The following is a 144,179-nucleotide window of genomic DNA, read 5'->3' on the forward strand; positions in this document are numbered from 1 at the left end:
AAGATATTAACTGTTCATAATCTTTCAGCAGTATCTCACTTCAGAAATCTTGAACCATCGCTTTAATGTGGTGCAATGCGGGTGCAGGCCGTTCAGCGTCGTGTGCGCTGACTTTTCTGTTTCTGTAATGTTTCATTGAACAAAACAAACAGCCGGCCCCTCCATCCAGCTTTATCCATAACCTCTGAAATAGGACTTTATGTTTCATACAAACGGCATCTTGGTTACATCAATAATCCTGCAAATGAAATCGATTTCCCCTCCCGCTCGTCCAATTCTGATCACAGCTGGGTTCCCCATATGGAGCATTAATGGGGTGGAGCACCCGAGCCTGATCTAAAGCTGGAGAATTCTGGGCACACCACAACATCAAATCCCACTGTAATTACCTTCATGCAAACACAAGGGCCCTCTCCAAGCACAATATGTGTCGAATAAATGGGATTTGTGTGCATTGTTTTTGGACGCTGAAATCTATCTTGAAAATTGTTTGGTGCAATTTAACAAGAAGCTTAAGAAAACTGAAGAGAGCTGATGCAGCTCCATACAAACGTCTTCAAGTGACAAGCTCAGTGTGACAGCTCTACATTTTTGACAGCAATGACTCTAAATCAGCCAACCATTGTGCTTTCTATAGATTCAAATGACATAGATTGTGGATCTTGACGAATGTCACTCATCGTTTTCTTTAAGAAGAAATTTTCCAAATTGAAGATGAAACCATTTTTGGGGCCAAGCAGATTGCAAAGCAGCCGGTTCTCCTCAATTAGCTTACATATGTATTTCAGCTCAGTTTTGGCACAGCAAATAAAATGCCATTTTGTCACTAGATTAAAGCATTTGCATTAAGGCCATTGTCTTAATTCCCCGAGGCAGCAGTGTTGGGAAATCACTAAGCATACACAGGACCAGGCTGTATCCAGCCTCGCAGACGCTCCTATCCCATCATGCACACCCAAGCTTTCTCTCTCCAGCAGGTGGGGGTGGTCATGCACCACGCAACACGGTTATGGGTTTAAGTCTGAAATCTACATACTGAAATGACTTCACCTCTCCTGCACAATGCCAAACTTGCTGGAAGTCTGATGAGTTTATTTCATCAATTTCAGATGGAGGGCGGGAAGCGGACAGACGGAAAACCAGAGACGGACAGAAGGAAGGATGGGAGTCTATTTCTACATACAATAGCCTATGTCCATCATCCACACAGCATGTGAGTGTGTGTATAGCTGTCCCCTACACTACATACATACAAAGATGATGTGTGAGTGAGTTTGATGTGGCTCCTCTCTGCCCTCTGAGTAGCTCTATGACTGCTGTCCGTCTGCTCCGGGGTCTCAGGTGCGTCTTATCTCTTCCCCTGCCTCTATAAACTTTCAGCAGATATGCCAGTCAGACTCGCTTGAACTGCTCTTGTAAATTACTCTCTAAACAGCCCTGCCCTGGATTCTGCATTTGAGGGAAAAATCAATTATTTGACCCCCCCCTTACATTTCACAGTCCATTTTCAGCATGCTGGGGCCAATTACACTCAGCAGAAAGACTACTCTTTATGTCATTCCAACGATGACCTCCATCTCACAGCTCCACACGGAGCACCGTTAATGCACCAACTACAAGCACTTGTGCCACGAAGGAGCGTGCTAATGCACTGGTTACCCACACTTTAGCCACACCGAGAGCACCGACACAGGAGCAGAGAGGCTGCACACAGTCAGCTGCAGCGCCTCTCAACTGGGAGGTGATCATCCCGTGTCCAGCGCGCTGAGCGAACGCCACTGACGGTTTGACAGCACTAATGAAAGCTGATTACCAGGAGGCATCTATTAATTTGTCCTTAATCATGACAAAGAGAGTCTGTGGCTAACAGCTGTGAAATGGCAGCCGCCGTGCGGAAATGAGGCTCAGGGAAAGGCTGGGGACAAGGGGTTAGGCCCTGCACTGTCATTAACTGCCTGCCATTGTGTGCGCCCACTCAGAGCTTAGCTACAGGTAACTCAATAAGATAACACTGAGCGCGCTCGGCCCTGCTCTTTGTAAAGAGCCACCGCTGTGAATCCTTGGCGGCTGTGCGGAGAATAGGAGGATATTGGTTTGCATGCTCGGAGCAGGAGTTCTTATGATCCAGGTGAGAGGCTGACAGTAACAGGTTTAAGCTCTGTTCCTTCATCTGCTGCAGGGTGCTGAGGGAAGGAGTCAATCACGGACTGAAGAGGCTGCTGAATAAGGAACTGAGCCGGCTTTTCAAACACACAGTGAGGCAAATGTGTGCTCAGTGGAGCCCTGATTTTAGATTCTTTAAATGTAAAAGACATAAACGGCGAGTCTGGCTTTTCCATTTCAAAATTAAACAACCAGGGCTGACATTTTCTACACCCTGGTGGCAAATCATAATGAAATGAGCATATTGGAATATGTAAATAGATGGTTGTTGCTGCTTTGGGAGGTGATGAGAGGAGTAAGACTGCGCAGGAGTCTGAATGATCTGTGCAGACTGAGTACTAATGTGGTTTATGGGACCCTTGGGAAGCGTTGGGAGGAGGGATAATTGCAGGGGTTGTCACAAGGTCTGAAACATAACAGCACTACTAGACCTTTACAATGATCCATGAGGCTAATGATCTTTGACTTTGCATTTAGTTTGTATTTCAACTCATGATGAATAATTTTCGGAGAATATGTTAGAGGCTGATGACTCATGTTGAAGAATCCATCTCAGTTAGATTTTTTCAGCTCACTATCTTAGCAATGAACCGCTTTCTTTTTTGTGTTTTTTTAAATATTATTAATAAAACTTTCTTCCTTTGGTTCATATCCAAGTAAAATTATTTCTGTCAAAAAGTCTCTTAATCCACAAAGACGGTGTCCTGAATGGTGTTTTGCCCCTGAAATGTTTCAGGTCAAACAAAGTGTTTTCTGTAATTCTTGTGTTTTAAAATAATCCATAATTATTTAAGTTTAAAGAGCAATAAATGTGTTAAACTATTTTTTTTTCATCAATACAATGATTATATGTCCAGAACATTGTTTTTGACCAGATTCCGGGGGGATGTTGGTGTGGACTATGTTCTCCATCTTTATTGTTGATGGTGCCGCCCATAGCTGTTGCTGTAAGGTCTGCAGTGCCTGTCACTGTGGCAATCCCCGAACCCGGTGGTAGACACTGACAGTAAGGGATGCTGTCAAGCTGAAGAAGGAGTCCTATCAGCTGTGATTGCTTTGTGGGACTCTTGAGGTGGCTGACGGGTACCATGATGCCAAGCGTGCCGCAGCCTGGGCTGTGGCAGAGGCAAAATCTTGGGCCTGGGTGGAGTTTGGTGAGGCCATGGAGAAGGACTACCCTTCGGCCTCGAAGCAATTCTGGCAAACCATCCGGCACCTCAGGAGAGGGAAGCAGTGCTTCACCAAAAGTGTTTACAGTGAGGGTGGAGTGGGGATATTATCAGATGATGGAAGGAGTACTTCGAGGATCTCCTTAATCCTGCCTTCCTTGTTGGAAGCAGAGACTGGGCACTCGGAGTTGGAGTCTTTCATCATCCAGGCTGAAGTCACCGAGGTGGTTAAAAAGCTCCATGGTGGCAAGGCTTCGGGGGTGGATGAGATCCGCCCTGAGTACCTCAAGTCTCTCGATGTTGTGGGGCTGTCGTGGCTGACACGCCTCTTCAACATTGCATGGCGGTCAGGGACAGTGCCTCTGGACTGGCAGACCGGGGTGGTGGTCCCCCTTTACAAGAAGAATGACCAAAGGGTGTGTTACAACTACAGAGGGATCACACTCCTCAGCCTCCCTGGTAAGGCCTATGCCAGGGTATTGGAGAGTAGAGTCCGGCCGATAGTCGAACCTTGGCTTTAGGTCCGGCCATGGAACACTGGACCACTTCTACACCTTCTACAGGGTGCTCGAGGGTTCATGGGAGTTTGCCCAACCGGTCCACATGTGTTTTGTGGACCTGGAGAAGGCATTCGACCGTGTCCCTTGTGGTACCCTGTGGGGGGCGCTCCAGGAGTACCGAGTTGGGGCCCTTTACTAGGTACAAGCGGAGCAAGAGTTTGGTCCGCATTGCCGGCACTAAGTCAGACCTGTTTCCTGTGCATGTTGGCCCCGTCTAGCCAAGACCTACAGCATGCACTGCGGCGGTACGCAGCCGATTATTAAGTGTCAAGGCTGAGGATCAGCTCCTCCAAGTCCAAGGCCATGGTTCTCGATCGGAAAATGGTGGAATGTCCTTTTCAGGTTGGAGAGGAGTTCCTGCATCAAGTGGAGGAGTTCAAGTATCTGCCGCTATAATAAGGACGCTGTGCCGGTCCGTTGTGGTGTGGAGAGAACTGAGCCGAAAAGTGAAGCTCTCGATTTACCGGTAGGTTTGCGTTAATGAACTTTGGGTCATGACCAAAAGAACGAGGTCCTGGATACAACTAGATGAAATGAGCTTCCTTTGCAGGGTGGGCTGGCATTCCCTTAGAGATAGGGTAAGGAGCTCGGTCATCCGGGAGAAGCTTGGAGTAGAGCTGCTGCTCCTTCACATCGAGAGGAGTCAGTTGAGGTGGCTCGAGCATCTTTATCGGAAAGGGAAGTCTTGGCGTCTTTACTGAGTCTGCTGCCCCCTTGACCCAATCCCGGGAGGAAGCGGAAGACCAGGAGTACAAGTAGGAGTAAGAATACCTTTTTTGTGGCAATAGTGGCCTTTATTTTTTTTCAAAGTAGACAGACAGGAAGTTGGGTGGAGTGAGGGGGACGACATGATGCAGAGGTCTCCAGGTTGGGACTCTCCCCCAGGATAGCTGCGTCGAGGACTGAGGCCTTGGTATGTGGGTTGCATGCTTTAATGCTGTGCCAGGCAATGAAGCTCGACTCATACCTTATGTCACCATGTACAAAAATGCTGTTATTGATCTTCTTGACTGACTCAAATGGAACATAAATTTATACAAATAGTTCATCAGTAAGGCATAAAGAGCTTCAACATTACCATTAAGTTGAGAAATACATTTGACTTGCAGATGTCCATCTTGGAAGCCTGAGGAAGCTTCTAAATGCATCCAGAAAATATCATCTGCAGATATTGGCTTTATTGTAATTACATCAAAAGTGAAACACATGAAAAAGGCCTAAAGACATAATAGATTCCATTTTTAATTGGGTGTGTAATACAATGTGACTACACGTTTCCCAAAGTCCGCATATGATTGACTATTTAAGCTGTGATGTCTTCCCACCTGCTCATGCATTCTAATATTCTGTCTGGTATGTTTTTCACTGTTTTTAAAAATGCGATACCAAAACAGACTAAGTTTTTCACTTCCAGATATGTTGCTATTTTTTAAATACATTTTAGCAGAGAGCTAGAATGAAAATAATATACTCACAAATATACATAAAAAGTGTATTTTTCTATACTGTATGTGTAGCTATTAAATACACCAGCTTTGTTGAACATCTCATTTTGTGAGGATTAAACAGCTTAAATTACACCTGCTGCTCAGGAAATATTACTTCATTTGTTAGTTACAGTGATTACACTAAACAAAGCAAATGAAAACCACATTTTCTCAAAGGAAACATTTAACTTTTTAAAATAAAAATAAAGTAGATAACAAATGTTCAGAAAACACAACAGAATTTCTTTCTTTAAACAAAACCAAAAAAAATGGTTGAAAATAGAGCTAAATGAGCAAAATTTTAATTAATTTCTAACAGTTTGGAAGCTTTCTTGTATTTTACACCTTAATGTGTAATAAAATAAAGTAAATGATTGAAAAATCTTTATCCAATCAGAATTCAGAGTTCAAATCATTACCTAAATATTAGCTTTTCCCTTTAAAACAGTTTATCTGAAATCTGCAGACAACTAATTGTGACCACATGACTGCAGGGTCTGGATGTGACATAGTAAACAAGGCAGAACATTTGGTTTGGCTTCATTTGAATTAATCAGTGGAAATGGGCAGACTTGTTGAGCAAACAGGAATGTGAAGATGCTGCTGAGAGGCTGATGGGAGCTGAGATTCAATTAGATGCCAAGGTTTTTCAGGAGTAAAAATGTGTTTATATGAAATTATCTGTTTGCATCTTTACAACTCAGGAGAATAGGAGATCATGATTTAGCTGTATAAAACACAGCTACTGGCTATGTCAACACCCGTTGTGTTTCTAAGTAAAGAGAACCTCCTTGTACGAACAACGTTGGTCCCAATTCATGGTACTGTCCATTAGTGGTTCATAAGTTATTTATCTGGCAGATGCTGCTATGTTAAACTTTAAATGTATCTTCCTCTACAGTTGCTTTAACTTAGGGTTTCCCTCAAGGATCCATATTGGGGACAATTTTATTTTTACTATATAAGATTGCTTTGGGTCCAGTCCCTATATTTCATGTCATTGTTATGCAGATGACATGATGACTTATATATATCACTAAAAAGGTGAAATGCTGGGTGGCTAATAAGTTTTAACCTTAGGGTAGTAGTTCAGGGATGGTAATTTTTGGATCCTTCAAACACTTCTTCAAACATTGCATCACACTTGGCACCTTTGTTCGTTAATCTTCAAGTGTAAAGCCAGAAATCTAGGTGTTAATTTCAACTGCCATTAAAGTTTTATCAACAGATCAACTCAGAGGTAAAGTGTTGTTTCTTATTACTCTAAAACACAAAACCAATAAACTAAAATCCACACTTACAAATAAATACATTAAACAGTTATCATTGCTTTGTTTACCTCAAGATCAGACGAATGCATTTCTCTTTATCTGGGCAACAGCCAGTCTCTGTTGCCTTATCAGCAGCTGGTTCAGATTTCTGACTGGACGCAGCACTAGAGACACAGTCGCTTCTTTGGTAGTATCACTCCCCTGGCTTTCCCCTGGTAGTATCAGCCCCCTGGCTTCCTGTTGTTGTGACTATGAATCTGAATATATTATTTAATATTAATATTAATATTAAATAATATATTAAATAATATTAAATATATTATTTAATATTAATATTTCCCTCCTTGAACCACCACCTTAACGTGGTGGAGGGGTTTGAGTGCTCAAATGATCCTAGAGGCTATGTTGTCTGGGGCCTAAATGCCCCTGGTAGGGTCTCCCATGGCAAACAGGCTCTAGGTGATGGGTCAGACAAAGAGTGGTTCAAGAATCCCTCATGAAGAACAAAATATCGAGGCCTGTGACGTCGCCCGGTACGGCGGAGCCGGGGTCCACACCCTGGAGCCAGGCCTGGGGTCGGGACTCGTCGGAGAGCACCTGGTGGCCGGGTTGCTCCTCGCGGGACCCGGCCGGGCCAAGCCCGAACGAGAGACACAAGGCAATCCCCCAGTGGGCCCACCACCTGCAGGGGGAACCGTGAGGGACCGGTGCAAAGAGGATTGGGTGGCGGACGAAGGTGGAGACCTCAGCGGCCCGATCCCCGGATGCTTAGGCTGGCTCTAGGGACGTGGAATGTCACCTCGCTGGGGGGGAAGGAGCCTGAGCTTGTGCGGGAGGTCGAGAGATATCGACTAGAAATAGTCGGGCTCACCTCCACGCACAGCGTGGGCTCTGGAACCCATCTCCTTGAGAGGGGTTGGACTCTGTTCTACTCTGGAGTGGCCCATGGGGAGAGGTGGCGGGCTGGTGTGGGTTTGCTTGTTGCCCCCCAGCTCAGCGGTCTCGTGTTGGGGTTTACCCCAGTGGATGAGAGGGTCGTATCCCTGCGCCTCCGGGTTGGCGAGAGGTCTCTGACTATTATTTCAGCCTACGGGCCGAGTGGCAGTGCAGAGTACCCGGCCTTCTTGGCGTCCCTGTCGGGGGTGCTGGATAGTGCCCCTCCCGGGGACTCCATTATTCTGCTGGGGGACTTCAACGCCCACGTGGGGAACAACAGTGACACCTGGAGAGGGGTGATCGGGAGGAATGGCCTCCCCGATCTGAATCCGAGTGGTGTTTTGTTATTGGACTTCTGTGCTAGTCACGGATTGTCCATAACGAACACCATGTTCAAACATAAGGGTGTCCATCAGTGGACTTGGCACCAGGACACCCTAGGCAGGAGGTCGATGATCGACTTTGTTGTCGTATCATCAGACCTTCGGCCGCATGTTTTGGACACTCGGGTGAAGAGAGGGGCTGAGCTGTCCACTGATCATCACCTGGTGGTGAGTTGGATCCGCTGGAGGAGGAGAAAGCCGGAAAGACTTGGCAGGCCCAAGCGCATAGTGAGGGTCTGCTGGGAACGCCTGGCAGAGCCCTCGGCCAGGGATGTATTCAACTCCCACCTCCGGGAGAGCTTCGACCAGATCCCGGGGGATGTTGGAGACATAGAGTCCGAGTGGACCATGTTCTCCGCATCTATTGTCGATGCTGCTGTCACTTGCTGCGGCCGTAAGGTCTGCGGTGCCTGTCGCGGCGGCAATCCCAGAACTCGGTGGTGGACACCGGCAGTAAGGGATGCTGTTAAGCTGAAGAAGGAGTCCTATCGGCTGTGGTTGGCTTGTGGGACTCCTGAGGCGGCTGACGGGTACCGTGAGGCCAAGCGTGCTGCGGCCCGGGCTGTGGCAGAGGCAAAAACACGGGCCTGGGAGGAGTTCGGTGAGGCCATGGAGAAGGACTACCGGTTGGCCTCGAAGCAATTCTGGCAAACCGTCCGTCGCCTCAGGAGGGGGAAGCAGTGCTTCGCCAACACTGTTTATAGTGGGGGCGGGAGGCTGCTGACCTCGACTGAGGACATTATCGGGCGGTGGAAGGAGTACTTCGAGGATCTCCTCAATCCTGCCATCACGCATTCCGTGGTGGAAACAGAGACTGGGGACTCGGGGTTGGACTCTTTCATCACCCAGGCTGAAGTCACCGAGGTGGTTAAAAAGCTCCGCGGTGGCAAGGCTTCGGGGGTGGATGAGATCCGCCCTGAGTACCTCAAGTCTCTGGATGTTGTAGGGCTGTCATGGTTGACACGTCTCTTCAACATTGCGTGGTGGTCGGGGACAGTGCCTCTGGACTGGCAGACTGGGGTGGTGGTCCCCCTTCATAAGAAGGGGGACCGGAGGGTGTGTTCCAACTACAGGAGGATCACACTCCTCAGCCTCCCTGGTGAGGCCTACGCCAGGGTATTGGAGAGGAGAGTCCGACCGATAGTCGTACCTCGGCTTCAGGAGGAGCAGTGTGGTTTTTGTCCCGGCCGTGGAACACTGGACCAGCTCTATACCCTCTACAGGGTGCTCGAGGGTTCATGGGAGTTTGCCCAACCGGTTCACATGTGTTTTGTGGACCTGGAGAAGGCATTCGACTGTGTCCCTCGTGATGCCCTGTGGGGGGATGGAATCGGGGGACCTTTACTAGGGGCCATCCGGTCCCTGCACGAGCGGAGCAGGAGTTAGGTCCGCATTGCCGGCACTAAGTCGGACCTGTTCCCAGTGCATGTTGGACTCCGGCAGGGCTGCCCTTTGTCACCGGTCCTGTTCATAACGTTTATGGACAGGATTTCTAGACGCAGCCAAGGGCCGGAGGGGGTCGGGTTTGGAGACCAGTGGATTTCGTCTCTTCTTTTTGCAGATGACGTGGTCCTGCTGGCACCCTCTAGCCAAGACCTACAGCATGCGCTATGGCGGTTCGCAGCCGAGTGTGAAGCGGCTGGGATGAGGATCAGCTCCTCCAAGTCCGAGGCCATGGTACTCGACCGGAAAAGGGTGGCTTGTCCTCTTCAGGTTGGAGGGGAGTTCCTGCCTCAAGTGGAGGAGTTTAAGTATCTCGGGGTCTTGTTCACGAGTGAGGGAAGAATGGTGCGGGAGATCGACAAACGGATTTGTGCGGCTGCCACAGTAATGGGGGCGCTGTGCCGGTCCATTGTGGTGAAGAGAGAGCTGAGCCGAAAAGCAAAGCTCTCAATTTACTGGTCGGTCTACGTTCCTACCCTCACCTATGGCCATGAACTTTGGGTCATGACCGAAAGAACGAGATCCCGGATACAAGCGGCTGAAATGAGCTTCCTCCGTAGGGTGGCCGGGCACTCCCTTAGAGATAGGGTGAGGAGCTCGGCCATCCGGGAGGGGCTCGGAGTAGAGCCGCTGCTCCTCCACATTGAGAGGAGCCAGTTGAGGTGGCTCGGGCATCTATACCGGATGCCTCCTGGACGCCTTCCTCGGGAGGTGTTCCAGGCACGTCCCACCGGGAGGAGGCCCAGGGGACGGCCCAGGACACGCTGGAGGGACTATGTCTCTCGGCTGGCCTGGGAACGCCTTGGGCTCCCCCTGGAGGAACTGGAGGAGGTGTCTGAAGAAAGGGACATCTGGGCGTCTCTGTTGAGTCTGCTGCCCCCGCGACCCGGAAGACGACGAGTACGAGTATTAATATTTTATCAAATAATATTTCGGTCTGTTAAGGGTTGTTCTGTGAATACCAGCCTAGTAAGGCGGTGGTATTTAGGACAAAATCAAAAGGGTGAGACAAGCTCTGACATTATTGAACAGCAAAACTCTGCACACACATGGAATGAATTCACAGAGTTTCTTAAAATACAAGAATTTAACAAAAATAAGTCAACTCAAAGTCAAACATATTTCAATCAACAGTCTTTACTATGCTAAAACAATCCAACTAAACTACCAAGCAGAATTAAAAAATAGGGAAGACTAATGGGCTATGCACAATATAAACAAGTTGATTAAAGATAACTGAAAATCATGACCAAAAGAGTGATGCAACATTATGCAATGTTTATGTTTGAGAACCAAGGATTATGTTGAAGAATCTGGAAGTGAAGTTAAATTAGTCTTGGAACCAACTTAGGCAATAATCAGCATACCTTTAAACAACCATTCACAAATCTCTTCGCATCTAAATTCCGATTAGTTAGTCTTAGAAGCACACGCTAGTGGCTAGTCAAAGAGGGACCAAGGCGAAATAGGACTTTTACTGTTTTCCATTGAACAGTATTCATGACCTTTTAAAATACTCATTATGTTTGCTTTGTATGGTTGTTTACACAGAAGGTGATTATTATTTGCACTGGAAATGGCTGTAGGAGGAGGAGCACCTCCATTGACCTTCAAACTATCAAAGATAAATCAATTATTATTTATTATGAATACAGAAATATGAGAAAATAAATCTAAAACATGAAAATGAACATATTAGATTTGCATAAATGAATAAATGGAGCTTTATCTGCTACTGATAACAGCAGTCACTACAACTAAATAATAAAAGGAAACAGGCCATACTGAAAACCTAAGCTTTATATTTTCTTACTGTAAATTTCAAGAAACCATTGTCAAAAAATAAAAAATATGTAAATTGTTGTATTTCACTGTATGTCAAACTGATATTAATTGAAGCTGTAATCTGTGAGAATCTTTTGTTATAACCATATAACACTACCTCACTTGTAAAATTTCTGAACAGTCAGTTTAAAAGCATAAATTTGTTGGCATTTTAATTCAATTATAATTGATTGTCTGGGTCTAATTTTTACTATTTCATTTTCTCTTTTTTGTGCTTTATAATACGATTTCGATTGAATTACTGAACATCGTTAACCAGTTAAAATGTCATATAAATTAATTGAGATTACATTAATTTTAGTAGTGTTAAATTGTGCATCAAAGACATGTTACTGTTTGAGCTCTAGAAGCTTCTTCTTCCTCCAGACTGTATTTGTAGCAAATACAAACCCCTAGACAATCAGAGCATCCATGACATAAAATGAGACAATCATGGAGTCAGCTAATGGTTTATTGGCATTTTGTTTCAAGTGACTTTCATTTGGTGACACTGGATAATGAATGCAGCATGGTGCAGCCTTTCTGACTTTGTTGTCAATTTGAGTTTGGGGCAGCAGGGGATTTGAAGGACAGATACCCTATGCTTCATCATGCTGCGCCCCCTGGTTTCCGCAAGAAGAGCCTTCTCTCCTCTCGCTAAGTTCGCCAAAGTCCAATTTTCAGCTAATACGAAGGTCGCAACAGCAGGCGCAGAGGGCGTAGTAGGACATAATGGCTATGAGATTGTAAATATTGGTTTTAGAGAGACACAATTGGAGGGCAAGCGGAGGGACATTTCCATAGAGTATATGTGCAGGCGCCATTGGAGGCCTCGCTGCAGCAGAATAGATTTTCCATTCTGGTGTGTCACATTAGATTTTCGGAGGTGCTCAGTGGCAGGTACATGTCATTAGTAACACTTTAGCACAGTAATGAACCTTTTTATTTATCCGGTGCCTCTCTCATGAATGAATAAGGAGGCGCTCCCCGACTGTGCCCAGCCGTGAGAAACAGACAGAAGAGGCAGAGAGCCTGCAGCACTGTGAAGTCGAAAAGGAGGGACGAGGAGCCCTGGGGAATGCTGAGCAGGGTTAAATGATCATTACGGTGACACTCACGAGCACGAACGCGCTGACACACACATACTTCATGTATGCATTGGTGAACAAATGAGGTGCACAAACACACCAACACACACACATACACACACACATGCAAACTCCCCCACCTCCACTCCCTGGGGTCCTGATCTGACACTCTATTTACACACACATTTACTCCGTCTACTCCCTCCTTTATGAAGCTGACAGGTACTTAAGCGCTACATTACTCCAAGGAGCTCGAGCCTCATGGCGGTGTAACCAAACTGTCCATTCACTGCGGGCCTTGTCTCACTGTTCATTCAATAATGGTCTTTGGGAAATGCACAGCAGCTCGAGCAGCTCGTTCCCGGGAAGGCGGGTAAGGAGGCAGCCGCCAGGGATCAGGGCACCTTTAAAATGGCCCTGGCTCTTTGGTGGAAAGGAGCAGTCTGTCAGTGTTGAGAAACTCACATGGGATTAACATGAAGACCTCAAACCTTCTGGCAGAATTACTGAGCTTGATGTCTATCTGCTTCTGCCTGCTCTTTTTCTCCACTTCCTGCATCAGAACTCAGCAGCGCGTTAAATTTATTCTTTACTTAATGAAGTGATGTAATTTAATGAAATTTAATGAGACGCAAAGGCAGAGAACAAATCTGCCTGTGAACAACATTTAATAGTTAAACCTACTAAGAGTTTTTTTTTATTAGTTTGCATGTTTTTATAATAAACAAATAGCATACAACACATTTTTGCATCTAGATGTTCATTTTACAGCATTCACACATCTTGTTTAAAAGTGCCCTGCCTTGTCTCTGCCAGTCAAACAAAACCCTCCCTTACCCAGAGATATGCCTCTGCTGCAGCCTGCCGTGGGTATAATGTATGGATATACTCTGACTAAGGTGACACATTTCCTGAATAATAACGGTTCTCCTTCCCTTTGGACTGGATGGACATGAAAATAACCTCATGTTCAATTTCAGGTGAAGTCTGGACTGAGTAGTTTAAAGTAACAGGAGTTATAATTTTTTAATTTTGGAGCGAAATGGTAACATAATTTTATATTTATCATGAACCCAACAGACAAAAAGTGTTGCTTATTATCATAGAAATATATAATACTAGCATGCAATCAAATATATAAAACTATAGTGTGTTGCTGTATGAGTTCATTTATTTAACCATACATTTGTAATTTTATTTAGATAGCATATAATGCCTTAAAAAAGTGTTCATACCTTTTTGACATTTGGCCACGGTCTATTTAGGTCCTCCACCTAATTCAACAATGCAGGCAATGATAAAAAGAAACACCCATGAGACCCATGGTAACTCTGCAGGAGCTGCAGAGATCCAAAGCTCAGGTGGGAGAATCTGCTGACAGAAAAACCATAAGTTGTGCCCTCAACCAATCTGGCCTTTGTGGAAGCAAGGCAAGAAAAAACCTACTGATGAAAGAAAGAAAACTAGAATAATAATGCTGTTTAAAGTTTTCCACAAGCTGTGTGGAGAAAATCAGCAAACATGAGCAAGAAGGAGCTCTGGTTGGGTGAGACTAAATGTCCCACATGCAAAACGCTACATATGGAAGTAAACTAACAGTGCACATCACTCTGAGCACACCTTCCCATGGTGAAACATGGAGGTGGCAGCATCATGCTGTGGGAATGTTGTTCTTTACGGGAAATACGGGAAAGCTGGTCAGGGGGAACTGAGTGGAGCTAAATACAGGATGAAAAGAAAGAAGAAAACATGGAGAAACTGCAAATGACTTGAGACGGGGCTTTTCTGATTTGTCTTTAAGATTGAGCATTTAAAGCTATATATCACAAAGTAATGCATACTTGTGACGTGTAATCAACACCATAATTTTTCCTCCACTTCACAGTTATGCACTACTTTGTCTTAATATTTCACGTTTATTACCAATAAAACACTTTATATCAGTTGTGGTTCTACGAGTATACTACTATACTAGTATAACCTCGAAATATGATTAATTCCAACTATTAATAACTGTAATTTATCTTTTAAAATATGTAGGAGCCTCTTGCCTTTGTTTTAGGTTTATAATGAATAAATACTTGGATATTAATAATATTTTGATTATGTTTTTGTTGTTTGAAGAATAAGAAAAATGTCTTACTTTTTGTCATATAAAATATTTTATGACCTTGCATTCCCTGAAAAGGACATGGTTGTGCTTTTACCCCCCTTTGTGTTATACATGAGTGTACCTGACCCTTTGTAAGTCTTCTCACCTTTGAAATGAAAATTTCTGCTCCTCCATCCAACTCTCCACATGGCCATGTCATTGGAGAAGAATGAGAGCCTCTTTCAATGCTGGAACTACTTCTGCTTTAGGAAGTAGTCCCAACTTCATTCTAAAACTGCGTTTTATTTTTTTACCAGCACTAAAAATTACATCACCAAGGGAATACTTCATGGGAAACCTGAAGAAAGAAATATTACAACTTGTAAGGCCACAATGTCTTAATAAAGCAACGTAAAACACTCACTAGATGCTTACCTGTCTAGCTGGGCCTCTGCTTTATCACTAAACTGACTTGGCAGTCAGTATGTATCTGTTGTAGGTCAGTGACTTTATCCAAACCTGAATTTCAGCACCTCCTCCGTGGCTGCACCGCAGATCCCAGCCTGGTGCAGTGAAGCGGCTCGAGTGGCATGGCTGGTGTGGTCAGGGCCCCTTGTCACCCCCCAGCGTCCTCAGTGTTCATTTCCCTTTCATCTTGAGTGTGAAATCGCTGCCGGTGCAGCGCTGACCTCAGCATTAAGAGGTCAACTATTGAAATCTGATGTGCGCCTCTCTGGCTGAGAGACTTCAACAGATGGAAGGGGAAGAAAAAGGAGGTGAACAGGAGGGAGAAAGGAGGTGCTTTAAGATTAACAAGTTGTCCCTGATAGCTGCTTTTTGTGAAATTGAGTTGGTGTATTGTCTGTGAGTTAGGAGGAGTGCTTTCTAATTTTATATGTCTGTTTTTGAAGTAAGACCACAAAAAAGAAGTGAACATGCATTTAAAAACTGATTTAACTTAAACTAATTGTGATCATAATATGTGCTTCTGGTTTTAATTATTATCCTAGATTTTAAGACCAGCAGCCTTGTTCATAACATAAGCAATTTGTACAGGGTTCCCATGCAATCTAGAAAGGTCTGGAAGTGTAAAAATTGCTTTTATAATTTTTCAGATCTGGATAAGAATCGAAAAGGGAAAAAAGGCATGGAAAAATGTTTGCGTTTGTAAAGTTTATTCTTTGTTCTGCAACAAAGAAATGTGTCCAAAAAATTACCTTTTTAAAGTGACTTCTACTTAGAGGAGATTTTATCTTTGATTTAATTGCTTACAACTTGAATTTTTGCAAACAGATGAAAATCATCAAAAATTTTAAATAATTTTCATTTAGTAAAGGATAATCCAAGCCAGATTTTGATTGGAGTTAATTCAGGTGCACCAAAGAAAAATCATTTACCGGTCTGACCACCCCTACTGCGGAAGAATGCAAATGTCAGCAATGTTGTTGCTTTATGATTTGTGAAACATATAAATAATAAAACCATTGAGGGACAGTGAATTGCAAATATATTCAACTTTTTCACATTTTCTCTTGTTACAACCACAAATTAAGTATATTTTATGTGATAGAACGACAAAATAATTCATGTTTGTTATTCAGCCCGCTTTGCTCTGATACCCTTAAATAAAATTGAGTGTTACCAATCGCCTTCATGAGTGACCTAAATAGTAAATAAATGGTGTATATTTTTTTTCTTGCCTTTCTGGAAGACAGTTATTGGTAAAAGAAAGCTAAAGGTTTACCACAAGCCCTGTAGAGGACACAGCTAACAGGAAGGCGATCTGGTCTGGTGAGACTAACATTTAACCTTTTGACCTACTTGTAAAATGCTATGTGTGACGGAAAACTCTACTTCACTCTGAACAAACTATCCACATTTTGAAGCATGGGGATGGCAGCATAGTGATGTGGATTGTTTTTTTTAGCAGAAAAGCTGCTCAGACGTGCATTTGTGTGTCAGAATGGCCTAGTCAAAGTCCAGACTTAAATACTATTGGTGATCTTTGGCAATATTTCAAAACTGCTGTTCATCTGAGTGAGCTTGAGATACTTTTACAGAGGAAATGTCTAAGATTTTAGTCTCTAGAAGTGCAAAATTGGCAGATACATACCCCCAAATAATTGCAGCTGTAACTGCAGGAAAAGCTGGTCTAGCAAAGCACTGTAGATGTTTTCCACTGAAATGTCCAGAATAAAAAGTGATGGTAACACCTAGAAATCTGAGTCGGCAGAACAGGGACATTTTGAGGTGTAAAACGAGTACGAACCAGCTTTACGTTGTACTTTTATAATGCATTTATTTGCCAGAGATTCTTTTTTTTTTTCTCTTGTAAATGTTCCCGCCTTTACTTATCAATAATAAACTTCAAACTTTTGACGCCTCCTTTAAAAAGAACACATGCAGGAACTTCCTGCCTCTGTGTGCCTCAAACACAAAGTTCAGCATTTAAAGTCAATTCGACACCTCGCCTCTGTATGAATCCCCTCTGAAAGCATGTGTGATACAAAGCGTCAGAGAAGTTTTAGGTCTTGTCTCGTATTTCCCATCGGCTACACTTTCATCCTTCTCTCTCTCCCTCTGCTGAAGACCACCTCCCAGCAACCTCGCCCAAATAAGGTGTTCTGCCTTCAGTCCTCCCCTCTCTGAAGAATCGGAGGAGTTCAGAATTCGTCAAAACTTTGGATCTCAAACACAAACATCTTTTATTCAAAGGGTGTCTGTAATCACGAATAAATAGCTTTTCTGGCGATGAGCACAAGGCACAGGAGAGAGAGAGAGGGAGCCTATCTCAGGAGCAGATAACTGGTAGATATGATTCCTTAGATAAGAAGCAGTAATTTGGCTTTTAGAGATAGCTCTGGGGGCCGCTGTGCTGAGCTGCGCCGATTTACTCTGTGTATGGGAGGTTGTTTTTTTTTTCTCTCCCCTACATTTTTATCTCTCCTGTTGAAGAGCTTTTCATCTCTGATGATTTTCTCTCCTTTTTTATGTATTTCCCCCAGAAGGTGAGATCACAAACCCGCAGAAGGCAGAGTGGCATGTTTTAAAGCGATGGACAAAATACAAATATTTGAAAATGTATTTCATGGTAATTATGTCAGGTTTCATGGCCTTGGCATAGTACTGAGGCACAGCCTGGATGCCTTAATTTGTATAGAAATTGTAATCATTTGTTCATTTCAAGGTGAAAATTGCATTTTTTAATTTAAATTGTATCCTGCGTGATAGGCTATTATCTAGAAAAATTGTCTCTGTGTATGGCAGTCTATGCCCTGCCGTCACGCCTGTTTGGAGCCCACTTCTCCTGAGAAAGGGGCTTGTACGTATATGATTCTCCTGACTGAATGCACCCAGCTTGTTCTTTACTTAGGTCTGCCTCTGCACTCATTTCCATTTTTACTATTAATATTAATTAGTTTGAGAATGCAGCTCAGATTTTTAAATTGAGCTCGGCTTCACAGCGATTTTTATCTTAGATTTATAACTTTACTCTGACTTTACCCCTGCTCCTTTTGTTTTAAAAAAACTGCTCTGAGGGAGGTGTTAGCTGCATTAGTTATACAGCGCCTTACAAAAGTACTTATACCCCTTTAATCTTTTCACATTTTGTCATGTTGCAACCAAACGTTTCGATGTATTTAGTGAGATTTTATGTGATAGACCAAAATTAGGTAGCGAATGATTGTGAAAAATGATACATGGTTTTCAAACTATTTTACAAAAAAAAAAAAAAAAGTGTGGCATTGTATTCAGCCTCCTGAGTCAACACTTTGTAGGACTGCCCTTAACTACAATTACAGCTGCAGGCCTGTTGGGGTTTCTCTCTATCAGCTTTGTATATTATGCCATGATTTTGAGTCATACTGGCCACTCAAAAAGTGCCTTAGACTAGAGCTTTACATATCTAAAGACTGAAAGTTTAGGCCCATTCTTTGAAAAAGTGTTCAAATGCAGTAAGACTGGAGAGCACATGTGGACATCCTCCCCAAGTATGCCCACAGTATGATGCTGCCGCAGTTGTCTCAAACTCCAGTGCTGGAGGGCCGGTGTCCTGCAACTTTTAGATGTGTCCTTTGACCTGCACACCTGAATAAAATGGCTCACTGCCTCAATGGCATGCAGTCAAGCTCTACATAGATCTCCTAATAAGCTAATATTAGAGTCAGGTGTGTTGAAGCAGTGACTCATCTAAAAGTTGCTGGACACCTGCCCTCCAGGACTGGAGTTTGAGACCACTGGTGATGATCAGTGGTAGTTTTCCTCCACCCAGAGAGTTTTGTATAAGTACTGAAAAGTTAGATTGTCCTCTATATCTATTCATTTTCCAATCAACTCCAAACAGCTTCTCCTAAATAAAAACATCCCCTTAACTGATGCTGCCATCACCTGTTTCACCAAGCTGATGGTGTGTTCAGGGGAATGTGCAGTGTTAGTTTTCAACCACATATAGTAAACGTGGATGAATTTAGGCAGTGATTTTGAGTCATACTGGCCACTCAAAGTGCTTTAGACTAGAGCAACTTGAAGTGCCTTACCAGGCTACGCGTCGACATGTGGCAGGGTAGGAAACTGGAGTCGAACCCACATCTTTCCTACTGCAACATGACTGCTGCTCTTCCTATGGAGCCACAGTCTGCACTTCTGAATTGTAGTCTCATCTTATTAGAACGCCTATTTCTACTATTTGGATGGTTTCTAAAGGCAAGTTGTTGCATTTGGTACTTTTTAATGGCCTCACAGTAAAGGCAGTTGAAAATGAATGCAGGCCGCACAGATTTGTATCGATATAATTGCCTGCATATCTTCTCCTTCTGTAGCACAGGCAATAGAGGAACTTCAGACTGTATTTCAGCCATTAAAAAATGGTTTTAAGGGTCTAAAAATCAGTTTTAGTTACCAGAACAAAAAAATTGTCTAAAGCTGATTTGCAAACCTTTGACAATCTAGGTTTTTTCAGTCCCCTGGGTCGTAGCCTCTGTACATGGGCAGCGTGCTTTACCCCTGGCCACCACCACACCCCTACAATTCAGTTATTTTAATGCAAATGGTAGAAAGATTGAAAGGGTGCCTTTCCATACTTTGGAATATGGATTAAATGTGCATCTTTCTAATTTAATTAAGAAAGTAAAAAGTAAAAAGTTTTTATTTTAGAAATATAGCATGTTATACATTCTTTACAAAGGAAATTACTGGTTGAAGTCACCTTTCCATGTAAAACTGACATACTGTACGTTCATTCCACTTTAAGGAGCCTGGACTGAGTGTGTCATACATGTTATGTTTCATTTGAAATGCAAAATCTTTCACTCACCTCTACATTCTCAACGGTTTACTTGGTTGGGCTTCATAAACCATTCATAAACTATATTATTTATGCCTCCGTTCCCTAACTTCTATAAGCAAGTTACCGTTTGTGCGCCTTCGAGTAGTTGCTATAGATTGTTCCTCGGGTTTTGATGCAACGTTTTCACACTTCACTAATGTCATGGAAAATTATTGAAAAGTCAGAAACTAAATATCCATACCTCCATTAATTATTTCACAGGTATGATAAAAATACAATGAAGGGAGAATGTTTTTCTTGAGAGGTGCCAATCTGTTTTGTTTGTTGTTGATCATATTGTGTTTTGGATGGTTTGGTTTTGGATAGCTGCGATTTTCCAGGTTTCCCTTATAAAAGACATTTCTGATCTCATTCGGGCTTCCTAGTTACATAAAGGTAAAATATAAAGAAAAAGCATTTTTTCAAATCTTGTGTCGGTCTGTTATATAAAATCCCAATAAAATGCATTGAAGTGTGTGGCTGTGTAAAAGTTCAAGGGGTATGAATACTTTTGCGAGGTGTCTGGACTGCTATTAAAAAGTATTAGCTAACAGATTGGATGTTATAAAGGGAAACAAATCTCATCATCCAATCAGATGACTTCATTCTGGTACAATCTTTGTTTGAGCTCCTTCTTTTTTACTTCTATTCTACAGATTATCTGTCTATAATACCTGAGAGGGGTAACCATGAAATTCAAAATACCTGAAATATTCTGAAAATAAGATTCCCTTCCAGCACAAGCACCATCGTTGGGAAGGAGATGTATGCACGGCAGGCTGCGCGTCTGTGTCTGTGTCAGGGGGATCCTCGAGGTGACGAGCACAAAGCTGAGGCTCAGGTACACAGCGTATGCTGGCATAATTACAGGATTTGGGGGATTATTATACTGTAAGTACTTTCATGGCGACAGCTGGGAGCTTTTTACTCCCTGTGACACATAATCTCAAAGAATAAAACCAAGACCCCCAGAGCATCTCTTAATCATTTCTTAGCATACCTGCACACGGCTCTGAACTCTTTCTGAAGACAAATTTGTAAAATTAGAATATAATTATATCTGCAGGAAATGGTGTAAAAGTTGTGTTTTCAAACACTGCTTTCTCTTTAAAATTAAGATGTTTAGAGCCTTTCTGTCTGGGTTCTACCTTCTTCTGGCTGTCCTGATTCTCCAGGTTCTCGAGCCTGCTCCTAAATCAGATCTGAATCAGAACCTCCACTCCATTTGCGAAAGTGAGTATGACGAAGCTGAAGTTGTGGAGACTCCTCCGCTGGCACCTCCTGAGAGATAGGGCGTCCTGGTCTCTACAGCGAGGCTTGGGAGCCTTATTTCCATCCCTGTGATCTAAACAAACCCATTACCACAGGCCATTTATGCTCAGGGGGCAGGACGCAAGCTCTGGGCCTGAGGACGCAGCCCACAGCTAAGCCACCATGACACGGAGCCACCTTAAATGGCCGTGTGTCCGTATAGAGACCGGAAAAAGGGGGAACGGAGAGCTCGGGCCTTCACCGTTTTATCTAAAGCACTCCAGAGAGGCGAGTGGAATGGGCTCTTGTGGGCTCTGTTTATCCCCTGCTCCTGTAGTCAATCAATTAGGGGATCAAAGGAGGAGATGAGGGAAGTGTCACAAAGCTCTCCCACAAAAAAAAACCATCGCCTGAGCCTCCACCTCGCTCAGTCCGAGTGACAGCACACCGGAGGGAGACAAAATTCCAGAGGAGAGGAGCAGGAGCAAAGGGGACAACCATAGCACATGCCAAGGTCTAATCTGGACAGCCAGAACACAAACTTTTAGAGAAATATGTGAGGGATGACACAGCGGTAGTAAAGAGACTCCTAACAATACACATTTAATGTGCTGAGATCTGTCTTTATCTTCTTTACGGACAGAGAAAACCTGGTTTCAATTCTGATGTTTTTATTTTAATTTATATTTCTTTGCAATTAACACTCAAATCTAAATGAAAGCTCTGCAGTTTGTATCCCAGCCTAAAACAGATGCTTCATATTCTGAATCTCTTTTTAAAGTAAATAAAGTTTACTCAGGTGAGCGACGACTTCTTTTAACACCAGATTTTTTTCTCATAATCGATTATTATATCTATGATTTTATTAATTTCAGTTTGGTTGTATTTGCTTGACCTAAATGTTAATAGTTAGAATCAGTTGTCATTTCTTTTTTTGTGAATTTCATCAGTTAGAATTAATATCCCTTCTGAGCCTTTCCACACTTTGTTACATTTCAACCTCAAACTTCACTGTATTTTACTGAAATATTATGTGACAGGTCAAGAAAAGGTAGTATGTAATCATTAAGGGAGCATAAAAGGTTTTTTTACAATTTTATTGCAAACTAATTTCTGAAGTGTATAACATGCAAAGGTTGAACTTTTTGGCCTAATGTCAAGGGCAATGTGAAGTGGAAAAACATTAATAAGTTAATAAGTAAATCCCCTTGAATTCACCATCCCCATTGTGAACTATAGTGGTGGCAGTATAATGCTGTGGGAATCCTTTTCTTCACTGGGATAGGGAAGCTGGTCATGGATGGACAATCACAAACTTCAATGTGTTTTATGGGAATTTATTTGACAGACCAACATGTGTACTAATAAGGTGAAGGGAACTGATCTGGATTTTATTTAATGGTGTTAGAATTAAAGAGGATGAATCCAAATGTCCACAGATTATTTAAAAATATGTCCATCCCTACTGTTTTACATTATGTAATGTCTGCTGTCACATCCAGCATGATGAAATGTTCTTAAAAGTAAGCCAGGACTAAAAGAACATACCTAAGGCGTGTTTGACATGTCTCCAGCAGCGCTGTTGGTAAAAGACTAAATGTGTTACAGTGTTCCATCATGTAATATAAAACACAACGGATACTGCCATACCGTACCAGTTAGTTCCCCTACATTCACCATACCACAGAGATTTGCAGGCTGCTTTCCCTTGCCGGCAGCGGGCTGAGACGAGCGTTGCTGGTCAGCGGGCAGAATGAATTACTTCCTACAGCTGCAGTGAGACGCACACTCTGTCTGTGTCTCTCTGTCTCAGACGTCGGAGCTCTCATCACTTGCTAATCACATCAACAGCCTCCAAAAAAGTCAATGGTGGCCCAGTGACCCCTCAAACGCAGTGGAATGCACAGGGAAGACATACAGTCACACATGTGTAAGCTTTGGGGATGTATAGATGATTTGTCAATGACTTGTTCCATAATTTACTATAGGGTTGCAATTAATCCATAGGGTAATACTTCTTTCAGATGCTACTTTTCAGTTTGCTGAACTGTAAATACAGTACTTACAACAACTTCCAGGCATTTTTAGGTTTTCTTACAAGATAATAAAGATTTCAATATTTTAAATGAGAAAAAAGCTGCAAAAGAAAACAAAAATCAGCTTAGAATTGCGTGAATTAATTGATACTGAAATACTGAAAAATCTGAGTGAGTTTTCTGTTTATCAAATGCATCAAAAACTTAAAAATCTAAAATAAAAGTGTGTAAATGCATCAAGTAGTGTGTTTTATTTTTTATTTTTATTGTACTTTCTTTTGAAGTTAGTAATAATCAAACCACATTTAGAGACACGTGCTCTGATGCAAAAATGAGAAAACAATTTGTATTACCTTTCGGTTGGATTTAAAGCCTTTCCAACACAGAACATTTTCAAAAACATTTGTTAAATTTAATTGTTGAATTAAAAACAAAAATTAAAAATTTATTTGAAGATGTTTTAAAGAAAGTTAAAAATCTGCATCGGCCATATTGGTGCATCTCAGTTATTTATTTAGAGAAAAAGAAGAAAGTGCACCCTATAAATACAAAAGCGGTGCTTTGCATATGATGTACTCATCTAGGGTTTTGCATGTGTTCTTAGTTTTTCATTTTCAAGTTTTACATTTTGTGATCTTTTTTTTTTTTTTACACTTGAAGTTTGATTTGAACAATTTTCGAACCTTTCAATGACCAGATCATTTATACACTAAGACCCTAGAGCTGACACAGGGTGTACCTTTTTAACCATGAACGTATTAATCAGTTAGGTGAAACATCTATGAAAATACTAACAGAATTTATTCTTTAATCAAACACACAGGAAGTCAGTTTTGGATCTTTAATTGATAACAGTTACGCCAGTGTTACATTAATCACACCAACAGGCTGAAGGTAGTAAATACCAATACAAGTTTCCCACTACTCTAATACTTCATACAGCAGAATAAATTATACCATGATAATATACACACATGCGGAACAAAAAGAGGAGTAAAGCAAAGCACAGATGTCAGAAAGCAACTAAAACAGGTTAGGCTCAAAGAGACAGGAGGAGGAGGAATAAGGAGCTGTATGCCTTAAATATCCAAGTGTTAGAAATGGGTTCGATACACAAAAGACAATTCTAAAATTCTTCAGTTTTAAAATGTACAAGAGTGAGGTGTCTTAGTGGAGCAGCAGCAGCTGCTGCTGTTTAGTGCGGAGTTAGCGTTGCCTTGTTCTCCTGAAGTCTTATTGGTCCACATATCAAAACCTGACTCTTCAGTTTTACCCCTTACCCTTGGGAGGGGGGTTACTGTCACTCGCATCCATCAACAATGCCACAACCAAAAAGGCTCTGGGTATGGGTGGTGATAGGTCCGTGGTCCATTCATAATCAGTCTGTGAAACCAGCTTGTAGAAACTCTGGCAGGTGAAGATGTCTCTTTCTGCCACTTTTCAAATATACAACGTGGTCCAGGGGGAGTTCATCAGACCAACCAAACCAAACCAAACTTTTCTTTTTTTATCTGAGCTCAGTTTGATTCTCCTTAAATTGGTTCAGTTTTAAACTTTACTAATTTATACAAATTTGTTCTCATGTTGGCCAAAAGCAGTAACAAAAACTTTTTGGCTGAAACAACTTAACCAATTAAATACAAAATAAACAACAGAAAAGAGGCCGGTGAAAGAAACTCAAATAAAACATTTACTTTCACAGATTCCTCGTTGACCTCTCACTCATTATTTTAGTATAAAACATACTCTTTATGACCAAGCAATACACAATCTGCTCCTGGCAATGTATAGTTTTTACTGCTTTTAAAGGCAACAAAGGACTGAATCCTCTGTGTACAGTGACGTCAGTAAAAATAATAACACCTACAAGGAACAAGGAGTGCTACACAAATGCCTTGTATCAACTATATATTTTTTTTTCTCCTTTTTGTACATTTTGGTGAGTTCGTCAGAGCTGGAGGATTATAGAGTGAGGCTCTGGTCCAAACCGAAGTGGGGGCCAATCAGCGGCATTACCTGTGCCCTTTCACAGCTGACTGGATTATGTGATTTTCCAGAGTGCAAGTGAATGCACAGCTTGTCTTCTCTTTAATCTCACAACAGAACCAGAAAACGCTGGAATGCTTTTCTATATTTTTTCATAGATGGAGTATGAGGAATGTTTCGAAGGAATACATGTTTTATTCAGGAAGGGGAAACGAACTGAAGGTGCATTTACAAAATGGGTGAAGGAACTGAAATTCTAGGCTATTAATAGAAAGGGGTCACTGTGAATTAGCTTTGACATTATATGTGTGTGATTTAATCAGCTTTACAGTATTTAAGCCAAACACAGGACTTCCTGGAAGATGGGCTTTCTGGGGAATTGGGGAGGGGAGCTGCTGGTTTGAGTGAGTTAGCCCTCCTTGGCAAGGTCCATATTTCAAAACACATTAATTTCCCCAATCCTGTTTTTGCAAACAATGCCCCACTTTCCCCATGGGCTGCGGCTAAGGATGGGATGGAGGTTACGAGGAGTGGTGGTGGGGAAGCTTTTGGCCGCCAATACGCTGCTTAAATTCCCTGCTGAATCCATCCAGCCAGACTTCCCACAGAGTGGCCAAGTTCTTTAGGAATGTCAAGAGGAATATGAAAGTGGGAAGGTCAAATCGCTCATGAGCATTGGAGCTCAGGGAGCAGCAGCCTGGAAAACAATCATCTCCTCTTGTGTGTGAATGTGCCGACAAGCGAACGTACATGCACACGCAACAGACACTCGCTTCCATGTCGTCTCAGTCATCCTCTGTGGTTTTTTTTTTAACGCACCGACATCAAACAGATAAAAGAGATACGGATGGATTCAAACAACAACAAAAATCACATTAACCATAATCATATAACAGCAACAAACGGCTTAACAATATCAAAAAAGGAACAAGGAATAAGAGTTACTCAAATGATGTTGGCTTTGTTAACTACTATGAACAGCAAGGTCAAAGTACATGTTGTTGATGGCTCTAAATGTGTGCTGGACTGCAGCCATGACAAAGAGGGAGTCCTAGTCGATGCGAATCCGCAGTCCTAGGGGTCTTGTTTGGACCCTTGGTGGTAAATAGCTCTTTAAGGATTAGAGATAGCATGAAAAACCGTATGGTTTCCCCAAAAGCGTCACTTTCTCCGATGTCATGGCGGGGCAGCAGAGAGGCGACCTGAGTTCCAGACTTGATGAAGAGCGTCGAGCTAGTTGAGGCAGACGAAGGCGGGCGAAACAGAGAGACAGGAGGTGGAGAATGAGTCGGGGGTGTCTTCAGTAGGCCTGTCCTGTCTCGACTTGCAGAAGCCCGAGCACTGCTGAGTGGTCCCCAAGTTTCATCCTCCTCTGGGTGGACAAGCTCACGTTCTTAGCCAGGTAGTCCACGGCGGCTGCACAGAAAAAACAACGAAACACACACACATGAGACAGGTGGTGGACCTCAGCGACATGTGTCCCACTCACTCTCATTTCATCCCTCTGATTAGGGCTGAAACAAGTTGTGGCAGAGAAGACTGAGTCAAATAAAAAACAATTCAGACAGCTAGAGTGAAAGATAAAAACCCCTCCCCTGTCACTTGTCTGAGGTTGGGACGCTGCTGGCATAGAGCATGTGCATGCTGGTGGAGTCTTCATGCTGTCAGTCACAGGGGTCCCCGTGTGTGTTCTGTGTGCCAGTCTTCATTAGTACTGGCATCTCCGATTTCATGCCCTCAACACTCCACATGGCCGATCATTTTCATCTTCAGACAGCAGCTCTTTCCTCTCCCCTCCATTCATTACCCATCCACTGTGCTCAATCACCGTCTTAATTAACCTCACATCAGATCACATCCGCGTTGCCATCAGTTTCCTTGCTGCTGAGTGCACACACCCAGAAATGTGACAGACTGGCACGGGCTTGCTTGTGCAGATCCTCAATGCACAAAGCACCTCGTCACTAGTAGAACCTCCAAGGTAAATAACAAACAAATGTCAGATAGCTGCTGCTGGCTGCCTTGTTTGGGAAAGAGTGCTTCATTTTAGTTCTCATGAATGGCTGTGACAGCATCAGTCAATTATGGTAATCTAATAAAGCAAACTCTTTCCTGTCCTGAGGGGGGATGCCTATGTGTGTGTGTGATGGAGACGAGAGAAAGAGAGGTGGGCAAGAGGACACTGTGAGTCCCGAGGGCTTGCCGTGCTTTGAAGTGGCCCTCTTCCCTTTACCGTCTGAGTGGAGTGGGGTGTGACTAAGGTAGCTCTGTACCAGGATGGAGCTGGAAGGACGAGAAGAGTAGGGGGGTCTTTATCAAGAGCACGTGTCTGCCTTCACAATCCAGGGTTGGAAAGGTCAGGAGGCTCTCCTGCCTGGAAGTTGGGCATGACCTCTTCACCATGCCTTGCACAAATATTCATATTTCTTGAATTTTACAACAATACAACCAATGGCGTCAATGTATTTTACAGGGACTTTGTGTGATAAACAAACAAATGGTAGTGACACTAAATGAACCTTTCACATAGTTTACAATATTTTGAAAAATACACATCTAATGTGTATGAAAACAGAATAGAATAAATAAAGTAATATTTGCTTACTCTGGCCATACTGGCTGTACTGGTAGCCTGCAGTGACGGGGTCCACGCTGTAGCTGGTGGCGCTGTAGGTCGGAGGGCAGTACGACTGGGAGGAAGCCAGGCTGTCCACGCTCTTGATGGTGTCAGACCGCTGGCTGCAGCTGGCTGAGATGGGGTTGGAGCTCTCAAGACTGCTGTGAAGGGGGGAGATGGAGAAGTCGTGCTGGGGCTGCGAGGGTACACCGCCGGGGTTACTCAGGATGCTCATCACCTGAAGAGAGGGAGGAGAGGACAGAAAGATATTTGAAAGTTGGACAATTTAAGGATCAAAGGAGTGACAGAGTTCAGGAATATTTTTTTCCCTTCAAGTATAGCACCATCCTTGCATTTTATGGCGAAGAAAGTCAGTAGAAATACATCATTTCAAACTTTAAAATGAGGAAAGAAACTTCTCCATCTCTTTTAGGAACAAGTGAAAGAGACCGAAGAGGTTGTTGAGGTTAAAAAAACAGAGAAAGGGAACAAAAGACGCTTTTTTCATTAGCTGGTCCTGACAGTAACTGTTCTACTGTGGGACAGAAGGGTCCCAGTATGATAATAGACCCACCATCCTTGCCAGACAGCTTGTGTCCCAGAGCCTGAGGCCGGAGCCCAAGCCTGTGGCACAACAAGCACCAAGGGAGTCCCTAATCCCTCGCCCCTAGCCTACCCATCTCATGAATAGTAATGGAGTTGGAACTGGTAAATGATCCCCTCAGATCCCCACACAAAGTAGGCTCCACAAACCCAAGTGAAGGGGGCCAATGATCCTGCAAGTTTGAGCTCGCCTTGAACATTACAGCGTGTATATTATTGATAATGCATAAAAGCTTCCATTTCAATATAGTAGATTAGTGTAATAGCTAGTGACATTCGTCAGAAGGTCTCAAATTATGTTGAAATGGAACAGATTACGTCTCCTCTAATATGAAGGGAAAAACGCTGTGAAAAATGTACTTTCCCTCATGCTGCTAGTTTCTCTCTGGGTTTGGTGGGAGAGAAAAGGTTTTGTTAAAAAAACGAAAAAAAAAAACATTAAAAAGATAGGAATTGTCTCACATATGCTTCCCTCTTCTTTTCAACATCAGGTTCATGTTGGGCTTTGCTATGCTGCACTGGCCTTTGGCCCTTTTGCTGCTAAACCAATTAGCCCATCATGGAGGTAGTTAAACAGGGGCTGATTCACTCCCACACATAAGCATGTTTGCAAGCATGCATGCACAAACTGACATATGCACATACACTCCAGCACGAAGCAAAACAAGGGGTAAGAAAAATGGTCTGATGTGCTCAGGCCAGGAGTTATCCCACTGAGAGGGGAAATTAACCACATTCTGCAAATTAATCATTTCCAAAGGCCTCCCTGGAAATATGAAGTACCCCAAAGCACATCAGAAACACAAAGGCTGGTTAGTCACTTCCACATGTTAATTCTATCAGTAAGGAAACCCCCACCGCCCCCCTCCACATCTGCGGACAAAGCATGTGACATTTATCTATAAGACAGAGATTCATGGCCCTCTTCGTGTTGGACACATGTTTTGCTTCCTCACATATGGAGCTGAACATGCTGTGGTGAAAGAGGAGGGTGGTTTGCTTAAAGTGAAATGGGAAGGAGGGTAAGTGTCCTGAGAGAGGCAGCTGGAGGGCATGAGTCCATTTCAGTCACTGGTTAATTAAAGCTTGATTACATCGTTTCCTTATTAAACCGAATAGCCAACAATTGGCCCAGTCATTATTCATGCTCATAAAAGTTCTTCAAGAGAAGATGACTTCTTATCATTCACAGGATGCAGTATTGCTATTTTAGCAAATCGAGCTAGCTGGAGAGTGTGACAAGAGTTGACATGTGTGAGAGTATCCTTCAGACGTCCTCATAAAAAAAAAAGAAGGTCCTTGGTTAATAATTCAAGTTTTCCTTGAGGGGGAAAGGTACATGTCATTGGAAAGGTGGGATTCTCATTTGGTTTGTGTCACACCGCTAAATAAAAATCAATACAGTTTCACCACAAAACTTTAAGCCTGATGAAAGATAGAGGGTGAACTTATCTGTCAGGATTCAGACTGGAGTCACAACTACAACTGTCTTCTTTAAATTTACCTGCAGTCACCTTTGCAATGTGTAAGTTTAATCAGAGAGGGGCTCAGCTCATAAAAAGGTTTGCATCTTAATGCATTTTTATTTTTAGCTGAAACATCAAACTTCACAGATAAATTATGGTGCAACATATTTCCATTAATGCTCAGAGCAATGATTTTAAATTCTTAAACTAAAGCAAAGTTAACAGGGCTCCAGCAAGTTTTCATTTCAACATTTCATTATTTTCTAGACTTAAACTTCAAGATATTCCAACACTTTTTGTAACATTTTGGAAATTAAAAATATTACTATGTCTATCTGTCTCCTGTCTTGTGGTCAGAGTTTGGAGATTGGACTTCACTCCTCAGATGAGTTCCACTTGCAAGTTGAAAAGCCACCAGGATTTATTTGCTCTGGTGCTAACTGCAACACAAGATGACAACAATGTAATGTTCCCCATTTTTTTGTGTTGTAACACTGAAGGAACACGTAAACAAATAATGGTTTTTGGGAAGCATGTTCATCACTGATGCTGATAAGATACAAAGAATGTGAGTAAATAGTTTATACCTGTAAATCTGTAAATATCATTATGTTTTATAAATGTGCAGAAACCATATTTGATGTTGAACTCAGGGATGCTCTGACTTTATTAGTCCAAATTTCAGAACTTCAGAGGACGTTCATGTTCTGTTTCCAAATGGGAATTTCTAACTACTTCTAAATACAAAAAGAGCATCTAAACTTGACCCAGTTTAAGAACCACCAGCTCATGTGGGGTTACAGCCTAAAAAAAGCATTCAGGCTGCTTTTTTGATTTTTAAATGATTATGCGTTTAGCTGCGGGTTCTGTCAATGATTCAAACCCAAAAGGATCAATGAGTTGGACTTAAACATTAAGTAATAATGTGTCAAATCAAAGAAAAATAATCTGCAAATAAACTAGCATAACAAGCAATTTGTTTTTCAAAAAAAATCTAAGTTTTATCTTTTATACTGAAATGAGGAAGAAAGTCTAGATTTCTAACCATTCTTTAATGCACAGTATTGTTTTTTTCCAGACTTATCCAGATGATAAAATCACATTCAGTACTTTTCTAGACTTTTCAATTATTATTATTAAACTACAACACTGATTGATGCACATTTATGAGGTAAAAAGTTTAAAGTTGGGTTCAAATTAATAAGAAACCTTTGAAAAAATCTATCCTTTATAAACCCAACACACTCTCGTAAAGCAGAGTTTTCTTTCTTCATGTCTCCCTCCTTCCTCCTCTTCCCCCCCCGCCCACCGCCTGCATATACAGCGTCCTCAGCAGCCCGCAGTTCGTTTGTTGTGCGACGTTGTGTGAGTGCTGGTTTGGGAGATAATGTGAGCCAGGACCCAGTTTAAAGGACAATGCTCCGGGGCGTTCCCTGTCTCTCTCTCACACACTCACACAGACACACAGCCCCTTCCCTCCTCACCCACCCCGTTTTTCTTTTCCTTTTTTCCGCTCACACTCTCTACAGATAGATTACTTTATAAATAATAATAAAAAAGTAATTAATTCTCTCAACTTCTGAGCCCTGCGGCCTGTGGCAAACTGAGTGGGGAGGTGTAAATTGATACAATGTGCATCCTTTCAGATAAATAAATCGCAGACTTGAGACAAAAAGGGGCCCTTTTCACAGCTAACTAATTTCTTTAACAGTCAAATTACATTTTTTTTGTTGTTTGCATGAATGTTTGATTAGTTGTTCTTTGTTGGTGTTTATGCGAGAATAAAACAATGTGGTACAGACAGAGCAGAGTGGTTATACAAGAAAAAATAAAACTGAGCTGCTAGACAAGATTTCTTTTTTTTAAAATTTACATTAGAATAAATATTGTTATGGATTATTTTTTGGTTTTATTCCACTTTAACTGCTTTTTTTTTTACATGAGTTATGGTAGAGAAATATATTTGATTGAATGCTCCTAAAACTGCTAGGCATTCATATCAGAACTCTCACACATGTCCCAGCCTCCACCTGGCCTTATTAGAAGTGCAGTTTTTAGCTGGATTAAAACAACATGAATTCACCAATGCAATGAAAAATGGAGAGCCGAGGACCTGATAACCAAATATGGAGAGAGGACAGAAGAGAAAGTGAGTGAGAGGAAAGTGGAGGCTTTGGGAAGTACAAAGACTCCTGTAGGACTGAGTTGGCCTGAGGGCCAGCCTGCCTGGAGAGCTGATAGGAACCCCTTCTGTTCCATTCCCAGCGCCAACACACCCCACTTCCACAAATACTCTTAATCTGCGCAATACTGGATTAGTTCCTCTGTCACCGATACCTCCCCGCTCTGCACAACTCATAATGCCCCCGAGATGTACCTTTAAGTTAGGCGCAGGTCACCGGGGCAGACAGGCTGAAAAATAAAGCAGCACTCCAAATGTCTGCAAGTTATCTGAGCGCTACAGAACAGCATTGTGCACCTTAGCAGATCTGCCCGGCTGATACTCGCTCAGCAGCGGGGGAACGATTAAAGATCCACTCGGATGACACTGAATTTGAGATCAATATTTGAAGGCCAGTCCTGAGGGTGTGATTAGAGGAAGAGAAAAGTGTTTAATTTTGTAACCCAGAAGTGATACAGAAACAGTTGTGCTTGAGGAGTGGATGACTTTTTTCACTACTTTTGGATTTGTTAAGTAAGTCATATTTATAATCAGTTTATATCCTTGGTGGGTTGCAGTTTCAAGAATTCCTGATGTCATTGTAAAGTATTATTTCCTGAATATCATTGGTTGTCTACTTTTTTCATTCATTTTAACAGCATAGCCAATGGACATTGTTGAAAATGTAGCCCGCCAAAACCAAGCTTGATTTAACTGAAGAAAAGGATATATTTTTAGATTAATAAAATACTGTGCATGTTTTCAGATACCCATATACCAAACATCAACGGATTTCACACGTGAGCACAGGCTCAGTAAGTCCATGCAGGGTCAATTACGTATTTGAAAATAATCTTCAGAATGTTCTCTGTCGATGTTTTTATTAGTGAAGAAATCCTATCGTACAGTAGCGAACATGACTCTTTGGCTGAATAACAGGACTTTAAAGGACTAGAATAGATGACCTGATACCTGACATCTAATTTAGTCCTAAGTCAAAGAGTATTTATTGAATGTTTCATGGAAATATACAACATTTTTTATGATTTGGGCTAACAGCTCTTGACAGCTTTGCAATGTAAATTCAGGATTTCAGCTTTTAAATGCTGTAACTGTCCTTAAGAAAAAACATTGGCTCATTCCCTACACTGGCCTGCAGTTTTTTCAGTAGAAAATCCACAATTAAAAATGCATAAAGCGTTAAATTCTGCGAGCAAATCCATTTACGCAGCTTTTATTTTGAAGCTGATTGCTGTCCTGTAGCCACATTAGCATCCTGAGTTGCGGAAGTGACGGTTCATACAAAAACAGAGAGACTGATACGGAATGTCGAGTTTTTAAAAATATACGGACCTCCAAAGAAGAGTTGCACAATGTATCATCATCAGAATAACAATGTATGCATTAAAAATATTGCATACACAGGTAAGCGCAATATTTGTGTTTGTTTCTTTCCACATTGTCAACGCAAAGAAGATATTCAGAAAATGAACTGCCTGTCCTTGATGTTTCAAGCAGAATACTAGAACTTTTACTTAACTTTATTATAACTAAAGCAGTTTATATATATATATATGAAGTGATTCCAGTAAAGAGATTTTTATACATCTTTTATACTTCTGACATTGCTTTTGTTTTAAGATTTGTTTTGGGGCACTAGGGGAATTTAATCGCAGTGTCCAGACAGGAAGCTAGAAGAGACATGCAGGAAAAGTGCTGAGGCCAAGATTTGTGCCCCAGATAGCCTGCGTTGGGTGCCAGTACAGTGTATGGTAGAAATCATCTTTGGTGTAGGCCCCTCTTACACCAGTCGTTAGCTTCCAGGACCAGCTAACATGGATTTATATTAAATAATCCAACAGAGTAACAGAGTCTATGTCATCAAAAATCCTGAATTATCCCTTTAATCAAACAAAAATCAAGTACAGTAATGGATGAAAATATCTATCTATATAGACTTTTTCCCTAAAAGTAAGTATGTCTCCCACAGCAACCCGCCGCCCTCCACCTCCTTTATCCCTCACATGTGAGGGCTGGCCCAGCGGGCAGTAAGACCCCTCATCTGAGCAGACAAAATGACTATTTAAAAATAACAGTGATTGCATAAATTGAATTAAAGCGTTTTGGTCATGGTTGGAGGTGGCGTGAGGGGAGGCAAAAGGGGGCCGCAGTAGACAGCCGGGCCGGTGGCAGGCACCAGATGATGGGCCCCGGCCTGCGTGCCACTGCGTTAATTGGCCGCGGCACATTAATAAAAACTGAAAAGTGTCCTGAAACGGCTGCAGCGCAGGACGAAGAAGTAGAAGAGGAGGGTGAGTGGAGGATGCGGTGCTGGAGAGAGAGAAACAGGGCTTTGAAGAATGTAATGCATTTGGGGGGGAGGCTGGGGGGAGGGTGCTAATTGTGTTCAATTAAGTGGCTGATTGGCAGTGACAGAATCTGGGCATTGACAAGTCAGGCACAGATGAGGACGATTAGCGGGCACTAAAACAAGCTGTCACTCCTCACAACATGTTATCCACTCTGTGCCTCTGTCTCCTCTATCTGAGCTGTTTATGCAACACAAAGGAAGCCTAAATGAGTGGAAATGAAATATAATTCATATTTATGTTAAGCCTGTCCACACCTCCTCTCCTCTCTTCTTTGCAAATTAGTATCAAGCTGAATCTGCTCAAGTCCACTTTTGCTCATGTTAGCTTCATTGTTGAAGAAGGCCCAGCTGTTTGTGCTGCAGAAAGGCTCCCTCCCTCCTAAACGTCCCCCAGTCTGAGCTATAAACTCGGCCCCACGCTAACCAGAGGTTAATATGCAGTCTATTGGACTGCAATTGGAGAATGTGTGGGGAGCAATCCTTTATTCTCTGCTAGTGATATGCTTGAATAACTATGGGATGGATTCAGCCATTGGGAACAAGAGACACCCCTCCTCCCTCCTCTCCCATCTCCTCTCTGTGCACACACTGCAGACTCCGACTCTTCAGGACCTCGCACCGACGCCTCTTTCTAAATTAAACGGCAAATTTTCTGATTCCAGGAGACTGGTTTCAGCGAGGCAGGGCCAGTGTGAGCGCAGAGAGAGAGAGAAGAGCTCCTGGAAGGGGGGTGAAGTGGATTGAGGGAGTGAGGGAGGAGGAGGAGCAGGAGCAGAGGAGGTTGTTTGCTGAAAACAGCAGGGGCCAGGTCTAGTGAAAAATGTCAGGTCAAATTGTTCTTGACAGTGTTAATACCTGCACCTCATAGCCATAATTACATGTAAATAAATAGTGAAATAGCTCTCAGCTGGAGACTGAGAGGGGAAAGCTGCTGCATGAGACAACCAGCTGAGGACTCTAGAACCTCCCCGATTCTCATCTTATTGTTAGGAAGTAGAGATGAAAAGAGACAAGTCCAATGAAGCTCACTGGCAATATTCATGTTCCTGGGCGTGTTTCCATTTTTTATTTTGATTTCTATGCTGAATAAAGTTAGAGAAGAACCAGTGAGGGACAGAGACAGAAGAAAAGAAGTGACATAGTGGCTGAGAAAAGAAGTCAGAGACTATTAATCACAGCTATGCACCTGTCAGAGTGGCATCTGGAACTAACAGGAACCACATGCAGCCAGAAAACATCCCAAACGTTAGTTGTGCAGGGCAGGTTCTTCTCCAGCTGCCCCCATAACCCCCAGCACCCTGACCCCAGTCACTCAACAGTTTTCCCTCCATTATTCTCCTTCTTATTATTATTATTATTATTAGAGATCAATCAACCAGAGAGGGGAATCAACTTTCTATTGTTCAGCTCTGATCCAAAGGCCAAATGCTGAAAAATCAGATTTTTGATTAAAACTAAGACCAGTTTCAGTCTATGGTATACATGTATTTTGATGAACATTGAACATCATATAAAGGTTAGAGCACATGTTTTGGTAAATTGATTATTTATGCAGTTCCCTCGTTTTATGTTGGACTCAAATCTACTACCTCTATTAAAGAACCTGTGGTATATATTTTTTTCATCTTTATGTGTTAAGGTCAAAATCAGGATGAAAATTTCTGACCTCAAAAAAACCAGAAATCGGTATCGGGCATGAAAAGCCTAATCAGTGCATCCCTTGTTCCCCTGTTAAATAAATGTAATAAAAACTAAGAACTCGTATCAACCAACACCATATACTATGATGCCTGTTGATGATGACTATTTCAGTTTAACACAAATCCGATAAAGATTAGAGACACATGTGTCGACACCTAAACAGGGATAATCTTACAATACCTTCATTTTCCAATGGATTCATAACCAGTACATTTATCAAAGAACCTTAAGGATATTTTTTTATTATATTAACAAGGGTCATGGTCATTAAAAAGATAACATGGAAACCTACAATTTCAAGGTAGGTCAATTTCAAGGTAGGTCAAGCCTGAAAGAAAACCAAATATTGGTAAATATTGGTATAGACAAGGAAAAGCCTGATAGATGCCTTTCTGATTATTTTATAATTTTTTTCTATTCAGTAAATGTATCACAAATAAGAACGCTAATCATTTAGGGTCTTAAATACATTCACCAACACTGTTTACTTTGGTTTAAATCAGAGGAATGTCAGGGGGAAATGCTTTGATGCATTAATAGGGATGATCCCATAATTCCATCTTTTCTGTTGGACTCAAAACAGAAAATGTAACATTTATTACAGAACATGTAGCATAGTTTTTATGTTTTATATGTTATTATTCTTCGAATTAAAAAATCTGTATCGGTTAAAATTGGAACTGGCTAGCCTCAAAGATAAATGGGAATAGGTATCGGTCAGGGAAAGTCTTATCAGTGCATCTCTGATTATTAATATTATTATGCATAGTGTGTATCTCCACTATGTATCGCTGTGTGTAATAAGTGTTTTCAGATACGATCGGCGTCTGCGTGCGTCTCTACTGTAATAAAAGCTGTGGCGCTCTCAACCTCATAGGCATCTCAGCTGCGTGGGACACACCGCATGTGAATCAGCCTCAGTCATTTTTCTCCTTAAATCCCCATCTTCCAGGATTTACTGAAATTCATATTGGCTGCCTCTGCAAGATAAATGTAAATCACATTCCCTTATATTTACTATTTATCAGGATGCAGCAGCTCACTTTCAGCAGGAAATATCTCTCACCCGCACACAAACACCCTTGCATTTAAATAGCATTTTTATTGTCCGCCGTAGCCTTTCATCTGGGCGCGGGGAGAAGAGCTGCCTCTCCAGGGGAGAGAGCTGGAGAGCAAGGAGAGGAAGGCGGGGAGAAGGGAAGGGAACGCAGAGCACCATTGGCAAGGAAGGCATCGCTGGATGACAGAACGCCAAGTGGAGGGGAAGCAAGGTTGGTAGGTGAGAAAAATAGATTATGAATGCACCAAGCGCCAAGCAGAAATATTTTGGAATGAACATAAAAATGGCAGCGCTCAGGCTGCTCAGGAGGCTCAAAAGATGGAGCAACAAATGGCTCAGGTGCAGCAGCACCACTAAAGGAGAACCACAACAAAGCTTTAACAGTGAGAAGCAAAATTATCAATCAATAATTAGCAACTGGCAAATACGAACCAATCATGGAACACAGCTGCACGTCATGAAAAATGAACATTCATGCTAGAAATCATTCCTGAGTTCGAAAGTGTTGGAAAACAACAGCTAAAAAACACTAATAATCTGTTCAGAAACAGTATAGCCAGTGGATATGATTTGCAGCCCCTGGATTTTCTTGGCAACCGCCGACAGCAGGTCTGTTTTTTCTAAAGCCTCTTACATCTTTTTTTATACTTGCCAAATTGAAACAGTATTTGTTTTAATGGGAGTTCTAATTAACCAGTATGTATTCCCCCACTTGCTCCGCGACTGGCTGAGCTGTGAATGCAGGCTATGTGCTCATCCCCTTTGATTTGTTGTCAGTGGAGGCTGCCAGCTGACACAGTGCCCGGTGAGAGGCTTAATGCCCAAGTTTTAATAATGTGGGGGACTACATGAATCTCCCCCTCTCATTGGTATTCAGGTGCAGGATGTCTTGTTAGAAGTCAGGGAGGGAGGCGGAATGAAGCCAGAGCCCCGGATTGTTCTGTACATTCACCCCCTCCCTCTCCATTTTTTCTTTTTGGCAACAGCAGAGCTAGCTTCTTAAAAATAATTCATCCCATTTTTAAAAGAAGCGTCTGCACTAGCTAATGGAAGAGCAGCAGCACAGTTTGGAGTCTCCCCTGGCTTATCTCGCTCAGACAGTTGTGGGGAGTCGCTGGTGAGCATGGTGTCAGCGTGCGTGGTACGGTGCAGCGCCGCGCGGGCAGGCAGGCCTGGGGACACAGATCAAAGGGAGGCAGGGGTGAGAGCCGCTCTGCCTCTGATCCCGTGTACGTGTGTGTGTGTAGGCCCGGCCCACTCACACAGCCCAAAGGCCCTCCTCACACACATACACATCCTTGTCATTCCAAAACACACAACAATTTCACAAAACTGTGAAACAGGAAAGAAAAGTTTCTTATAAAACTTTATGAACTTCCTTTATCGGAATATCCACCGTACCTATCGAGTTAACAGCTTCACTCTTGCTCCATCATGCCTTTTTACAAGGAGATGATAACTGTGAACACCCTTCTATGGCATTCACTTTTCATTCTGCAACTGATGTCTGGTTTCTGTGCCTCCCGCATGTTGTGAAAACTCTTAGATTGGTGCAGCATGCTCTTCTTGCATTTGTTTTTCTTTAAAGATGGAGAGATCCAAGTCTTTGCCGCCAATTTCCAACTACTGATTTTTCTCTTTTCAAAGCTCTGACCTGCCGATACCGATTTTGGACAACAGTGATTTTTCTTTATGAAAAATAAAAATTTTCCTAGTTTCTGCACTGAATGAAAACCTAACCGTTTTAACAATAAACCGCTCAGTGTAACATTGACAGATTTTCTCAAAAATGTACAGAGCTGTTTTATTTCTGCATCACTGTCATTTACAACTACAATAAAATCCACTAGATTTTGGGAGTGAGGTATCTGTAGAAATAAACCCAACTAAAGAGAATTACAGGTAGCCTACTTGTCATTTTGTACCTTTGTAGCTTGGTATCTGAGTGTTTTGTTTAAAGATGAAATGATGCCATATATTCTATTCTTGGACTGCTTTAAGGAAATAAGGACATTCAACTCCAACAAGTTATATCTATCAACAGGAGGTCAAGGAGAAATATTTTGGTGGCCTAACCATCATATTTTAACTGACCAAATGGAAAAGGAAGTAAAAAGGGATGAAATGGTAATGTGTAGGAACAAAATGAATTGTTGAAAAGCTCACGTTGTTATGGAGCCACAGTAACAGCATATTTAAGTTACTCTTTTCAAGAGAGATTATTGCGCACAATTTCTTTGTTTGCACACCGTAAAAATGTACAACCACCATTGCACAGGAGAATACATTTTTTGTACAAGATCAGTTTAAAATAAAGAACAGCAGTGTCCAATTTAATATTTTAGAAGAAATAGTTGTTTTACTCTTATGTGACTGATTGTTAAATAATTTGTTCATTTATTACATTTGTTATAACTAGACCAAGGCCTTAAGAAGCCATTCTGCAACTGGCCATTCATTACCTACATTAGGATCAGAGGCGAAGTCACACTGTATGTGTTAAGGAGAGCTCTGCCATTATGCAGACTTTTGCTGTTATTTCAAATCAAATTAAAAAGATTGTAGGGTACACATCTTGTCAGATGTCTTTTACATCCTATATCAGCGCTTAGCACAATTAGTATAATTAGCAAGTTAGTATTACTATCAGGAAACGTAAAGCTCTGTTTGTATTCCCCTTAGAGTTGGTCGGCCCTTACCTTGACTGTGAGATTTCCACATGATTGCCAATGTTTCCTGATTCAGCATCTTCAGCTACAGAATTTATCAGACTTTTCAAAAGGATAAAACAGAGTAACTTTGCTGCTTCCTGTTATCTGCTCACATCGAACCCCCTGTTATTGCAGCTTGAGTAGAAAGCCGACCCGTCTCTGGACAAATACAATCCCCATTGTAGAAGGTTTTGAGTCTTCTTCCTGCATTAACTGCATCTGCATTGAAGGTTTTTCTGGTTACCATGACATGGTAAGGTGTAGGTAAGGTGTGTTTGCTGATTGGAAAAAAGACCGGATTTTCAGTTTTCAACAGGTTAACAACGTAAACTGGGCTGATCACCCTCAATTTGTAGGCACAGCTCTATTTTTTTTCCTTTCTTTTCAGATTTAGTTATCATACATTAATGAGTAATCTACCACAAATTGTTTCACATTAATGCAATGACAATTTGACACGTATTATAACATTAATTGGGATTGTTGGAAAAATGCAGTTTCCTTGCAAGATGAGTAAACCCTGTTTGATTTTCAAATTTTTTTTATAAATCAAAATCTCAATTTAGAAGGCACATAGTCTCTGACCTTATGTTCAGCTGAGCATAGCAGGCAAATACAGGGATGCCTGTCCTTCATGCCCCTTCTTTCTCTTTATTCCAACACCTGCTGAGCTACTAAATGAAACATGACCAACAACAAAACACACTTCTGGTTTCATACCTTTTGCCCAGCCAGGCACAGCTTTGCTCTCACGATCCCTTAATATACCACCCACCCCGCCACCACCCACAACCAGCCAAACATGTTGTATATCCCACAAAGACAGCGACAGGAATGGAGTGTGGATGGCTTTTCTCCCACCGCCTTTAATGGGCAAAAATGTGTGCTGTCGGGATGGGTCATGGAATTGGGATGGACGCAGGCTCCTGTCAGGACTGCTGAACGCTGCAGGATTCCATTACAGATTTGGCACCTCGCGACCGCAGCCCATTTACTGCGAATCACAGAATTTTTGTCAATCTTTACAGCAACTGCAAGGCCATCAGCGCCAGACACTTGAAGGAATGGCTTGCACATACCAATGCACAAGCATATCTCCTGTAAACAGACTCCGTCTGCAACTTACAATATCGGTTTCTCATTTCCATCTTGATAGATACTGTCATTTTTCCCCATTACACAAAGGAGAAAAAAAGTTGTGAAAATGAGTTGTAGAATAAAACTGCAACTATTTCTGATTTTTGATTGGGATTTGGTTAAATGTAAGAGAAAATAGGGTATGAAGTGAACCTGAAGGTTTATTGTTTGAGTTTTCAGTGTTTTGCTTTGTGAAGAGAGAAGGTCTGCCCAGCACAGCAGGAAGCTGCACCAGTGAGCGAACTCTGATTTTGCTATCAGCAGGAGCATCCATCTCCATGCTGGGACACTGATAGGAATGCCACATAGCAATCTGGATGCATTCAAATCATTTCACCTCAGTGCAGCACAAACATCATGCAGTAGCATGTGGAAAGAACTCACATTTTAATTTTAAGATATTTAAATAAACTTCAAGAAAAAAAAACCACAAATGAAATGCATGTTAGGTGGGGGCTCTATCAATCACATTTGATTGAGTAATTGAAAACTGGAAATCCGCACTGTACAGCTGCCCAAACGCTCACTTCCTAATCCCCACTGTGACAGGAAATGTTTAATATCCCAACACATACTTCAACCGCTCTGACGGGAGGGAGAGGAAAGCGACAGTGCACCCCATGCCAGTATTAGAGAGACCCATTAATAATAATAATAAAAAAGGCTCCATGTTCCTGGTGTTTTTCTGCAGGTTTGCAGTGAGAGCATTAGTAGTTAAAACCCCTGTGCCACGATTAACAATCAAACACGCTGTGAGCCTCCATGTTATCCTCCGTCGCTCCAGCAGGAGAGAAAATCTCTTTTTTGTCACAAAATCCTTAATTCTTTCTTCTCTGAAGAAAGAGGGTAATACCAAGAATGTTTCCAATCTGCTTTGAGAAATATTTGAAGGATGAAGAAAAAAAAAACTCCCAATAAAACATGTGTGAACGACGGGGTAATTGTGGACAAATGCAGCATTGAAATTCATTTTCAACTCTTTACACACCATTTCAATCTTATTTTCTGCCTGTTAACCACATCTTGTTGGTGAGGGTGGGCAAGACTGGCCAGTATTGATGGGTAATTGTGTTTAATTCACTCCGTACACACGATTTGCATCAATACAAATCATTTTTCATTCTGTGCTACTGAAAGCTCAACCCTTAACAGAAAGAGTCGCTTTTAAATGCTCATTAATGGAGGTGTCCAAAAGATGTTAACAGCTGAAACCAAAGGCTTTTTAGAAAGGAACACAAATAAATCTTTACATGCAAGTCCAAGCATTAAGTAGACAGAGTAGAAATTAAGGGTTACTCTGTACGTAAAGATGCCTAAAATTCCTGCAGCATAAGACACAAGCGGGAAAAAAATTACACAACGCACTGGAGTCTTCGAGCTGCAGACAATTACGTGAAGAAGATTATGGGTCCACATTTATAAGCTTTAGCTAATTATTTCATCTGCATGTGCTCTCTCTGCACGGTGCAGGATTTAGATGTCCCAGGAAAGTAGAAAACCTCTGTTTGGAGCAGCTCTAGCCCTTCTGGTTGCTATCAAGATGAATTTTAATTTGTTGATGTTAATCCAATTGTTTTACAAATGTAGCAATTTGGAGTAGCTAAAATAAATCCAGGGCTTTGGAAAGACGAACATAAAAGCCCACACTGGCAGTTATTTTCGCTGAACATGCTGTTTCTGAATCTTAATTTCTGTGAAAAAAAAATGCAATTACATATCCTTAGCTGAGAGAGGAGGAGGAAAGCGGTGGAATAAAGAATGTTATCAACACCTATGAGAGAACACGGCATCATGGCTGCTGGTCTAACCTGTGGGGAGAGCCCGTTGCCGACGGGGTTCATGTGGTTGCTGGAGGCGGAGGGACTCATGAACGTATCGGAGTAGCTGGAGAAGCTGTGGCGATTGGACGACAGGCCGTAAGCGGAGCTGCTGTCGGCGCTCAGACCTCCCTGGTGCATGGATGACGGTGGCAGAGGCTGGGGTCTATGCAATGTGCTGGTGCCCTCTGACATAAACAAACCAACAAAAAACAACATGCATGACAATAAGGTTCTGCACTGAAACAAACATGAATCTTTAGGGCAAAAGCCTTTAATTAAAGTGTAAAGTAGATTTTTATTGTTCCCCCTTCACTTTTCACAGAGCTCTGTTCAATCCATCATCTGAAACTGGAAAGAGTATGGGACAACAGCAAACCTACCAAAAGATAGCTGTTTACCTAAACTACCATATCTAGTGCTTTGAGTTAGGAGAGATTTGATCAGAGAGACAACCAAGAGGCCCTTGGTAGCTCCGGAGGAGCTGCAGAGATCCACAGCTCTAGTGGGGGAAGCTGTTGACAGGATAACAAATGTTCTTGTACTCCAGAAAACTGGCCTTTGTGGAACAGTGGCAAAAGGAAAGTCATCTTTGAAATAAAGTCCTAAAAAGTGATGTTTAAAGTGGGTCAAAAGCCATACAGAGAGCCCAGTCAGATTTTAGAAAAAGTGTATCAGGTCAGAAGAAACCAAATTGAACTTTCTGGACTGCAAGCAAAATGTTATGTTCGGTAAAAAACTAACACTGAACGTTGCCCTGGGCGCATCATCTCCACCTTAAAACATGGTGGTGGCAGCATTATGGTTTTGGGAGGCTTTTCTTGATAGAAAAATAGTTGATAGAAAAGGTGGTAGAGAGCATCCCCACAAAGAAACCTCACCATACACCACAACAACTGTAAATTACAGCCAGAGCTGCAATGGGTTTAGATGAAACTGTTAGAATTTCCTAGTCAAATTACAGACATAAATTCAATTGAGAATCTCTGTCAAGAATTGCTGTTCACAGATGCTCTCCATCCAGTCTGACATAACTTAAGCTACAGTATTTTGCAGAGAGACATAAGTAACAAGACCTATAAATTTAACTGCAGCAAGAAGGTTCTACTAAGCAGACCCAAAAGCGGCTAAATACAAATGCATGTCACACTTGCATTTGTATTTGTATTTGGAATGGAACATTTAAAAACTAAACATCCTTTCCTTCCACTTCACAAACATGCAGTACTTTATGTTGGCCTATCACGTAAATCCTGATATTAAAGTTTAGGAAAGTTCTAATCTTTAGAAATATGTTTCCTAATGAAAAGTGTAAAGCTTCCACTTGACCCCTGATTGTCATGTAAGACTTGTTTGTGTTTCACTGTAACAATGATGTGATTTGGAAAGATAACTAGCAGCTGCATGCTTCTTATATGCAGCACATGATTCATGCAACTTTATTAGAATGTACATGAAATATGGAAAACATACCAAAATAATCAGGACTAATGCAATCTTTACCACAATTGAGTTAAAACCATTGAACAGAGCATTCTGTATGTTTTGGATGTCGGGCTGCGTCAGTTTTACCCTGTGATAGCGTGGCGCTGGGGTAGCTGGTGTCCGGCAGTTGGTAGGTGGGTAAGGTTGGCATGCCCGTGGGTGGGAATCCTCCAGGAAGCAGGTGGTTGAAGGCTGCTAGCTGATTGGCACCGGCCTGCTTGCGCCACCGAGCCCGTCTGTTGCTAAACCACACCTGCAAGATGGATAAAAACACATCATTTCAAAAAGAAGCTTCTTTATTTTATTTATTTAATCTTTATTTAACCAGGTAAGTTATTAAGAATGGATTCTTATTTACAGTAACAAAGAGAGAAACACAAAAGTAAACCTAGCAGCACATCATTACAACAATATTCAACTTAGAAATATAGCAACAATAAGAATGCTATTAAAATCATACAACTATATGTGACATACACATAGAATAGGGATTCATAGAAGCATATAACAAATTACAAAAATAGGGTTGAGGTAGACCTATTAGACATTTGTATATAAACACGTCCCAATGGATTTTGTTTAGGTTCTGTAGGGATGACCAGTTTACAGTAGAATACAAACAACAGTGATGTGTACGAAATTAAGCATTCATTATAAAACGTAAAGCAGAGTGGTACATAACATCAGGTTTCTGTCATGAGGACTTAGGAGCTAATCTATATATGATGTCACCATGGTCAAACATAGGCACGATTGTCTTTTGGACCAAGGTTTTCCTAGCAGAGTAAAAGATGAACGGATGCAAAAAAGGAAACCAAGTTTGGACTTGATTATGATTGTAGCCTATTTATGTGCTCTGAAAAATAGGCAAAAAATAGGCTTCAGTTAATCTTTAGTTAGTCTTTTTTTTAAGCTGGGTTAGCTTGAAGTCCCAGTGGAGTTCTGGCACCGGTGATTAATATGGTGTGAACAGTAGCGCTGCTGCAGCTAGCTGACAGTCTGCAGCCCTTCTCGGGAGCTCAGTGGCCCTTATCTGTTGTTCTTAAGTGGTTGTGAACTGTGTAAACAGGCAGCCCTAAGCTTCCTTCAGAAGGAAGAAGTCATAAAAAGGTCAGCGACAGGCCACTAGTGCGCACCACACTCCTCAAGTATGCTTGAAAAGCAGGGACCCTTTGGGAAAGGGTGTTGACCTCCAGGATATAACTGTAATTTGTTTATTTTTGCTGTTTTTGAAGTTTTAAAAGTATATTTTGGGAATAAAAAAGCCATTTTATTAGAATGCTAACAAAACGAGGAGCATCACAATGTCACATCTCTGAATGAAAAGGGGGAAAAACGGGGAGTCTTTAGAATGGCAAAGATTTACACATTTTAAAAAGGCTTCTGCTTCAACAAAACATGAATATAATCAGGCGCCTTTTGAAAAGAGCCAGCAACCTGTTCCATTTAGCCGAGACAAGGCCTGGGCTTCACTGTGTGCTTGGGGTTGAAGGACATTGATCTATGCTTCGCACAGGCAATTCATCAGAGTTTAATACACTGTCAGCGCAGTTCATCTACTGTTGTGTTTCAAACGGCCATTGCTATTGTGAGAGCACATGAAAGAGGGGGACAAAAGCCCCTCCGTACGCCAGCGAGAACAGTGGTCACAAAGAGAGGGCGTCCCTTTTAAACAGGTCTTAAAGAGGGACACTTTCAAGGGGACTTACACACAGACGTACTCTCCATTTTGGGGGCCTGCCTCTTTTTTGTGTGCAAAAATATACATATAAACTCGCAAGGGCCTACAAGGGATCTCAGCCTCGCTGAGATCTTAATTCAAATGTGGTTCTTTTTCTACACAGTTGTTGCTTCCACAAAGACTTTTTTGCCTTTAAACCAGTTTACAAGGAAGGAAATAAATGCAACAGGCGGTGACTATGTCAACTTTTGAGAAAAGGCCAAATCTCAGGGTGTACAAGTGGAAAACCAACAGGAAATCTTTATCTCAAGCATGACTGCTTCTAAAGAGCGAGTCTGAATCTCTTCAATCAGCTATTACAAAACAAATGTGAGATGTAGCTCAGTCAAATTTCTGCTATTGGGATGTAGTGGAGCGTGCTCCGAGGTCTGAACTAAGCTCTGACTGGGCCAGACAAACAGCTGCCTGGCTCAAGGGAGGGAGAGGGGAGCACAGTTGGGGGTAGGGGTTGAGGGAGGCGCAGCACCTTCTCTCCACACACTCCCAATCACCCCACCTCACAGTGCCACTTCACCTTCGACCTCATCCTCTCACACCATCCCTTCTTTCATGCTCACTTTAACTTCCTTCCCTCTTTTGTCATCCAAGCTTAGGAAGGCGGTGCCTCATCATGATGGACACAAAGACACCTGAATAGTAAGGTTACTTTTCACTTTCACAGTTTTTCTTAATTCCAGTGTTACATTTTCAGTTTCCGCTTCACCTTAAATGATTTATTCAATCATATGTTTGCTTTGTTTGACAGCCTGCAGTAAGTTGCTGTTAAAATGCATTTTTTTTGCTTTCTTCTTTATGCATAGCATTGGTGTTTGCTCTTTTGCCCCTGTACCATGTCTTGCCTTTGGGGTATTTTATCCTGTGGGACGTTTTGCACCAACCACATGTTAATTTGTAGCCAATGATTCTACGTTTCTTACTATCATCTACTCATAGTTTACTGTAAGAAAATCTGCTCAGGTGACACAAATAAACTCAGTAAGCTTTTGAAAAAAATCCATAACTAATTAATGATAAGATACAACCTTCAGAGTGTTACATTTGAATGCAAACTTGTATTTTCTTCATAGAAGGAAGTTGCACTATTAGACCTTGAATTAGATGGCTACATCCACGCTTAGATATTTGTTCTGAAGTTTTTCTGAAATCATCTCTTCTTTGAAACTTAAACAGATAAAAATAGTGGAGCTTATTTTGCGTTGATAATAATAAGGAATAAGTTAAAAACTATTTCTATCATGGGAGAAGAAGTGGAGGTGGTGGAGGAGTATAAATACCTCGGTGTTCACCTGGACAACAGACTAGAGTGGAGATGCAACTGTGAAGCCATCTACAAGAAGGGACAGAGCAGACTGTACTTCTTGAGGAAGCTTAGGTCCTTCATTGTTTGCAGCAAGATACTGCATATCTTCTATAAGTCTGTTGTGGAAAGTGTGATCTCTTCTGCCATCATCTGCTGGGGAAGCAGCATCAGAACCAGGGACTTAAAAAAGCTCAACAAGCTGATAAAGAAGGCTGGCTCTGTTCTGGGGACTCCTCTGGAACCTCTGGAGGTCATTGTGGAAAGACGGATTCTTCATAAAATGAAGAACATTAAGGAGAACCCTGAGCATCCTCTTCATGAGACTGTCCTACAACAACAGAGTGTCTTCAGTCAGAGGCTTCTTCAGATCTGCTGTAAGACGGAGCGCTACAGGAGATCCTTCCTGCCCACAGCCATCAGCATCTACAACGGCTCTTTGAAGAAACCTTCATAATATGAGCTATAACAACATTTAATTTCCCTTTGGGATTAATATAGTATTTTTGAATTGAATTGAATTGATCAATTTTCCAGACTTCTCTTCTGGTGGGGTGATCACAAGTCACATTGTGATCTAACTTCAACTAATACTGACTCAGAGAAGAGTTTCAAACAAACTTAGAAACATAATGATCAGAATCAAAAGACGGGTCTGATGGCCTTGTGTTTACTTTCGGTTTTGAAATTGTTTTGTTCATTATTTGATCTTTGTAATTAATTTGTTTTTTCTTTTGCATCCACACCTGCGGAAGAGATAAGAGACAGCTTATCTACCAAGATAACATTTTGGACTGGTAACCATTCAGTTCTTAAATCCAGGTGAGCAATCCAGACAAAGGTGACACAACAGTCTAATTTCAGACCAAAGTAAGGAGTCTCCCTTATCAGTTTTTTTGTGTGGGGTTGGTGGTGGCCAAGCTAATGGACAAGGGGTGGCTCGCTTGAAGTTCTATCCTCCCTTTTCTCTCTTTAAAACTTAAGACATAGACTAAAATCAGGTTAAAAAAAATAAACAACTCCCAGTTATGCAGGGAACCATTGTGCTTTAATTTCAAAGAGAGAAAATCATAAGGTTTTGATAAAACAAGACTTCTGATGACGTGCTAATACTCTAAATGCTCATTCTTAGTTTCCTTTAGAAGTTCTCTTTAATAGCCCTTAGATTTTGTGTTTTGTGAGTTTTTATGTTTTTTTGTTTTGTGTTTTGTGTTTTGTGTGCATTTATTTTTTATAAAATATATAAATCAAATTTATTCCTATATGAAAATAGGCAATAAAATGGCTCCCGATGAAAGAAAATATTTTACCCCTCAACATTTATCATGGAGCTCCTAAGAATCTTTTGAACATAAATTCAAATAAACATAAACATAGCCATAATCAATTATTGCTAATGGTTTGTTTCAGGGTACAAAAGTGAAGTAGGAAGAGATGAAATAGCAATGCATGGTTATCAGTGGCAGATGCTGGTCTTTCAAGGAGGGGAAGCTAAATTTCAAGATCGCTGATTCGCTCATTTCACTGTCAATCAAAAAGGGATTCAGCCTCTGACAGATCATCCAATCATCATGCAGAAGCTGAGTGTCCGGGCCAGCCGAGCCCAGCCCACTGCCCCATAGACCCCCAGAGACGCTGAGCATCCGATGGGCGGGACAAAGCCCATCCTTTTTCTTCGCTACTGAACTCACTGTTGTGAAGCTGCGGGAATGAGTGAGAGGAAAGCCGCGTCGTTACCAGTGATAAGAAGCTGATTCTGAACAAAAGTTGAGCGCATTGTAGCGCATATTTAGTCAATGACATGTACACACAACAGTATATATTTGATCACTTATTTTTTGATATTTTAGGGGAAGCTGAGCTTCCCTTGCAGTCTTAGAGCAATCGCCACTGATGGTTATGAAACGTTGAAGACATGAACTAACCCGGAGCCATAGCATCTCATACAAGCTGTCACACAAGTTCAAACATATAGTAAAATAAAGCCTATTGTACCATAAAATCTATTGGAATTTGAAATTGACTTGCATTTGGAAAGTGCAAGTCAATTTCTTAGATAATACTTAGATAATATTACCCAGTCTGCCAGCTCTGTTGAGTAAGAATGCACAGACATAAACACACACATGCAGTGCATCCAGTCTAATATATGGGGGAAAAGAGGGAACCATGTGGCACAGACTGAATGGCTTTCTCTAACAGTCATCAGACTCTCAGCACAGACGGGGATAAACAAGCACTCAAGTGGGGCTGCACATATGCCCATACCCTATCACCAGCATGCATATATTACCAGTCCAGTCTTCATGTTCATGCACACATTGGCTCTCGCATAGACTATGACACACAGCCCAAAGCTGAGGATTTGAGGCTATGTGCTCTGGAACCTGATCACAAAGTCACCTTGGAACAGAAATTCTCCTCTTCTCTCCCCAATCCAGTTTAATTCTTTGCAGCAACATAGACAGCTGCAGAGCTTCCTCATTGTTACCCTCGTTTACCTATGAGTGTGCGGCCCGAATTCACATGGAATTCACTTCTGTCTCATTTTCATGGGCTAAAAGGTTTCCCAGCATCTAGAGTGCTTGGACGTTTCTATATCACTGGATAGTTGTGGACAATGTTTCTTGGAGCCAAAAAGGGGAAAGGCAGACAATCAAAAGTCAAGTTTAACCCTGCTCAAGAAATTAAGGAACAGCAAAGAAGGAAGCAGGAGAGCTGAGCTGCAGCTGTGCATCCCAAAAGTGTTTGCACCCCTTGAATGTTTCTGCATTTGTCACTTTATGATAAAGAAAACTGATAGACTAACACAAAGTAGTGTATTGTTGTGAAGTTGAAGGAAAATCATTCATTTAAAATCATCTAGCATCAAAATATCTGTAAACTGTGTTATGCATTTGTATTGATTCGCATGAGTCAATACTTTGCAGAATCACCTTTTGCCGCAGTTAGTGCTGGAAGCCTTTGGTTGTTTGTTTTACCAGTGTTGCCTTTCTAGAGACTGGAAATCTGTCAATTCTTCTTTACAAAATTGTTAAAGTTTCATTGGCTGGAGCTCAGTCAGATTGGTTGGAGAGCGACATTGTACAGTAACTTACAAGGCTTGTTTCCTGGTCTCTGTTGAAGAAAAGGATGCCCAAAGCATGATGCTGCCACTCTCATGCATTACAGTGGGGACAGGGTATTTATGGAGGTATATATATGCTAAGAAGTTTCATTTTGGTTTCATCTGAGCACCTTTTTCCAGATATTTGGACTATCCTCTATAATGTGTGTACCAAATGTCAAATGGGTCTTTACATGGTTTTCTCCTAGAGCTATCATGAAGCTTGGGTGCTTCCCTGATTAATACTCTTCTCTGGTTTATCAGTTTAGTTCAGTGGTCCTCAACGTTTAAAACCCAGAGAGCCATTTTAACATGGCTCACATGCCACAGGTTGCAGATCTCTGGTTTAGTTGGACTCTTTTAATTTTTGCTGTTTTGTTCCACTTCATAGTTATGTACTTGTTGGTGATGGTCTGTCACATAAAATCCCACTATGGAAGTTTGTGGTTTTGAAGTTCAAGATGTATAAATACTTTTGCAGAGCACTGTGTATACAAATGTTAAACCTACAATCTGATAAAATGTGAAATTTTTATTGCAATGATGAAATTTGAGTCCTTGGTTCATAATACGCTCCATATTGCTTCATCTCATCTAATCTTTTTTTCAATGCTAGTCAAAAGAATTGATTCTGAACGATTAAATATCTTTTTTCCCAGCTGATCAGTGATAGCGTGCACTCACACCAACATTGTAAAGGCGTGACAGTGCACTGCAGAGACCAAATAAAGCACTATGTGTTGTTTCCCTTAAACAGGATCATTCACATGAGAATTGTCCATTTACACGATCCTCCATGAATTCTTTTACCAAAGACAAGTCCTGAATACGTGACGCCTTTCAGGAGCCAATTTGCAACATTTGGTAGATGAATACCAAGAGCCGATAGATAATGACAAAACAAAATGTGCTGCTGACTTCATACCCATAAAAACGCAGATGAGGTGATGCAACTGGCTTCAACAACACACCAAATCCTCTTCTGCCTCATACCACGCAATATGCTCCCCCCTTCCCTTCCCATGCCTCACACATCCTCCTCCTCTTTCCTTTTCCTCTTTCTTCCCCTATAATTCCCTCCCTGCTTGCCTTCCAGACTGGCACTATGCTAATTAAAGTAGCTAGGAGTGTGAATTTGTGAGGAGAGTGGGATTAGCTTGATAAGTATCAGGAGTACAGAAGCACTGTACCAAAGTCATTTAAATTCTAATAATAAGAAAGTGTTAGAACATTCACAGTGATGCATTGCAACAATTTCTTCCCGACAATCTACACAAATCCTATTTATTCCTTTATGCGAAGTAAACCCGCACTGGCGGGAATACAGTTGCCTGTTGGGTTTGGTTGCTACCACTCGGCGCTATTGGGATTTTTCTTTTCCTTTACAGTGCTTAAAATTGACTGACACAATTATGAGGAAATTTCCACATGGAATACCTTCCATTTTCACTAACCTGCTTAAAACCACCTGCATGAGGCTGAACTCGGCTTTAAATGTATTTTAAATGAAGCTAAAGATGCTAGCTCACAGCCACTTATAGGTCTTTCTGTCTGATCTCATTCAGAACAGCGCAAGCCCCAGATAAAGAAAAAAACTTTTTAACAAATTGATTTGCATGCTTCATAAAAAGCACTGCTTATGCCTTATTAGATTCCACTAACTATATTAGCTACATGGGGGATGTTTATTGGTAATGAAAGAGGACCTATGTGACAGATTTGGTAAAGCGAGCCGTCAACTGCATGCTGAGATGATGAGCTCTGGCGAGACTCAGGCGTCTGTCTCTTAAAAACTTCAGCCTAAATAGGAGGCAAATGCAATTTGCTTCATGTAAAAGAGCCGATTTATAGCGACCTGCTGCCCATCGCCTGCACATCCCTTCCCTTCTTGGTGTTTCCACACCCGATCCGCCGCTCAGAGACGCAGAAATGGCTTTGCTGCCTGCTCCTGTTAAAACTGAGGGGTTATCAGATGGAAAGTAGTAGAGAACACTGCATCGGCGGTGGATACAGGGAAGGTAGACTTGGCAGCATCCCCTTCTACAGAGACAGTCTGGAACTAATTGCTGAGAGATATGGATCACATGCCACAATTTGTCAGCTGGGGTGATAAAACCATTGCACGGTTTGTAGTGGTAAAGGAACGCCGGGAACTTCTCTAAAAGGGGGCAGTGGGCCGATCAAGATAGATGCTGAGAGGGTGTTAAAATGGCAGACAAGGGCAGACACTGGGCAGTTAGCTCTGTTTATGAGTTTATGTTGTGAGTCAGCGGTAAGCCAAACACTCATCACTCATACGGGAATCCAGCATTTAATTTACAGCACGGCTTTGACTGCCACGCAGGGCGGCCTTGTTTACAAAGGTTTTAGCCTCACAGTTTACCTCTGTGCCTGATCCAAAAACTGCTTTCTACATTATAGCCATCTTAAAAGAGAAACGGATAACGGAGAACCATGACAGCTCACACAAATCTGAGTTAAAATATGAGTTTGTGGGACCCCTGCATGGACCCTTGCTCATAATTTCTCTCTCAGCCTTAAACTGCGTCTAGTTTCTGGATGACATCTGGAAGATGCGTCATTGCAGCTGTGCTGGAGAAGCTTTGCAGTCTGACCAAAGGGTCACTCTTCTTCTGCCCTATGACGGACCATTTGGGCACCAGTGTGAAGTCCAGCTGGTGGCCATCTTCTCATGTAAACTCACATTTCAGCAACGGTCTTTCACACTATCAGCTGTCCAAGGAGGATAAAGGAGATGAATGTGCATATGCGAACAACAATTCAGAATCTGTTTTTAAAGCTGTGATGGTTCTGCAGCAAAAGCGTAGAAAACTATTAGACTTTTACACTAAGAGATTTAACAGTGTGTTGCTTGAAGCATGCAGACTGTGGCACCACTGTCGGTATTATTTATTTTGGCCACCAGTACCCTTTTCTCCGTAACCTTCTCACAAAATTAAGTTTGAGTTGACCTTTTGAAACTTTCAAAGCCTCAAAGAATTAGATTATGAGGAAAACAGCATTAACAAATTATAGCCCCAGCCCAAATTCCCCAGGTTTTCACATGAGATCATTTAAGTCTATTATCCAACAGTAAAGAGAAAGAAGTGACCCCACTGGCTTTCTTGTTTGGCCACTTTTCTCATGCTTGTCCATGATTATTTGCTCTTCCATAAACACTCAGACGTTAATGCAAGAAAGAAATACTTTCAATCATGTGCCACAGTCCTCATTGATGACAGAAGAACAGAACCAGCCCAATGATGTAAAAGGTTCTAAATTAGATTTGGGGACCTCCCATCTACCATCATGGTACCAGTATGAATAAAAAACACTTTTTGACCGGAATGAGAAACATTATGTGTGGCACAAAGCAAGCACTGCACATCACCAACATTTAATAGAGAGAAATATCAGCCACACAGTAACTAAATGTGCTTTCCTTGACTCATGTTAACTTTACGTGATTTATGTTTTAGAACCATGTTTGAAAATGTAAAAAAAACAAGATTTCTAATAGAAGCTGTATCTTCTTCCCAGAAGTCGAAACATTTTAGGCAGGAGACTGAAATGATCACAATGCATAATTCAGATAATGTTGATCATCAATCATTTTTCCTGATGTTGACAGAGTTTTAAGTATTTTGTTTTTTATCCAGAAAGGTAGTTTTAGTCTGAATACACTGATTTAAATTAATTTTAAATATCAAGCTTCAAGTTTTGTTTTCATGATCGCCGTTGACTTGTCACCTGTAAAAACAATATTTATATCTGTAAACTTGACTTGTGTGTCAGTTGTAATGCTCTTGTGGGACCCTGATGGTTCTGGGGGTCTTAAGCACTTGCTTAGTTTTCTTGTTCCTTGGGCCAGCTCTGCTGAAGAATGATGAATAAATTAATTTCTCAAATATAATTTAACTAGAAATAAAAAGCAACAAAAAATTTTTGGTAATCGCTGTTGCTACTTTTGCAATATTGTTGTTGCTTATGCCCCAGTCAACGAAATGTGGAAATAAAATTACCTTTCTAAATCTATATAGTGTAATATTTAAGGCTCTAGGTTTTCCACCACATGATAAACTGCACTTCGTTGCTCAGAAATACTGGACACCCGTGCGTGTTGGGGGGGTTTTGAAGATGGACAGTGGCATATGTGGAATCAGTTACCAACACTGCGTGTTTGTGGTGTGATGAACAGTTAGCATGCGGTGAGGAGTTTGGGCCATTTTAGAGTGAGTGTGAACCACTGGGGTAAGAGGAGAGGGGTGCCCCAGACATTTTTTTGTTTTTTTACTAGCAGTTGATTGATTAATGTTGTTGTCGGGGCATGGGGTCCCCAGAGAAGATGAAGAACTCTGTGTGATATGTGGAGGGTTTTACAAGCAGCGGCCAGCTTGAAAGTGGTTGGGATGAGATCCTGGCCAAAGGCCGAAATGAGAAATCCATCAGGAATGCATTCCCTTTCGCTCCTCTTCTACTTTTTGCTCCCTTCCCATCTTTGGAAGAACAGCTGCTGCTGTAACTCTAATGTATACATCTTCCTTCAATCTTGCACACAACTGTGGGGAATACAGGCTGTCAGAGTGGGCTCCTTAGTCTAGGGTGTGAAATAAGGAAGCATTTCTGTCAAACCGCTTCAACATTAAGGGTAATAGAGCATGATAAAAAGGAAAACGTGTTCATGATGGATGAATGTATTACAGCCATTGCAGAAATATTCATACCCCTTAAGCTTATTCACATTTTGTCACATTAGTATCACAATTTTGAAGGCATTTTATTGGTATTTTATGGGATAGACCAACACAAAGTAGTGTATGTTCTAAACTGGAAGGAAAATAAGGCAAGTTTTTCACATGTTAACAATCTGAAACGTATGGTTAGCATTTGTATTCAGCTCCTTTACATTAATACCCATAAATAAAATTCAGAGTAGCAAATTACTCAATATAAATAAAGCTGTAGTGAGAAAGTCTCAGAGGTTTGTTCAAGACTATTAGTAGACAAACAGCATCACAGAGATGAAGGAACAACGTGGACAGGTCAGAGTATAGTTGTGGAGAAATTTAAAGCAGGATTAGGTTATCAAACAACATCCCAAGCTTTGGAGCACTGTACAATCTATTATCTGAAAATAAAAAGAGTACTGGACAGCATCAAACCTACCAAGACATGGTCGTCCACCTAAATTGACAGGCTGGGCAAGGATAATACTAACCAGAGAAGCAGCCAAGAGACATGGTAACTCTGGAGAAGTTGCAGAGATCCAACAGCTCAGGTGGGACACTGGGAGGGCAACTATTTGCCTTGCATTTCACAAATCTGACCTTCATAAAAAAGTTGGAAGAATAATGGTGTTGAAGAATGTAAATCGCAAGAAGTACCACATGCGGTTTGCCAAAGCCATACTGAAGACATGATCTACATGCGAAATACTGTGCTGGGTAAAAACCTAGTGCCGCACCTTCATACTGAACAAGCTATTTCAATGGAGAAAAATAGTGGTGGCAGCATCATGCTGAGGGGATGCTTTTCCTCCTCAGCGACAGAGAAGCTGGTCACAACCCACTTTTCAAAATTTTGTTTGTAAAAAAAAAAAGACAATCATGTATTCTTATCCTTCCACTTCACAATGTGCTCCTTGGCTGGTCGATCACATTAAATCCCAATAAAATACATGGAAAGTTGTAGTTGAAATTTGAACCAAATGTGAAAAAGTTCAAGGGGTAAGAATACTTTGATTAGGCACTGTGCTGGCTACATTTTATAGAGTAAAACATTGTTGGGTTTATGGAGAAAGATAATGCTTTTTGCTTCAAGATAGTCAGCGTTTCTGCAGCATATAGCCCCAGAAAAGCATTAAAAGTAAGTGCACCTTATCTACAAAGAGAAAAACCAGTCCCTGTAAAAATAGTGCTTGACAGGTTCAGAACCTTTAGAAAGAATGTAAAATCTCTGCCGAGCTCTAACAACCTTTTTAGCTTAGTAATGTTAGATTAAGTATGGCTCTGTAGGTCTCACCTGTACTCTGGCTTCTGTGAGTTTCGTCCTCTGAGCCAGCTCCTCTCGGGTGTAGATGTCAGGGTAATGCGTTCTTTCAAAAGCCTTCTCCAGCTCCTCCAGCTGCTCTGCTGTGAAGGTGGTGCGGCTGCGTCTCTGCTTCCTCTTCAGTGGCAAATCTGGCTCCGAATCAACATCCGAGCCTTCATCTGTGCGGTTACCTGAGGTGAAGAGAAATGTAATGAGAATCTAGTCAAGAGGCCTTTGGGAGCATTAGCTATTTGTAGAAAATAACAGCGTTATCTCCATTCTAAAAGGGCCTCTTTTGTTGCTCATGAGTGCAGGGCTTGCATCACAGAGGATTCAAATGACAGCTACTTTTCTCTCCATATACAACTGGGAGAATATTATCTTAATCTGTGGATATTTATTTAATATAGAGAAGGCCCTGATATGCAATCCTGCCTGTGAGAGGGGGCCCCAGAGGGTGTGAAGGCAGAGAGCTGAGGGGGAGTGGGCTGCCAGTGGGTAGAAGGGTTAATCTGCAGAGGCCACCTTGCTGCTCCTCACCCTGCTTTTCTCTGTCATTGGCCCAGGGCACACTGCTCATACACAGCTCAGCCAAAGTGCATAAAATAGAGCACAATATCACAGCAAAACCATTCAGTCCCATGTGTTTCCACCTGCTGTCACCGAATGAATTAAAGCATATTTTACATTACTTTTTCGGCATTTAACTAAGCTGAATTTTTTGCTCGAGGAACACAGATACAGCACAATGCTGTACAATCCGGGCCAACAGGGACATTTTTGACAGCAAATACGCATTACCATTGCACATTACCATTATAACTGAATTTAGAAAATTGCATCATTTTCACCTCCTCTGCATGTTTATTCAAACTACATGGCCCTTTTCATTTCATGTCATAAAATTCTTATTTTCATAATTTCCTCATTGAGACATAGACAAGGCAGAGTGATGTGCCAGTGTTGCTCCAGGCCTAGTTGGATTGCATCATGCACAGTCCAGAAAGTGTGGGAGAAGGGAAAATAAAGGGAGATGTTGAAGAAGAGGGCGCTTGAAGAGATTTCGGTTTCTGACACAGGCCCTTTGCCATCCGGCTACAACGCAAATGCACACCTGACTCTGACTCTTTGTTTCAGCTCACTTCAGTCAAATCTTTCAGCGTAAGTGGACAAAAAGAACACTCAGACCTTGCCTCCAAATAACAACTGTGAGAACAAAAGAGCAACAGAGCTGGCAGAGTCTCAAGGCCAGCTTCAGAGTTTAATTAAACAAGGAATTATGGGATTATATGGAGACTATCATTACAGGCCACTCCATGAGTCTTCTGTGAACATTTTTTGTCCCCCTGAGCTTGGGCTCGATGATTCTGCGCGGATTACATGTGACTGCAGGACATGAGGCCGCATTCATTAAATCAATTCTTCAGTTTTATCCTTTTTAATAAAGATTGATTCTTGAAGCACAAGCTCGCTCAGGCTGTTGAACACCCTTGAACATACAAAGTTGAATATGTACATACAGCACATATCCCTTTGTTGGTTTTCATGAGGATGCGAGTATCCATTTGCTCTGTAACTTGCCATGACGACACTTGAGAGCAGCGCAGCAGTCTGCAGATCACTTTGCAAAGTCACCTCCATGTCCCCCCGGGGAGATGTCGGGGTCAGAGTCGACACATGCTCGGTGGGGTTCTGAGCGAGACACCACAGTCTTCTCCTCCTCCTCAAATTATCCCTTTTCTTTGCCTTGTCCTTTGTTGGAGATGCTCTCACAAACTTTAGCTAGCTAGTGAACCTATATTTCAGTTTGTGTCACATTTACAGGTATTTACATGCATTCAATAATAAGACTCAACAGTCTGACATTCAGTCAGTTGGGATATTTTACATTATTTCTATTTGCTAAACACTAAAATGATGAGAGACAGAATTTATTTAGACTGTTCTATTAATTTCTTCACAGTCAGATGTCAACATAAAATAAAAGTATAATGCCTTGAAACAATTTGGGAAAGCCCAAATGATGATGATGTCATGGCTTTGTAAAATTGTGAAACCAGTCCTGTCAATATAGGTTTAAAGGCCACACAAAGAAGAAGCACTACTCCAAAAGACAGATGTACTCAAACACAGCGACCTTAATTTTGGAGACATGTTTGGGAACGCCTGCAAGCCTGACAACACCATCCTGACTGCTAAGTACGGTGGTGGCAGTATTATGCTGTGCTGGGGTTTTGCTGCAGGGAGACTGGTGAACTTCACAGAACAGATCCTGAGGAAGGAACATTATGTGGAAATATTTAGATCACACCTCAAGACATAAGCCAGGAAGTTAAAGCTTGGACACAATTGAGTCCTATAAATGGACAGTGACCCTAAGATTTCAGTCTAATTTAGCCAAAGTGGCTTAAGAAAAAGAAAGTAAATGTCCCTAAGTGGATATCACAAAGCCCTGATCTCAGTAGATTTCTAGTCAGAACTGCAAAGGTGTGTGTGAATGAGGAGGCCTACAAACCTGGCTCAGCTACATCAGTTCTGTCAAGAGGAATGGGCCAAAGCACCAGCAAACTGTTTTAAGAAACTTGTATAATAATACACTACATGTCTGACCCAAGTCATACAGTTTAATAGACAATTTTATTTAATACTATAGCAATTTCTGTAAACATCTAAATATGAAAAGAAAAATCAAAAAAATCTCTCTTATTATTCTGATATTTCTCAAATAGAAATTATCTTCCAAATGGACCTAAAACAGGAAACATTTAATCTGGTTTAATGTTAAACATTAAGAAAAAAAGAGTTACGTTATGTGGCTCTTTATACAGTGTATGTAAATATGTGGTTTCAGCAGTAGACTATGCCTTGTACTGCTGCTTGTTATTAAGTCGACAGAGCCAACACATCTGCTGTTGTACATGAACCAGAAGCACAAGGTCAACAACGGTGCCTGTAATGAGTGAGGGAAAATGGAACCCCGCATATGTTGTCAGGAGCCAAACAGGACTGGGAGTTGATGCAAAGCTCATCTGTATGCCAGCTGAATTTAGTAAGCGGAGGACAGAAATTATCCAAGAACACATGGCTGCCCTGTGCGTTGATCTAAGAAACTACCTGAGACACACGCGCCAGCAAAAATAGAGAGAGGAAATAAATGCCATCGGGCTGCTTTATGCAAAAATAATGACTAAATAAATAGACAAAATAGGACGCTGCAGGACTGTTCAGGTCAATTCTTTAACAGTGCAGAAAGGTAAACTCTGATTAGACCTTTGCATAATACAACTGCTGTAATTTCCATTCAAAGGTTCATGAGATATTGGTAAACCACTCATGCCTTGTCTCATTACTTATTGTCCAATTAGAATCTCATTATGCGGCATCCAGTGGGCACGATTAGTGCCGTGTACCCTGCTCCAGGGGCCCTCCAAGGTTTTACCTCAATATTGATTTAAAATTGTAGCCATCATGAATAGGAATTAATCAGGTTTACACTCTGCTTTGTCGAGGTAAAAGCCTGATTAGGCTACAGAAAGAACTCCGGGGGTAGTGAATGCAAAAGCTCCAAGCCCACATTACAATACATTTCATGGATTTTCCAAATAAGATTATTTTGATACAGGAGAGTTAAAAGTTTCAACTGACCAGTGATAAAAGGTTGGATATGTATATATATATATATATATATATATATATATATATATATATATATAATTTCCTGGTATCTTGGCTAATTTCTTTTGACTGTGATTCTTCAAAATTTAAAGAAAATAATAAAACATTTTTCTTGCAGTGCCTCTGCAAGTGACCCCACTTCACATTAAATATAAATACAAAGAAGCAATAAAAGAGTTGTTTGGATTACAGGTAGCTTTCTGTTTTTGATTGATTGATTATGAAACCCTCCAACAGAAGGCCATCCTGGGCGGGGAGCCACATCGCCCTTAGTAAAAAGTACCACATATCGAAGTAATGGGTTTATGAAAAATGCTTAGCATGTACAAATCCATGCTTAATAAATAGGGAAGTATACAACATGTTTGCTTGTAAATGCAAATGGTCATGAAAAGTGTTTCATCCTGAAGACAACAAAGAAAACAAAGAAGGTCAGAAAGTGCTTTGTTTAGCTTCTGGAGATGTTTCAAAACCTTTTACAGTCAGTTTGAAATATCTTCCAGATGTGATAAGCTTTTCTTTCGTTCCTTCATTTCCTTCTTACATTAAAATTTTGGAAAATAGCGCTCCTGGTCAGAATCTCAACACACCAAACACAGATCAGTCTGCCTCCTCATGTTTATCAAAATTTTACATTTTCTACAGAAATCATAGCCATTCTGAGCCGAGTCAAAATTCATGAAATTTGATGATTATGAACATAGAAAAGACAGCTTTCTATAAAACAGAAATATAAGTTTTAGATCTTGTGGGACACTGGTAATCTGTTTTGATGCTTTGTAAGACTATCACAATATTATCAACAAAAATAAAAAATAATCATTACATAAACTATCCTTGCATACTGGGAAAATAAATCAAAATGTTCACTTTGTACCAGCAAGAACATTTAGTTAACCATGTTTAACTGGTGTCAAAGTACTGGATGCTCCAAATGAACTCTGTAGATGTGAAGAAGCACATTAGATAGCTTCACCCTGCTGTGACTGTGCTTTAATGATGCTTTAATTCTGAACAGACCTTTCAGATAAAACACAGCTCTTCCTCTTGAAAGACCTCAACTGCTAGTTAATAGTTTGAAGGTTGCTGTGAGATTTAAAGGCTTTTCTTCCCCCTTGTGCTCCTCTCCTGACCTCTCAGACAGACCTCAGACAGATGGGATCCTCATCACACGTTTTTCTTCAAAACCAGTCATCGTGTGCATCAGGTGAACTTTCTTACCCTGCCACCACCTCCCTCCAAACCCTTACACTTCTCTACCTCACCTTTATCGCCCAGGTTTGTGGACTAATGCTATTTAAATCGACAGCTGTCCACTTAATGTGGCAATTAACCAAGCGATCTGTTAGGTTACAGGTTTATGATGGGTAACAACACCAATAAACATAAAGTCCCCCAGGCTGGTGGAGAAAAACAGACATAGACACATTTCCTGGTACCCCTGGTTACGATTTTGAAATGTCCTTAAAATATATTAACCTTTTAGAAGAGAAAAAAATCCCATGTTTTTAACAAAATTACAGATAACCCAGTTGTTGATATCCCTAAAAACCATTTTCTTAAATGTATACTTAACTTTCTAAACTCTCTGTTTTCCTGGGGTATAAATGTGAAATGATACAGAAGTTAATTTCTTTTAGCCGCTAGACTGAAGGAGGAACTGAGCTATCTTGCTGTGATCCACAATGAGGAGGAGGCTGTACTGTTAGAGATGTACAGCAAAGAGCGGCAGCCTTTAGTCACCAAGTCTTCATAACAACCATTGGACTGGCCTTAAACACAAGATGAATATGTGGAAAACGCACCTCATGCCCACTGTTAAATATAGTGTAGGATCTGTGATGCTTTGGGCCTGTTTGTATTCCAAGGGCTCTGAGTACCTTGTGAGAGCACATAACTAAAAAACACCAGAAGATTTTAATTAGAGATCTGTTGTCCTCTGCTATAAAACTGAAAATAGCTCACCTTTGGCTCCTTTAACAGTATAATGATCCAAAAGAAATGCCGAATCAACACAGAAATGGTTCACCAGACACAAAATGGAGTATCTAGAGCGACTGCACAAAGATAAATGTAAAAGCAGACAACTAAGCGTTGTCCTATTGGCAAAGGGGTATTATACAAGGTAGGGACAAGAGAGGAATAAATGTGGCATTGGTGATCCTGTTTAAAACAATTATTTATTAGCATATTGTGTTTCCCAACTGAATAAATGTACTCAAATTAAAGGTAAAATTGTTCAATTTTTTAGTGTGAGATTGTGGTAATGCATTTAAATATGCATTTATTTTACGGCTTTTTACACATTTTTGCCAGAGTTGTCTCGGAAGTGACAAAATGTGTTTGTTAGGTGAAATGTTTTTTTTTTTTTTTTTTCAAATAGCAATATTGTAAAGAACCGTGTTTTAAATAGTGTCATTAAGAAATGCGATAATAATAAAACTCTTTAACAGTCTTTGAAAAACACAAAAAATAAAAACTACTTTGAACGTGACAAAGAGTTGAGCTTTTTTTAGCAGTGCAGGTGCCCTAAATCACTCATCTCAGCCTCACCTGTGCAGCCAAAGCCTAAAGTAAAGTGGCATCCCCTTCCATACTCTTTCTCTGATATCACAACGCATGGCCTCAATATCAACCATACCTTTGCAAACTCTCCAAGACAGAGGGACAAAAACAGACAGGGCTTTGGCAGTGCAGCATTAGCTCATAATGGCTCATTTTGAAAAGCATATTAGTTCCAGCATAATTACAATCAGGCCTCACGCTCTGTGTTTTGCAGGCATTCACAGGACCGGCTTCTGAGTACAGAGTCACACCAGTTGACTGTGACTGACAGCAGATTTGGTTAAAAATGCTGTTTTTTCCTCCCTCTTTTTTTCCCACAGGACAAAAATAACACCACGTCTTTTCTCCCTGTTTGTGTTGACTTGTTTATTTTGTGCCCACCTTTTGTCGTACTTGATGCCTGCAATTATACTTTTTGTCAGTCAGAGGGGGTGAATATCAAAAGGCCTAATTATGCAAACAGGCCTGCGATAAGAGGCATCTGCCTCAGATGGGATCTGCTATCTCTGACATGCATCTGTCTCTGCGCTGTCTTCTCTGCTCCAGGCCTGCATATAAACAGCCCTGCCTGTCCCCAGGACTGCATGCGATTCAACCACCAACACTGGAGTTGGAGGCATGTATTGGAGTCGGGAGGGGGGGGAGGTGGAGCAGCAACATCAAATAACTAACAACTTCTCAATTTGCATTTTTCTGAGAATGGCGCAGCATCTCTGTTTAATGCACTTGCCTGTTCATCCTGAAGGGGTTGCCAAGTTAAAGGAGGCATGCGATTCAAGGCATTTACCGAGGGATGTATGAGATAGGACCCTTGTGTGAAAACAAGATAGACGACAGCGATAAGTAGAAGGGTTTAAGGACAGATTGTTTTGGAATAATCTTTTCCTGTGGATATCTCCACACAAGAGAAAAAAATCAGGAAAACTCTAAAAGTGATCATAGTGTCAGCTCAGTTTGATCTTATTTAGAAATATTAGATTAAAATGTTCAGATGGTTATAAATCCAGTTAACTGTTTACTCAGTCCGGTTACAAGCCAGATGTATTTGACCTTCTCCCAGTCATAATTTGACATTTAGCTGAAATTGAATCTGGGTGATATGTGTGTCCATACATTAAAAATCCACAGTCTATCTAAAATAAAATCATTCTCTGCTCACCTTTATGGACAGATGTCAGTGGTTTCAGTTTATCTCATGCTTATCATGGCAATTACTGGTGTATAGCAGGTGGCTGAGGGGCCAAGGGCACTCCTACCGGAATGTATTTCATGAATGCATGAAACTTTTAAATGCAAAATGTGGACACTTTTTATGGGAGCTTCATCTTTTTAAGAAAACTGGAAAACATTGTCCTGTTTTAAAAGTAAACATGTAAAATCTGACAGCCAAAGAGGGAATCTTGGTCTCTCTCACGTCCACATTCCTCAGGAAAATTCCAGCACTTCTCTTCCCTTGTCTCTCTGACAGAATCCCAGAAAAAAAGCAGTAGGCTTGAAAAAGAGGAGCAAAAGGCAAGGGAGAAAGAAAGATGGGAGGCTCTATAATCTTTGGCTCTCACAACAAACAATTAGGCCCCTTCTCTCTGTTTGAGGTGGAGAGAGGGGGGCTCGAAAGAAAGCAGAGGAGACAGAGGAGAGGGAGAGCGATGCTCTTTTATTGCTCTTGTCATATGGATGAGGGCGCAGCGCGTCCATGAGAGCGCACGCTCACCTTCAACAACAGGGCGTCCACTGGGCCTCCCGGCCCCTTTCAGCCCCCGAGAGACGAGCACCTCAGGGGGCCATTAGAGCATGAATGGGGGACTGACAGGCCTGTGCAGCTCTGCAGGGCATCCATAAACGCTGACATATTGACTCCCCATGCCTCTGTGCTGCCTGAGTTTTGAGAGCGTGAAGGGCTTGAAGGGTGGGATTCTTTTTCTTTAATGTACTGCTGGCTAAAAGTGGGATATTAGCGACAACATAAATGTTTGCCTTTGACTCTGAGTCATGCTTTGTTTCTGCATGGACTAAAAAATATGTAAATTCTTGTTTTGGTGGAGTTATTTCTTGCTTCAAATGCTGCACTTGAGTCACTTTTCGTCCTTAACATGATGTAAGATGGGAAGATATTTTGTAAATTATAAGTGTGTTTCTTTTCATTTTGAAGAACAAAGCTAGATCAGGGAGGATCTAAAAGAACATGGTTGATTTCAGACTTCACACGATACAAACCTGTCCTGAACCTTGTTATGAGCTGCTGCTACTTCTTCGCTAAGTCTAAGCTTTCTGTTCTGTTGAGCAGGATGTCACTGCCTGAGCCCAACTCTTTGCTAATTGAGGTCACCGAAAACGAGATGAAATTAAGAGAATACAAGAAAGTAAAGAGGAGCCCACAGGGGTCTCTCCACCAAATGGAAATACAGCCAAAGTCCCGGTTCCCCACACAAAAAAAAGCTTTAAAAAACCTATGAAGGAAATCAAACGGCTACGTCTCAGGGCTGTGAGCTGAGTTCTCCTGGAGGAGCAAATCATTTTTTTCCCAACAAAGCCAAGGAGAGATTACAGGACAGTGCACAGGAATGCACAGCGGACACTTTTTGGTGCCCAAGGGAAGTGTTCTAATTTTATGGACAAGGATGGCCGTCAAATAATGTTGAAAAGTTGGGGATACTGAGGACACTGGAAGGGAAAAATGAGTAAAACTTAAACTAAATGTAAAAATAGCAAGAACAAAAAGCTCAAAGCGCTCAATCAACAAATAAGAAGCTCATATTTTAACTTACAATAAAAGAAAAAGATTCCAGGTGGCTGCATGTTTCTCTTTTCCTTTAAATAAAACTTTACTCCTTTGTTACTTCCATATATCCAACAGTGACGTGCGATGGGGTTCATGACTGGTGAGGCACAGACTCCTCTGGAGTCAGACGTACAAATATATGAACCTAAAATGGAGGCTTATATTTCATTTTTGACCTTGATTGAATTATTTAATTATTTTCAAAGCTTTTAATTATGCTTTAATCAATTCCATACTGTCTAACAATACAATCGCAAAATAAGGTCAAATTTGACGATTTCAGTTATTTTTTTAATTTTAAATTAAAATGTTTAATCTCTCTACTTAATGAAAATTGAAAATTGTGTATGATATTATTTTATTTGTATATAAAGTCCATAGTAGCAGTTTGTTTTAATCAAGTCTTAGGGTAGGGTTAGGGTTAGGGTTAGGGTTAAAATCTACCGGCTCGCCCTCACTTCCTTATTGTGGGCACTAAGGTTTAGCCTGTGCTACCACCTGTTTCAACTAAAGCTTTTTCCAGTGTTGAGAAGTAATCTGCCATTTTAAATAAGTGTACGGTTATAACACCCTTGCCCTCTGCGTAGCTGAAGACTACGTAGCGATGTGCCGTTAGCTATCGGTGTCTTTGGGGCTCAACACTGCCCCCTATCAGCGTGGCACAGTAATTTCTGCCTCACCCTGTCCATTTTCATTGCGCATTTATGGCCGATTAGAAAGATTAAATACGTCACACACATTCATTAAATACGTTAGACAGACTGTGGAACGTCAGCATGTTTAGTACAGGTGTAATCCAGCATGTATATTGGCGATATAAAGCAAGACAGCAATGGGCATGCGCCAACTGCCTGTATGTCAGCGTGTGTGACACAGCGCCATCGGTGGTGAAGCACTGCTATTCACTGCCTCACATTGCTTTTCTCCCATGTCTTTGAATTGGCAATGCGCAAGTTCAGCGATTTTAAACATTAACATTTTTAAATCATACAGAACAAAAATTTATGGAACAGTCAAGTGGACAAATTGATTTTTTTCTTATCATTGCTAGTATTTTACTTGTCATGATAACAGGAGTGCCTCAACTCATCCCTGACTGCACCTCACTGATATCCAAATAAAAGAAAAAAGAAATGCCACTATGGTACAAGCAATGTGTGAAATCCTGCAGTCCTAAGTAAAAGCCCATGTAATATTCCTAGAAAGAAACAAACTTGTAAAAAACTCCTTTATAGACAACAATCTAAGAGGAGCTTTTTTGTGGCCACAGTCAAGCATTAATTTCTGAGAGCCCTCCATACTGAGTTGTAACGTGCACAGCAGAAAAGCTTTTTATACTGCGACTACATATTCCCCAAGGAGAGAATGACTGACGATGCAGAAATAAGCCCATTAGTTGAAAAGAGGGGACAACATTTGAAGTTGTTATTTTGTCGGCGAGGACAGGAGCTCCACCCCACTGTTTGGACAAGCGATTTCACATTTTAACTTGGTAGAAGAAAAACACATTTCTGATTTGCAACACTCAGGGAACATGTTTATTGTCTTTGTGGCTGTGAAAAAAACACGCACAATTAAAAAACAAATGAATATTTCAGTGGTGCGGCTCCATCAAGACCATAAAATGTGAAATGTTCTGGCCCTAAGTAGCATGGACTAATGGCGATTTTTTAAACCAGCAGACCATGGTCAATGTTCTTCATTCATCACTGGGGGAGCACTGTGCTAAACATAATTACTGTTGCACATTATGTAGCCTATTCCTGTATTGTAATAAAATTAGCCAGAAATGTTGTTTTTTTTGTCTTTCCTAATGCAGCTCCACGGTAACCAGTGGATGGTTGTAATGCAGCACACTGTCCCGATCTGTGCCAGCTGTCAGAGTTTGACAACCTTAGCTGGCAAGGCAAATTGGAGGAAACTACATTTCTTTCAGCAAATGATGCGGCTCTGACCCGCTCATCTGTCACACGATTTTACATGGACATAATAATGATAATAAAACCTAAGATGTCCTGATGTACCCTGCGCTAAATTTCGGCATGCTTTATTATTTTACATCATAACAATAGCTTTTTTACCAAGACAAATACAAGAATAGTCAATTTTGTGGTGAACGGTTTGATGTAATTTAAAAAAAAATCTCAGATAAGAACAAAATGCACTTGGACTAAAAATATTCTTTAAATGCACACATTTATTAAAACCCACTCTACATTACTATCATATCTACGATCAATATTCCAGACTTAGAAGCCTGCTGATCAATTCTTACCCAATGAGAAGAGCTATAAACCCAATAAATACAAGACAAAAAGTTTGAATTGCCTTTTATCAGAGCTGACATTAAAACAACCATCTATGCTAAAGGGAATTTCACTGATTGTCAAGCTTTTGTCTATATATGAGATTAGGTGCTTTTATTTTGCTTGGTAGATGACTTAGAAGACAAAATTACTGCAGTTTATGAAATCACATGCATAATTTCATACTAGTGAGGTTGATGATGAAACAGAAAAGCAATTATTCCCACTGCTGTCGAAATATAGCAAACTGAATGTACAAGTTACAATTAAGGTTATTCATAACATTTGACAGTTACTTTGATTTGGATGAATATAAATAAGCAAAAATATAATAAAAACTATTACTAAATTTAGCTGAAATTTTAAAGTGCCCATTGCACACAATAAAAACATTTTGCTGTTTTTTTTTTTTTTTTGTAGAGTAACAGCTACAACAAGCTGATATAAGCTGGTTATTTAGTCAAGCTATCTGATTCAGTTTCTAAACTGGATTGTAAAACCAACAGGAGATGCTTGTCACAAATAAAACCAATGAATGCAAGATGGAAAACGGAGCACAAAGCTGCACAAAGTACATAAAATAGTCTCCATATTCTCAGCAGCATGCAGGGGCACAACTCCCCACTAACTGCACATGCATAAAAGTAGTAGAAAATGTATTTCTTGTGGCAACTGGGGCTTCTGCATGCCCCATTTCTAACACCTCCCTGGGCTGCTGTCAATATGACCTATATCAAACACTGTCACTGATGGAAACCTGCCTTTAATCAAGCCGTCTCAAGACTTAAATCTTTTATACTTATGTCATCAAACTTGCATTCCTTTGCAAACGTTTGTCATTATATAAGATTGTCTGTGAGCTGGCAACAACTTTTATATTGTCTTGTAGATAACTTAGGAAGCAAATTACTTCAATTTATGAAATTACATGCCTAATTTCATACCACTTAGAGCCAAAATGAATATAAACTATCTATAAACAGTCTTGCATGTACAGTAATAGCTACACACCAATTCATTTAATGATATTTTACCAGCTGTCTATGTTATGAAAGTTTTTTTGTGTTTGTTATTTAATGTCCTGATGGTTGAATTCCCAAATTTAGACAATGTTACAAAAGTAACATTCATTTAAAGATGAGGTGATGTCATTTCATCACATTGCAAGAAACTCACAGTGACTTCTAATGTGAAGAACTGCAACACAGAGTGTGTTTTATGGTAAATGGTAAATGCACAGAACTTTCCAGTCAAACCGATAACTCAAAGTGCTTTACACTAGAGCCACATTCACCAAATCGCACTCACATACGTGTGCACATTCATAGCCTTTTAGCCTTATTTTCTTCAAAAGTGAAATAAATGCACCAAAAGAACATCACAAAGCAATTAAACAGATACCTCAGTTTTCCCATTAGAAACGTTTGAAACTAATCTCCCCTGCAGGGAACACTTGTCTCTCCTTGTGGCACGGCTCGGAATCAACACTGAGAGGCAAATAAATAGCCTTTAAAAAAAAACCAAACATTGACCCTCTTGTCATGGCACATACCCTCTTGAGAGCAGCTACAGTCCACTCATGTCAACTCATTCTCTCCCCGTTTCCTCAGCTCTCTATGCTGAGACACTTCTGTCTAATGAATTAGAAGGATTGCCGTCCGACAGGGCCGAGCGGAGCTCTGTCATCCCTGAGTGTTGTTTTCCCCTCTTGTTCAATGTCCACTATCGAGGGGCAATAGTCGCCAATCAGGATTCATTACAGCAGCGAATCTGTGAGTGAACCGCCGACTGCAAGCACAAAACACACAACTGTCCATGAGAAGAAATGGGCCTCCACTGGACCCCTCGAAACTTAATTGGATTGCCAATAATGCCCACAGATGTCTAAGGAACTGAGACAAACAATGGAGCAGAAAATAAATACTCCAAAGGCACAATGATGAGTCCACTTGGTGGACTAAAACAATATTGATCTTCTTCTTCTCTTTTTGTTTGTTTAGAAAGCCTCATCCAAGCTAATAGCTGTCTGAGAATGTAATCTCTCCCTTGTCCACCCACCCCTCCACCCCTCTGCCCTTCTATATTCCCCGTTATGTGGCTTCTTTTAGCGAGCCTCGAATAGTTTAGGTTCAGTGTCGCACCAGGGTACGAGGCATGGGGCTGGGGACCAATTGTTTGCTAATGTTGACACCTGCCAGAGCAGGCTTGGCCCTATTTGGGGCCCGCCAAAGCTGTAAACTGCTCCCCCCTCCTCCACTCTTTAGCAAGATTAAATGTGGGTTTCTGGGGGTCACAAATCACTGGACTCCCTCTGATGTTGTGAGGCACAGAGCCAGAGACTAAGAGGCCTAAGAAAAAAAAGAGGAAAGCTGGAGAGGGAGGGACATAGGAGGGAAGAGGGATAAAGAGTGACAGTCTATTGTTTCCTGAAAAGGAGAAGAATAATGTATCTTCTTGCATGCACATAGCCAGTGTGCCCCATTCAGAAAAAAAATAAAAATAAAAGAATGGAAAAACATCAACACTGGGTGTGTTGCACAGATTTCTGGGGCACAGAAAAGGATATGATATTCGTTGAAAACTTAGCTTTAACAATATTTTCTCTCTTGATCTTACCACATAAAAAAAATGATTAAGCAACAAAAATCAATTGCATTTTTTATGATGACTTGCAAATACACAATTTTTCTGGTATAATTGTGTTCCTGATCTTTTTACTTTTGTAAACACATGTCGCAAAAAGCCTAACAGAAACCCAAGTGTCCACAGCAGACAGTGCCCAGCTCCTCCTCCTCTTTTCTTCCTTTGCAGATGTACATTAATGCAAAAAAAGAGAGGCAGAGATCTGAGCAGCAGCAGCAGAAGAGCCATGTCTCCTCTTTTCAAAACTGCTGCTGTCCAGCCTGATCGTGTCAGTTTGAAGGCCCCCATTCAGGAGTATTCAAGCATCTGCCTTTGAGGCACAATAGCAGCTAGTTTATAAACTGTCTGCCCAGGCACCCAAAGGCTTTAGTTCTTATTGTTTTCTCCCCCCTTAATAAACTTTTTGGAGGAGTTCATCAACTTGCCTGAATAGCCAATGCAGCAAGTCTCAAGACAGAAAATAACAGAAGGGTCCTTTCTCCTCCCCTCTTCTTTTTCTCTTCCTTTTCTAGTAGCTGTTTGTCTAACAATGGTGAGAGGGCTGTCAGACATCACAGGGTCTTTTTTGTAGCAATACAAAAAAGCATTCGAAAAAGGAGAAAAGATGCAACTGAAACACTGCAATATTTTGCACATTTGCAAGATGTCCAAGCAGTAAAATAAGTTTGGAAAATTACAAAATAAAAAAGTTGACTGAAGGCTTTATGAAAACGCAATTCAAATAGCTTGATTGATGTAAGAAATGAAAAATGCATTTAAATATTCACTTTGTAATCAGTATCTAGGGATTCACAGATAGTCAGACACCTGCTTAGACAGGCAGCACTAAAATGATGGGATGCAATAAAATGTAATTTTGGATGTAAGCCATTAATCCACTGTTATACCTTTAAACTCTGTCAAGAAAAAAAATGAGCCAAACTTAAAAGTCTCTAATAGATGTCTAGTTTAATTAATTTCATACCTAATTAAAACAAGGCATGCTCGCTTGTTTAGCCCGCTGGATGGTCATAATTGAAGTAAAAGTGGAAAAAAGAAAAGCCCACAGCAGTCCGATTCAACAACACAGCCATCCAACCACGCTGATCCCCCCACCACCGATCCCTCTCCCTCCTCCACCATCTGACCCAAAAAAATAGGCCTTATTGGCCGCCTGGACTAACCACCTACTGTTTCCCACCAATGTACTGGGTGCGTTTTAACACCCTAATTAGATGTGACAAGTTCAACGAGCCGGTTTCAGAGGAGGAAAAGCTGGTCAGGTTATGATTTCCGAGTCAGACTCACAGGGGGAATCTCTGGACAGCTGATTCCTGTCAGCCTCATTCATCTTCTTCCAGCCAATTAAACATTAATGCTAACAAAGCGATGACAATTTGTGTGTGTGCGTGTGTGAGTGTGTATGTGTGTGTGAGAAGGTGTGTGGGGGGGGGGCACATTAAAGGCCTAAAGTGGAAATGAAAATGTGTTATAGAACTGGTAAGAACAACAAAAGCAACAACAATAATAATAACACATTTTTAGAACTCAAACTACAATACCAGGAATCTATTACACTTAATAAAATAAAATACAACCTTTTAAATATTTGTTTCAGTTAATAAAATCACTTTAGGTTACCTATTGACATAAATAATATATTTTTTTATTATTTTTTTTTTAATAAAATAAACAAAATAAAACTAAACAAAAGAATTTATATTTCTGTCAGTTTAACCACATCAGATTGCCTAGAATCTGTACCTGTTGACACAAATTTGAAATGGACATTGTTTGAGGAAAAGAAATAGGAGCAAGGCGAGAGAAAAATCAAACTCGCGTGTGCATATGGAAAGAAGATGAAACATTTAGATTTTTCTTCTATTACTTTTAGTCGTGCAGCCCTGCGGCCACGGCACAGCCCCATAGTGAAAATTGGCGGAATAAAACACAGACAGAAATGAGAGCTGCGTTGAAGCACCCTACTGTTGTGACAGGATACCTGGAGGGCAGCGCTTCCTCTTTAATTTGTCTCGTATGGTTTGAGACCCCCAGCCAGTCATTCAATCCTCAGAGCCTCCGTAAGCCTACCGAATTTAATTCTCGATGGTGAAATTATATGCTATAATTAAATATCACATCATTTAAAAAAAAAAAAAAAAAAAAAAAAGATATAAAAAAATGCTCAGTGCACAGAGGCATCTTATCAACGTCCTCGTTGTTATCACATGAGAAGTAACATCTAAAAATGGGCCTATCTGCATTTGTGTGTGTGGGGGGGATTGCAGGCTAAACAAAAGAGGCACCTATGGGCTTACTGCTTATATTCTGATATTTTCGAGCAAGAAATGTTAACCTTGAAATAGTGCTATCTGCACCGAACAATGTGCGATCATAACCCCATAAATGAGGGGAGAAATTGAATCCTTTTAAGTTATTAAGCAGGAAAGGATTATAAACTCGTCTTTATAAATGAGCTAGAAATCCCCATGTCTTTCTCTGTACACTTTTAAATTTCCCACAAGAAGCAGCAGAGGAGAGATTGCTCCTTTTCAAGAGCCCCCCACAAGAGATGGAAAAACCATTTTTATGCCCCGATAGGAAGTCGTCCCACATGGTAAGCGCAACTTTAATTAATGGACAGCCTTGAGAGGTATCACTGTCAGCCTGGATAATGGTGACAGAGCTAGTGTTTGTGCTTCCATGAATATTTCTCATGTGATCAAAGTCAAATGCCAACACAGAGTGAATTTAAGCCTACTTCATTTTTTTTTTTCTTCGTGCTGTTGACACTTAAAGCTCCTGACACTGAAATGTCTCGCCGGGTTGGTGGGTCTACAAGCTTAAACAGTGTTATTTAAAAAAATGTATGCTCATTACTAATAAGCAGGAGGTGTCGTGTTATTGTGTAGGACGATTTGTTCGCCTTACCTTGCTCGGACCGGAAAGCAATTACTTGTATTTGATTCTGTCTTCAACTCTCACGATATGTTAAATTACAATCAATAGGAAGATATGCTAACCTATTATACGCTGCTTTTTCTGTTTTAAATCTGCTCTTCAGCACATACCTAAACGTACAAGCGAAATTTGTCAGTGTCTTATTAATCCCTACAGACTAAAAAAACATCAAAATGCCGTTGGGGTTGCTAGGTAACAACCTACCTCTTACCTAGCAACCAAAGAACTAAGCTAAGCTAACAGAAATAAAATCCTTTTGACGTGTCACTGATTATTTTTTTATATATTATTTAGCGGCTGTTGAGGTTAAATGCTAATCAGCCATCCCTTTCTAAATCTGCTCTTCTCCATGAAAGGATGAGCAAAAATAGTATTTTCAGTAGCCTACCTTCTGACTAAACGGAACCTCAGAATGCTATCCTGGTTGCTAGGGAACATCTTATGTTACCAAGATAAGATCAAGGATAAGATAACGGGAATACTAGCAAACTACTATGGATAAATATGTTCCTGATAAATCCAATTTACGCGTCACTGATTATTGTTTATATTATTTAGCTTTGAGTTAAATGCTATTCATACGTCTTATACTAAATCCACTTTTTAGCATATTACTAAAAGCATTGGCAAATTAACTAGTGTTTTGTTAGACTGACTAAAAGAACTTCAGAATGGTGCTGAGGTTGCGAGGCAACATCTTACCAGGAGCTATAAAGCTTAGCAGGAATGTTAGCAAGCTACCAATGTTTGTGGTAAATACATTTGATATATCAATAATTATTATTATTTAGCCGTTTTTAAGGTTACACGATAAGTCATCCTATTCTAAATCTACCTATTGGCATATTATTAAAGGTATAATAACACTTAATTTGTGCTTTTATCAGTCTCAGCTGATTAAGAACGCTGTCCTGGTTGCTGGGCAACATCTCACCTAGCAACCAAAAAATAAGCTAAGTTAAAGGAAATATTACCGAGCTACAGTAGCTCCTAAAGATGCTTCTGTTAAATCCATTTGATATGTCACTGATGAGGTTTTACAATTATTCAGAAATTATTTCTGGTAAATGCTAATCAGTCATCCTACTCTGCACCTATTCATCAGCATGTTATTAGAAATGTCGGCTAAGGTAATCAGTTTCTACTGACTGAAAGAATCTCAGAATGCTGTGCAGGTTTCCGGTCAATATCTTATTAGCAGCTAAAAAACAACGCAAAGCTAACAGGAATATTAGCCAGCTGAAAGGGATAAATATGTCCTTCACAAATTAATTTTGCATGCCACTGTTTTGTTTTTTTGTTTGTAGATTATTTGGAGGTTATTAAGGTGAAATTATAATTCTAATCCCCATTCCACTTCTACTCTTCAGTTTATTACTAAGGGTATAATCGAAAGTTATTCAATTTTTAATCATTCCCACCTGGCTAAAAAGAACTTCAGAATGCTGTCCAGGTTGCTAGGCAACATCTTACCAAGCAAAGAACTAGGCTATGCTAACAGCAATATTAGCCAGCTGCAATAGATAAATATGTAAATGATTAATCCATTTGACCTGCCACAGATTATTTTTTTATAGTATTTAGCGGTTGTTGAGGTTAAATGTTAATCTGTCTCCCCTGCTACTGTTCACCTGCCACTGCTTGGTCCCATCATGGAGGGAAAGGAAAAAATACAGCCAGCTTATCATCTATACCTTGCGAAATTGTAGCTTTAGCTATTTAAATCATTTTAAAAAGCAAAATGTAAAATATATTTTTGTTTTCTTGCAAGAGAAACTGAAAAAAAAAAAAAAAAAAAAACCAGCAACACAATCTACTACTTTCCAACTCGGAAACCAAAGCCACAAGGTTAAACATAAATTGCATTGTATTATTGTGTCATTAAGATTTACATTGTTCACTGTTTGTAAGCAAACACTTTTGTATGCATTTTGTTTGGCTAGTTCATGTGGTATGTATTGTTCTCAAGATTTGTTAAATAACAGCAGCCTAATACTAATAAAACAATTTAGCAATTTACAAGCCAGTAGGTCTGTATTTTTTTGCTTTTCATAAATTGTGATTATTTTGGAAGACTTTTTTAAGACGTAATAATAATAATAATAATAACAATAATAAAATCGATCGTGTCGTGTCTCTTTAGCTCCATGCCCCCTCTATAGGAAAAGCAGGCCTACCGATGTAAATTCCAGTGAAATGTGGCTTGAGTGGCTGCGGGGACAGGGGAGGTTAATCCGAGTTTAATACAGAGAAGCACAGCGCAGGGTCTGGGCTATGATGGGTATGTTATCTCTGCCCAGCATTTGGGTCTCCCTCAATTTCCACCCAGCCAAATAGCTGCGAGAAAGTGCAGATGGAGTCACTCTGAATGCCTGAGGAAAAAACGTTATTAATAGCTAAATAACTTCCCCATACTTTCACTGAATCTCTCTCACACACTGTTCCAGATGGATTTGTTTGAAGTGGTCTCTCGCTTCATTCCCCCTGTCCTTCTCATTCAGCGCGGCTTTAGACCCGAAATATGGCTACATTATATTACCATACACTTAGAGACGAGCACGAGCGAATATGTGCGTGGAAGGGGGGTGTTTTTAGTTTTTTTCAATGTGAGCAGAATTTTTTCTGTTATGTTTCTTTGTTAAGCGGGGGAAATAGTTGTGTATGAGATTTTGTCGTTTAAGGAAAAATAGGCACATAAGGACAATATTTCTATATTTCTACAAATTGCAATTTGGAAATCATTTTCCTGTAATAAAACAGACTCTTCACATGTTGTCTCCACTTTGCAAATCCAAACCAAGAGGCCTGTCTTTCTTTCTCACACCTTTGTGAAGCTTTGCCAGTTTCCCTTCTCAGTGCGCAAAAATAATCCCACCTGGCATCTGTTTAATTAGTCCGACCTGCAGGTAATCCTGCGATTTGTTGAAGTGTCCATCGCCTGTCTTCACCTTATCTGACGGTCTCACAGGATGCGTCATGTGTAGCAAATCGGTGCCGGACATCTGATACGTGTTCCCGTGATACAAAACAAAAACACGCACGCGTTTGTGCGTGGTGTAACGTGGCCCTTTGCGTCATTTTCGTAAATAGTGCATGCACCAGAATATTCCCAGACGGGTTTATTTACATGCTCTCAATTTAGCTTGTTTTGCTGAGAAAACGTGTTTGCAGGAAAATCAAACGTGTACTAATTTGTTTAGGATTTTAACTCGTTTATCAGAGCTAGATTAGTACCTAGATAAATCCGCGATGTAACCTCTGAAAAAAAAAAAAAAAACTAATGCGAAGACCTAATAAACAAACACATAGATAAATAAATAAAGTCTTAAAATCTGGATAAGTAAACCAGAAAAAAATCGTATAAATTTGGTGCCCAGGGCGAGCCACAATGAGCTCCGCTCTGAGATGAAAGTGAAAAGAAATAAAAGGCTCTATTTAATCTGCTTTAAAAACCCCTCTCCACATAAGGGCTGTGCTTCAAACTCGCAGAGTGAGGGGCTGATTGGGGATAAATACATTTCTTACCATGCCTCCGAGCTATTACACCCGGCACGAACACAGGCACCTATTCAAGCGAGCATGGTTTCCAGCGCTTTTACTCTAATAAGTATTAACATTATTAAACGCCATCCGGATGCTGCTTGTCTAAACTGCGTTACGCACTGGGTGAGTGTCTCTTTTTATAGCAGCGTAATTCGATCCCAATTTAAAACAACAAGCAGCGCTTAAAAAGCCAGACAGTGACATTATGTGGAAATTTTGCTACAAAACCAAGAAAATCCATAATAAAGCACAGAAGATGCAGTTAAAGCCCAATCCAATCAATCAGGCGCGTTGTGCGTAAAGGACCAGACTCCAGCGCTACACGCCGGTCATTTGCAGCCAGCAGGGTTTACAAGACACTGGAGATATTTGCAAGAAAATAGTGACAATTTTCTCCTAACATTAATCTGCGCTGTGACCGAAAAAAAGACCGTTTTCACGCCACATACCGATTCTTCTCCAACGGGGCCATTATATACTAAATTACAAAACTATCTAGCAGCGGGGCGTACTGAATAATTCATCTTCTTTATGCCGCTCCTTGCCCTTTGTCCAAACTTTTCTCCCTCTTTTAGCAGCTCTTTGAATGTGAATGGACGCAGGCCCATACACCCTGCTTTACGCCGCCGTGCTTTCCAGGATTTGCTTTTGTACCCCGGACTCCTCGCTTTAGAAAAGCTTCAATAGAGGGGAGGTTTTGCTCATGAAGTTCATCTTCAAGTTTGAAAAATTTGTTGGCAGTCTCCTTTCTTAAAATAAAAATATCTATTGTGATTAAAACAAAAAACATCTCTGTTATTTCGTATTATCTTAAGAAGAAGCGGTATTTACACTGCTAAAACAAACTATTAGAATTTAAGCAACAAAACTGGTGGACAAATGTGCATGAATTTTACTTATTATGTAAGTTTACAAAGAAACAGGATGTTTCAGGAATCTTGCAGAAAGTGGCAGCACTTAAAATGTATAACTTAACTCAGAGATTGGATACATTTAAACTGACTAAGGCATATGTTGTACTGACTTGCTAAAAAATGATCTATCATTGAGTGAATCTTGCAAATCTTCACAAATTGAAGTAGGGACTGTCTGGAAATTTTCAGGACATTTTATTTGGGAATGTCTCTTGCGTTATTATCATTATAAACCCCTAATAAACAGAAATTATCATTTAAAAAACAGCTGTTCTTAGAAGTTGTCTTGAAAATCCTGTTCCTGTTAGCACAGCTAAGATGTGCACTTCATTGGCTGTGACTGCCTCAGGTTTAAGAAGCTAAGCATGTTCTAGCATTAGCTCTACCGCTAAAGTAGTTAAAGTCTAATTAAAATATAAACTTCAATTCTTGCAACAGGCCTTATGACAGCTCTTATCCTTTACTGAGTTGATATGTCATTTCTTAACATGGCCCAGAAACATTTCTGCCTTCTCTGGTGGACACTGCACAGGGCAAATGAGAATAATGTCTGGCTGAACCAACACCTTCTGTTACATTTTTGTCTAATCTAATAGAGTAGGTAATGTTCAATCCACTCATTAGTGAACCTTATAAATAATATGCATTAATAAAATAATACATTTATTTGCAAAAATTTTACTCTCTTCAAAATTCTTTTTTACAGTGTATATTTTTCGCATAAGGACGTTTAAATGGCGCTCACTCCGTGCATTTTTATATTTTAATTCCCCATCTTTCAGTATAAAACGAGATCCCTCATTAGGCCTTGTTTCATTTTAACAATTCAAATGCATTACAACATGCTACAAAAACGGCGACCACAGGGGAAATGATTATCTTTCAGGGCTATTTAGAAACAAAATATCTGCCCCGCTTTCTCACACATTACTAACAGCAGAAAACAATAACATGCGCATCCATTTCCGCTTTAACTGACAGGCGGTGAAACGTCAGGCAGCTTGAAGTGGGTCAACTGTCAGCTGTCGTTTTAGATGTCCCACTGAATGAGTGAGTGAAATGAGCAAGACTGCGCCACGCAAACTAATTCTCAGCAGCTAAATACCTTCTGCCAAGGCTCTCATAAATAATTGAAGGGAGTGAACAAGTGCTGGCTCGGAGTTTAAAGCGGGAATAAATTGTCTGCGCTTAGAGCCGCAGCTCGGATGTGGGACGATTTCCCCAGAGGACGTTCAAGTAGGAAGTCAGTTTGTAAACATTTGCTTCCAGATTGCAACCCTGCAAATTTACACTAGTAATAATAATAATATTAATAATGCTAATAATAATAATGATAATAATAATAAGACATACAGTTTTAATTTGTTGTTAACTTACATTTATCACCGAGGATGCCATCGATGCTATGCTTTGTTTTCTTTTCTCCATCTTCATCCTTCTTATCACAGTCATCCTCGTCATCTTTTTTGCCAAATCGGGCCCTCAAAACGCGGCTGATGGAACTCACTAATGGCAACAAAAAGGTAAATGGGTGATTAGGCCTAAAAGCCATAACAGAACCATAATAATCCTATCAAACATTTCTCTCGCTCTCTCTCTTTCTCTCTCTCAGAAGGATACAGAAATGGCACAGGAAAAGTTTTTACATGAAGCAGCAGCGTTTCGAGAAAATATTCATTATAGGGCGCAAATGCAATAAACTGGTGGAGCACTGAAGCCACATTTCAACAGGACATATACCCATATGCAACTTTTTCTCTGTGAATTTGCTTACAGAGGCGTTTTACTATCAGTTACATGTTGAATTTAAAGTGATGTTCATTGAAGGGTGATGCTGCGGTGTTCGCTGGTAGTAAGGGAAAAAAAGTGCAGCTTACCAGATGAAGCCTCACCTGAAGGAACTGTGCTTCTGTCGCACACCCCGTCCTTCAGCAGCTTATCCCGGATCTCCCAGCTGAACATTCCCGGGTTTTCCCTCTTGTACTCTTCGATCCGCTTCTCCACGTCAGGAGTTGCCACCTGCTTTAGGTTTGAAATGTTGATGGCAAGCAAAAAACAAAAAAAAAAACAAACAAACAAAAAAAATTTGAGGAATTTTAGTTTGAAAGGTAACTGATTCAATACAGAAAATAACTCTATAAAATACAACTTTAACACATAACGTAATTTGATAAACAATACTTGAATAAAAATCAGTCCCATACATTCTGCTATAATGATCTTTATAGCACACAACATACATTTCTAGTTTTTCTAATTTTCGATTCGCCAGATTTTTTCTTTTCTCATTTATTGAAAGTATTAGAATTTGATTTATTTGTAAAAAATAAAATAAAAAACGGATTAAAATGAAACCTAAATTAAAGTATATTAAAAGCTCTATAGATAAACTATTTAAATTGAAATGCATATTATTAAGAATACTATGATATAATGCTATCTTTAGATATATCAGTAGGTTTATAGCACAAATGTACAACTTTAGTATTAATGAATTTTGCCATTCCATTTTAAAAAATATTGTTCCTTCCTTTAAGAGCTCATCTGTGTTTAAAAAGTGTGGAAAGTACCTTAATTTTTAATATATATTTTTTTTACATTTTACATCAACATTGAAGTCAAATTAAAGTAGCAGCTCTATAAAGTAAATATTTCCGATAAAAATAAAGCATGCTGAAATAAAACAGCTATTTAAATGTATTAATCGCACATATTTTGCTTTGCTGAGCATAATAGCAGGAAATTGTGCAGTTATAGTTTCTAATTTTAAACATTTTGTCTTAAAAAATATTATTTTGATATGTCCGTTGGGTTTATTAAATGCTAAAACTGATTTAACTTGTATATAAATTGAGAGAAATTTTTATGTCAATTTTTTATTTAAATGAGGCCATTATCAGTCAGTTTTAAAGGAGTATGGCGATGTAAAGGCAATTTGAATTTCAAGAGACACTGAAGTAAACCATGTTATTATTATTATTGAACGTTATAAACTTAGATGTGGTGTGCCTGCTGTGACCCACTCCCATGACCACAGACCACCACTCACCCTGGGCTTGCTGCCCCCTATGGCCCCCGGACGGATCGAGCCGGTCTCTTGGTACCGGCACAGGATTTTGGAGACGCAGCCGTGAGAAACTCGCAGTTGTCGCGAGATCACGCAGGGCCGGATGCCGTGGTGGGCCATCTCCACTATCTTGTGTCGGATGTGATTTGGCAGGGGCCTCCCGTTGATGAAGACTCCACCAAGCTGGTTCACCCTGCCCTGGCCAAGAGGAGTGGACACTGCGTTGCAACAACCAAAAACAAAAAGAAAAGTCTCAAAAACATTCACATTCAACAATACTTTATTCAATTTCAAGTAGCCTACCCATATATGGGGTTTTAATTGGACTAAATAATGCCACATTTGTTGCTTATTTCCATGCGCACGCAGTTTATGCGCATTATCATATTAACCATTTTCCAGGGAGCTTCGTGCCAAATTCATCCTGACTGGATGCATCCAATGATCCACTCCAGGATGCAATTTCACATCCGAGAGACACTAGAGAGGATGGCACTCCCCACCTTGATTATTCCTAGTCATGCTGGACAAATATTGATGTGATCCTTTGAGCCAGCTCTTTGCCGTGTGTATTATTGCCATTTCCAGCTGCGGGACCACTCGAACAAATCCCGCAGCTCGAGTCACTTGCGAGCTACGTGGTTTTTGCACATTTCAGTCCAGGGCACTTAAGCACGAAGCGGGTGTAGAATGCGGGGGAAACAGTTTCCCGCAAATACATGAAAATGCATAGCTTTTTTTTTTTTTTTTCTACTCCCCGCACACATGTACACGTTAAGTGTTATGTCTAAGGAAAAAAAGTCGTATTAAATTGCAAATTTGAACATTTAAATCTGATAGCTAAATTAATTAACAGTAATGTCATGAAAGATTCCAACATTTTTCGTGCTTTCAACAAATATTTGCATTAAAAACTATTAGAGAATAAATGTTGCATTAAAATAATATTTCCAAGGAGCAGTTAAAAATTTAAAAATATTTCTTAAATGTTGTCAGAAATACACATAAACACAGCCCGAATACACATAATTCCAATAAATCATGCTCCATTGTGAATTAGCAGCGTTTTAAAAACACCGGGTTGCATTTTCCGCAGCTATAATTCTCCCCTGACCATGACTTGAGGTTAACTTTAATCAGCCCTGACTGCGGCGCGTTTTGTTCACCCATCTTTTTAATTCCCAGCATGTCGCCGATGACAAACTGCGCTCACCGCCGCGCTGTATACAAGCTCACAAAGCGGATAGTTTTATTTTCAAACAAGCACAAGTTCAAACATCAGGCACCCAGGGCTGCCCTTCTCCTCACCTTCCAGGGGGAAGCCGGTTCGTGGGTAGTTCTGGCCTGGCGCAGGGCGCATCATCCGAGGCACTGTTCCCGGTAAAGTAGCCATCCTGTAGCTACTCAGGCAAAAAATAAAATAAAATAAAAAAATCACAGCGCTGTGAAACCTCTTTCACTCCGAAAGTCCACGTTAAAAACAGGAAAGAGAAAGAAAAAAGGGAAACGGAATGTGTTTGGAAAGATCAGAGAATATGCGCTGCCAAATCCCAAATCCCAGGCGGAGAAATTCTGGACCCTTCTTCCACCGGGGGGGAAAATAAAAGGGGTGCTCTCCTCTTGCTGAATAATTATGCCACAAATTTGGCGATTGAACCTAGCAACAGCTGAAATGAAAACCTCTACAGTGGTAAGTTTGCAAAAATTAAAAATAAACAAAAATGGAGGAGTAAGCAGTTGAATGACGGTGCGTTGTGGGAAACGCGGTGTTATTCTTCCCCCCCTGGTGTAGTTCGGGTTCGGTATAATGTCTGCCGGCTGGCTGGAAGTAGTTTAAGTGGCCAACTTTCGTGCATGTCGTAGGAGGAGACAGCGGAGCGCTCCCATAGGCTCCCTGCCCTTTCTTTTATGGATGAAAGGGAGTGGGTTTAGCCAGAAGCCCGGCGACCAATCAGAGCGTCACATTTTTACTTTTTTAATTCACTGATGCCTCTCTTAGAGGACCACATAGAAAATCTTCCATAAGATGAACACGTTGGAGAAAATTTTATAGAACATAAAACATCCAAAGTTTATAATATTTATATTCACCTTTATTTCAGACAATTTGTCCACATCATAAAAAAGAATATGGACAATTTCATATAACATTTATTTGTTTTTTATTTATCTATTTATTTATTTACAAAACTTTTACAAAAAATATATCAAACATAAAAGTCAAATAGAGCCAACGCAACGAAACAACGCAGCAAGATTAAAATTAAGTTGGAGCGTTTCATTTTTCGTTTGTTTTCAAATCTGCAGCATTTTTTTATTTTTATTTTTATTTTTTGCACTGCAACCAGGAGCCGCCCTGCCAGGCGGAGGTTAGAAGAACTGTGGCCCTTCGCTTGTTAACCTTTCAATTAGTCAAACTGCGCGCTGCATGAACATCCAAGTCCGCTCCTCTTGCTTCTGTTGTAATTGGCTACATCATTTGGATCGACCCGATATTGATGACAACAGGTCGAGTACAGAGGGCACCCTTTAAAGGTAATTGTCAAAAAATAGTAATAATAATGCGTCACAATTAAAGCTAAACAGAAGGAGAGCATATGGGTGAAGAGAGGAGGAGTGGGTGTGCGTGTGCGCTGGCTCTGTGGGCCCACCGTGCATATAAAATCGTGTGACAATTGCCGTGGAAAACACTCCTGGTGGAAGGCAATTTCACAAATAATTTTAGCAACAATTAGGGAGTGTGGAGGGGTGAAATGGCGATTTCACATGCAGATGCGCCGGTGGGAAACAGCCACCCCGCCGAACGGATCTCTGACCCTCGCTCTCCCCGCTTTTGGTCTGCTTCGCATGGGACAGAGGAGACACAAAGAGACCGCCTCAGCCTCCTGGGGAAGCGCAAAGAGCGCTGGATTAAGTCGAGCATCAATCATGTGGAAACCCAAACTGCATTTATCTTCAAGGAAAATAAACAAAAATAAAAAGCACTTATTCCACCTTTCTGGAGCTACAACAGGTATATCTTTGAAATGAGGCTCCGTATTCCCTGAAAATACCATTGGTTCAGCACCACAAGGTCTTGCCTCTGTTATCCTAATCATTACAAGCCTGATATTCATTTGCTATGCATCTGTTTATAATTACACCAAAAGGAAATTCATTAGCAGTGTGCAGAAATTTTAGATTGTGGAGAATTTAAGAGCCAGGCTGCCGAGGTTTTTTTATTTGCTAATATTTGCAAACATTTGTAGCGTCTTCTTTTATCATAACATAACGTTAATGCAAGCTTTGTCAGAGGCTGTTTGAATCATTTTACAGAGGCGTCTCAGTTGATCAGCAACTCTCCTTAAGTGTTTAAACGCTAAAACAAAACCAACAAATGCTGCTGAGTTTATATATGCAATGAATGCAGGATTTTATAACATTTCTCTTGATAGTGTCAAATGTTTAAACAAACTAAAAACAGTGAAAGCCCTGGAAGTATAGGGAGATTGCTGCAAAGTCAAACACTCGATCCATTGGACATAGATATCTTTTTACCAATTAAAATTATAAACTAAATGTGACTTCATTGTATAATAATAGGGTCAAGCTGTACTGAATGTAAATAAACTTTATTCTGTCTTTATAATTGTATTGACTTGAATTAATTTTATTCTACATTTTTAAATAACTGGACTTGTTTGTGTTGCCTCACGCGCCTTGAGATGGCATTTGTCGTTAACTGGTGCTATATAAATAAACTAAATAAATTCTGCCTCAAAGTGGTGAATTCTGAAAACATCAGCTTGCAAAAGATAGTCAAGTGATAAAACTGCTTAGGGAATTTATAATATTTGGTGACAAACGAGCCAACAGAACCAGAAACTGGTGTTCATCTGTCCTGATCTGCTCTTCCTCAAAATACACTTTTTTTGTTTTGTTTTAGGGAACAGCTTTTTAGGCAAACTCAGAGCCAAAATGTGTGTGTGTTCACTAGCGGTCGATGATCACAAATTACACCAAGAAAAGTGACTAAAAGTCTTCCAATAAGGTTTCTGTGTTGCCTATTTTGCAAATGACAATTCGTCCTTGTTTCACTGTTTTAGGTTTTTTTCAAAAAAACATTTCTGCATGATTCACCTCAATGTCTGGTTCATATAAGCAACCCCGTCACTAAAGTTTCCTCTCAGCTACAGCAAACAGAAAAAAACAAAGCTTCCTCTCCAACATGATAATGTCTTCAATCTTATCTTGATCAGGACCGCTTTTCAAACACTTCCCTGCTTAGCCTCTCATTATTTGTGTTATGGCAATTACACAAAGTTTCTTTCTTGCTTGTAGGTGAACATCCCCTCCTCCTCGCCTGCTTTTTTATTTCACTATAGATTTTTCTTCATGCATAATTTTAGTTTTTCACTTGGAGGAGCAGAGAAGAGAAAACACCTTTGATTAGAGGCATTACCAGTTTGGGCTTTTATCTTTCTTGGAGAAGAACCACAGCATGTTAAGTATATTAAACTATATATGTTAAAAAGTTTTAAAGTTTTAGTTAGTTTTTGTTTTTTGCACTGGATATAATCCAAAAAAAAACCTTTTTGACCCATAGGCTTTTAGTAATTTAAATGCATTTTAAAAGAAGAGGACTGAAAGGAAAATGTATTAGATTCAAAAGATTAACTGAACGTTTAAGCTTATAATATTTATTTTTCTGCTCTTTATATTATATTATACAAGCAGACACTCTCAGAAATCTTAAGATTTTATTTCCATGTTATGTTCATTTTGTTCTTTGTTAAAAATAACAAATGCATCTAAAACCCAAAAGTCAGAACTCTGGAAAATCTGTCTGCTGCCTTTTACTCCAGCGTTGGTTGTTCTAAAAATGTTTCATGCAAACTCATTTAAAACAGATGCAACCATGATAAACTGCAGCCCAAAGTTTTCAAGACCTTGTTCCAAGCATGAAGACCAAAAATAGTAGCCATATTTTGCCTTCATCCTGCATACTCGAAACAAAGACCACAACTGTGAAGGATCGTTCACGCTGTTTCAGCAGTGACAAAGTCTGCGCTTCCGCCAAAGACTTGTTAACTTGTTGAGACATTTTCACATCTGCTCAGAATTATCCGAATGTGTAATCACCTCCTTATGGGGTATTATTTTTCTTTTATCCCATCGCACAGCAAGCGCATGAAATGGTCTCTTAGGAGGAGACTAGTGTAAAGCCTTACTATGTGTTGTGTAAGTGTAATTTAAGAAAGCTGATTAGAGATATTCATCACATTATGTGTGGCACAGGGAGGAGCTCTGGTAAGGCGTGCAGGGCCTAACAAGGTGATGATTGGTTAATAAGGAGAACAGGGATTTAGGAATTCCTCAATAAATTCAGAAAAAGAAACAGGTACAGGTTACTGATTTGGAAAAAAAAAATACATTTGATATGCCTACAACCACAATTACTCAGAGTCTTGATAATCAGGGAGAAGCAACTCCCGTTGAGATGTAAGAGATTTAGGCAATAGAAAACAGAATATAAAACATTCTTCTGAAAACAAAAAAAAAACACAACATTTTAATCTCTTCAGGCCTGTAGAAAAGTCCCGAATAAACAGACAAGGGAAAACAAGCCAGTTATAAGAGAACAACATACATTCTTTCATCAAGAAACCACGACTGACTTTACTATGATCCAGTCTGCATGGTCCCAGGGTAACTTGTGAAATAGGCATGAAAAATAATCACTGTACATTTGCAGATGGAACCAAAATGTGTATATATTACCTTTTCAGGTACTGCATGGGTTTTTTTCCAGGCCTGCACCATATTAATGCTAAGAAAAAATTGATCCGTACCCAACATTAAGAAAACAGACAAAAATGATTTATTGTGGTGAAAGGGTCAGTTTTAAGATTTGCCAAGAACTGTCCTTAAATATAGGGAAGATTATGCAAAAACTGAACATTTTGGCCAACATGCATGTGCAGTTACATGTGTTTTGGAAAATGGTTATCATGTACTTAACCTTGTTCTTACACTCTGATTTATAAATGTAGAGTCCTTGTTTCTTGAAGCAGCTGTAAGAGTATATTGTTTTTATGTCTATGTTTCTGAACCGCGCAAATTTGTCAAATCAGTGTCATACTGAAGTATAAAAAAGCCCGTGTTTCTTTTGTCTCGGATGTCTGAGTAGATTTAAGTTTAAGATTTAAAAAAAAGATTTATCAAAACTCACCACTGACATGTCATTTTTTTTTTTTTTCTATCTATGATAGCAGATATGTTTCCTTTACAACTTATATCCAAATTATTGCTATTTTTATTATGTCTTATCATTGAAAGTAGATCTATTGTAGTTCGAAGTGCCTCACAAAAGTATTCATATCCTTTGAACCTTTTAATATTTTGTTACACAACAACAAATTTTAGTGTATTGTCATTCATTTGTTTTCACTATTTTACATCGTGCATTGTTACAAAGAATAGTGTATGATTGTGAAGGAGGATAATGATACATCATTTCAATTTTAATTACAAATAAAATATAAAAACTGTTGTGTGTATTTGTTTATTTTAATATTTGTTTTTTGGGCGGATGTCTCTTCAAGCTTTGCACAACAGAGAAATAATTTCCTTCTTAGTCTTCTTTTAAAATAACTCAAGCTCAGTCAGACTCTCATCACCAATTGTCATTTGAAATCTGGGCTGGACTTTGACTGGGCCATTCTAATACATAAAGATACTTTGATCTAAACCATTCCATCATAGCTCTATGTATGTTTTGTGTTGTTATCCTGCTGGAAGATGAACCTCCACAATAATCTGACGCTTTTCTTCAGCCTCTAGCAGATTTTCTTTCAGGATATCTCTGTGCTCAGCTCATTCATCTTCCAATCAACTCTGACCAGCCTCCTTGTCTGTGCTGAAGAAACGCATCCCCACAGCATGATGCTGTCATCACCTTGACTAACCCTGGCGATGGTGGGTTCAGTGTGACGTACAGTGTTGGTTTTCCTCCGCACACAGTATTTTGAGATGCAGAACTAAAAGTTCAGTTTTGGCCTCATTTCTTCCTCCACATGTTTGCTTTGACTTTCTTACAACGATGGTGTTATTCTTTTAATTTTAGTTTGTAGAATGTACAACTAGCAGGCATCTTGTCAACAGATTCCCCTACCTGAACTGTGGATTTCTGCAGAACCTCCAAAGTTACCATATGCTTCTTGGCTGCCTCTGTTTCTCTTTATTCTTATCCCTGACCTGTCTGCTGTGCTCCTTGGTCTTCATGATGCTGTTTGTTTACTAATGTTTGCTAACAAACCACAGAGGCCTTCACAGAACATTTGTATTTATACAGAGATTAAATTAAAAAGTAGACTTTATGTACTAATTAGGTGACTACTGAAGGCAATTGGTTGCACAACATTTTGTTTAGGAGTTTTAGAGCAAAGAGGACTGAATAGAAATGCATACAATGCCTTTTAGGCCATATTTTTATTTTGTTAACAAATTTGAAAACCATGTAACATTTTCCATTAGTAACCATTATGTTCTTGTTATGGTCTATCACATAAAACTGCATTAAAGCACATAAAGGTCTGCAGTTGTAATTTGACAAAACAAGTTAAAAGGGTATTCATAGTTTTAAAAGGCACTATAAGTCAAAATGGATAGTGGATACTGCTTTAGACATGTACACCACATTGCATTGGAGAGGAGAGGATAAACAACATTAATTTGACATACAAGTATGCCTCTGTTACGAGTTACAAATGGCAGTTATGAGTTGTGTAAAAACCTCTAACTCAAACAGGAGATCAGACACAGCCACAGAGCGATTTGACAAGGGAAGCTCTCCCTGTAAGGCTGGACACGTATGTGTGAGACAGAACAGGCAGTAAAACCTTGGCAAGAAGCAAAAAACAGCATTATGTTTGGCAAACTTTTAAAACGTGACAGTAAATGTTGGTCCTTTGTTGCAGCAGCATCCGCCAAAATAAGTTTTGCAGGTGGCATCATAAAAACAGAAAGGGTGGGGGTGTTTCAGCTGGATGGGAGCAGGTGGGTACAGAGGTGGAAGCACGGTGGCTGAAGTTTGATTTGCGTCAGAACGGGTGACATCTCGTCGCTGCTCATTAAAGTGTGAATTCTGTTTATCCTGAGTAACACCTTTTCCTGGCAGCAGACGGCAAAAACCCGTGACCTGACGCGGCAGATTGAGAGGATTGACAATTCAAACCTGGCCTCACGAAGGAAGAGTGGAAGGAGACAGCAGATCGTCCACTGCGTGGAGACAAACCATTTAGAGTCTGCAAATGAGAGCAGGCTCACGTTTTGAAGCAACAGGGAATTAAAAAGGAAAAACACAAAGCACATGATTGAGTGTTTCGGAAAGTGCAACAGTTTCTTCTTTATTTCACTGAAGCAAAATGCAGGGAAGCGTGTTGTCTGGATGTTCCCCGAGGCTCTTATCACCCCGCAGCAGGGTTCACCTGCCCTCTTCCGTTTAACGCCGAAAGAGCTCTCCTTTCTGCTCCTCTGTCATGTGAAATCACACTTACTCTCCAAAAACACCACTTTATTTCTCACTTGTTTACATAGGGATGATGTTAGAGTTTTAATGCGAAGCCTGCTCATCTGAGTTGCACGTAAACAAGGTACCATATCATAGCCAACCGCTGATTTTATGTCTTTGATGATTTGCTTCAGACCGGCTCATACACGTTGAGATAATGCAACATCTTAAATGGGGCATAACTTGTCATGGCCGCCTACAATGTCCCTAAGATATGGCTGTTATGGGTTTAGTGTCAGTATCCTTGGAGACTGGCATTTTTTACAGTTACACACTTAAAAAAAACAATCTGCATGTTGCTACTGGGTGTTGCATGAACACCTAAAGATCACAGATGAGCAGATTTCCCTGAAGCGTGCGTGAGACTAAATCAGTCAACTAGCATTTTGGAAAAAATTATCTTCGATGATATCCGTTACTAGCCTCAAAATCCCTTCAAAGCTTTGACTAGAACACACCACAAGGGTTTTTCTAGTGATTACAATGTTTGCTGGTCTAATTAAACTAAACGTATTTGTCAAATTGAAGCTTCCAGATGAAACCTCATATTTACTTAAACTGTATAAAAAGACACATAACCTTTTTTTTGTCTGACATTAAATTAGACAAAACTTTTTCTCTTTTAGCTCAGTTTGGATTAGCTAAATTATTTCTATTTGCTAGATGCCAAATGGATGAGAGAAGAATAATTTTTCTTAAAGATTTTTAAAAACGTTCATCAAACTCAGTAGTTAACATACATTTCCTTAATATTTGATAAAATTGCCTTTCAAACGTTACGACCAGGGGTCACATGTTCTGCATATTCTTGTCACAATAGCTTGCCGGAACTTTGGTCCATTCCACAAGACAGAACTGGTGGAAAATCCAGTTTGTAGGCCGCCTGGCTTGCACAAATGTTTCAGCTCTGCCAACCATTTTCTGTGGGGCTAACATCAGGGCTTTGTGATGGCCACTCCAAAAGATTGACTTTTTGTCCTTAAGCCACATTGTAACTAAGTTAGTGCTATTCTTAAGGTAAAGGTCCACTTGGATGACCCATTTACATCTAGGTTTTGGCTTCTTGGCTGAAGCCTTTTGATGTTGCTTTAATATTTAAACATATTGTCCATTACACATGATATCATCTATTTTATGAAATACACCAGTTCTTCCTGCAGCAAAACACTCAGACTACAAGATGTTGCAGGCCTGTACCTCACAGTTGGGATGGCCTGTAATCGTCCCCTTTTTCCTCTAAACGTAGTGTTGGTCATTATGACCAAACACTTGAATTTTAGTTTCCTCAGACCACATGGCATGTCTTCAGAAATTATGGTCCATGACTTTACAGGATTTATTACCAGCTTCAGCCAGCATCTTTTCAATGTATTTTACTTTTGTTCTGGGGCAGATGCACACATTTTGCACCAAAACTGGTTGATATCTTGCACCCTGAATCACGTCGCCTTCCTAAACTCAGTGATGGCTGGACATACCCATGGTATTTATACTTGCATATTATTGTTTAAACAGACTGTGACAGAATGTGATACCTTCAGGTATGTGTAAATTGTACCCAAGGTTTAAATTTGACTTTTGGCAGTCCACATTCCTCTTCCTAATATATTGACTGATTTTTCTTTTTTTTTCTATGATGTCACACAAGGAAGATGTTTGTTTGAGGTGTAGCCTTAAAATACATCCACAGGTGTGCCACCAGTTTACTAAAATATTGTTAAATAACCTACCCGAAGCTTGTTTATCTATGCATTCATCAGGAAATAATTAAATCTAATTTTAATTTAATATTTTGTTTTAGCTGTGTTTGAGCTCTGTCCACATAAGTAGAACAAAGAGTACCCGGGAAACCATCTTAAGCAAGCAGAAGCTTTAAACTGTAACGATAATGGCAGCTTTGAAACCACTTCTTTCGACAACAACGCGGCACAAATACACTCAGACCTTTGGTTGAGTTGAATGTAAAGGAATACTATGAGTTGCTGGCATGATTTCATAACAGTGGCCAGTGTTACAATCCATTTTACACGACCAGAAATGCTCTCTTAGTGTGTGTGAGAGTCGGTGCGTGTGGCATGTGATAGGACCAAATGCTTGGGTATCACGCTCTGATGTGCATGCCAAATCCGCTTGTCCTCTCACACAACCTACCAGTGTGGCTCTGCCATTTCGGCTCTGCCAGCGGAGGTCTGGGGAGAGCGGCGGCATAGGAAGCAGGTCGCAACCTCTCATAGCAGAAATCACACAGCGGTGTGCTGGCACAATATCACCAAATGTGACCCATAACTGGCTGAGGTGGCCCAGCTGTTTTTTGACTGCTGTTAATTAGTTTATAATCTCCCCTGGACGGTGAATGTCAGAGTTTTGACAGATTTTCTCTTATTCTGTAGGATTTAAAAAAAAAATACTGAACTAAATTTTAATGAAGCTTAAGTATAATGTGTAATGAACAAAGTCTATTTATTTCCTTCTGTTTAATAACCTTTTTAAAGCTCTTTGTATTACAACTGAGTGTATGAAAGTGCACTGTAAAGTTTGATTGATTGATGTGTGTGGTTATTTATTAATTTTGTTTTTTATTGTATTCATTTGGACAAATAACCCTTGCCTTGTAAAACTATTCCTACCCCTTTAAACTGTTCTATATTTTCTCACATTACAGCCACAGACCTTAGTGTATTTTACTGGCATTTTCAAAATCAGACAAAGGATAGCATTATTTTGAAGTGGAAAAAAACTCTTAGATCACTTCCAAATCATTTCATTTCCCAGCATTACATGAATTTGTGCTCCACTCTCTTTATTCTGATACCCCTAAATTAAAATCAGTGCAACCAACTGCCAACTATTAGTCGTGCCACAAATCTGGCCATTTTGGGAGGATAGCAAGATTAAAGCCATTGTTGAAAGAAAGCCACAGGAAGTCGATTTTACAGTCTGGAAAAAGATGCTCTGGTCAGATGACCCAAACATGAACATTTTGCCCAACATGTAAAACGCTATATGTGATGGGCAACTAAGACTGTGCATTATCCTGAACACACCAGAAACATGGTGGTGGCAGCATGCTGTAGGAGTGCTTCCTTTAACAGGGAGCCAATTAAATGGCTGTCCATACAACAAACCTGTTAAAGGTTGCAAAAGACAAGCGCCTGGAGTGGAGGTTCACCTTCCAGCAGGTCAACAACCCCAAACACACAAGCCAGTTGAAGTCTAAACATGAATCCAGTTTATAATATCTGGCAACACTTCAAAAATGATGTTCAGAAATTCTGTATTCACATCTGGAAAGCTTTTAGAGAGATATCCCAAAATAAGTGCAGCTGTAATAGCAGTGAAGGCTGGTTTTATAAAGTATTGAATCAATCAAACCAAACTTTCAGTTCTTTCCACTTCACATTAATGCACTACTTTGTGTTGCTCTGGCACATATAAACCAAATAAAACACATTAACGTTTGTGATTGTAATATTGTCACGATGTGGTTTTGGATCGGACCAAAGTGCAGACAAGAGCTCGGCAGGATCATCTTTGTAATTCAAAGATTTATTTACCAGGTCAAAAACGTAGCAAAATCACTGCACGTTTCCCAAGGCAAGTCGTGGCAAAAAACAAAGCATAATCATGGACGAGAACGAGGTGTGACGAGCACAAGGTACCAGCAACGAACAAAGACACAAAACCAACGTATATACTGTGAGATAACAAAGGCAGATAATCAACGGAACAGGTGCGACAAGGAGGCAGGGAAGCAGAAGGAACAGGTGAAACAAATACAAAGACTGAGCATGGGCAAAGTAACTAATAAACAGAAACACAGACCAAGCAAACCTATAGACAAAGATAAATAATCAAATGGGGAATAAGAAAACTAGAATAATCATGACTAAAGTAAACAGAGAAACTAGAGGGAACATAGGAACAACAATAACAACCTAAGAACAAACAAATAACCCATAAAGAAAACCTGAATACAAAAGTAAACAAACCTAACCACACTGACTGAATTAACTGGAAAGGAAACAGAAAATAAACTAGTAAACAAGAAGAGTGCAAAGGAACAAATAATAAAACACAATTAAACACAAAGATACTAAAGAGAAATAAAACTAGAGAATCCAGGGAAAACCAAGAACTATAATAATTACAATAATAATAATAATATACCATACCAAGTAATAAGAAAATTACCATAAAAGAACTTAATGAGAGAGGAGAACAACAAAACACCAGGAGGCAGTAGAGGGAGCAAAACAAACTAATAAACTTAATAGAAACATCTGGACAAAATAAACCATCACAAGAAACCATAAAACAAAGTCCAAAATGTCACTCCGTGACAAATAAACCACAAAAGGTTAATGCGGAATGAACACTTTCGTATGGAACTCAATGAAAAATAAAAAACAAATTTCAACATAGATCTGAATCACGTTCTCTTAAAACTATACCCATAGCTTGGATGGAGGACTCTGCCCCGTTGAATGTATTTGAATTGAAATGCGGACTGAATGAGAGTTAAAATGAAGCACTATTGCAGTTTCAAAATCAAAATGATTTGTTTAGGGTTAAACTACTTTTTAAACATATATAATATGTATTCCTAAATATTCTATAAAAATATATAATATAATTTAAATTAGACATCAGTGGGATCACGACAGGAGTATTCTATGTTGCATCTGTGCATTTCGTTTCAGATAACTATCACAGAACCCCTCCATTTTGCAGATTTGCCCCATGCTTTTTCCCTCATCCAAGTCAAATAGCGGTATTATTTTCTTTGTTTTGGTAAAAGACAAACATTGATCATAGGTGAAGAAATTGTGATTAATATAATCGTTAAGCAAATATTAAAAATACCAGATTTCAAATATAAAATCCACCAAGGTTTTATACCAACTAGTTTTGTCAAGATTTTTTAAGTCAAATTTGAACCAAAAATTGCCTCTTAGTTTTTATTTGTTCTTTATTTAATATTCATTAAAATATGAATATTTAGAATATTTAGAATATAATAGTTGAATGTGCATTTGAATTTCTGCATTTGAAAGTGAACTAAATGGCTTCTTAAGAACACAAAATAGTAATTATGTTTTCTGTGCCTTGTGAACTTTGTTTTTACAAACATCACAAGACACAGTTTATTAGTCGTTTTGCGTTAGCTCCTATTTTCAGTGTCGTTGGAGATCAAGATCTCCAAAGAAAGTGGGAAAGCGTAGTTTACAACCCTGTTATGACAATTTCACCATGAAGTCACATACAACTATACACTAGGCTTTGCTTTAGTGAAGTTTAATTTTGGGCTTTTCGTGGCTTTAAGTTCAACATGAAATGATTAATCATAGCTGGGGCAATCCGTGTGACACATTGTTTGGTATATATATACATATAATTTTATGGAGGTCCTTTAATATTGGGAAATTCACTATAAATAGAAGTAAATTCAAAAAACTTTAGTGCTTTTTTTGGTGGTGACAATTAAACACATGCCTTCCATTTACAAAGAACACAGAGCATCATTGGCTCAATCGGTGGCTCCAAGAGTTGACAAATCTCCGAAAAAAATAGAAGAAAAACAGAAAAAGAAAAAGTCTCTTTGTTAATGAAGATAAAAGTAATGGGTCCATTTGGCATGCTATCAAAATTAGTCTCACCACCACCATCTGAAAGATCCTTCTAGAAAAGGCAGATCACTTGACCCCCCATCTGTGACCGAATCCCATCGTCCCATTAGGTGCTCTCTGCAACCATAACATCTATCTCTCCTCATGCTGAACACAGATGCTTAAAAAAGAAGTGGACATCACAAAGAGCTGACAGTGTAGAAGTCACACGGCGCCTGTGATTGAAAAGGTCCATTATTCAGACTAACCAAGCTCAAGAATCCTATGAATATGCTGGTCCTTTCAAAAACAAACTTAAAACAACATAAAGTTACCATGTGGCTCAGACGTTCTGGAGTTTAAAATGCCATCCTTGATATGAAGTTAAAGGCATCCTTTCTTGATGCATATCATGAAAGGATCTAAGGTTTCCAACATAAAAGTAGTCATAATTTCTTTGTTCTGATAAAACACATTTATTTCATGAAAGCAAAAACATAGAAGTAAAAAATGTTGGAAGATGCTGGAAAATTGGTTGCTGCATCTACCAACATCTAATTTCTTTCTAGATTTTCTGCAATAATTATCTGATAATTTTAAGAAAAGTAACTTTCTCTTTTTCATGCAGAGAAATTGTCTCGGGGCATCTCTTGTTGGCTCATCACAGGGTCCACACATTTCCAAGAATTATTTCCAGTATTGCATGTCAGGATTTGAATCTTCTCCCAGTGAGCATGTGGGTTTCTTAAGAACACTCACATGACTTCATCCCACATTTTAAAAAAACACGCAACTGATTTGAAAAGACATCACTGGTGCGACTGTAGAAAGGTAAAGTCTGTACAGTATTTACTAGCTGGTAAACTCTTCCTAAGTTGTGTGCTTAGCTTCCTCATCCTCCCTCTTCTCTGCTGGGTTGGGGCTTCACAGGCTGCAGCTGCACATCTGAGTCTGATCATCTCAGCATGCTGGCTCTATAAGAGGTCCCACAGAGCTGCACATGCAAGTCCCCACAACTCCTCCAAGAGCTCCTTCTACTTACCATCAAGTGAGATCTGATCTCGTTACTTTTATTTTAACCAAATAAATACAATTTAACCAGATTCTCTTCTTGTACAGATGTCTCCTGAAACAGAAAAAGGACATCAGCAGAAGCAATAGAACCTCAGATATATATTTATTTGTTTGTACAATAAATATTTTGTCATGGTGTGACATTTTGGACTTTGGTTTTGGTGTCTTGTGAGGGTTTATTTTGTCTAGATGTTTCTATTTTGGTTTTTGCATCATGTTTAATTGTTTCTTTTCCTCCCTCTAACATCTCCTTGTGTGTATTGTGTTCCTCTAACTCTTAGTTCCTTTTGTTGTTGCTTTCTTATTATTTTTTGTCAGTCAGTCAGTCATTTTCTACCGCTTATTCCATAGTGGGTCGCGGGGGAGCTGGTGCCTATCTCCAGCAGTCTATTGGCAAGAGGCAGGGTACACCCTGGACAGGTCGCCAGTCCATCGCAGGGCAACACACAAACAACCATGCACACACTCATTCATACACCTAAGGGCAATTTAGAGTGACCAATTAACCTAACTGGCATGTCTTTGGACTGTGGGAGGAAGCCGGAGTACCCGGTGAGAACCCACGCATGCACGGGGAGAACATGCAAACTCCATGCAGAAAGACCCCCGGCCGGGCATTGAATTATTATTTTTATTTTTATTATTATTATTATTATTATTATTATTATTCACCCTTGGATTCTTATTTAGTATCTCTGTGTTAAGTTATGGTAAGTTATTTATTCTTATTCCAGCTTTAGTTATGGTTTACGTTTGTTTAATTTGTAATTTAGATTTTCATGGGCTCTTGTTTATTTCTTAGGTTATTGTTTTTTTTTTCTATGTTTCCCTCTAGTTTCTCTGTTTACTTTAGTTCATAGTTATTCTAGTTCTTTATTTCCTGCTCTGCTTTATGCTCTTGCTTAGTTTGTGTTTTCTGTCTGTTTATTCCTTTCACTCTTCCTCAGCCTTTGTATTTGTTTCACCTGTTCCTTCTGCTTCCCTGCCTCCTTGTCACACCTGTTCTCAGTTCCCTTGATTACCTGCCTTTGTCTTTCCCCAGTATATTAGTTGGTTTGGTGTCTCTGTTCATCGCTGGTTCCTCCTGTTCTCTACCCATGTACAGGGGTTGGACAATGAAACTGAAACACCTGGTTTTAGACCACAATAATTTATTAGTATGGTGTAGGGTCTCCTTTTGTGGCCAATACAGCATCAATTCGTCTTGGGAATGACATATACAAGTGCTGCACAGTGGTCAGAGGGATTTTAAGCCATTCTTCTGGCAGGATAGTGGCCAGGTCACTACGTGATACTGGTGGAAGAAAACGTTTCCTGACTCGTTCCTCCAAAACACCCCAAAGTGTCTCAATAATATTTAGATCTGGTGACTGTGCAGGCCATGGAAGATGTTCAACTTCACTTTCATGTTCATCAAACCAATCTTTCACCAGTCTTGCTGTGTGTATTGGTGCATTGTCATCCTGATACACGGCACCGCCTTCAGGATACAACGTTTGAACCATCTAGCACAAGTATTGGGCCAAGGGAATGCCATGATATGGCAGCCCAAACCATTACTGATCCACCCCCATGCTTCACTCTGGGCATGCAACAGTCTGGGTGGTATGCTTCTTTGGGGCTTCTCCACACCGTAACTCTCCCGGATGTGGGGAAAACAGTAAAGGTGGACTCATCAGAGAACAATACATGTTTCACATTGTCCACAGCCCAAGATTTGCGCTCCTTGCACCATTGAAACCGACGTTTGGCATTGGCATGAGTGACCAAAGGTTTGGCTATAGCAGCCCGGCCGTGTATATTGACCCTGTGGAGCTCCTGACGGACAGTTCTGGTGGAAACAGGAGAGTTGAGGTGCACATTTAATTCTGCTGTGATTTGGGCAGCCGTGGTTTTATGTTTTTTGGATACAATCCGGGTTAGCACCCGAATATCCCTTTCAGACAGCTTCCTCTTGCGTCCACAGTTAATCCTGTTGGATGTGGTTGGTCCTTCTTGGTGGTATGCTGACATTACCCTGGATACCGTGGCTCTTGATACATCACAAAGACTTGCTGTCTTGGTCACAGATGCACCAGCAAGACATGCACCAACAATTTGTCCTCTTTTGAACTCTGGTATGTCACCCATAATGTTGTGTGCATTTCAATATTTTGAGCAAAACTGTGCTCTTACCCTGCTAATTGAACCTTCACACTCTGCTCTTACTGGTGCAATGTGCAATCAATGAAGACTGGCTACCAGGCTGGTCCAACTTAGCCATGAATCCTCCCACACTAAAATGACAGGTGTTTCAGTTTCATTGTCCAACCTCTGTATTTGTGCTGAGTTTTTCCATGTTCCTGCAGAACCACTCTTGTAGGTTTTTGCATCTGGACTTTTGTTTGTATCTGCAGTGCCTTGATTGGTTTCTTTGGAAAATCTCTGGAAATAAAGCTGAAGACCTTTTACAACATGTTGCTGCCCAGCTCTTGTCTGCACTTTGGTCCGACTCAAAACCACATCGTGACATATTTGTCAACTTTCCTTCCTTCCTTTCTGAATGAATCTCACTGAATCATCTCATTTAGGTAAAGAAACAAGCTTAAGGCCAAACCACCAGACTGCTCCACAGCTTTCTGACTTCAGCTGTGGAAATGTCAAACTGCTCTTAAGATTATGCATTTTGAAATGCATTTCAAAATTTTAAATGGTGTTTCAACATCAAAATGTAACGATTGTGGGTTGGTTGTGTGGGTCTCGTCATTCCTCTCTGCAGATCCACTCTGAGAAAGCAGGGCTGCTCAAGCTGCAGATATACACCTGATGCTGATCATCTCAGCAGGCTAGCTGTAGAAGAGGCATTCTGCTGTTCTGACCAAAAATACTGGCTTTAATGTTACAAGTGACTTCTATGTTTTTCTATCCGTATGAATAAAGGAAAACTCTGTTGATGTATTTCTGCAGATGTAATAAAACTGATCTTAAATACAACAGGAGTAAGTATTTAGGTGAATATAAAGTGATTTTGGCTGAAAAGAAAGATGATTGCCATTGAGTTTTTTTTTGCAAACTCTTTGGACCAGGCTGGTCCTACAGAATCATGTAAAATACCCTTGACTTTAAGAGTAAAATGAAATGCTATCTCTGTGAGTCACTCAAACATGGATATTTGACTTTAGAATGACTACAAACAAAGAGATTTTTGATTTTTCAAAAAATAAAGAGACTCATGCTGCCATGTGTTGTTTAAATAAAATAAATCCTTCCAACAAGCAGGTGAGCTAGTCCACAGTCTGAAACCACCTATAATTCATTCACATAAATAAACTGGGCCTGTACATGGGTTCCGTTGTTAGCTCTGCTGTCACATAACAAAAACACCCAGGGTTTAAAACCAGTGGCTTTTCTAAGTGCAGATTGAAGAATCACAGTCCAAAAGCATGCATTAAGGAACAGATGAGGTGGGAATTGAATGGTGAGTTTATACTTTCATTATTTCGGTTAATGGATTAAATGATCTACAAAAAGTGATAGTCTTCTTCATGACTGTTAGTGATTGGTTTTGCAAAAAAAAAAAAAAGAAATGTTTTCTTCCACTCAACAGCAAGTTTAACTTGTGATAGAGCTTGTAATAGACTTTTCATTTTGCTTTTTCCCCCTTGATCTGCCAACGGTTCCTTGTTGCCTCACCTCAAGAAGACTCTAGGTTCGAAAGCCTTTGTGATTGAGCAGCAATCTGTCCAGGGTGGACCCAGCCTTGACCCAGATTGATGCATTAATCTACAGCCACCTCATTTTTGCATAGCAAAAGTGAAACAGACTGTGTTAATTAAAGGGGCTGTTGGGAAAATGTAAAACACAGATTTCAGCATTAAGGCCAAGGTAAACATTTGACTGTAGCAGACATATTTGTTTTACAAGGATTTCCACATAATTCCCAAAAGCATAATCCCAAAATAATCCCAGGCAAACATTTGAATGAATCATAGCTCCTAATTGACTCGTTCTAATTCTGGTGGTTTGTCATTACTTAACACCAAACAGCATTAAATTATATTTCTGTCTTTGTTTTAATCAAGTAAACCAAACTGACTCATATCACAGCAGTTTCTTGCATAAAGTGGGTTAACAAATAATTTACTTCCAGACCAAAGGAAATCATTCAAGAACTTTAATAAAGACATTTGAATATTTAGAGGGCAGCTTCTTCAACATCCGAATGTTGCCAACATCTAAAAGTTCAATCTTTCGAAGGTGGCAGAAGCATGTTCCACATAATTACATTAAAGTCAAACATATTTGCTCGAATCGTCTGGAGCAGCCTTCGTCATTTAGGGCAGACTCGCCTTTTTTTCTGAGTATAATATCTGGTCATCTGAGCGTCTCTAACTGAACTGTCACAGACAATTAGAGGAGGAACAACTCATCCTGGTATCCCAAAAAGCATGAGGTCCTCACGAGAGAGGGTAAGCCACAACCAGAATCAATGTCACCGTTCAGATAATCATGCATCACCGATTCACCATGTAAGATGCATTTTGTTTGCTGTCTAACTGTGTAAAGCCTCTATTCATTTTGTGAATTTTCCACAGAAAGAGAAAAAAAAAAACGTGGTCAGCCCAGTAATGATGCTTCTCTCTTGAAATTCCAGCCCGTTTGTTGAGAAAATAACGTTCTGTACAGGGTTTTCAGCCTGGTTGATGAAATTATTCTTGTGACAAACCAGACTGACAAAATTTTCAAATCTTTTTAAACTAATATGCCTGTAATCTTGTTAGTCCTTCCAATTAAAGACATGTAAGAGCCAATTAGATTTGTTTGAAATACCATTAAGCACTTCTCATACTTGAAATTAAAGCACTTAGGCCTTACAATTTTGCATGTTTCCCATGTAAATTGTTCAAATAATTTCCAAAACACACATCTGCACTGCCGCATTATTGATTCAGAGATGTGTCAAGTTGGTTAGGCTACCAGGGAAAAGGTTTTTCTGCATAAGTTGCAGTCTTGCCCATTATACAAGGAAAACATGTGGCTAGGCTTCCCAAAGAAGGGTTAAAAAGTTTAAACAGGAGTTAAACACGAAATTTAGGATGTAATATCTGGTATTCAATCATTAGTTAATTTGAAACTCTCAGTGAGAACAGATCAAACCAGGAAGGAGTGATAGATGGTGGTTTAAGTTGTGTTTTTTTTTTAGGTGTTTCAGGCTTGGGTTAATGTTTTATAACCTATGTTTGATTTAACTGCTTTAACAGTTATAACTGAACTTTTATTAATTTTAAGGATTTCAGTTTTTATTAGGTTATGTATAATTTCCTGATTGTATTGTTTTGTAATGTTCTTTGTGTGTCAGAGACTGCAGATGGAAAAGAGCTCTGAAAGCTTAAATTTCGACTAAAATATATTTTCCTTTTAGATTGATTCAACTAAACTTGGTCATTATTCAGCAAACTAAAAGATGAAAAAAAATTACTTTCTCCCTGACCTGCTGTGTTCATTGGTTTTCATTATGCTGGGAATCACTGAGCTTCTGGACAGTCAACCTGGTTGTGTCAGATGGACCTAAACATGATGCCCTGAGGTGTTCTATTGGATTTAGGTCATAGAAGCTTAGAGTCCAATCTATGGTGTCAGCTACTTGCCTGCATACTCTTGCCACATGAAGTTGGGCTTTCTCATGCACCAGGGGGAACCCAAGAGCCACTGCACCAGCGAAGGGTCTAATAATGGGTCTAAGGATTTCATCCCAATCCCTAATGGCAATCAGGGTGCCATTGTTTGGTCTATACGTCCCTCCATGAATATATGCCTCCCCAGACCACCAAACTGATCATGCTGAACAATGTTCCAGGCAGCATAACGTTCACCGCAGCTTCTCCAGACCCTTTCACGTCTGTCACATGTGCTCAGAGTAAACTTGCCAAACTTTTCAATTGTGGTGTTCTCTGGCCAATGCTAGTCAAGCTCCATGATGCCGGACAGTGTGCACAGGGCCTACTAGAGGACGTCAGACTCTCAGGTCACCTTCATGAAGTCTGTTTCTGATGGTTTGGCCAGAGATTTGTGCCAGTGGGCCGCTGAGATTCAAAATCCCAGTGAAATTGATTGAAGTTTGTTGTACTTGTGACAAAATATGAAGACATTTAATGGGTATGGTCGCTTTTCCACGGCACCATACGTCAAATTTAACGAACTATAGATATATAGATAAATTTGGTCTAATCTGACCAAAACATCCTAGTGTTTGTTGTGTCCCCTATATGGCTTGTGGAAAACGTTTAGTGATGGGTTTCTTCCTGTGACGTTTCCATAAGGGCCAGAAATGTGCAGTGTGTGGCTAATAGTTGTCCTGTCAACAGATTATCCCACCTACAGACAGTCAGACATAAATAAATGAACAGATTTTAAGAATTTAGATGCCATTTAAATGTAAACTCAACATTCTTCTTTAACAAAAGCAAAAAAGCCATTTTAAGTTCGGTTTTATTATTTAAGATAACACAACAAACACAAATTGATTTGAAGAAGCATAGGAGAAATGTGATTCTTCTTGCTGATAACAAGACATTGCTTTTGTATTTAGTATTTTTGTATTTACTACAAAATATTTAGAGAATTACTTAGAGCCTTGGCTGTTGTGATGCAATAGTGCAACATGTGCCAAAGGCTTGGTCTTAATTTTCAGTTTCTTTTATTTCTGCTTAAGTTAAAATTAAAGAACCAATCCTGAGACAGTGTAATTTTAAACACAAATCTTCATCGAATCCACCAAAACTTTGCTCATAGTTGCAGGGGAAAGAAGGGTGATGCCATGGAGAAGTATTTGCATATTTGGTTACTGAATCTCTGCAGCTTTTAAGAGTAAAAATGTTTCTTTTTGAATTTACATGTAAAATATAATGGATAATCAGGCTTTTATGTCCCTAAGACAAGATGAAATTTGATTTTCTTATTGGGTTTTGGGTACATCATTTAATAAATAATAAAAGAGAATAAGTTCAAATCTAAAACCTTGCTGAACACCATGAATTTCTTTGTTGTGTGTAGAGGATACAGTGGTACAACCTGGATTATTGACACAAACCTCAGTCATTCAGAAAGCAAAGTGACAACCTTTCCTCATTCTGTTATCTTTGATCCTGTAAAGTATTTTGAGATTACTTTTGTTGAAAATTGGTGACATGTAAATAAACTGATAAAAGAAGTGTGGTGCATTTGTGGTGTGTAATTTAAGCTCATTATAAGAAATAATAATGAGCTACAACAGCATTTAATTTCCCTTTGGGATTAATACAATATTTGTGAATTGAAATGAATTGAAATGGCTGACATGTAAAAATAAAGTTACAACAGGGGTATTGATCCTAATAAGTAATGTTGATTAGGTGAGTCCTAAAGGAGGGTTTAATAGACTGCTGAGGATTTAAAAGTACTCATGTTTGACAGTGACAATCATGAAGAAAGTGGTCAGAATTCAGTTTTAGCATATCTTCATAATTACAGTTCATTTAGACCTCATGTACAAGTCTAAAATAATGTAAAAAGTCATCTTTTCATTTCCTTTTCATCTTTTACTGAATAAATGTAGCATCAACTTATAATAATCCCAAACAACTTGAACACATCCGATGCTGTTTCATGCAATTTCTTCCTCATTCACTCCTAATTGCTACAATTCAAAGCGAAATGTACCTTCCGGTTTGTTTTCACCACATAAGTACATTAAAAGTACAAAGCACCGTTATTTCTTTTGCCTGTTTGAAACGATATTCAGAAGTCATTTCTGGCCTTGTACACAAAGAGTCAGTCTGGGACATGAGGGTATTTTCAGAATTACAAACAAGGGCCCATCTCTTTTGTGTGACCTCTTCTCACAGAAAACCATGTGTTTGTCACACACACTGGAAAACAAGCTTTACACAACAGGAGTGTGAAATCACCATGTTCCAAGACTGGGAGTGGTGGCGGGGTGGCTGAGCTTGGGCTAAAAGGAGAAGAAAATGTCTGTACTTGGAGAACATGAGGCACAGACAAAAACCCGTGAATAAATAAGTAAACTCAGGTAACACTGTTTTCATCTCTGGATGAGTCAACAAAGGGATCTGATTGAGAACTCGATGTTCTTTTCTATTAAAGACACGACAAACTGTTGCATAACAATAAAATTAACATGTGATTTCTTCAGGAGCTTATATTTATGAAGTTCATACACTATCGTTATTTGATATATAACTTCAATTAAACAAAGACATTTAATCATTTATAAACGGAATGCACTAGGATCATTTCCATACATATCAGGAAGAAAAGTAAACATAAAAACACAAGTGCTCTACTTAGAACAAAAAATTGGGATATTTCTATTTGGAGCCTCTTTTTTTTTTATTATTTCATACTAATAATTCAATATGAGCATTATTTCTTAAATTGGAAACAGAGACCGGTTTCCAAAAACCCAGCAACTTTGATGACTCTATATTAAATTTAAATAGCAACAACCACAATAATGATGATAATAAAAATAATACCAAAAAAGCAATATAAATTTATATGTGCTGTATATCTGATGGCCACCACATCCTAGTTTATAAAATGCATATTTTTTTTTCCAAATGTAACAATTAAAAAACTTATTTAATCTTTATTCTTAAGTAGAATATTTAAAGTTTTGATTCAGATTAACAAGCAAAAGTAATCTACAGTTTAATTAATTGCTTAAAAAAAGAACTTGCTACATATGTTCTGTGTCTGCCTAAATTCAGAATTAAATCTTCAGCAAAATTGGGGAAAAAATTTAACCTAATTTATTTTTCTTATTTTATGGCTTTCACCAGTGGTTCAAAATTATGTTTGCAACACACAACTTTAAACTTACCTTGTCCTCTCAAAATGAATCAAAACGTTTGGTCCACATTATTCCATTTAATTAATGTTTTTTTAATTATCAGAGTATGTCTTTGTTATTATAAAATATTTTACCTTTCTTGATTAATCCATGTTAAAATACTTTGAATTCCCAATTCCAAAAAGGATTTGACTTAACTTGTTCGCTTGCATTTTCTAAAACGTAAATGTTAAAGGCTCATAAAAAGCACAGAGAAACGTTTAAGACGAAATAAAATACAAAATCCTTGAATTTTTTTATTTTAGCTTTCAGAGGTCAGCGGTCCCACGGCGCCATCTGGCGTTCAGAACGTGGAACTACGACGCTGTTACGTAAGTTCCGGTTAAAACATGGCTGCGCCCTGACAAATGTCACACTCTTTGTTTGGCTGAAAACAGTCAGTTAAATTCCATATCTCTATCAACTGTGGAGCGAAAAATCGAAAGGAAATAGCTGTGTCAATTATCTTTGCGTCATTCTACGTCCTGAGAGGTATCTAATTTCTTTATTTTACACCGAATCGCCCGTCAGTGCAGTCTAGCATCAGCTGAACCGTCTTTTGCCATGGACATTGATATTTGCACTGTTTTCTTTCAGATTGAGCGGGGTTTACTGCAAAAAAATAGATACTTATACATTTATGTTAACATTTATGTACGTTGAAATTAAGTATGTCCTAATATTTTGCAGGGTTTTTCACCGGACATCATGGTGCATTTATGTGAGTATAAAGTTTAATTTCCAGATGAAGAGCTATCCAAAATAAGCAAAAGCAATTAGAAATTATCAGAGAGCATAGTCACATCTGCTCTAGTGTTGATGACAGTGCAGAAAGTTTTTATAGTCTGATTTAGGTCAAGCCAAAGGAGCATATCTAAGCCAAAAGAGCAAAGCGGATCGAGGATGGAGAGAAAATACAGCATATTTTTGTAGATTAGAAAATTACTTGAGAATTGATAATAAGCCATGTACAGACTCTTAAGAAAATATCCAAACTTTTATTTTACCTTTTACAGCAATTCATATTCTTCCTCATATGATAAGCCAGTGGCCGAAACATTCTACTAATTCATTCAACATTTAATTCCCAAAATTGATGGAAATTATAAGGAAACATGTGATGCGGTAATTACAAGAAGATTTGGATAAAGCATTAGGTGCTTTACCCAAAGATAAAGCCCCAGGCATTTTTGGGATTATATCAGAACCTTTGTGTGTGGAATACTCACAGAAATATTAGATAATAGCTGTCTAACACACCCTAATTTAAATCAGGCATATCCCAAATTCTTTCTAACATTCTGGACTTCTAAAAGCCCACTGTATAAATAATAATATTCACCTTATTTTGGATCTGACTGACTATAACCACCTAGTTGAAGATGAAAGTTTTGTATTATTTTTAGACTCTCACAGCCCTCCATATGATAGAGCACGAGTTTATGTTTAAAGCTTTAGATTTCTTTGGGTTTGGAAATTAATGTAATCAAATTATTTTACAAAGACACAAACAGCTCAGTTCCAGTTCCAGATGGCATCTCATAAAGATTTAGGATCAACAAAAGTATAAAACAAGGACGTCCAGTCTCACCGCCGCTGTTTATTGCGTTCTCCCTCAGTCAGTTAGCTGATGACGCGACCATATTCTTAAATAACCTGAATGAAATTCTGAAAATTATGCAGTTAACTGATAATTTTTTAAAGGCTTCAGGAGTTAAACTAAATTTAAACAAATGTGAGATCTACCGCTTTTGACAACCCTGTAAAATCCAAAGTGAAATATTTGGTTGTGTATATAGATGAAAATAAATTGGACTTAGAAAACATTAGGTATATCCAACTTATATTTTTATTTTATTTGGAAGTAAAAAACACAGTATATTAGATAAGGTCATCTAATCAAATAGTTTGAAGATGGAGGATTGCGAACTATTAAATGTGTCAGCCTGAATGGCACCCTAAAAATAAATTGGCTTCAGTCATTTTTGTTGAGTCAGAATACTCTCTGGTTTCATATTCCAAGGAAAATATGTTCAGGTCTGGGTGGAGTTACTTCCCTTCGTAAATGTGACTTTGACAACTCCCCATAAATCTTTCCTTCTTTCACCAGCAAGTTTTATTATAGTGGAGATTGATCTGCAAACAGAACTATAGCCCACACAGTACTTCATTGTGAAACTGAGAAAACAAATGTGAGAAACAAATCTATCTTTGCACAAAGTTGCCATGAATTAGATTTCTTTGTCTTTGATGCATTTATTAAACAAAATAGTTATTGTTTCATTTGAAGATTTCACTGCTAAATATAACCTGCACATTAACAAAAGGGAATTTCAAAAAATCACCAGAACTATTCCTCAAAATATTCTAAGTGCAGCAAAAAATCTTTTTCAGAACCCTGATTATAGAACCCCAGTTCTTCCCTGAATTCCTATTGATGATAGCTGTTGTTCATCTTGTGATGAGGATGCTGGGTTGAGAGAACACCTTTTTTGTGAACGTGCGTATCGTAAAGCTTTGTTCTAAGAATGAAATTATTTTCGGGACCCTAAGAAAAAAAAAGCTAGATAGGATCAAATGTAATAATTGTTATGGGTAAATATTTGATTTTTTTTTTAAAGTAAAACTATCTTTCCCCATTTATCACAAGGAACTGTGCCAGTTCTTATCTGTAAAATCTATGGACAAAAAAAACAAGATGTGGAAATGTATCATATGATTAATCAACCGAAACGCTTGGAAAACCCCTTGTTTATCATTAATTTCCCTGTTTATTTTAGTTACTGATCTATTTTTTTGTTGTTGATTTGTTTCTTTTTGTTTAATCTAATTTCTTTTCTGTACTTTTTATTCTGCTTTTGTTTCTTTTTCTTCTCTGTTTGGAGGCAGCTTGTCTGCCACTTTTTTAAGTTGGGAAGACATTTGAAGTTGACGCAATCTTTTTTTTATGTGTTACTAATAAAAAAAAGTTTTATTTCTTTGTGGGAGAACATCAGCAATTAGGCAGGGGTTTAATATAGAGACAGGGACAAAGCTGCAGTTCTGTGGAAACGGTATAAACCAATAAAAAAAAGTCTTTTTTATTTTTGAGTTTGGCAACGTTTTCATCAGTCAGATCTTCGTACCTGACTATGACATCATATTTACAGGGCACATTTTAAAAAACAATCACTACTTTTTACCAATTGCTGTAGCTGTTTAATCCCAGCAGGGTCATTGTGGGCTGGTGTCTTCATCCAGCAGTCAGAGGGCAGCAGATGAGACAGTCATTCATTCAAAGACACATACCTTTTACAATTTCCAGTTCACCTAACGGAAAGAAGGCTGGAGTACCTGGAGAGAACCCACTTGCACACAAGGAGAATATCTCAACTCTTTTGATCACCCATGACATTATAAAGAACCTTTCTTACGTTTTTTATGATCCTTTCCAGACAGGTTTAATTTTAGGAGATCAGGTTTAATGACTATGAAGATATCCAAACCCCACATAGAACTAAATCTACTTGGATTTTGAAACTGGGACCTTCTGTTAACAGCTGTGCTATGATCCAGGTCAATCCACCCCTTCACCAATTCATTCCACCATTTTTACCTATGCGTTATAATTTTATCACTTTAAGATCACTGAGGCTAACAGCAAGATAAGGGTATTGAGCTAAAACTAATATTAAACAGGAACAGCAGCTAATCTTTTATTTCAGTAGGTTTGTAGGAGGATATTTGTTTTTTGCTGCACTTGTTGAAGAGTAATATTTGTAAATCTTTATATTATTGCTCATCATTAACTTTATATCAGCAAGGGTGCACAGACAGCAGCATTATAAGTTGTACCAGTTGGCAAACAGAAAAGAACTCACAGAGTATTCAATTTACACCAATCTAAATTCATTTTCTACAAAGCAGTCTTGTTAAATACAATATAAAAGGTAATTTTTTCCTTAATGCCAGCAGACATTCAGAGAACAGTAATCTCTATCAGAAGTGTGTGTCTGCCAGGTCTCACTGACGCAGTGAGCTTTATTACAGTTAGGAGCATCACGTTTTCTCTGACAGTCTTTTTTGTCCTGATGTCCTCCTGCAGCGTCCCTCCTCCTGAAGAACTACCACAGCGGCTACGTCGTCATCAGGCTCGCTCTCGCCGGCCATAAACAAGCAAACCGACCCTTTTATCGCATCGTGGCAGCTTACAACAAGAGAGCAAGGGATGGTAAATACATCGAGCAGCTGGGCACCTTTGACCCCCTCCCTAACATCTACAACGAGAAGCTTGTCAGCTTCAACTTCGACCGGATCAAGTACTGGATCGGCTGCGGAGCGCACCCGACCAAGCCGGTAGCCAAACTTCTAGGTGTGTGCTACTGTGCAGAGTGCAACAAGGTTGCGCAATTATATTGCCGGCAATTCCATTTAACCCTGCTATTCATAGGCAATGGTTTATTCAAAGACGTCCTTGAGTAACGTTTTTATCAGCAACTGCACCTTAGAAACTGCAGTGAAGCTCTTTATTGGTTTCCATTTGTGTACTTTGAATTTCCTTTCATTTTTGCCGCTTAGTATTGCTTCAAGCACCTTGAAAATGTCCTCTGGTTCGTTTATTCAGTAGTGTGAATGAGTGCGGTTGTATCAGCTCCTGAAAACTAAAAAGATTCTCCTTTCTCATCTCCACAGGGTTGTCTGGGTTTTTCCCCCTCCACCCCATGACTGTAACAGAGGCAGAGCGTCGAAGAGCTCAGGCGAAGCTGGCAGAGACTGCAGAAGGAACAGAGGACTCTCAGGAGGGAAAACAGACTCAAATTTGATCGGGTCAATGGGAAGCTGTTGTTATTTTGAGAGAGAACTTAGAAAAATGCTTACTTTCTTTCTTGGTGGACTTCTCACAGCAACTGATCTAACATCTTGCAGAACAAGCTTCTTCAAAAGTGTCACCTCATAATGTTTAAAAAAAATGAACAGCTTTGAGTTGATTGTGAATATGGGAAGGCTGCATCATGTTTTGTTTATTTGTGGTAAAGTTGCAGATTTGTTTTATTATTAAAAGCTTTGTGCGAAAGCAGCAAAAACTATGCATGTTTTTATTACAAACTTTTTTTCCCCCCATTTAAAACTGACTCATAGATTCATAATTCCTCCGTCTTCCATTTTTCAGCTTGTAGATACAAGTCAATAAAATCCATCTGGTTTTGGCTCATCCACAAAACAGGACAGGTCCAAACTATAATGATCAGGTCTGCAGAGAGGATCACTGGGGCTGACCTTCCCTACATCCAGGAGTCAGGAAAAGGGCAGCTAGTATCTCTGCAGACCCAACACATCCTGAACATAGACGGCTAGGTCTTTTACTTTAAAATCGGCGCTACAGATCGCTATTTGTGAAAACCAGACACCACAGAGACACAGTCTTTCCCCAGACTGTCTCTGATGCATATCTGCACAATTCAACCATGACATTTTTTTCTGGTAAAAAAAAATTTAAACGGTCAAAAATTTTAGATACACTTTCTCATTTAATAGGTCTCTTTATTTTCATAACTATTTACATTGTATATTCTCACCAAAGGCAACAAAACTATGAATGAGCCCACATGGAATTATATAGTAAACAAAAAGTGTGAAACAACATTTTTATATTTTAGATTCTTCAAAACAGCCACCCTGATAACTGCTTTGTTCTCTTAGCATTCTCTCCATGAGCTTCATGAGGTGGTCACCTAAAATGGTTTTTCAAAGAGTCTTTAAAGAACTTCCCTGAGGTTCATTGAGAGACGACTAAAGGTTAATATTTCAGTCATCACAGCAAAGGGTGACTTTAAAGAAACATAAACCTCTTTTACAATTCATTGTTACATAATTCCATATGTGTTCGTTCACTGTTTTGATGCCTTTAGTGAGAATGTGCATTCAATGTAAACAGTCATAAACATAAATATGAAAATAAAGACAACTCTTTGAATGAGAAGGTGTGTCCAAACTTTTGGTCTGTACTGTGTATATATATATATATATATATATATATATATATATATATATGTGTAATAAATGTAGCATTTATGTAGCTTTGGAGGCGAGGGTGTCGGAATTGGAGGCCTGGCTCCCGCTGTTGAAAACCCAGCAGATAGCCGAGGCCCCTTAGCCAGCGAGGAGCCACTGATGGTAGCTCCCCGTAGCAGTCTTCCAGCAGAGCCCGCGCAGCCGGGGCCTCAGGTCGGCTGGGTAACGGTACGTAAGAAGCATAGTCCTAGATCCCAGCCCACAGGTCACCACCAACCCGTCTGCGTTTCTAACAGATTTTCCCGCTGAGAAACCAACCCTGGTAATTGGCAGCTCCATAGTCAGAAACGTGGCACTAGAGACACCAGCGACCATAGTCAAATGTCTGCCAGGGGCCAGAACGGGCGACATCAAATCCTACCTGAAACTGGTAGCTAAGGATAAGCGTAAATACAGTAAGATTGTTATTCACGCTGGCGGTAATGACACCCAGTTACGTGAATCGGAGGTCACCAAAGTTAGAGTTACTTTGGTGTGTAAGTTTGCCAAAACAATGTCGGACTCTGTCATTTTCTCAGGTCCCCTCCCTGATCGGACCAGTGACGACATGTTTAGCCGCATGCTGTCATTCAACCGCTGGTTGTCTAGGTGGTGTCCAGAAAATAATGTGGGCTACATTGATAATTGGCGAACATTTTGGGGAAAACCTGGTCTGATCCGGAGAGACGGTATCCATCCCACTTTGGATGGAGCAGCTCTTCTTTCTAGGAATCTGGCCAAATTTATTAGTTCTCCAAACCTCTGACAACCCAGGGTTCAGACCAGGAAGCAGGGTCGTAGTTTAACACTCCTCTCTGCAGCTTCTGTACTGCTACCCACCCATTACCCTATTGAGACAGTGTCTCGCCCACGGCCAAAATTGAATAGGTTAAAAAATAATCTAAAAGGAGGAAATCATGAAAATCTCATAAAAATAAACACAACTCAGACTAAAAAGAAAAATAAAACAATTAAATGTGGCTTACTGAACATAAGATCTCTTTCTTCAAAGACTTGGCTAGTTAGTGACCTGATTTGTGACAATCAGATTGATTTATTTTGCCTCACAGAAACCTGGCTGCAGCAAGAGGATTATTACTATAAATGAGTCAACTCCTACTAATTATTTATAATTTTCACATTCCTCAATATACACTTTGCCAAGCCAGAACAGCTTATTTCTCATCATTAATAGAAGAGAACAAGAATAATCCTAGGTTTCTCTTTAGTACAGTTGCTAAACTTACACAGTCATAGCTCTGTTGAGCCATCCATTCCCTTAGCTCTCAGCAGTCATGACTTTATGGGATTCTTCTTAAATAAAATTGATTCTATTAAAAATAAAATCTTTGACATACTCCCGAAGATGATTACTTCATCCTCAGAAAGTGAGACAACATTGGAAATAACTGTAGAACTTGATCTGTGTTTGGACTGTTTTGATCCTGTGGAGCTTCCTGAGTTATCAGAAATATTAGCTTCATCTAAACCTTCAACTTGTATGTTAGACCCAATCCCAACCAAATTATTTAAGGAAGTGTTCCCTCTGATTACCAGCCCCATTTTAGATATGATGAATCTATCCTTAGTAAATGGATATGTACCAGAAGCTTTTAAATTAGCTGTAATTAAACCTTTACTTAAGAAACCTTCACCTGATCGAGATTACTTGAAAAATTACAGACCTATATCCAGTCTTCCATTATTATCTAACATTCTTGAGAACATAGTTTCTAATCAAATGTGTGAGCATTTACACAGCAATGACCTGTTTGAAGAGTTTCAGTCAGGTTTCAGAGCTCATCATAGCATTGAAACAGCTCTGCTGAAAGTCACTAATGATATTCTTATGGCCTCAGATAATGGACTTGTGTCTGTACTTGTCCTCTTAGATCTCAGTGCTGCATTTGATACAGTCGACCATAATATTCTCTTAAAAAGGCTGGAATATGCTGTAGGGATCAGGGGAACAGCGCTAGGCTGGTTTAAATCTTAGACTGCTGGAGATAAGCACCAGCTTCCCCGTGACCCCCTATGGAAGAAGCAGTATAAACAATGATTGACTGACTAGTCATTGTTAGTTGTTACAATCTAGAATGACAGCCAACAGGCAAAGCTATGCTTTCTGCTGAGTGACATTTCAGTAATGATTTTCTAATAAGCAAACAGAGGTGTGGAGGAATTTAACCAAGCCTCTTTAACCCTCAAGGTCAAGAGGAATATTTCTGTTTTTATTCATGTCACAGCCTTTTTGTTTTTGTTACTATTGAGATATTTTATGAAATGCGATGTGTTCAATAGTCTATTTATGGAATAGACACTGAATTGTTTAACTGCAAAGTCAACATATGTTGAGTAAGAGTCATAAAGCCTTCCCTGTTATTTCCATTTGGTTACATCCCTGTCTCGAAGAAACAAAACTTAACAAAATTGTTAAATTAAATCAACGTTTTTAAGGGCCTTAAATAGTAACCCATTTTATTTACAATATTAATTAACTTAAAGGGCAGCATCAATTTTGAAATGTTTGTATTTGTGCTCTCACAAGGTCTAAAAGGATCTCAAGGTAGTTCAAAAATATATGAGGAAAAACTGAGCTATTAAAATTAGATTTGTAAGTAAATATTTGATAAGAATATGGTTTATCTAGTTCTCCCTATTCTATTTAACATATTTTACTATTAACAGAAATATGGAGGAAAGACAAGTCTGCACTAACCAGCTTTGATCTCTTTATCAACAACCGTTATGACCTGATATAATCACATGGTTCAGGGATTACTTGAATCATAGTTACCAATCCCACCTCCAATATGTCGGCGCAAAAAGGGGAAGCTTTACATTTTGTTCTCAGGCATCCGGAATGGGCTGGGCCTGGCACACAGCAGAGTGAATGGCAGTCACACAAATCAATATCATAGATTGATTTTACAAGACATAGATGTTTTGTGCTCTGGACCAACATGTGAAGGATTGATTGGAGAATTATAGACAAATATTCTAAACCAAAATTTGCCAACTTTAATATAGGGTATTTTCCAAGGACGTCCATGGATTTATGACCTAGTCATCAGAAAAAGAAACTTTGCACAGATTACAAAGACATGATCTCAGCAGATGAAGGTACAAATATTGTACTAGCTTTCATATAGTTCTAACCTGTCTTCAAGAGAAAGATGAAGAAAAACAAACAAAAAAATAATTTTTGAATCTTTGGAGTCTCTGAAGTGCCAAGTGTCATTTGCATATAAATTGCTCTCTAAACTCTGTAGGTGTCAGTTTTCTTATTAGTTCTGGGACAATTGGCACCTTTGCTAATCGTAACCCCATTTCGTATCTATATAGTTATTTCGTCGCTTCCTCCTTCTATTTTGTACCCATTTACTGAATCCATTGTGTGTCTTTTTGTTGTTGCAGTAGAGTCATAAATTATGGAGTTAAATGGTCCTAAAATGTGTAGTTAAATTTAAATATTATTATCTGAAATTATTGGATCACACTCTATTTCCCGTTTTGATCCCTGTTTGGACTCATATAATATATGATAGATTATGGGCCCTGATTAACCGCTGTAACTTCGCTGTGATCTCCAGCTGGTCCATATTATTTATGGGCTCATGCAACCAAATTTCCTTACAGTGGACTTTGAGTAAAATATATAAAATTACTTTAAATCTTGAGTTGTCAAAGTGGATACAAATCGCCCCCCTGAAAGAACGAAACAACCGACAGGGCAAGAGAATGAAAAAGCAAATGGTCGAAATCACTAACGCCCACTTTCTGTTGGTATGGGGCTTAGTGAATACATCTAAACTAAGAAGCAAAAATAAAATAAAAACACCTAATAAGTTTCCTTTTAATGCATTTTAGCAGTTAATGTCAAAATATGATCGTTTATACAATTGCATATTTCATTTTTTTCTTTTATCACTGGGTTACTTTTCATGTAGTTGGATTCCAAAGATGACAAATCTAGTGCATCATTACAATGTGTGAAGGAAGGGCAACATTTCATAGTGATATTGTTTATTGTTTCTCTGTGTGTGCTTACTGTGCAGTCCTGACATTGTGAAAAGGATGTAAATGGCAAAATAAATCAAAGTGATGAATTCATACTGTTACAAATATATGATTCAGTGAGGAGTACAATTTTCATTTGCTTTTTAATCTGTTGGACCACTTGTTTGCTGAGTATTGGATTATCTGCACGTTGTTGGACGTCACTGTGCCCCTCCAATGGCATCGGCCATTTTGTACCCAGGACATTCCGCTCCTACATATCCCATCGAGCATTGCGACTGATATGACTGGGCGTCCCCAGTCTGACGTCACAGGATGCTATATAAGAGGCACTCATGTTTGAAAACTCGCCTTCTGCTGGAAACCAGATCTGGTGATCGAAGCGCACCACTTTAAGAGAGGAACTCGGTGAAGAGTTTCATTCATTCTCTCTCGTTGGACAACGAACTATTCATAACGGAAGTCTGTGGACTAAGAAGGCCAGAGGTTTCACTTTTGCCAATCGAAGACGTGAGTTAGCACGTAACTGGAGACACGGAGCTTCGGAGAGACGAACCGCTACCATGTTTAATTTTCAAGTCGACTTTGATGGTCAGATCATATTTTTCCTTTTTGTCAAGAAGACCGAAGGACAAAGACTGACCGTTCCCCTGACGTTGATTGTGGACGCACAATTAACTCAACCCCACGTTTCCTCGCTCGAATTCCCTCGCTCAGGAAGAAGACGACACAAGTAAAACCCATTTCTTTTTTTTATTTCTTTATTAGAAGGCCTGGGCAGGGTCAGAGGTTGTAGAAGCGATCAGAATCGCTGGTTAGGATCTCATGTGTTCTGAATAATATGTGCATGTAACCTTGCTTGTTGAAACTTTGATGTGTTATGTAATATCGGGATCCGCCGTGTTCCCCAGAGCTGTCTGTGTTTACTATCTGAACGCGGGTGCGTTGCAAAACTGGACTGTTAAAACGACCTCATGGTAAAATTCTCCATTTTACCTTTGTCTTCAATCTCACTGTGCTAACTTGCCGCCAAAAGTTATCAATCCTTTGTGGTCAGGAGTAAGGGGGGAAGTTTTATGATCAAAAGACCATAAAAGACACTCTAAGCTGCACTCCAACCCCCCATCAGTCATCACCACACCCCCCTTTCATATCCTCTCCCTTCATCTGTTGTGCCATAAACTGCTGGTTGACTCAATACATACCCACTACCGTTTGTTGATTTTGCTTATTTAGATGTGTTTACCCCTGTGTGTGTAGAATTTTGCATGTTGAGTAGGTGAAAATTAATAAATATTCACATAGATAAAGAGAGAGCGTTTGGTGTTTCATTGTGTGCAAAAAGTGATGTGTCAGTCAAAATAAGGTTCAAGTTATACACGTTTCGGCAGAAACGGTCGATTAAACAGTGACATCTCTGGCAATAGTTATTAATTATTACGGAGTATTCAACGGTTGTAATTGTCAGAGGCGTTGAGCCACAATTACAACACCAGAAATATCTCTGGTCTCGATTTGTAAATGAGGATTTATGGTTAAGAAATTGATTTTGTCAGATTATGATTTGTAATTATAATTATTGATCAAGATTATTCAATCAATAATCATACTCCCAACATATGGCGTCTCTGGGTGGGCACCATGTCACCGAACCAAACCACTACCAACTGGGACCGAAAACAAGTCAATATGCAGAGATCGCAGCAGTACTCATCACCCTCCAGCAGGCTACAGCCCTGGACATTAAACAAATGGTGATCTGCTCCGACTCCAACTATGCCCGGCACAGTTTCGTCTCCATCTCCCGGTGTGGAAAGAGAATGGAATGAAGAATGCCAGGAATAAAGAGGTAAAACACTCCGAACTCTTCCTGGCATGTGACCATCTCACCACAGGGCAGGGAATGGTAGTGTATTGGAAAAAGGTGAAAGGTCACTCCCGGACGTTGGGCCCAGACAAGGACGGAAATGATGAAGCAGACCGTCTAGCCCGATTGGGAGCTGAAAGTGGAACCCCATGGAGTTTCCAAAAGGAACAGCTTCCTACCTCTCATACCCATGTCATCTGTGCCGTTACTCGGCGACAGACGAAGGAGAGGCGCGAAAACCCCCAAAGCTCTGGGGAGACTCTCCACCTCGGGCGAAAACCCAGTGACACAGACTTGGCAACCATGCAGGACCAAGACCCAAACCTCCACACCATTAGAGAGCTAGTGGCCAACGGTTGGTCAACGGAAACGTCGCCATTGGCGACGGGCGAGACCAAAGAACTGAGAACCCTCCGACGTAACCTGTCCCACCTGAAGCTGGAGAAAGGTTTGCTGGTCTACACCCACAATGGGTGCGGGACGCCCCGATGGGTGGTACCCACTGACCACAGGGGGGTCATGTTAGCCCACGCTCATGACTCTCCTGTAGGGGGTCACAGGGGTCTTAAAGCCACACTCCACATCCTACAACAGGTGGCATACTGGCCTTCGATGGCTCACGACGCCCAAATCTACATCCAAGGATGTTTGACTTGCTGTCAGTTCCAACCGTCACAACCACTCGGTCGGGCACCACTTCAGCGTAGGGGGGTCACATTCCCGTGGTCCCACCTGCAAATCGACTGGGTTGGACCAGTCCCCAAATCGGCCAGAGGTAACAAATACCTCCTAACAGTGACGTGCAGTTTCACCAAGTGGGTTGAATGCTTACCTGCACCGAACGACACAGCTGTAACCACAGCTGTTCTTCTACTGAACCACGTTTTCAGCTGGTGGGGCCTTCCCCTGTCCATTAACTCGGACAGAGGGACGCATTTCACCTCAAGCGTCATGACATCGCTGTTTGACATTCTAGGGGTGAAAGTAAAATTTCACATTCCCTACCACCCTCAATCGTCGGGTCAGGTGGAGCGGATGAACCGTACCATAGTGGCCATGCTAAAGAAGTACGTTAGCGGCAATGGAAAGGACTGGGACATCAAACTCCCCTTAGTCCTGATGGCCATCCGGTCCACCCCCCAACGCTCTACAGGAGTGACACCCTTTGAGATGATGACTGGAAGGCAAATGACTCTCCCACTCCATCTATTGTACCACCCAGAAGATGTGAGTGTGACAACTGCCTACACAGCACACCAATATGTCGCAGACTTGAAGGAGCACCTCAGATCAACATTCGCTTGGGCGCAAACAAACCTGGAAGCCAGCGTAGAGGGCGCAAAAGCATATTATGACCGAAAAGCAGCCCACCGTGAATACGAAGTGGGTGAAAAAGTCTTTTATTTCAGATTTGCCCTACCAACCGGACGCTCCAGGAAATTTCTCCCAAAATGGGTAGGGCCCTTCGAAATTGTAGGTAAACTCTCACCAGTGGCCTACAGAATAAGAATCTCAAAATCCAAACAGGTCCCGATGTACAAATGGGTTCACGCGAACCAGATCAAACCCTACCACAGACTCTCCTCCACAGAAACAGGGCTCCCTTCTGGAACTGAGGGAGGAGAGGGGAGCGCATAGGGTCAGTCAGATCGGTGCATGTAAATAAACTCCACACTAACATGCACTAACCACTAACAACTCCATCCATAAAATTTTCCCTTCTATAATCAGGATTTCTCTGTTGCAGGATGGAGGTCATCTGGATGATTGGCATTCTTATTGGCTCCACACTTGCTCTACCAACCGGCATAGTACAGATAGGACCACCAACCGGCACAGTCCTGCAAGACACCCCCGGGCTCCTTATTACGCGCTGTAGACTCCACACGCAGAGGGTCTTCGTGCGCCTAGACCCGTGGGACGTATACCGTAAACACATCCGTCTTCCGCCACTGATGACTGAAGGAAGACCTCAGGGGACTCAAACCCCCGACACCATAGACCATGCCAAACAGACTACAATCTATATCCTCAAACAATTGCAGAAATTCATGGTCACCGAAGAGGACCTCAGCGGCAGTAAACGCCCAAAGAGATTCCTCGGTGGATTGATAGCCTCAGCTGCGGCGCTGGGATCTCTGTTTTCCATTGGCCTTTCAGCAGCAAATTCCGTTAGCCTGAAAACTATTCAGAGACACGTGCAAGAATTGGATGACGAAATGCCAGAAATCCAACAAAGACTCCTCCTCCAACAGAGACTATTAGACATACAAACCAAGACCCTCCAGGGCACCGTGGTTACTGTAAACCTACACTCCACCCTTATTAACAATACCCTGCATGCACTGCAAACCCTCACAGAAGTGGTCAGGAATGATTTGATGTACACACAGGTTGTAAGAGATTTGATGCAGGACCTGATTAGGGAAGTTGGTTCATCGGTAGACAGCCTAACTGCAGGATGGATACCCACTTACCTAGTCCCGCTGGATTTGGTGGAGAAAATCCTAAAGTCCACCACAACAGACACCTTGCAACCTCCACAAACACACCTAGCGTATAGCTTAGGCAGTGCAATCCCAATTTTCGTAAATCCGGATAACCTAGAGATAGGATTTATGCTCAATCTTCCCATCATCGAAAGAGCAAACGCATACAGGCTTAAAACAGTGTTAAATGTCGGGTTTTGGAAGGAAAACACACACGTACAACTGAAAACCCCATCACTTTTGGCTTACCACGAGGCTGACCCAAAACTTTATTTGATTCCCAATTTAGACTTGTGCACCAAAAACAAGGACCTCCATTGGGTGTGCCCGAGTAACCCATTTATTAGAGATGTCACCGATTACATGTGTGGGTTAAGGGAGGGAGCTCCCGAACAAAACTGTCAGGCAAAGATAACTCTGAAGGATGTAGGGTTAGAAACCAAGGTTGAACGTGCGGGTAACCGATGGCTTGTAAGCACCCCAGTAACAGAAGCCTTGCTATCCTACGATCAGCACGACACCGTTACCAGAATAAAATTACCCAACCAAACAATGTTCGTCGCTGTACCCCAAGGTGCACTCCTACATCTCGGGGACATAATCCTTCATCACCTTAATCTCGACCGATACGATACAGAAATTGAAATTATGGATGCTTTCAAGGGATTAAATTTCAGCATTGACGCTAGTATTGAAAAACAACTGATAGTGGAAGGGACCAAACAGATTAAGTTCAGCCTCACCCCTGCGGAACTAAGCGTCACAACTTTCCCTCGGTTTCCCCGGCGAACAGAATGGACAGAAACCCATACTATGACCGTTACGGTAGTTCTCCTTGTGATCGGGTGGGTCGTGACGGCTGGAATGGCACTCACCGCATACAGACAGGTTAAGCGTGTACAGGTCAGGATTGATTCCCTCACATTCATTCCCTCACGGTTCATAGCACCGCCTTTGCCAACGACACAGCCAGGGTCCAGTGCCTAATAGAAGTTGGATGAATAAGCTATGAACCATGATTTTGTTTTGTTCCTTTTATTCTTATATATACATATATATGTACGATATCTGTTATTGTTTCATTTTGTCTCAGGATTACCAAAGCTGATGACCAAAGAATGTAATGATGATGTGAATGTATTGTCCTGTATTTGTCTCATTGAACAATGTAGAAAGGGATGAGTTTAGTCAAGAGTTAGTCCTGCCCAGGCTAACCTCTATCCTGCCCAGTCGTAGGTTTTGAGTAACACAGAGACAATTTTGTTTTGTTCTGCTTCGCCACGGATCACTGATTGCTCAGCAAAGGACAGAATGGTCCCAGTAGCTTCAAAGACTGCGATTCATCTCACCCTTTGAACCTAGGGGGGAATGTTGGACCACTTGTTTGCTGAGTATTGGATTATCTGCACGTTGTTGGACGTCACTGTGCCCCTCCAATGGCATCGGCCATTTTGTACCCAGGACAGCCCGCTCCTACATATCCCATCGAGCATTGCGACTGATATGACTGGGCGTCCCCAGTCTGACGTCACAGGATGCTATATAGGAGGCGCTCATGTTTGAAAACTCACCTTCTGCTGGAAACCAGATCTGGTGATCGAAGCGCACCACTTTAAGAGAGGAACTCGGTGAAGAGTTTCATTCATTCTCTCTCGTTGGACAACAAACTATTCATAACTGAAGTCTGTGGACTAAGAAGGCCAGAGGTTTCACTTTTGCCAATCGAAGACGTGAGTTAGCACGTAACTGGAGACACGGAGCTTCGGAGAGACGAACCGCTACCGTGTTTCATTTTCAAGTCGACTTTGATGGTCAGATCATATTTTTCCTTTTTGTCAAGAAGACCAAAGGACAAAGACTGACCGTTCCCCTGAAGTTAATTGTGGACGCACAATTAACTCAACCCCACGTTTCCTCGCTCGAATTCCCTCGCTCAGGAAGAAGACGACACAAGTAAAACCCATTTCTTTTTTTTATTTCTTTATTAGAAGGCCTGGGCAGGGTCAGAGGTTGTAGAAGCGATCAGAATCGCTGGTTAGGATCTCATGTGTTCTGAATAATACAGGTCCTTCTCAAAAAATTAGCATATTGTGATAAAGTTCATTATTTTCCATAATGTCATGATGAAAATTTAACATTCATATATTTTAGATTCATTGCACACTAACTGAAATATTTCAGGTCTTTTATTGTCTTAATACAGATGATTTTGGCATACAGCTCATGAAAACCCAAAATTCCTATCTCACAAAATTAGCATATTATTAAAAGGGTCTCTAAACGAGCTATGAACCTAATCATCTGAATCAACGAGTTAACTCTAAACACCTGCAAAAGATTCCTGAGGCCTTTAAAACTCCCAGCCTGGTTTATCACTCAAAACCCCAATCATGGGTAAGACTGCCGACCTGACTGCTGTCCAGAAGGCCACTATTGACACCCTCAAGCAAGAGGGTAAGACACAGAAAGAAATTTCTGAACAAATAGGCTGTTCCCAGAGTGCTGTATCAAGGCACCTCAGTGGGAAGTCTGTGGGAAAGAAAAAGTGTGGCAGAAAACGCTGCACAACGAGAAGAGGTGACCGGACCCTGAGGAAGATTGTGGAGAAGGGCCGATTCCAGACCTTGGGGGACCTGCGGAAGCAGTGAACTGAGTCTGGAGTAGAAACATCCAGAGCCACCGTGCACAGGCGTGTGTAAGAAATGGGCTACAGGTGCCGCATTCCCCAGACCTGGGCTACAGAGAAGCAGCACTGGACTGTTGCTCAGTGGTTCAAAGTACTTTTTTCGGATGAAAGCAAATTCTGCATGTCATTCAGAAATCAAGGTGCCAGAGTCTGGAGGAAGACTGGGGAGAAGGAAATGCCAAAATGCCAGAAGTCCAGTGTCAAGTACCCATAGTCAATGATGGTCTGGGGTGCCGTGTCAGCTGCTGGTGTTGGTCCACTGTGTTTTATCAAGGGCAGGGTCAATGCAGCTAGCTATCAGGAGATTTTGGAGCACTTCTTGCTTCCATCTGCTGAAAAGCTTTATGGAGATGAAGATTTCGTTTTTCAGCATGACCTGGCACCTGCTCACAGTGCCAAAACCCCTGGTAAATGGTTTACTGACCATGGTATCACTCTGCTCAATTGGCCTGCCAACTCTCCTGACCTGAACCCCATAGAGAATCTGTGGGATATTGTGAAGAGAACGTTGAGAGACTCAAGACCCAACACTCTGGATGAGCTAAAGGCCGCTATCGAAGCATCCTGGGCCTCCATAAGACCTCAGCAGTGCCACAGGTTGATTGCCTCCATGCCACGCCGCATTGAAGCAGTCATTTCTGCAAAAGGATTCCCGACCAAGTATTGACTGCATAACTGTACATGATTTATTTGAAGGTTGACGTTTTTTGTATTAAAAACACTTTTCTTTTATTGGTCGGATGAAATATGCTAATTTTGTGAGATAGGAATTTTGGGTTTTCATGAGCTGTATGCCAAGATCATCCGTATTAAGACAATAAAAGACCTGAAATATTTCAGTTAGTGTGCAATGAATCTAAAATATATGAATGTTAAATTTTCATCATTACATTATAGAAAATAATGAACTTTATCACAATATGCTAATTTTTTGAGAAGGACCTGTATGTGCATGTAACCTTGCTTGTTGAAACTTTCATGTGTTATGTAATATCGGGATCCGCCGTGTTCCCCAGAGCTGTCTGTGTTTACTATCTGAACGCGGGTGCGTTGCAAAACTGGACTGTTAAAATGACCTCATGGTAAAATTCTCCATTTTACCTTTGTCTTCAATCTCACTGTGCTAACTTGCCGCCAAAAGTTATCAATCCTTTGTGGTCAGGAGTAAGGGGGGAAGTTTTATGATCAGAAGATCATAAAAGACACTCTAAGCTGCACTCCAACCCCCCATCAGTCATCACCACACCCCCCTTTCATATCCTCTCCCTTCATCTGTTGTGCCATAAACTGCTGGTTGACTCAATACATACCCACTACCGTTTGTTGATTTTGCTTATTTAGATGTGTTTACCCCTGTGTGTGTAGAATTTCGCATGTTGAGTAGGTGAAAATTAATAAATATTCACATAGATAAAGAGAGAGCGTTTGGTGTTTCATTGTGTGCAAAAAGTGATGTGTCAGTCAAAATAAGGTTCAAGTTCCACACGTTTCGGCAGAAACGGTCGATTAAACAGTGACATCTCCGGCAATAGTTATTAATTATTACGGAGTATTCAACGGTTGTAATTGTCAGAGGCGTTGAGCCACAATTACAACACCAGAAATATCTCTGGTCTCGATTTGTAAATGAGGATTTATGGTTAAGAAATTGATTTTGTCAGATTATGATTTGTAATTATAATTATTGATCAAGATTATTCAATCAATAATCATACTCCCAACAAATCACATATCTCTGATTTAGTGAAAAGCACTTAGTCTATACAAAGGTTGACAGTTGGATTGTAAATTCAATTGGTGTCTGTGACGAAATAATGCAACAACAATGCACATTATTTAATACCACATTTCCTTCCACACCTTTATTCTTGTGAATTGGACTTTTGTCAATAATTAAGTGCATGGTGTGAGTAAATTTCCATACTTTCATAAAACTCTCTGCAGCAAAATAATACAGAAAGAGTTTACTCAAGGTAGGACCTACATCAGTAACAGTGTTTACAAGCTGCCAACACTGATAACACAGAGTAGATCTGACACAAAGGGAAAATGTTTTAATGGCTTGCAGTCGCACACCGATCTCCAAACCGAGCTACAGGATTGAAACACTTTTTTTTATTTATTTAGCCTCTAGATGTATTTTAGTGGTTTCTTTTTAAGGTCATGATCTGAATTCAGACAAAAATGAAAAAGTGGCTTTACCTAGAATCCTGGAAGTGGAGGAAGATTTTCTTTCTGCTGATTGTTCTGATTGTACCTCTCATTGTGCTGATTGCAGGCACTGCAGTTTTTGCTCAAAAAGGAGGTAAGTCTGTGATTTCCTTTGATTATTACTGTTTTAAAACTGAATACATTTGAAGGATTATGCAGTTTCATTTATTTATTTATTTTTTGCTGTCATTCAGGTCTGTGTCAGTGTTAACCATAGTTTTGGTAATCTCTCTGACACAACTGAAGTTAAAATATCATAAACATACCGCAGCCTCACATCATTACCAGCCTTAATTTTAAATTTTCATGCAATATCATTGAAGCCTGACATTTAACAGTGACTGTAAAAAAGAAAAAAAACTAATATTGAAAGTAAAGTGATTTGCTTGTTCTGTTAATAATTTAAATTAAATGGTACAAGTACAAATATTACACAGATTAAATGTCCTAGAGATAAGTAAAATATACTCCATTCAATGATGGAAGAAGTCAATTTCATTTTGGTGTGACCTTACTTTTTATTATAGGTCTTATTGAACCATGGCCATAAGCTCAGTTAATTAGTTAAAAAGAAAAAGGATTCACTTTAAAAAGTGGTTAAAAACACAAGGGAAACATTATAAAGTCATCATTGAGGATTAATCAAAAAAGAGCTGTTGCTTTGGCCTTGTTAAAAAAACTAATGCTGATTTTTAAGGAATGTTAGCTTTTAGGTGTTTTTTGCATCCGACATATAGGTGTTCTGCTTTAACTAAGTTACTAAGCAATGACTCAGGCATTGTCAGCACAGAGTATTTTCCTTTCAAAGCCCAACAATTTTATGTTCTCTGAATTTGTTTTCATCTTAATTTGTCCTGCTTTTCTTTCCAGTCATTTTAGTAGTCAACAAAAAAATTACTTGCTTGTTAACAAGATTAAGCTTGGTTCATTTGTATGTTTATTTTAATTTTTTGCCCTTTTGTACTTAGTTGCTTTGAGCCTGACATTTTTGGCTGCAAAAAAAGATTTTATAATTTCCTCTTAGTTCACTGTAAAGAAATTTGGTCATGTGACTCAAATAATGTCAGCAGAATGTTGCTCTTAGTCATTTTGGTATAATCAGGGGCTCATAATCTCTCAAATTTCGTAAAAAGACCACCAGGAGTTTCTAAACCACAGCTAATGGATTGTGTGTATGACATGATAATATACATTGTAGAATAATTAGAATTTGAGCCTCCTAATGATTAATTGTGTCCATAGTTCATTAAAGGTGATCTATTATACTTCCTTTTACACATTTGGGATACGTCTGTGTGCATACAAAACATGTTAATTACATTTTTCGCAGAAAATCATTCTCAGATAATGAGATTTCACCTCCTCAGTTACCTCTTTTTGAGCTCCTTTCAGAATGAGCTGTTTTAGAGCTTGTCACGTTTATGCAAATTAGCTGTGTCTGGCCACACCCAGTACTTCACGTGAAAATGAAACTTATAAGAAGCAACATTAAGTACTTACATTTCTGTCATCTGCAGATTTGCCACGAACAGTAGGGACTGAATTTTCCTTCAGTCTAAGTCTTTCTGCCAATCCTGACGTGTACTGATGGTATGGGAAGGAACTTGTGCCATCAGAAACTGAATTTGAATTGCTCAGACTGAATCTGTATTTGTGTAATTTGTAATTAAATGCATTGGTTTGAAAATGAATTTCACTAAACTGAAACTGAATATAATGGTTTAAAACTGAATCTATTTGCTTTGAAAATTGCTTTGCTTAGTATTGAAAATTCAGTTTGATTACTTTCACTTTCACATTCAATTTCAATTCCAAACTTCAGTTTTTTGTGTCACACATCCGGGTCCTTGAAGCCACAGATTAATCAAACACAGATTTACTGATTCACGTATGTCATTCACTATTGTTGTGTCCAAATTCAGGACTGCATTCTTCTGAAGGATGCATTTGCAGGCCGATAACGTCCTAGATGAGGCGACGAATGCTGTTAAATCTCCAAGGTTTCTTCTTATCCCCAGATTTGAAGGATGGGTCCGGTGTATCCTCCGTGTCCCACTGTCTGGAACTAAGCAGTACAGAGTAGAAGACACAGGTGTTTGAATTCAAAAAAGTGGGTTTTTATTTACCCAAAAAACATGAAAAAATGGTTAACAAAATGAGTAATTTTACAGGCATGCCAATAAAAGAGGTCAACTCAAGATACTAGACTCAAAATCATCACTGACAAGACTCAGACAGATACGAACCAAAACCGACCTGCTGAACTGACACATAAGGGCCCTTAGGTACAGGTTTAGCTAAACCATACACACACACAATAGGGGAAGACAAAATGGGTGCCACATAATAACTAATACAAAACAAGGAAATAAATCCAAAACACCCCCTAAGGGTCCCCCACTTGGAATGAACCGTTTGGTTCAGTCCAATGAGGCCATCAGCAGTACTTCAGGAATCTCAGCCCTTAGCCATGCCTTTTGCCCATCAGGAAGGGGAAGCCAAACACCCAGGTAAACTCAAACAAAGAAAAGAGTATTAATACAACGTAGAACTGAATTGACCTTGCAGTGTTAATATGTGTGCACTTCATATAAACATTGTAAGGTGACCGAGGAATAAACTAAGAAACTATAATTAAGGAATATTTAAAATAATGACTACAAAGTAAATTAAAGGGAAACCGAATTGTTATTGCCTGGTATATGGCACACCATAAACTGAAACGGTTTTAAGGCCAGGTACCAACGGGTAATTCGTCCATTTGTGTCGTTCATCTTCTTAAGCCACTGGAGCGCCTGATGATCCGTCTCCAAGGTGAAGTCTCTTCCTAACAGGTAGTACCGGAAGGAGTCCACAGCCCACTTGATTGCTAATGCCTCCTTCTCCACTGTGGAATAGCGAACCTCCCGTGGAAACAGCTTCCGGCTGATGTATGCCACTGGATGACGATCTCCAGTGGTTTCCTGAAGGAGAACAGCTCCCAGACCCCGATCTGAAGCATCAGTCTGTAATATGAACTTTTCATCAAAGTTGGGACTGTACAATACAGGTTGCTTACTTAATGACTGTTGGATGTCCTACAATGTTGTCACCGCATCCTCTGTCCATTGTATGTGATTGGGGGAGTGGGATCCCGTCATGTCAGTGAGCAGAGCTGCCCTATGGGAGAACTGGGGAATAAAACGGTGGTAGAACCCAGCCATGTGTAACACTGACACAATATGCTTGTATGGGTTACGTTTGTTTTTATATATATATGGACCAGTTATCGCAAAGATATTAACAAAAATCACAATATGTTCCACAACAACTTTTTGAATTTCAGGGGGATTTAAATGAGTTGCTAAAAGAGAAGGTTTCTGTTGGGAAAACACTGACTCTCTCTGATCAGGTAACAAATAAACAACAGGAAACTGAGGTTGTGACTTGGCTCCACTTGGTGCCCCCTGCTGGCCAGGCAGGAAAAGCACTGAGCCCACAGCTTGATCAGCACCTTCTTCTTCCTCCTCTTCACTGATTTCCAAAGTGTCCAAATGTGTCTTTATCTGTGACATCACTTCTTGTAGAACAACATCAAACTTCTGTCCACTTCTCCGTGCAATATATTTCAGTTCATCCATATAGTTAGGGAATGTGGTCGACCCCCCTGTGCCTGTGCATTGGTCTGGAGATAATGTAACGCAAAGTTTGATTTCAGGATTCTCGCCAGAAACATGGGTATGTGGCAAAATAGGCTTGAGTGCAGTTAAAGCACTATTATCATTATACTCAATAATCAGGTTTTTATTAAGCGGACTCTCTACATCATCAACAGCGATTATTTTTTTAATAGACCCATATCGCTTTAAAACATCTATAATATCTTCATCTTTGTCTGTATGAGTTACACCAGAAATGATAACACAATTCTGTGTGTCTATCCCTGATTTTTCAAAAAAATCCATAATGGAACCCGACAAAAGAAATATTAATTAACCACATCAAATGAGCAATGAGCAATCAAAATCAAATCATCAATCAATCATTACTTGTTCACCCATAACCAGGCTCCTGGCTAGCTTGCCAAATGTAACACGGACACAATATGCTTGTATGGGTTACGTTTTTTTTAATATATATATGGACCAGTTATCGCAAAGATATTAACAAAACTGACAACAAAAAATTAAGTTCGTCATAGGAGCCTGGGATGGAACAAGATAACCAGAGGAAGAAAAAAAATAAATGCTCATCTGATTCAGAAACATATATTTAACTTAAATTACAACAAACAAATAATTAGACAGACACCAGATAAGTGTGTCAAGACAATATTACATTAGACAAGTATCCAGTCATTCAATCAAAATGGTTCAGTTTGTGGTTATCCAACCTAAATATGAAAGTTCAGTTATTGTCCATGTTCTTTTAGTTAAGTTCCTTTTGGGGGGGAAAAAAAAAACAGGACTCTCACAGTGTCCAAGGTCCCGAATCAAAAGGGAAAAAATAAATAATCCTACCAGCTCGCCACTCTAGAAGAGGTTCAGGGAGTCCAAAAAAAACCTGACCTATAAACAAGGTCAAAATACATGCAATTAGCATCTGGAAAAAATACATTAGGTTACCGGTAACATCTCTAAATTGTATTCTGTACATACAGAAATTACAATAATAATTCAGAATTTCAAATGATTCAAAATTAATTCATTGATCATTGTATTCAAAATAAGCTGCGTAGCTAGATTCAATTACTTCAACAAAATACAGGCAGTGGCATAAAGCTAAAAGAAACCATGCATGCCATAAGCGTTTCACTGACATTGCTACTAACATTAGCAGCATTAATATTTAAACAGTGTCAAAACATTTGCACGATTCCATAGAAATGCAGCCGAATTGTTAAACATTTGCCACAAACAAATATACGGTCATAATTTATGACCGTAACTAACTTTATGAACATAAATGTCTAAAAATAACTGTGTTCTGGACTTCTGTTCGCGAATGCGGAAGTGAAGCCATAACACATCCGGCATTAAAAATGAACTTCAGCAGAAAAGTTGACGACTTTACCCAACCGGTCTGAACAATCATATTGTAAAGTAACTTACCAATGAGTATGGGAAGATTTACATAAAGTGTTAATCAGATTTCGTGTTGAATCAGTCATTTGTTTATTCCAGCCATGCACAGCCAACAGCAAGGAGGACGTGACATCAGAACGGGGCGTACTCTGAGAGCGTTTCCCTTTATAACGGCGCCCCTGATGGCTGAACGGGCACTCAATTTAAGTAACATAGGTTACACATGCTCAAAAACAATCTAAGTTGCTTCCTTGTTTGGGGCAGAGGGCATGATTTCATAGCCTTGATTTTTTCAGTCTGTGGCCTGATAACCCCCTTGCCAATGACATGCCCCAGGTATTCTGTCTCAGCCACGGCAAAGACGCACTTTGTTGAATTTGCTGTCAACCCAGCTGATTGAAGACAATCCAGGACAATGTGCAGATATTCCATGTGCTCCTCCCAGGTGGTACTGTGAATGACAATATCATCCAAGTAAGCAGCAGCAAACTCAGAACAGTTATGCAATACCTGATCCATCTACCGTTGGAAGGTGGCCGGATCTCAATGTAATCCAAATGGCAAGACTGTGAAGAGGAACAGCCCCCATGGCATCCTGAACGCATTGAACTCTCTGGATTGCTCAGTGAGTGGGACCTGCCAGTAACCCTTACCCAAATCCAATGTAGTCAGGTACGTTGTTTTTCCAAGACGTTCGAGCAGGTAATTAATTCTGTGTGTCGGGTAGGAGTCAAACATAGATATGGAATTTAGGTATCTGAAATCATTGCAAAACCTAATGCTTCCATCCTTCTTAGGCACCAAGACCACTGGGTTACACCATTCACTTTTAGATTTCTCAATGATCTTTAGGGACAGCATCAGATGAACTTCAGCCTTTAATGAAGACAGCAGGCGTTCTGGGATTCTATAACTTAATCGTCTCACACTGGCACCTTCTTGCAAAATAATATCATGTTTGACAACATTGGAACACTGTAGATGTACATAGCTCTCTCACCTGCTGCTGCTTGGGAAGATGGCCAAGGTCCAAATCCAGAGAGCCCACAGGTGGTAGGTATTGCTTATCCACTTCATCCTCTTCAGGCACCCTCCATATGAGCATTCCATCTGCTTTGTGTTCTATACGCTGCACCACTCTTTTAGGAGATTTATGTGCAAAACCTTTCTGGGACGCAACTGCCCTGGGATGGATACCTCATATGTGGTGGGTCCAAGCTTCCTCGTGACTTCATACGGGACCTGCTACTTGGCCAACATTTTGTTGTTGTTGCTGGGGAGGAGCACAAGCACTTTTTGTCCTGGAACAAACGAGCGCTGTCGAGCAGACTTATCATACCAAGTCTTCTGTTGCTGCTGGGCCTTTGACATGTGCGATTGGGCCAGCTCACTCATTTTCCCTCATCTGAATAACATAAGACACAATGTTATTGGGTCTCGCCCCCACCTTCTGTCCCTCCCAGATCTCTCTCAGCAGAAAGAGCGGGTCCCGAACTTCATAACCATACGGTTATGGGAGAGGGGAGATGGGAGGTTAAGGGAGAGAAACCAGTGGATGCTTAGGGTACCTCCCTAAAAGCAAAAAGGAGATATGGTAGCCTCTGATCCAATCTGTGACACTGTCATTGACACATTTTCTGAGCATCTGTTTCAGGGTTTGGTTAAAGCGTTCTGTTAGCCCATCGGTTCGTGTGGTATGGGTGGTAAGGGGACGTTCTCAGGCTCCGGATACCCAGCAACTGATAGACTTGCTTCAATAAAGGAGACATAAAATGTGTTCCCTGATCAGTTAGTATTTCTCGTGGAAACCCAACCCTTGCAAATAACTGCACCAAGCAAGATGCAATAGGTCTAGCCTTTATACATTTTAAAGGGAGCACATCAGGATATTTTGTTGCATAATCTGTTACAACAAGCATGTAGCGATTCCCTGTTTTACTCCTCTCCACAAGTCCTACAATGTCCATTCCAAGACGCTCGAAAGGAATACCGATGACCTGGAGAGGTTGGAGTGGAGCTCTGGGGGGCATTTTAGCAGAGGTTATCTGAGACTCTGGACAACTTCTGCAAAACTGAGCCACATCTTTGCACAGACCAGGCCGGTAACATTGCCGTTCAATGCGAGCTAGGGTTTTGTGCTTACCTAGGTGGCCAGCCCAGGGGATTGAATGCCCCAAGGTGAGAATGGCATTTCTCACTGGTTGGGGAACCACTAGCTGCAACATAGATCCCTGCTGACGATAAAGGATGTAATTTTGCAAAATGTACTCCTCACCATTGAGGTCTGGTTGCACTTTGGATTCCTTTAACTTTGCCTTCTGTAAAAAAGGTGTCAAAGACTGATCAGATTGTTGAAGTTCAGCAATATCCTTAGGAATATCAAAGCCACATGGTGGCATTGCTGGCTCAGTATCCATTGGTGCTTCCACAGATGAAAACTGGAACTTCTCCTGCCTTTTTTGTCTGCGGGTCTTTTGTGGTTTCACTTCAGTAGTTTCTAGCTCCTCATTGAAAAAGGGCAGCGCACTCAGAATCTCAGAGCGGATATCGGTTGTGCTTGGCCTGGGCTCTGGTAACAGCCACATGTCTTTCCTGAATATGATCAGTTCCAATAAATCAAAAAGCACAGGAAGGTCACGCCGGAGCACAGCAGCATAGGGCAAACCGCTTACAACACCCACAACACAACACCATGCAGGACATATATCTGGTCCCTGACTTTAATGTAAATGTCAGCTGTTGAATATCTTTTCTTACCTCCATGGACACAGCAGATTGAAATTGTGTCATTTGTGCAAACACTACTAGGTTGAACAAGAGATCAAGAACTCCCAGAATCAAGAAGGGCATTAAGTGCAACCCCATTCACTTCGATCTGACTCATTTTGATAGTCTTGTCATCCTGCAACTCAGGGTCAGTCTTAGACTGAGACGCAAAGCACATCTGGACCATTTTAGCAGGATTTCTAGGGCATATACAGGTCCTTCTCAAAAAATTTGCATATTGTGATAAAGTTCATTATTTTCCATAATGTCATGATGAAAATTTAACATTCATATATTTTAGATTCATTGCACACTAACTGAAATATTTCAGGTCTTTTATTGTCTTAATACGGATGATTTTGGCATACAGCTCATGAAAACCCAAAATTCCTATCTCACAAAGTTAGCATATTATTAAAAGGGTCTCTAAACGAGCTATGAACCTAATCATCTGAATCAACGAGTTAACTCTAAACACCTGCAAAAGATTCCTGAGGCCTTTAAAACTCCCAGCCTGGTTCATCACTCAAAACCCCAATCATGGGTAAGACTGCCGGCCTGACTGCTGTCCAGAAGGCCACTATTGACACCCTCAAGCAAGAGGGTAAGACACAGAAAGAAATTTCTGAACAAATAGGCTGTTCCCAGAGTGCTGTATCAAGGCACCTCAGTGGGAAGTCTGTGGGAAGGAAAAAGTGTGGCAGAAAACGCTGCACAACGAGAAGAGGTGACCGGACCCTGAGGAAGATTGTGGAGAAGGGCCGATTCCAGACCTTGGGGGACCTGCGGAAGCAGTGGACTGAGTCTGAAGTAGAAACATCCAGAGCCACCGTGCACAGGCGTGTGCAGGAAATAGACTACAGGTACCGCATTCCCCAGACCTGGGCTACGGAGAAGCAGCACTGGACTGTTGCTCAGTGGTCCAAAGTACTTTTTTCGGATGAAAGCAAATTCTGCATGTCATTCGGAAATCAAGGTGCCAGAGTCTGGAGGAAGACTGGGGAGAAGGAAATGCCAAAATGCCAGAAGTCCAGTGTCAAGTACCCACGGTCTGGGGTGCCGTGTCAGCTGCTGGTGTTGGTCCACTGTGTTTTATCAAGGGCAGGGTCAATGCAGCTAGCTATCAGGAGATTTTGGAGCACTTCATGCTTCCATCTGCTGAAAAGCTTTATGGAGATGAAGATTTCGTTTTTCAGCACGACCTGGCACCTGCTCACAGTGCCAAAACCACTGGTAAATGGTTTACTGACCATGGTATCACTGTGCTCAATTGGCCTGCCAACTCTCCTGACCTGAACCCCATAGAGAATCTGTGGGATATTGTGAAGAGAACGTTGAGAGACTCAAGACCCAACACTCTGGATGAGCTAAAGGCCGCTATCGAAGCATCCTGGGCCTCCATAAGACCTCAGCAGTGCCACAGGCTGATTGCCTCCATGCCACGCCGCATGGAAGCAGTCATTTCTGCCAAAGGATTCCCGACCAAGTATTGAGTGCATAACTGTACATGATTATTTGAAGGTTGACGTTGTTTGTATTAAAAACACTTTTCTTTTATTGGTCGGATGAAATATGCTAATTTTGTGAGATAGGAATTTTGGGTTTTCATGAGCTGTATGCCAAAATCATCCATATTAAGACAATAAAAGACCTGAAATATTTCAGTTAGTGTGCAATGAATCTAAAATATATGAATGTTAAATTTTCATCATGACATTATGGAAAATAATGAACTTTATCACAATATGCTAATTTTTTGAGAAGGACCTGTAGGTTTCGTATGGCCTTCTAATCCACAGCAGACAATCTTTTTACTGGTGGCCTTTGAAGACCTAGTGGTAGACTGACATTGCAGCTGATGAGTCTTACTGGCACTTGTACCCTGTGTGGCTTGCCATCACACCCACCCTATCCCATGATTCATTGCGGGTCAAAGTAGATTTTTCAAACGGAAGTAGCAAAGGCCACAGGAGAGAGAAAAGCTGAGAATAAATTGGATATATTGCGCATTCTGTGAAACAACTGAACTTCTACAATGTTTTTAGACGAGAATCTACTTGTGTAAACCTAAAATATCTGATCAGTTTATCAAGATATCGCTTAATTACACAAATATGCCGATTTGTTCGTCCGCTGCCCCAGCAGCTGCTCGCCTCGCCAGCTGTCAGCTGAATGGCACATTGTTTTCAAAATCCCGCTGGGTTTCCCCAATGGGTGGAAGTTAAACAGATGTAATTCAGTCAGATGAAATCTAATATTAATGTTTGGTTCACTTATTATAATAATAATTATTATTATTATTATGCTCTGCAGAAAAACAGATTTGAACTTTGTTCCTAAAGTTAATATGGTGTTGAAAGCTTTACAAATAAATTAAACAAATGGTATTTGTCATCAATGTATTTTATCTACAGCGTTAGATTTTTATATCTATAGACACAAACAATATTTTCAACATTTTAAATGGCTAAATAATGAACAAGATCATAAAACAATAACATTTTAAAACAAAACAGCATTATAAGCCATCAGCAATATGTAAAGCGGTAAATAAAAACCGTGGAGTAATTTACAGCAGAGACAGCGTTATTAACCTTCAGGCTCCATTTGTTCAGCTTCAGAGCTCTGTGCTTCACGCTAACACGGTTGCTAGGCAACAGAAGTTACGCTAAGGGCAAGAGAAATGCAGACCGACGTAACACCGGCGGCACACTATGCTAATCTGGCAAGTTTAGCTAATTGCAGGTAGCATAAGTGATGCTGTTTTACCATCATTTGTTTACGTGACACTTCTTATAGATGCTCATTTGACTTGGTGATTGACATCCACTAAGCTCATGTATACTGCACTGCTCCAGCTCAACATGCCATAAAGGAAGTTTAACCTGATGTGAAACTTAAATTGATGAATCTGTGTTTGATTAATCTGTGGCTATACTCAAGGCCCCAGATGTGTGACACAAAAAACAGAATTTTGGAACTGAAATTGAATTACAGACCTGAAAGTGAAAGTAGTCAAACTTAATTTTTAATACAAAGAAATACATTTTAAAAGCAAATTAATTCAGATTCGAGCCATAAATTTCAGTTTCAGGTTAGTGAAATTCATTTTCAAACCAATGCATTTATTTTCAAATTACACAAATACAAATTCAGTCAGAGCAATTCAAATTCAGTTTCTGATGGCACAAGTTTCTTCCCATACTGATGTGAGTTCTCACAGCAGTGAAGTGATTTGTGCAAACTAGTACTGTCTTCGGAAATGTGACTGGAGCATTGCCCTGAAAAATGAAATGAAGCCACGAATCTTTGTTATCCTACAGTGGGAGAATTTGCATGGACTCATGTGGGTCTTTGAAGCCAACAACAGAACATCTGCCTTTGTTGGTAGCCAATGTAAAGCACATGTAAGGTAAAACCAGCCGGCGAGACGTGGTCCTCTACTGAAAATCAGGAGGGAGGAACTCCGCTTTGGTTGCTAGTCAGGGGCGGGACTTAGGTAACGTTACTATGTGCCAGTGTAATTGTTATGTCACAATTACACAGCTTTTGAACCCAAACGTTTCTAGAAAAAACGTTGTTTTTTTTTGGCGTTTGGACTGTTTGTAGAGGCATTAGAGACCAAAATGGAAGTATAAAAACAATCAAAAAGTGAATTTTGCATAATACGTCCCCTTTAAAATACTTTTATAAGGAGAGATTGAAAGGACAAGGTTAGGAAATTGTTTATGTGTACAAAATGACATGGTGTAGGTATAAAACCTGGGGTACAAACTGACAAAGGGTCAATTTGATCCTGGACTGGATTGATACTGTTGTTATTTTATTGTGAGGATGATGGTGATAGATATAGGTTCAATCTAGTTCTTTCTTTTCAATTCATCTAACATTGTTCCTTGGGTTGGTCTAAACTCAATGGTTCCCAGATCAGCTTTTCCAACCACCAACGGGGGGCACCAAGTCTAAGGAGGAAATGAGACTCTAATAATAAAAGAAACAATATGTTTTGAACTTGTAATGATTATCAGAAATCAATGGAAAAGTTTATTTGACCTACATACTGCCGTGAATCCTTGAACTATCGTTTATATGAGAATCAAACTTCCATTCAGTGATACCGATTTGATGCCAAGAATATCAAGTGTTTATTATTTGCAGATATTACCATTATTTTTGCTTCTGGGAAGAATTTAACCGGCTTTTGGAGTTGTTAACAGCAGAAATAAGAGAACTTAAATTCCGATTCGGTCTCTCCAGTTGTCTCTTCACTTGATTTCTTGAGACAAACAGGTGAAAGGGGGAGGCAAAGGGAGCATCAGCATCTTCCGATTTGGTTGAAGGCAAACATAGAAGCAGAAGGTTCCATGGCTGAGGAGGTAGATAAAATATTTGAGGTGTGACAGGGAAGCTGTGGGTCAAAGCAGGATGAGATATCTGATTGGCTGTGAGCAGGAGAGGAGGATGCTGAGCTTGTTTCTGAACTGAACCTATTGAAGAATGTGTTCAGTTCATTGGCTCTGTCCAGACATTCATCGGTCCAATCTTCTTTCTGCTTGAAGCCTGTGATCTTCTTCATTCCTGACCACACATCTCTGATATTGTTTTTCTGGAGCTTGCTCTCCAGCTTCTTCTTGTACACCTCCTTGCCGTCTCTTATCTTGACTTTAAGTTGCTTCTGTATAATCCTCAATAATTCTGTCTCCCTCTCTGAAGGCTCTTTTTTTCTTATTGAGCAGTTCCTTCAGGTCACTGGTGATCCAGGGTTTGTTATTGGGGAAGCATCTCACTGGTGGGGATGGTGTTATCAACACAGACGTTTATATAGTCAGTGACTATGGAGGAAATTTATTGCCAAAAATCAAGAGCACATATTTTCAATTTGAGAGCAGGATTTCATTCTGCTTGTACTCAAACTTAGTAATGCCTGCACTCAAAACTTCTGCTTTCTTTCAAATATACTCTGTTCTCTCTCAAATCTTTGTTTCTGCTTTCTGATCTAATGCTTCTTGCATAGATAATTTCTCCTCCTGCTTGCTTCATCCTCCATGCGCCCAAACTTGCTCTCTGCTCGGATCAAAACTGTTTCTTCCCTGCTCGCAAATTCTTTTTGCTCTCTCTCAGATTAAAGTTTTATCATCTTCTAGCAACCATATCAGCCAATAGAATGACAGTGTGCAACTGCTAGGTCTCCGGCTTAGTTGGTTTCTGCTTGTTTCCTTCTACTGAGCGTACCTGTGTTGCTACTTCCCTGACACAGGTCATACGGAGCAAAATCTGGAAGTAAGTGTTTCTATGTGTCCGGTGCGCTCAATCTACTTCAATGGATAGCTCAACTAAGCAAAGTACAATGACAATGGATAATTCAGACTATCCTGAAGTACGAATTTACGTCTGTTACCATCAACATAAACAACATTCAGATAAAATATGACAATCAAACACATCTTTTCAGTGGAAGACATATTTAAGAATTGCATTGTAAATTTGCTAATTCATCTAGTATATCAAAGAAAAAGTTCATGTTTTACAATATTAACAATTATAACAATATTTTAAAGCTAAAGAAAAAGCCAACCTTACATTTTAAGGGTTTGGTCCTTGTTGGGTTAAATTAAACACTTTCTTTTTGCTTACTGGAATAGTATCTGAATCATACATTTTATAAATAAATGCTTATTCTTCATTTTCCATAAATTAAGTGCTTCACAATAAAATAACTATAATGTTATACTTTCTACCATTGTTACAGACTCTGCTGAGTCGTCAAATTCTGAAGCAATGCTGAGCCAAATGCAATATGTTCTAAGTCATCAATTGTAGCAACACAGGCACAGTCAGTTGAAGGAAACAAGCGCACCCCAACTAAGCCTGAAATCTAGCAGTTTTACACTCTCATTCTATTGGCTGATATGGTTGCTAGAAGATGATAAAACTTTAATCTGAGAGAGAGAGCAAAAAGAATTTGCGAGCAGGGAAGAAACTTGAGAGTGCAGTTTTGATCCGAGCAGAGAGCAAGTTTGCGCGCATGGAGGATGAAGCACGCAGGAGGAAAATAATTATCTATGCAAGATGCATTAGATCAGAGAGCAGAAACAAAGATTTGAGAGAGAACAGAGTATACACGTGGACAAAATTGTTGGTACCCCTCGGTTAATGAAAGAAAAACCCACAATGGTCACAGAAATAACCTGAATCTGACAAAGGTAATAATGAATAAAAATTCTATGAAAATGAACAAATGAAAGTTAGACATTGCTTTTCAAACATGCTTCAACAGAATTATTTTAATAAATAAACTCATAAAACAGGCCTGGACAAAAATGATGGTACCCCTGAAAATAATGTGACCAAAGGGACATGTTAAATCAAGGTGTCCATTAATTAGCATCACAGGTGTCTACATTCTTGTAATCAGTCAGTGGGCCTATATACAGGACCACAGGTAGTCACTGTGCTGTCTGGTGACATGGTGTTGTTGGACCACTTGTTTGCTGAATATTGGACCATTTGCATGTTGCTGGACGCCACTATGCCTTTCCAATGTCATCGGCCATTTTGTACCGCAGGATAGTCTGTCCTACAAAACCCAGCAGCCACTGCGGCTGATATGACGGGGCTGTAAGGAATATGATTATTGATTAATTAATATTCATCAAGAATCATAATTTAAAATAATAATTTGAAAAATATTAATTTAACCAAAAATCATCACTTGCGAATAGAAATCAGAGATATCCTCTGGTGTTGTGATTATGGGCTCAAAGCTCTTTAATAATGACAAATTATTAACCAAAATCACAAACTGTCACTGTTTATTCCACCGCTTCACCGAAGGTGGGGGAACTTCGACCTTGTTTTGACAGATAAATCACTCTTGCACGAAATAAACACAAACGCTTCTCTTAATTATATATATGAAGATTTATTGAAGCCAAATAATCCTGATATACAATTATTCTGGTCCAAAACCCTTCACCTAACTAACAAGCACCTTTCTACACAAAGGGAATAACAATGACTACCTAACAATAATAATAGAAGAAAAACATATATATGCGCATTTAGTGTCTATGAAGATCAAACCAGCAGTTTTATGGACAAAATGTGTAATTTGAGTTAAATGGAAATAAATCCTCCTGTCGTGTTGATATCTCGATTGCAGCAATCAGCTGATGAAACGGTGGGGCCACGCCCCTTTAGCCACAACCAGCTGATCGCTCCAAATCTTAACAAAGAGTCATAAAACTCTGAGGCGGGACCTCAGTGGAAAATCTCCAGCAATAAAACTGGAACAAAGAATGGTCGGCGAGGCCCAGACCGCAGCTGCTTTGAATGAAAAACTTTTAAAAGTCCAACTTCTAACTCCTGGCTGATTTGGGATCAGCCGGACAAACATCAAAACACAGCTCAGCATAAAACACTTCCATCAGTATCGCATGCAACAAGTTAATACCTTAGATTAACTACTGGTGATCCTACATCACATTAACTGCCTCATCCTGCCCAGACCTCTAAATGCACCTATCCGGTTTACTATGAAAATAACAAAATTACTTTGAAGTTGATTTCTTATCTCCACCGGTTGAGGACGGATCAGGTCTGAAGAAAAAGGAGGGGAGGGGGATCACGCGTCCGTGATCGAATTAAAGAGGGAAAAAAAAACGATAATTTCTCATCCGTCCAGGAGGGGAAAAGATGACGAACCGTTTAGTCGACTGCATACACAAGGAGGAAACTCTTCTCCTTGGAAATAGAACCTCTGTAGGGTTTTTACCTGCGCCAAGTGTGGCGTGGTCTTCGATCGGCAAATAAATCCTCTGATCTTCTCGTATCAGACAGATTTCCAGCTTTCAAGCTCTTCCGGGAATGGCCTTGTGGAGCAAAGGTTCGCCTGCGAGCTTGTTTCTCCAGGTATGCACCCCTATACGCTGTCCTGCTAGACAGGCGGGAAATGGCCCCGAAACTCTGTATCTCAGCTGGTTTATACTTCCAGTGACGTCAGAGCTGCGACGTCTGTTGAGCTGCGTGTGTCAAAATGTGCGACCAAAATGGATGGCCCCAACAGGGCCGTCCCAGGTCTGACATCACAAGAGGCAATATAGAAAGGAACATTTGAAAGAAGCTTTGCTTTTCACGCTGGAAGCCGGACCAGCAACTGAAGCGCATCAATTTCTGGAGAAGAGTCCCAAGTGGATTTCATTTATTCTCCTTCGTTGGCCAACGAAAAATTAATGAACGAGGTTTCTGGAATGAGAAGGCTAGAAATTTCACTTTGCCGATTGAAGACGTGAGTTTAACACGTAACCAAAACCACGGAGTTTCAAGGAGATGCAACTTTCCCTCCTTGCTTGGTTCTAGTCGACTGCTGACGGTCAGATCATATTTTCCCTTTTTGCCAAGGAGGACAAAGGACGAAGATTGACCATTCTTCCCGAAGTTAACTGTGGACGCACATTAACTTCCAACTCATATTTTCAGTTGTTTCACACTTTTTTGTTCAGTATATAATTCCACATGTGTTAATTCATAGTTTTGATGCCTTCAGTGCGAAGCTACAATATTCATAGTCATGAAAATAAAGACAACTCTTGGAATGAGAAGGTGTGTCCAAACCTTTGGTCTGTACTGTATATATATAAGATTTTTGTATGAACATAAAAAGATTACCTTTTGTAAAAACACATTCCCATCCATCTATTTTTAATACCCACTTAACCCCTACAAGGTTGTTGGACACCAGGCAAAGTCTTTCTGAGGTCTGATCTAACTCCTTTATTATTAACTGTATGCTATTTAGAAAATAAACAATATTTTGCTTCATTTTAGAATCCATTTTCAAGAGCCAAGAGTCATAAAACCAGCTGATGCTTATGTAAATTCTGTTAAAAGAAAGCACCAGATTGTTGTCAAAGGTGGTGCTACTGCTATCTTTGGATGCTCCCGATCTTTTGTCACTGTCAGGTGTTCTCTCTGGCATGAAACAATGATGAGTGGTTGATGACCATAAACTTGGATGTGTTGATATACCTAATCTATGTGGTCAAAAGCTGAGTTTGAAGCTATGTTTTGTTTTTTTCTGTACTGCTCCTTCCCCTACCAGCTTCCCGTTTCTGTCCATGCTTCTTCAAAATAAAACAAAACAAGGCTGCAAATAAAGATGGGGCCATTGAATCCTTGTTTTGTGACAAATCTCTGTCCATATGATGTAGCAGCACCATATAAAGCCCAAATCTTGTAGCTTTTCATCCATCTATTTGTTTTTTTATATTACATATGATGACTATTGCTCCCATATGACCTCAGCTAGACAGACTTGTCCCGATGGCAGCTCTCATATCTCACTGTAGCGGAGCTGTTGTCTGTTATCAAAGTGGATAACATCACAGTTAAAGTGGAAGTTTCCTGAGACATCCTAGTCAAATTCTATAGGATGGTTTCCCCTTTAGAAAACTCCAGGAAAAGAAAGAACCTCAGAATTTGCATGTAAATGAGTTTGGTACCATCTGCCCCCAAGTTGCAGCTGAAATGGAGTGTGAGAATTGAACATAAACCCCTCAAGAGTGACTTTGTAATAGAATACATAACTACATTGTAGCAAACAAATGTAGGCACTAGGGCAAAAGCAGGAGCAGGATAAAAAAAATACTGTTACATGCATACCTGTACACACATGTACACATACATACGAATAGGGAACACAGATTGGACAAGCACGGAAAGAAGTATGGACCTTTTTGATTACCATCTGTATTTTACACAAAAACAATGTACATAATTTATATAATATGTATATGATGGGGATTGCACAGGGTGCAGAAATTAAATTTTTACTTAATGAAAAACTGTTCTTTCATAGGTCCTTTATTTAAAAAAGGGCATCTGCTGTAAAAAAAAATAGAATGCTGTTCTCCTTTTTACCATTAAAAACCTAGTCACAAGGCTTGTACTGTAAATACTGAATCAATTCAATTCAGTTTATTTATATAGCACCAATTCACAACACATATTGTCTCAAGGCACTTTACAAAAGTCAGGTACATACATTCCAATTAATCGTAACCACTGAACAGTGCAGTCAGATTCAGTTATTTACTCAAATTGGATAAAAAGTGTTTCTGTCTAAGGAAACCCAGCAGATTGCATCGAGTCAGAGACTTGTAGCATTCACTCCTCCTGGATGAGCATGTAGAGACAGTGAACAGTCCTTGGCGTTGACTTTGCAGCAATCTCTCATACTGAGCATTCATGTAGCAACAGTGGAGAGGAAAAACTCCATTTGAACAAGAAGAAATCAAATTTCATGTGGTGGGACATTTTACCATTAAAATCTAATGGAAGACCTCAAGAAGAAAAGAGACCATAACATTTAGAGACATTGAAAATATTGCACAATTGCTTTGAGAAATACTTCTAGAAGGGTACTAGAGGATAATAAACAGGGGAAGAGAAGATCTGTTAAGGCCTGAAAAAATACAGTGAGGGAAAAACATTAGTTCAATTTACAGGATGTGGCGAAGAGATATATATTATCTTATATATTACCATATAATATCTTTAAAAGCAGGATCTGACAACCTATAAAGAGTTAAAAAACTTCCTTGAATCACAGTAAAATATCCGTAGGTTAAATGCTCCATTATTGCCCAACAACAACACAGCAAACAAAAGACAAAATATTTAGAAAAATTGTGGTCAGACAATGACTTTTGGTGAAGTGTTGAAGAAATACTGAATTTCAACAAGAATATTAAAAATGTAATCCTAATTTCTCATTTTGTTTCTTTACCAGGACTCCAAAATGGAAAACAAAATCAGCCAGAAAAAGGGATGCAGAAACGAGAGATTATTAAAAGAGATGAAGGGATGGATGACATTTTAAAAAAAACAACAACAAAGGTTCTTCCTACTACAGTGACTGGGTCCACACCTCAAACAATGGTAAACTCCACTGAAACTGAACATTCTACAGAATCAGCTTCCCAACCTACCACAAACAGACTGACAGGAACAACCAACATGGATCATTCTGACATGTCACCAGTGACCACTAACTTTCCATTGACATCTTCAGGAGACAGTGGTAAAACATCAGTAACAAGTAAACATCCATCGGCAAATCAAGAAACACTTCCAACCAAGTATTCATCAACAGAGATGCAGTCTACATCTGCTGTCACATTTTCCCCTACTGAAATAACACAATCAATATCAACGTTAACATCAAATGGACAGAGTGTGACAACAACCATGGATCATTCTGAATCAACAATTTCCACCAAAGATAGAGAGTCATTCCACACTTCACCTTCCAGTAGTCCTCCTCTCACTACTGAGTTGACTCAAACATCTCCATCTCATGCTACTGATGCAACTGTCACTGGAACCACAACAAATTCAGAACTATCAAGCAGCTGGGGAACGTCAGCAATAAAGATCTCCTCTAACACAGAACATACATTTATTACTACAACGAAATCCACTGGAACTTCAAGCCCAAGCATCTCTGATTTTAGCTCCCAGACTTCTCAAACATCTTCAACTCATACCACCAATACAACTGAAACCAGACCTACAACAAACTCAGAGGTGTCAAGTACCCCAGACCAACCTGCAACAAAGACCCCTTCTATAACAGTTTCAACATCTATTACAACATCATCGTTTAGCCAGGAAACACCAACAACAAAGGCTCTTCCTACTACAGTGACTGGGTCCACACCTCAAACAATGGTAAAATCCACTGAAACTGAACATTCTACAGAATCAGTTGCCCAACCTACCACAAACAGACTGACAGGAACAACCAACATGGATCATTCTGACATGTCACCAGTGACCACTAACTTTCCATTGACATCTTCAGGAGACAGTGGTAAAACATCAGTAACAAGTACACATCCATCGGCAAGTCAAGAAACACTTCCAACCAAGTATTCATCAACAGAGATGCAGTCTACATCTGCTGTCACATTTTCCCCTACTGAAATAACACAATCAATATCAACGTTAACATCAAATGGACAGAATGTGACAACAACCATGGATCATTCTGAATCAACATTTTCCACCAAAGATAGAGAGTCATCCCACACTTCACCTTCCAGTAGTCCTCCTCTCACTACTGAGTTGACTCAAGCATCTCCATCTCATGCTACTGATGCAACTGTCACTGGAACCACAACAAATTCAGAACTATC

General features: G+C 40.1%; 2 protein-coding genes and 2 long non-coding RNA genes across 7 annotated transcripts; 2 read left to right on the forward strand and 2 right to left on the reverse strand.

The window, feature by feature from the left end:
* Positions 1-25,360: 25,360 nt before the first annotated feature.
* pax7a (paired box 7a) lies at positions 25,361-82,609 on the reverse strand. 4 transcript variants are annotated; one of them, XM_047348168.1, is made up of 9 exons: positions 82,059-82,601; positions 80,733-80,968; positions 79,576-79,705; positions 79,061-79,189; positions 56,310-56,509; positions 44,232-44,397; positions 42,651-42,847; positions 27,621-27,870; positions 25,361-26,431 (listed from the first exon to the last, which is right to left on the reverse strand). In XM_047348168.1, exons 1-9 carry the CDS (start codon positions 82,141-82,143, stop codon positions 26,316-26,318), a joined length of 1,509 nt encoding a protein of 502 aa, XP_047204124.1. In that variant the 5' UTR covers positions 82,144-82,601; the 3' UTR covers positions 25,361-26,315. The 4 variants fall into 4 exon arrangements, with proteins under 4 accessions (XP_047204124.1, XP_047204123.1, XP_047204125.1 ...); XM_047348167.1 differs by having other exon boundaries at positions 79,561-79,705; positions 82,059-82,600; XM_047348170.1 differs by lacking the exon at positions 25,361-26,431 and adding an exon at positions 30,028-30,141 and having other exon boundaries at positions 27,732-27,870; positions 79,561-79,705; positions 82,059-82,609.
* LOC124857071 lies at positions 72,507-96,098 on the forward strand. Its single transcript, XR_007035497.1, has 4 exons — positions 72,507-72,882; positions 95,536-95,738; positions 95,838-95,955; positions 96,027-96,098. It is a non-coding gene; the product is annotated as an uncharacterized LOC124857071 (long non-coding RNA).
* Positions 96,099-105,180: 9,082 nt separating this feature from the next.
* Positions 105,181-109,906, forward strand: mrps16 (mitochondrial ribosomal protein S16). Its single transcript, XM_047346685.1, has 4 exons — positions 105,181-105,342; positions 105,541-105,571; positions 108,935-109,201; positions 109,522-109,906. The coding sequence occupies exons 2-4, from the start codon at positions 105,559-105,561 to the stop codon at positions 109,650-109,652; spliced, it is 411 nt and encodes a 136-aa protein (XP_047202641.1). The 5' UTR covers positions 105,181-105,342; positions 105,541-105,558; the 3' UTR covers positions 109,653-109,906.
* Positions 109,907-126,248: 16,342 nt separating this feature from the next.
* On the reverse strand, positions 126,249-129,427 carry LOC124856578. The gene is made up of 2 exons (XR_007035370.1): positions 129,244-129,427; positions 126,249-128,700 (listed from the first exon to the last, which is right to left on the reverse strand). It is a non-coding gene; the product is annotated as an uncharacterized LOC124856578 (long non-coding RNA).
* Positions 129,428-144,179: the final 14,752 nt, after the last annotated feature.

This window comes from Girardinichthys multiradiatus, chromosome 20 (assembly GCF_021462225.1).
Source record: "Girardinichthys multiradiatus isolate DD_20200921_A chromosome 20, DD_fGirMul_XY1, whole genome shotgun sequence".
Classification (NCBI taxonomy): Eukaryota; Metazoa; Chordata; class Actinopteri; order Cyprinodontiformes; family Goodeidae; genus Girardinichthys; species Girardinichthys multiradiatus.

Excerpts from the sequence above, each read along its gene's own strand:
- mrps16 (XM_047346685.1), top strand. Across the intron at positions 109,202-109,521 it reads GCCGGTAGCCAAACTTCTAG|GGTTGTCTGGGTTTTTCCCC; the intron begins GTGTGTGCTACT and ends TCATCTCCACAG.
- pax7a (XM_047348167.1), bottom strand. The coding sequence starts at position 82,143 with ATGGCTACTTTACCGGGAACAGTGCCTCGGATGATGCGCCCTGCGCCA. Across the intron at positions 44,398-56,309 it reads TCACAGAAGCCAGAGTACAG|GTGTGGTTTAGCAACAGACG; the intron begins GTGAGACCTACA and ends TCCATCTTGCAG. Across the intron at positions 26,432-27,620 it reads GTACAGCCAGTATGGCCAGA|CCGCCGTGGACTACCTGGCT; the intron begins GTAAGCAAATAT and ends TTTTCTGTGCAG.